Raw genomic sequence first — 141,574 nt, 5'->3', positions numbered from 1 at the left:
GAGACTTCACTAGAGATTCTGAGGGCAGTTTCACTGGTGAATAATAAACAAAGAAAAATAATTCACTTGTGGTATGAATATTAGTATGAATATGCATTCGTGGTAAAATTCATGAAGCTTTCAGAAATTGTTAATATTTTCCCAAGGGGTTGCAATTGTTCAAATATGCACAATTCACGAGTAACGCAGCAGTGTGAATCAAGTTCAGCACTGCTCGTTGTAACAATATTGGTGACTTTTCATTATTAGTATTATTTTAAAACTATTGATCTCACTCTCAAGTGGTGATAGGTAAATGTTCAGATCTCTTTCTTCACGTGCATGCATAAAAATACATGGTGTCTCAGCTGGCAGGTGCAGGCACCTGCTCACACTCTTTATGCAGTTTATCACATGTACTTATACTTGTCAAACCCATTGTAACACTGGCAGAGCCTGTAAGCGCCCCAACCCACTTATTTCTGGGTTTCTCTCCCCACCCCTTTTTTTCCCTCCCATATAATAGCCAAGGAACTATTTGACGGGATGTAACTGGCCTTTGCTGATCCCCACAGAAGGCCTGCAGTCCTGCTACACCCTGCCCCAGGAAGCAGGGATATGGGAGAAACAGCGCAGTGAAGGTGGGTCCTGCAGACATGGCTAGGGAAGCCACCTTGGAGAAACCATTTTAGAAACTACAGAAACCTGGTCCTCCCTGGGCTAGGGGGGCTAACAACAGCCAATCAGGGTCCCTTTGGCCCAGCTAAAAGGAGCTGAAGGGCCCTATTTGGTCAGTTCCTGGCTGGGACCAGAGAAGTGAAGAAGGGCGCGCCTCTACGGCTGAAGGAGACCGACAATCAGAAAGAGCTTATGGCTACCTGAACTTACATAGCTGGGATTGTGGAGAGAGAACAACATGAGACAGGGCTGGAGATAAAAGGGTATGGCAGGACGAGGCCCAGGGGAAAGCAGCAAAGGATTGAAGTGAACAGTGAGTTGCTCCTGTGTGTAGAGGGTCCGTAGGCTGAAACCCGGAGTAGTGGGCAGACCCAGGTTCCCCAGGTAAAGTGGCATAAACTCCAAGATGAGGACAGTTCTTATTTGGGAGCCCGAACTAAAAGGCCAAGAGCCAGGGTGAAGGCCCTAGAGAGGGCAGACAGACTGTTTATTTGTTGGACTCTTAAATATCCAGGAAGGGGTTCATTTGGACGTTGTGATTTGGCTGGAGGGCCAAGCCACTGAAGACCTCTCCCCATGGTCAGCCAGCAGCCTGCAAGGGACACCAGAGTCGAGAAAAGAACTGTGATACCGCACCCCACCACACAGAGGGTGCAAGAAACGAGTGCTCCTTTACAAACCAAAAAAGCAGAAAAGGCAGCATTCATGCAGTGTTAAGGTCAACATCTCTCACTGTAACAGGCTACATTGTAAAATACTCCAAAATCTAGTAAAGCTGAGATATGGATCTGCACTTCAAATCCCCATGTTTGGGAACTTTGGCTTCAGATCTAGGGTTTGGGCTCATGCCTTATAGAGTGTTCAGTGTGGTAAAGTTAATGATATAAAATCATTCCCTACCTGCTGGATTTTCTTGCATTTCGGTTGTTAGTTTCTCCAATTAAAGTGACGGGCACCCAAAATATCCAAAAGCTATGAGGGGAAAAAAACTCTACAGGTGCCGGAATCATATGGTAAAGAAATTGATGTACTGGCTACATCCCTCCTCCCCAATGGGGGGAGAAAAATTTGTAGCCGTAGACATTATAACACACTGGCTCCTCAATACTCAAAAAGAGCAGACTGGATTTGGGTTTCTAATGTCTCATCCAAAAGACCTACAAGGGACACTAAACTGATTAGAAGTCAATGCATCTACTTCAGAAGGTCGAAAGCTCAATCAACCTTGCTAAAGTTTGGAATTAAGTTTAAAGGAAGTCTAGGAATTTATGCTTAAACAACTAAGCCATCCTCTCAGGCTATTTTTTCCTTGTTGAAGATGTTATGGAACAAATAATTAAATGTACCTACTGAAGTGACCCTGAACTCTTTTGTTCTTTGCTTTTTAACCTATTTATTTAAAAATCAAATCTGAAATATGAATGTTCCTGCCGGGCATGTATAGTGCAGTATTCTTTGTTATCGAGGAACAGAATAAGCTGTTTTCTATTCATTTGATTTGATGGCTTTTGTCCTCACAATATGCCAGTTCAGTAGTTCACATATTCCACTGGTTTTTCAGTGCTTCCTGAAGCCCAAAATGACATTATCTTTTAAGTACATGAATCTACTGTCATTAAGAGGTAGCACAGAAAAGTCATTGTACACTGTGCTAAGATATTTATTAGTTACCTAATGGTAACTGGGATCAACACATTCTGCTCCCATTCTCTCTGTTTATTGAGCCATACTGGAGAAACATATGGTCTGATATTCATAAGAATACGAATAGGGTAGCAGGGCCAGTCAGGTCAGAAAGAGTTCAGTTCAGGCTGTATTCTGTTCTCTTCCAAAGACATTTGAAAAAGTCCCTTGGTAACACTTACAGACACAAAAACAAAACAAAAAACCACCTCTTGCAGCTGTATTATTTGTAAGAAGTCGGTTTTAAAACTTCTTTTTAGCAATTCATCTAGGACCCAAGCCAGATACTTCAGTTTATCCATTTACTTCAATGGTCTTTGGATCAGATACTTCTTGCATTTGTTTGTTTCTGAGGCAGAGCCCACAACTGATCAAATCTAGATCATTTCTAACAGTGACAGAAAGATACCTAGTGCTTTATTCCTCTTCCGCTCGTCTGTCATTAAAATCAGCTTAATTTCCAGGAATATTGCAGACCCACAGGCAGATTCTATAGCTACACCAACAATAAGACCATACATTATTTTCTTATTTGAAACTTAGCTTTTGTTTTTATTGGTGTCAATTATAGAGCTGGTCAAAAAATTGTCATCATAACTTTATTTGTCAAAAAATGGCTTTTTCTAAAAAAAAATCCATTTTTATTTTAAAAAATCCATTTTCAATAAAAAAAGTTCAGATTTTTCTTTAAAAAGGCAAAGCTAACCAAATATTTCAGTTGTTGTTTGCCAGACAATGAGGGGAGGTTGGCCTTGGGCTTTTCAATGAATTTTATATAACAATGAAAGATTTTCATTTTCATCAAAACTATTTTGCAGGGAGAATAAAATCATGTTCTTGAACAGGGCCAAGTACCACTTCTCAACATTCTTGAGAGAAAAAAAAATCCCTTGAAGTGTATCGAAGGTATATTAAAAAGAGCTTATCTTTTTAGTTTGAGAGTTTAATGCTGTTGTGGCTCATAGTTGTCATTGCAATCACATGGTTTGTGTTATTTCATGATTTTTGCAGTATTGGGAGAGAAGGTTTTTACTTCACTTTTTTTGTAAATTATTTAAATTACTTTTTATTAATACACGTTTCTCTGAACCATTTTCAACAACAAAAATAGCTTTTTACAGTAGACAAAAGGAAAACAGGCTAATAGTTGCACTAAAGGGCAGTTTTTATCTTTTACCTGCAAAAAACAAAGATCTTTGAGACAAATACTGACCATTTCTTACCAAATGTAATGAAATGTTTTTTAACAGTTTTTACAGCCACAAGAAGTTTTTGCACACATTTATGTTGACAGATACAGTAACAGTTATTCCACTACACACAAACAGAAAGAGAGATGGTATACTGCAGCTTAATCCTTCAGGGGCACAGAACTGCAAATCTTGCGCCATAAATAGCACAAACTGAACCACAGAATCTAGCCTGTTATTCCATGGTACCTAAGGTGCTGATCCTCTGATATAAGTTCTGCATTGCTTCATTCCCTTCCTGGGGTGTTTATATCAATGGAGTGTCAGAGCCATGTTTTTGACAGCTATCAAGGGATAAAACAAACATTGTCTCAGCGTTTTACCTGAAACTCAAACTGATCCCAAACTGATTCTTTCAGGTAGTCTGAAAAACACCTGGGCAACTCCCTCCCTCCCTTCACACCCACAAACCCATACCCAGTTTTTTTAACTTTTCCTAAGCTTCCAGTTGTTTCCAGTTCCTGTAGCACTCAGGATACATAAAGTATCTACGGACTATCTAGAACAGGGTTACTCTTCCTCCCGTTCCTACCTTAACCTAAAGCATCAAGTAGAAGAACTCTCCAAAGAAAGCCCAGGCTTTGCAAAATTTCCAGACAAATTTCGCAAATCCAAGAAGTCTGGAGGGCAGTGAGATGAGCATCTGAACTTTGAGGTGTTTCTCCAAAATAAACCTAACTACAAAACCTTTTGAAGTTTCCCCATTCTCCAACACATTCTCTGCCCCGGAGATTCCATTCCCACCCTGCGCAAATAAAGTGATGTTTGAGGTGCTCTGTCAGCAAATCTGATTCTCCACATTTGGCTCATTCTGGGAGCTCCTTTATTTTGTAATCTATTCAATGATCCAAGAATATCTAGGGAAAGCTTTCAGAAAATGAAGAATTCGGGGGGCAAACATCAATTCCATAGTGTAATAGAACAGTTGCAATGAGCTGCATAGCTCTTATAATCTTTGTCGCTAACCTGGCCTAATGCATGTAGCAAGAGGGAAAAGTGTCGCCGCACACAGTGATGAGGGAAAGAGGGGATTCTACCAGAACAAAAGAGATTATTATACAGATATCTGGAGCAACATCAAAAGTGATGCAAGATCATGGGAAAGGAGCATGGACATTAACAGCAGCATATCCAGGTATTCCACACATGCACAGTATGAAAACATTAACAGTGAGCAAGACGATCCTAAGAAAAACCAAAGAAACACTCACCCTACAGGATCCTTCTGGGCTTAAGTGAAATTCTGACATAAAAAGGGGTTCTATTACACTGGATGCGCATATTATGCTGGTGCAGATATGGACATAGGGTCATATAGCTCTGACTACAAAATCTGGTGGCTACCACTGAAGCCAATGACAATAGGCTTGGAGCCTTAGGGATCTTGCTACTATTGAAGGCAATTAGGATTTTGCCTTTGACTCATTTGGGACCAGGTCTAGGCCCATTCTCAATAGTTAGATGTCCACGATAATAACTTAAATCTCTCTGTATATGATGTAATTGATGTGTTTCCATCATAAGTCATGATATGGCGAATATCTGTAATAGTGCCCAATGTAGTCATACATTTATTCCATAAACCATTTGTATATTCCTTCTATAAGGCTATTTTTGGAGTACGCAGTTTAGGAATTAATTCTGTTTGTACATAACCAGAAGTTACCTTGTTAGAAAAGAGTCTGGTGGTGTAAAACATTTAGACTAATACCAATAATCCCAGTGAACAAAACTGACGTTAACTAAATACTTATTAGAAAAATAGAGGAATAGCCCTAAAATAATGGCAAATGCATCAAATATTTTAAAAATCTTCTGCAGTTTGAATATAATCTGTTTTTATAGTCGATGATAATATGCATGGGAGAGTCTGGCATTTCAATATTTCCTTATCTTGCTGGTTTTCTTCCAACCTCCTGTTGCTATGTAATGATACAAAAGGTCAAACTCACAAAATTCCTTAAAATTTGTTTAAATAATAAAAGCAGCAAACGGGCTACAAACCACAGCGTAATTGCTGTGACTATAACAGTTTTAATCCAATTCAGGAGAAGAAAGGATTTTTTTAATTTGTCGTCTGGTAGCAAAAACTCATTCAAACAATTTCAACTCTAATCTAATTGGCAAAATATTAATCTGTCTGGTTCCGGATCTAAAAGCTACCATTCTCAAAAAACTTACATCTAATCCAATTTGAATATTTTAAGACTGTATAATAACAATCCCAAAACATGATCTCTGCTGAGAATAACTACAATTATCCACAGTATGCATGTGCAAGTATATTCATACATACTAATATTTCCTATCTTGCACATTCTATTTCTGATTTATAATTATTAGAAGCTTCAGGGTACAATACAAAATCTTAAGAGGAATCTCACCAAGAGAATATTTACTCAAACTAGGTTTTTTAAAGTATATTATAAATGTGAAATACAACAGAAGGCTTTGATGTAGAACATTACAATAAGCTACATTCTAGAAGAGTACTTTACTCCGCTTCTTGACAGAAAATCTGCACAAAGCAAGGGGAACTTGCAGTGAAAGTTTTCCACTGGCTTTCTCCAAAACCCACAGAGAATAGCATACTCCATCTTTTTGGTTATTATGAGTTGAATATGTTGAGTGTATGATTTTCTATTATTTGTTGTGGTTTGCATGATTTTAACCAGGTTAAAATACATTTATTGCAAGAGAAATTGCTTATGTTAGGCATGGCTATCGTATACTGTAAATTCAAAACCAGAGAACATATTTAGTGCAATCCCTGTGGATGGATTTCATTATTTTCTAAAACTTCCACAGCTGTAATACTCACAAAGCCTTTTTGTGGTGGAAACAAAAAATCATTTTTTCAACTCAGAAGGGTACTCAGACAGAGCAGTGTGAGCATACCCAAATCTGCCTAGTGGAAGAAATTCTCAGTTTGGACTATATTGATAGTCTGCCTTGAAATATCTAAACACACAAAACATAGAGCTGATTGAATAGTGGAAAATGTCATCCATTTTACTGCCAACATGAGTGCTCAAGTTGCCAATCCTTCAAATTTCTCCTTAAGACTGCCCTCTGTTGTGATGCTTAAGAAACGCTACAACTGGCTGGCTGATGAGTAGGTTAAGTATAAATCAGCAATAGCTGATATTATTTATTTGTAAAAGGGGATAAGGAGAGAAAAATCTTTCATACAATTCAGAACCCCAAAGCTGTGCAGACACCTAAACCATATAACTTTGCATGAAACTTTATGACTATCAGGGCCGGCTTTAGGACATGTGGGGCCCGATTCGAAAGAGCTGCCGCCGAAGTGCTGCCGAAGATAGCAGCGGCAACTCGGCGGCAGCTCAATTGGTTGCCGCTGTTTCCGGCGGCAGTTCGGCGGAGGGTCCTTCCTTATCTTGCAGGGCCCCTCTTCCAGACGCTGCGGAGCCCTCGTAGGCGCGGGGCCCAATTCACGGGAATCGGGCGAATCGGCCTAAATCCGGCCCTGATGACTATTATGTGTACCTCTGTTTATTTGATTATGGTATAGTCTTGCCATATGGTGACACAGAGATTAATTCCTGCAGAGGTCAAACAGATCATGTCCCCAGGAAATGAGTATAATGGCCAACCGTCTACCAACACTTACGAGACAGTGACTGTATTGTTCTCTTTGATGGTCTACCTCTACCACTGGTATGTTCACCAGATGAGTTTGGTAAGGGGTGGGAGGCCCCAGGTTGTGGACCAGAACAAAGGCAGCTGCCTGGTTTTAAAAAGAGACACTCCCAGAAGCTCAGGGAAGACAGGAGATACAGAGTCAGTGCCTACAGGGAAGCAGACTGAGATGCAATCCCCAGAAGGGAAAGTACCTGAGATAAGGTGGGCCTGCCTAAGTTTTGAGAGAATGCTAAGCTTTAGGTACGACAACATGCATGCAGCCTCTTTGTTACTTTAACCTTTTTCTCTCTGAATGTGATGTTCCTATGGATGAATAAATAACACTTTATTCTGAAGCTATTCTGAGTCACTGTATTTACCCTACTGGTCAGAGCTCCCAAAAGAAAGTCTCTTGCTGAGGCATCACAGATGGTAACAAGGAGTGCTGTCGCCCAGGGATCTGGTCTGTGAGTGGGAGAATTGGGGGATTCTACTCTAAGAGGAGTGGAGGCACAGGGTTTGTCCCTTGAAAGGGTGCACTCGTGAGTAGAGCTGGGCAGGAAACTGTTTTCCCATCCCAGGAAAATTTTCAGGGTTTCAGAATTTTTCCCATTCCAGACTGGGACAAAACTGAGATTTTTTTAAAGCATTCTGCAAAAAAGAGAGAAAGACCCTACCCCAACAACCAGGTGGTTAAGGCACACTCCTCTGGGGTGTGGGACACCCAGATTCAAAGCCTGGACTGGAACCCAAGTCTCCTACATCCCAAGTGAGTGGCCTAACCACTAGGCTATTGGCTCTGCTGAGGGGAGAGTCTCTCTCTCTCCCCCCCCCTTCTTCAAAACTGGCCCCTTCCCACAAAACCTTTCAGCTTCAAATCCATTTAACCCCACCGACCTCTACTTGTGAGATACTCATGAGGGACCAATGGGTGGGGTACCCTGTAACTGCGACACTTTGCAATATTATTGTTACCCTCAGCCTCTCTTCCTCCCTCCCACCATCTCTCCCTCCCATTTTGTTACCTTCACTTCCTGAACCATATTTTGAGTTAAACTGTAATCTCTCCTAGTGTGTTTGTACAGCATTGAGGATAATGGGACCCTGATGCTGTTTAGTACTTTGGGTGCTACTGCCGCATTATTATTAAATAATAGCAACATGATTTTTTTAGCTTGGATTCTTGCAGGAAACAAGTACCCCCCACTGCTAGTTTGGGTGGATGGAATCACACCCCCCTACTGATTCACTAATACCACTCCCTAATGTGCACTGTTGACATCATGGTGGTAATGCCTTTGAGCAGAAAAACTAAAGCTGGATGGGTCGGCAGGCATTGTATCCTGACTATTACTTACAGTCATGCAACTAGAAAATATAAGCACAATGCAGTGACTAATAAACTGCACATTCTGAATCTTTGCAATGAGGCATTTACAAAGGGATCTAGAGACAAAGAATTATTTGTTGAATAAATCTGTGAACAATTTCAAAACCAAAAATACATTCAAGAATTCATGATATGTTCAAGGACAATTTTTGACGAGGAAAAGAGGCAAAATTCAACAAACAAATTTCATTTTATGAATCATTCTATCAGCTCTACAAGAAACCCTGATTTGAAGCTTTTGGGGACTGATTTGAAGCCTGGGAAGCGTAGTATTTGTTAAAGCAAATACGCTCCAATAACCCATACCTCCATCTAAACGTTAATATAATTTTAAGGCAGTGGTCTTCTGCCAGACTAAATTTAAAAAATGAAAATTAAACAAAATTATTGTAAGTCTTCTTGGTATTAAATTATATATATTCCCAACAACTTCACTAGGAATACAACTTCACAATGCAAATGTTTAAATAAGTTCTTTCTTGCACAGTTAGTTTTCATTTTCTATCACTTTAGACTACGTGTGCCTATAATTCCTACTTCGTGGTGGTTTCAAATCTGTATTACAAATTTACATTGGTTTCTTGCCAGCTGAGGTACTAATACAATAGTTTGCTTCATGATGCAGTCATCTATAACACAGGTCCCTCTAGAACTAGTATGTGAACAATCTTTAAAAAACCATGCAACTTTTCTTACCTTTTCTGAAGGAGATCTAACTTTGCTCCTAATTTAGCTTGAGAGGAAGGGTATACGGCTTCCATGATGACTTCTCTCAGATGAAGTGAAGAAAAACTGCATGTGGGCCCTCAAAGGGAGTAATTAAATATTCTACAACATGAGCACTAAATTATTGGGGTTTATGATGGAACCTAAAGAAAAAATTATGAGACTAAGTAGGAGAGGACAGGATATTCTCATCTACCAGTGGAACAAGAGAACAAAGTTTTCTGGAACAGTATCATTAAAGTTATTTAAAAAAATCTTTCCCTTCCCCATCCTAAAATTAGATTAGATTAAGGTCTCCTGTGCTAGAAAAACCTCATCTATTTATAAACTATGTTTACAGTGGACTGTGCAATACATTCGCTATATATAGCACTTTGCTTGTCAAATACCTACCATATAATATTATCTAAACATTATTAATTGTCCCTAAGTCAGCAAATAAAAATGTAGATGTTTAAAAGGTTTAGAAATGCAGATAGAAGCTGTACCCCTACTATACATGGGCATATACTTGCCGATCTTAAACACAAAAAAGAAGCTTACAAGAAGTAGAAGGTTGGACAAATGACCAGGGAGGAGTATAAAAATATTCCTCAGGTATGCAGGAGTGAAATCAGGAAGGCCAAATCACACTTGGAGTTGCAGCTAGCAAGAGTAACAAGCAGGTTTTCTTCAGGTATGTTAGCAACAAGAAGAAAGTCAAGGAAAGTGTGGGCCCCTTACTGAATGACGGAGGCAACCTAGTGACAGAGGATGTGGAAAAAGCTAATGTACTCAATGCTTTTTTTGCCTCTGTCTTCATGAACAAGGTCAGCTCCCAGACTACTGCACTGGGCAGCACAGCATGGTGGGGAGGTGACCAGCCTTCTGTGAAGAAAGAAGTGGTTCAGGGCTATTTAGAAAAGCTGGACGAGCACAAGTCCATGGGGCCAGTTGCACTGCATCCGAGGGTGCTAAAGGAGTTGGCAGATGTGATTGCAGAGCCATTGGCCATTATCTTTGAAAACTCATTGCGATCGGAGGAGGTCCCGGATGACTGGAAAAAAGCTAATGTAGTGCCCATCTTTTAAAAAGGGAAGGAGGAGGATCTGGGGAACTACAGGCCAGTCAGCCTCATCTCAGTCCCTGGAAAAATCATGAAGCAGGTCCTCAAGGAATCAATTCTGAAGCACTTTGAGGAGAGGAAAGTGATCAGGAACAGTCAGCATGGATTCACCAAGGGCAAGTCATGCCTGACTAACCTAATTGCCTTCTATAATGAGATAACTGGCTCTGTGGATGAGGGGAAAGCAGAGGACGTGTTATTCCTTGTCTTTAGCAAAGCTTTTGATACAATCTCCCACAATATTCTTGCCGGCAAGTTAAAGAAGTATGGGCTGGATAAATGGACTATAAGGTGGATAGAAAGCTGGCTAAATCGTCGGGCTCTACAGGTAGTGATCAATGGCTCCATGTCTAACTGGCAGCCGGTATCAAGCGGAGTACCCCAAGGGTCGGTCCTGGGACCGGTTTTGTTCAATATCTTCATTAATGATCTGGAGGATGGCGTGGACTGCACCCTCAGCAAGTTTGCAGATGACACTAAACTGGGAGGAGTGGTAGATACACTGGAGGTTAGGGATAGGATACAGAGGGACCTAGACAAATTGGAGGATTGGGCCAAAAGAAACCTGATGAGGTTCAACAAGGACAAGTGCAGAGTCCTGCACTTAGGACGGAAGAATCCCATATACTTCTACAGACTAGGGACCAAATGGCTAGGAGCAGTTCTGCAGAAAAGGACCTAGGGGTTACAGTGGACGAGAAGCTGGATATGAGTCGACAGTGTGCCCTTGTTGCCAAGAAGGCTAACGGCATTTTGGGCTGTATAAGTAGGGGCATTGCCAGCAGATCGAGGGACGTGATCATTCCCCGCTATTCGACATTGGTGAGGCCTCATCTGGAGTACTGTGTCCAGTTTTGGGCCCCACACTACAAGAAGGATGTGGAAAAATTGGGAAGAGTCCAGCAGAGGGCAACAAAAATGATTAGGGGTCTGGAGCACATGACTTATGAGGAGAGGTTGAGGGAACTGGAATTATTTAGTCTGCAGAAGAAAAGAATGAAGGAGGATTTGATAGCTGCTTTCAACTACCTGAAAGGGGCTTACAAAGAGGATTGATCTAGACTATTCTCAGGGGTAGAAGATGACAGAACAAGGAGTAATGGTCTCAAGTTGCAGTTGGAGAGGTTTAGGTTGGATATTAGGAAAAACTTTTTCACTAGATGGGTGGTGAAGCACCGAATGGGTTACCTAGGGAGGTGGTGGAATCTCCTTCCTTAGAGGTTTTTAAGGTCAGACTTGACAAAGCCCTGGCTGGGATGATTTAGTTGAGGATTGGTCCTGCTTTGAGCAAGGGTTGGACTAGATGACCTCCTGAGGTCCCTTCCAACCCTGATATTCTACGATTCTAAGGAATTTCAAAACTCCACTACACAGCAGGCAAATGCACTAGCACAGAAAAAACACAACCTGTTAAGCAGAATGACCACTCTTCTTTGAATGAACAAAGAATACTAAGGGACAGATTGTACCCCTTATCCAGAGGAGGGTGGGGACATTGGCAGGCATTCTATCTCAGAGACACATAACCAAATCGGCAGCCCTTTCTGGGGTGGTGTATATATTAATACCTTCCCTGCTGCGCAGGTCTTACTCCATGAACTATTGCAAGGGTGTCAGGCAAGAGACTAGCAAAGGATTAGAACTTCTATTCCTGAGTACAGGGACTGCAATTTTGTCTGATTCTTATATAAACTACATTGAGGTGTAAGTGGGGAAAACATGGCAAGTTGTGCCCTAATAACACATTCCAGCCCTATATATATATATATATGCAACTGCAAGGCAATTATACATGCTCTGTTCCTTTGGATTCTCAGCCTCTAGGCATGCAATCTTCTTTCCATGGCAGTAGATGTAAGTATGCTGTAGAGTCATATGTTGTTTTCTAGGCAATACAATTTTTAAAAGTGCTAATTCCATCACAGAGGAGGCAGGTTCCCATCAAACATAAAGGGAACATCTTTGCTGTAGAAATTTGATACCTATTTTACCCTGGGAGTAAACTCTGATAAGAGAAACATTTTTGACATTTGACATGCAAAAGAAAACTTCATCTCCATGTATTCTGGCTGACAAAAATCACCCAGTAAAAAAGGGGAAAAAATGCACAGTAATTAATTTACTTAACAACCACTAATAATTTTCCCATATGTATGAAAACAGAGTCATTGTTCCCAGTTACAAATAATTTAAGTCTGACTCATTTTCAGGATTCCACAGCACAAGGCACTCAGTATTTTTTTCATGACACTATCTGGCTTCAATAAAAACAACAGTAAAGAAAGTTTAAAAGTAACCATAATAAGCAAGTCTTAGCGGTGGGGGGGGGGGAAGGGCTCAGATAGAAATGAGCAGGATGTTAATATCTAAAAGCAGAAGAGACCTGGCTAACCTCAAAGGATTATTTTATAGACCTCAGATGCCTGCAGGTAGCATGTCTGTCTCAGCTACTCTCATTCTTTGGTGTCACTTAAGACTTTTTGAGCTGCTTAGCACTGTGAACTTTTTTTCCCCCCCAGTCTGAAATAAATGCTAGAGTACAGTAGGTACAAGGTGATACTGAGGGTTGGTCTACACTTAAAATGTATACCACCATAGCTGTTTGTCAGGGGTGTAAAACCATTCATGCTTGCAACAGAGCTATGCCAACAAACCCCCAGCATAGACACAGCAATGCCAACAAAAGAGCATTTAGGTAATGGTGTTCAGGGAAGTAATGTTCCCACACTGTCAGAAAAATTCCTGCCAGTGTAGGTTGCACCTACCCTACGGGGCTTTGTCACCACGGGCTCTGAAGCATAGACACCGTCTGAGTTTCTATGTCACTGAGTTACATAATTCTGTGTGCAGCTACCATCTTGCTCATTGTGTGACTTTTAGTATCTATGTGATATTTCAGCCTACCCCTCCACAAAATCGATATAACCATATTTACCTGCTTCATAGGACCAGGCATATGAATGAACTTTTATAAAACTCTCTGAGATCCCCAAATGAAAGGTAGCATTCCCCGCAATGAATCACAGTAATTATGCAACCATTCATATCCCCCACCTCCATACTGCATGTTTAAATTTCGGAGTCTGTTGCAGACAGCTGCCTTTCTGTATTTATTTCCATTCCAGCCCATTACAAAGAAGACCCACCCCATCCTTTCTCCTAGAGACTTTACTTTTGTTTTTTCTTGGTTTATTCTTTTAAAGGCAATAATAAGGCCAAAGTAAAAGGCATTCAAACTAATGACATTACCTAAATCACAGGACAAAAATGTGAACATATTCTGCAAAATCTCAAGCATTATAAATCATAATGAACTTGGTCAGTTAGATTTATCCTTGATGTAACTCCACTTAAATCAATGGGCTTAATTCTACTCTCAGATCCACTAGTGAAAATCCTGGGTAATTCCAATGATTTCAATTGGGTTAACTCTGGATTACAACAGCAAAGTTGAGAGCAGAATTTGGCCTACTGGATTTGTAAATGAGATTAATTTGGTCCATAATTTCTAAGTGGTCACATGTAGTGAGGTTTAATGTAACTTTGATAATTACAGGACCCACACATATATTCTATGAGAGAAACATACAATTCTGTATGTAGCAAAAACTTATAAAGAGGTTCTTAATAATTCCATTCAAAAATTCATTCTATCAAAGTTGTTTATAAGCTATGCATAGCAACTTTAGAGGCAAATCAGTTATTTTTTTCTTAAGGGTTTTTTAACTATCAAAAACTTTTAGTTTTAATATCTGTGGAAAGTCTATGGGGCTGCATTTAAGAAATTCCATGTGTGAATGGTTCAAGCAATACTTCATAATAGCACCCCAAATTCTGCACACTGAAAAACTGCATAAAATATTCAGAGTTTGCAATTCATTATACCTATACCTATAAGTGCTCAGCGGAGGATGAGTGTAAATCACCCCAGGGCAGCTTTAACAAGTCCTATGGAACAACATTGCTTCCTCTCCTATCCATAGCACTGAACTACTTAATAAGTCAGTATTTATGCTTGGGTTCCTGGTGGGCCAGAAGACTGCATGGAATTTGATTTATTGAAAAGACTGCAGTAAATATTATGTTTGCACACATTTGGACATATCCCTTAAGTTATAAATGAGGTTCGAGATATGTGTGTGTACAAATAAATCATTCTTATATTGAAAGTTGCCATAGAGACACACTACTTACTATTGACCAGAATGGCAGTTCCTAGAGAAGTAAACAGGGCTGAGAAGACAAGAAGATAATAGAGCTTGAGATGTAAAAACTAAGTCCCATTAATCTCGCTCTTCAATAAGCCTTGTTAGTTACACTGGGAATGAATTTGGCTCTGCGTGTTCTTAGGGGCTATTGTAACCCCATTAACTTCAATGCAGTTACATCAGGGCTGAATTTGCCTTTTAGAGTATTACCGATGTTCTCCATTCCTGATAAAGCTTATCTGCAGTGCTGAGCTGAACAGCAGGCCTGGGTCAATAACAAGCTATCTTCTAACTTATACTGTAGTAGTAACTTCCATGGCCCAAATATGACTCCCCATTACAACATGCCCAGTGAGACTTATTATCAGAGCTGTTGAAAAATACTATTGTCAGAACTCAATGAATAGAATACTGAACTGATTTTAAGAGCCCCTTGCAGTTCACCAGATAAATTTTAAAAAATATATTATTTCACCAGTCCCAGCCCCATCCAACTTTCAAGCTCTTGTTGTGTCTCTTCTCAGCCAACTCTGCAGATTACCAAAGTATCTGTGTACACACCACAGTGTTCTCCTATCTTATCAGCCCGTTCCTCCTGTTGGATTAATTCAGAGAGCTTTGACCTGCCCAGGATTTGTGACACGACCACACACCACTAGGGACATGAGGCATCTCTGTGAAAGTCAGATTGGCCCATGATCATCTTAGCTAAAGAAAAACCTGCCCTCCACAATGCAAGCCTGATACAAGAACACACAGCACCATGAATTCCTTTTTACCAAGCTGTCCTAAGAGTTGCAGTAAAGGACCTGACCCAGAGCAGTTAAGAGCCTAGGAAAGGCAAACACAAAATGCTCCATCATCTAAACTGTCATAGCAGGGTGTAAGCATCAGAAAGGACAGACTGAGTAACTCTTGGAGCCATAAGTTTGAAAGCTGGTCAGGTGGTTTCATTCTTTCTTTCATGGTATATACATTGAGTACCAGATCTTCAGCTGGTATAAATTGATATAATTCTGTCTGGCCAGAGTTCCATTCAGTTTACACAGGGTGGGATTTGGACAGGACCTTAAAAGGTGAGATTCTGTCTGTCTGCTCCCTGTGGAGATAACAGATCATAGGACTTTTCTTCTGAGCAGCCGTTTGTCCTCCCAGGTTTCTTAGTCAAACTTCACTTCTGTATGCAGGGCCGCTGAGAGCGGGTTCGGGCCCCGGTGAAAAAAAATTTTGGGCCCCCCAGCAAGGGCGGACTGGCTAAACAGGGCCGACAAGGGGGCGGGGAAGCCGGGGAAGCCGGGCCCGGAATTTTTTCGGGCCCCCCAGCAAGGGCGGACCGGCTAAACAAGGCTGACGGGGGTGGGGGAAGCCGGGTCCCGGGCCCCCTTCCAGACCGCCGGGCCCCAGTAATTTGTACCGGCTTTCCTCCCCCCCCCTTCATCGGCCCTGTCTGTATGCTTGTTGCACTCTTCTCAGTTGCCACAGAAGTAGCTGGTTTTCAGCTGTGCTGTATGGATAGAGTTTTGAAAGTTCTTTGAGGAGGAGAATGCTAAACATGTGATTTTAATACATATTCATCATTGGACAGGTCGAGACCTTTGCTGCATGCTCACACAGGTGAGTAAAGGAGGTATACAGTGCCATGTTCCTTTCCTTTTCTTGCTACCCATATCATGGTGGTGCATCAGTAGCCCCCTTCATGCAGGTAGGCAAGCAGTAGACAAACAAAATCTAAGAGTGGGCAGAGCCGCCGCCACCATCTCACTTCCTTTTAAAACCGTAGCTAGAGCCAAAGCTCTGCCCTCCTCAATGCATGAGCCAGCTGAGCCAGTGCGGAGGGGAAAATAGGCTGGTACCAAGAAAAGGGCTGGGAGCAAGAGAGAATCTGAGTCCTAGTGAGGTTTCTGCTCTGCTTCTGGGGCAACACTGCCTGTTACTCGGGAAAATGTATAAGAATACTGTCTAGCCCTACAGTGGTGGGGGGTTTTTGTTTTTATGATAATCTGACAACATTCAGTGAGTCTTACTTGCAGCAGCTGAGATAGGGAGTTTTTATCAAATGAGAAAACAGACCAGTCAAAAAGAAACTTTTTGAGATCCCAAAGACCCTACCTCTTGAAATATCTCCTGAAGATTTCTCTATTGACTTGAAGCTCTTCTTAAGCTAACAAGTTTGGAGAGCATGGAAAAAAAAAACTAACCACTATACAAGCTTTCCGACCTCCCTGTCACACAGTGAAGAGTTCCACAGCCTCTATTACATAAATATGCTTTTAGTTTAAGACAAGAAAGAGAGGCAGATTTAAACCTAATGGTGCCCTAATTTAAAAAGTCAAGTCCATAAAACAGTGTCACAAAATGCAATAGTGATGTTGCAAGGTTTATGAGAGCCAGTAAAGTTTCATAATGTCAGATCACTGGAAAAGTGAATGTTCACATTATGTTCTAGATCTTTTATTTCAATCTTTGATCAAAGAAACACGTATTTAAGTTATGTCACCCTGCTTTTAATTTATGGGTGGTTCCAAGATTATTATCAAAACTATACAAAATGCTGGATATAAAACCCATGTTTTTACATACTTGAGAAATCAGGTGAAATTTGACAGTTTGGACACAAAACTTGCAAGGGATAAGAGATCTGAGACATTGGCTGAAATAGTAGAAATTTCCTGCATAGGTACTGGAACTAGGGGTGCTCCCACATCTCCTGGCTTGAAGTGGTTTCCATCATATACAGGCTTTACGGTTTGGTTCAATGGCTCTCAGCACCCCCACTAAACGAATTGTTCCAGCATCCCAACCTGTGAAGCAGCCTCAGTGTTTCCCATTATTTAGTTTTGCACCCCAAAATGATGAACCCACATGAGCAGAAACTGCTACATTCCATACAGTTTGAATTATTTCAGTAACTGGTGTCTTCACCTTGCGAAACACTCAAAGTACCTTGCCGGAACATTGGTTAAATTATGAGTCACACGTGATCCTCCTGGGAAAAAATCCTCACAGAAAAGGGGAAAGGACAGCAGAGAGTTCTGCAAGCTTAAATTCATTACAATTCTTCCCAATTCCTGACTCAGAGGATAGAGGCTGCTGAGGGAGAAAACAATTTAGGCTTTCCCATCACCCTCTCCAAAGTGATAACTTCCAAATGAATTTCTGACAGGAATGTCATTGGTTAGCCAGGGGAGCATGCCACAGAGAAGAGCTTCTCCCTTGGTCATCACTCCCTGCCCCCAAATTCAACGTCCAAAGCTGCAGAGCCCTGATCCTCTGGAGTTGGATAGGTGTTGTCTCCATGGTCTCTGAAGGGGTGTATATAGGGAGAATCCAGTGGAACTACTGTTTTCCCTTGTCTTTCTGTCTAAGGGCCATGATGCCACGTTCTCCTTCCCACCACGCAAGCAGTAGTGGAGGAGCTGATGTCGGTCAATAACTCTGCAACCTACACTGTTTCAGACTCTCCACTCTTCTCCCTGACCAGCTGACCCAAAATAAAGGGCACTGGATGAGCCTGTGTGACCTAATCCAGAAATATTATTAAGCAATTACTCTCAGCCTTAATTCCATACGGAAAAAAAATGAGATGTTCCCACAGAAGGAACATCCCTCCTTAGCTCTTATACACTGCTGAGAAATCCTTGCACTAACTATTGTCTGATCCCACAGGAAGATAATTAAATGGGAAAAAGCTGAAGAACAATCTTATCTACCAATTCCAGGCATCTCAGGACATACCATGTCAGGTCAGTTTTACATTAAGTGTCTCATAACATTTGTCTTAGTTCCCATGGAAGAAAAGTGAAGCTGCTAGGAAGATCTGGTGAATCACAGTATCTGCAGCAGTTCTTTAAATGATATTGATGAGATACAATTACTCAGATTGTGTAGAAATGTGTTTTTTGGAAGTTATTTTTCTCCTTCATTTACAACTTTATTCTCTGTGTAACTTTCTAGCAACCATTGTGCTGTGATGGGCTCCAAACAAAGGGGGCACGAGGAGAAAAGTATTAACTAAGATTGCCAGACACAGTTCCTGTTTTGAGAAATGGGTCTGAAGGTTATTATTATACCGCAGATCATCCCCTCAAGCTCCACGGACAGCGGATTACCCTCTGTCCCACTGGGTTCAGCTCTTTGCTAGTACCAGTGACCCCTCCAGATCCTATAGAGGGTGTTCTGCAAGTCAAGACTATATGATGGAGAAGGGGGCAGATGACTGGGCTTGCCAGGAAGATACACATCATTGCCTCTACAGCATTCTGGCTTCAGTCACAGCCAGAGCGGAATCCCTGGTAGTGCAGCTCCAGTAGAATTATGCCAGCAAGCCAAGGGCAGTTGCCAGGTACCAGGCTCCCTACAGATTGCTTAGAATCTGCCAGATTTGGAAATAGGTGCCATCGTCCTTACTGCTTGGGGAGACAGGAAGGCAAACTGTGTCCTCTTTCTTTCCCAACAGGGTGATACGGCGGGAGATCCTCATGGAGATTTTCTCCCCAACTGTCCCCTCCTGCTGGTTTTACAATGGGTGGGAGAAGATCTTGCCTTTAGCATTTATTAATGGCAATCTTTCCTATCGAAATCCCTTCATTGTCTTTCCCTTGCATTCTGTACCCACTTCACAAAATACAGCACCTGATCCTGAGCCCATTGAAGTCAATAGCAAAGCTCCCATCAGCGGACACATGTTCAGGGCCACAACCCATGCAAAGATGACTAACATAGCTGTGAATCTTCTAGAGGGATCTCAAACTTTTTCAGTGTGGACTAAACTGAGGACCATTTACAATTGTGCAGACCAATACTCTCCCATTTGCAATTTCATGACATCCCTGTCATAACTACAGCAACAGTTTCTCTTGAAAAGCAACATCAAGCCAAGTATTTATTTTTAAGCTATTAATGCAATTTAGCAGCTGAAAATATGGAATCAAGCAACCCATGGCCAGCAATCCATTGCCAAAGTTGGGAACCACTGCTCTAACCTATCACAGGCTACTACGTGAAAGAGTTAAAGGTATCAGCTTTTACAGGTGGTGTCTCTTAATGCTCTATAAAATGAGATTTGAGGCTTTTATTGTCCCCAAGATGTGCATATGTCGCCCATTAATGTCAGTGGGAATTATACCTGGGTGTAGAGTGTAGACAGACTTTTGAATGTCTCTTTAACCTTGAACTAAAATCATAAATATATACATATATATTTAATAAAACAGATTGAAAATCTTAACGTGGTTACTTAAACAGAATAAGAGAGCTGGGAATGAGATAATTCCAGAATATCATCGGCTACACCCTCTCTTTGGGGACTGCAACCTGCTTTGTCAGCAGAAAAGACTCAATGATCTAATATGGGCTTTTTTTTTTCCAGCTCTATCTTGTATACACAGAACAAGTTCAAAATCATTTTGTTTCTTTCTTTCCTGAGTCGTGTTGTGGTTACAACCAGACCTGAGTTAATGCATGAAAGTCTGAGTTCTGTTGAACAAAAGATACAGAAAAAAAAACCCCTCTCAACTCCCCCCAAATCAACAAAGTGAGCTCCCTGCCTTATTTCACTGCTCCCTAACCCTTATCCCCCACTCTATATCCCTATTTTAGTATTATTTGGGAAACTTTAATTCCAGAATTGAGAATGCCAAGGTGGATTTCGGGGTGAGCAGGACAGAATATTCACCTTCATTGTAGAAACAATATGTTCTGAAAAGAGTTATCCACCAGCTCAGAGAAGTTTATATCCTGCTCACCTTATGCAAATAGTAATATATCTGACTAATAGAGCTGGTCAAAACATTTCACAGGAACATGTCAATTTCAGTAACATTTTCAATTCAAATTGACTCACTCATTTTGTTGAAGTCAAAACATTTCGATACAGCCACATTTCATTTCGACTTTATCACTTCAATTCATTGTCTTTAGACTTTAAGATTATATTAAAATAAAGTTGAAATGACATGTTTTTACCCTACCAAATGAAACATTTCATCATTATCTGAACAAAACTATTTGATGACCTTGAACTGAAATTTTTTGGAATTTGTGCTTCTTAGGAAATTTCAAAATTTCAGCTTTTTGTTACGATTTGGAAGATTTTTTTTTCAAAATGTCAGAATTTCCTGCAGAATTGAATTCCGGTTTCCAAACTGCTCTATCAGCTCAGTTAGGTTGCAGGATATGGCTCATAGTGAGTTAACCATTACATGTTATGCTGTCTCACTCTGAATAATTTAATTTTTTATTGATTTTTTTTAATGAAGTGACTAAGTTAAGATGAATTTCACTTTCATTGCCGCAGTTAAATTAACATCTCTGATCACTACAGTCTTCTCGTTTTAATGCACAGAGCAGGTACAGCGCAGGCAGAGGTAGTGAAAGCTGCTACCCTACCAATGATCCTGAAGTGGGAGATAACTACCTCTAAGCGGAAGAGGGTATTTCAATCTTTATGCCTATTGAAATCCCTGGCATCTTTGGAGATCTGCTGTCTAACCTTGAGAGGCTGCTATGGTAGGTGTTACACGCTATTTTCAAGATTTAGTTAAAGAAATCTACACCGCTAAATTTGTTTTCTCCACATATTTGCTAATATGATAGTCCAATGCACTTTCAATAAATGACATTTTCTCAGCTAGATAGTTTCAAGTCCTCAATCAGTTTGCATCCCTTTAAGATCTGAATATGCATGCCACTCTCATACCAAAATCTGACTAATATTCAGCCTCCAGTCTAGAGGAAAACCTCATCCCTTCACTCGTTAAAACACTTCCAGTTTTGAAGATGCCCATTGTTACAGCTTGGACCAGGACCATTCTACATGGTCACCAGTATGTTGCAAAAACACAAGTCCAACTCATTTCCAAGTCAACTGGGTCTGGTTAGAATCTAGTTTCTAGCTCTGGGACTCTAGGGCACACTCAAACTCCTTCTCTAACACCATTCTTTGGGATGTGGGACTCCATAGTCCAGCTGCCCAAAACCTCCCGAATTGCTTAATCCTGCTCCCCTGGAGCTCCATCTAGGCTGTGGACTTTCTGGGCTTTAGTTTAACCCTTTCGGGGACAGTAGCAGGAAACCAAAGAACACAGGCTTAGCAAAGGAATTCCTTCACTGCCGTGCCTTTATCTTAAAGCACTCCAAGGTTACAGATCTCTGAAAACAACAAAAGTCCTGAGATGCATCCTCCCCTAGTCTGATCTCAACCCCTCTGTGAGTCTATAGGTCATCAGTGTTCCAAGCTAGGCAGAGTCCCACTACTGTTTCTGTCCTGCTATCTTTACATACGGTAATAGTTGCCACCTCCCCACACCCACACCTCATCACCCCACTCTTAACTGGTATCTCTGTAATGTGTTCCACTAGGACATTCCCACCTCTTCCCAAGTTCCCAGCCTCATACCCGTGGGACCCTGTGTAGAAAAATCATTGATCCATGGGAGTGGATCAGTAGCTGAGAGTCATTCAAAGTCCATAGCTCCAGATGGCTATCAATGAGGTGTCAAACACCTTTCCTGGGTAGGGTGCTGTCTGTACTGTAGTACAATAGACATGTCTTGGGCAAGCTCAAGCATGTCTACAGCATATAATACAAAATGAAGTTCACCATTTGATACAGACATATCCTACTCTGTCACACCCATTTCCTACACCTACTAATGCTTTTATTTAAAACACTTTCCCACCCAGTACTGAGGTCAAGGGGACTACTCCTGTGCCTAAGAGATCCTCAAGTGTTTAAGTACCTTGCTGAATCAGGCTCCCACAGCACAGGATTTAAATTCAGTTTTTATATTCCTCTCATGCTAGAAAATAAAAATATTTAAAGCAATGACCAGGCCTTTGGTAACACAGATGCATAAACATCTTCTAACAATGTAATGACTTAGAAAATGTACTTAATTTTTTTTTCTTATTGGTCTCCAACTCTAATCTTCCATGATTCTATGAAAAGGCCAATGTACAATGTAAGTCCTATTGTTGAGGGCTTAAATGATAGTTAAGTGATGCATATGCCTTATGCTATACCTTTGCTCAGATGAAATTTGACATAAATCGGATATATATTGTACAGTTGGTGGGACATAAAACACTTATGTAAAGCAATTGATTTGGTCCTGTATCATTGTCATTCTAAACAAAATCGTAGTTTCTAGTAATTAATTTTAATATAGGCAGTTAGTTATTAGAAAAACATAACCCTGAAGTGAAACAAACACCCACAATGAACCATAATAAGAAGCAAATGTCCAAAAGCTATGCTGTACAGCTTTGTTGTAAGAGATGAGGAAAGGATTTATGTAATAATACCAATGTTTATTTCTTGTTCATAAAAAGAGAAAGCACCATGGGGAAACAGTATTAGCTACAATTACTTTCCCTATTTAAAAAAAACAACTGTATTTGGGTTAAACAAATTAATTGCTTCCAGAAGACACTCCATCACAGACTTTCCTGGACTATGTAAGAGGTTAATTTCTATTTGTGATTTTCAAAATGAGGCACAAGATAATTAACAATAAAACAATAATACATTTCTATAGTATCTACTATCCAAATATCTCAATGTGCTTTATAAATATTTATCCTCCAAAACATAATGGCTGGTTACCCTGTATTACAAATACAAAACAGACCCCCTGAGTTTAAGTAACTTGTCCAAAGTCACAAATTAAATTAGTGGCAGCATGGGGAATCAGGACCCTGATTGTTTGTCTCCCTGTCCTGTGATTTAGCCACTAGAAATATCCATCCATCCATGCATGAAATGCTGCAGTCCAGAATCAGTTATGCAGATTGGATAGCGCAGTATCCTTTACTCTAGCTCCTAGCCTAGCGATATCATTTTGAATAGACAGACTGAGGAAAGATAGTTTGGAAAAATGTAAGAGAGGAACTGTAGAAGAAAGAAAAACATTTCCTACACCACGAGCATACACCCTGCCTCTTTGGTCCATTGGGAGCAAGATTCTGCCACATTTACTCCCCCGGAATAGTACTTTACTCCACAAAAATTCACACCGATTTCAGTGGAGTTACACATGGAGTCAAAGCGCTGCTTCTCATCATGAGGGTGGCTGAATTTGGATCTTAGATTTTAAACTTTCACTCTTCACAAGTTAGACCCATGGGCTAAATCCATTGTACAGTAGGTGCTGGGATTGTGCTGAAGGGCAAACAGCTGATACTATAGGTTCTGTAAAACACAAACTAGTCCATGTATTCCATTATAAGAGTCTGAATCTCCTCTCTGCTCTGACAGGCTGCCATCTGGAACTATGCCCTTTAATTTGATTGTTGTGTCTAATTCTAGAAACTAATATGAAAAAGGAGCCGTATACAAATCACATTCTATTAAGTGGTTTATTAATGCTGAAAAGCCATGATTGGAAATTGAAATGAACATAAACACTTCACACTGAAAGCCCATCTAGAAGTGTTTCTGGAGACATTAAGTTTAGACTCAGGAATGGCAGTAACAGCCCTGTGGACTATGCATGCCGACATGTACCAGATTTGGGATTCAATTAGCTCTGATTTTTATCTCCAAGCCAAGCGTCCCCAAAGTAATAAACTCAAAATAATAGTTTACAGCTTCATCAGTACAAAGGCAATTTAAAAACTGCCTGGATTAATTATACTCCAAAACTTGGTTAACTCAAGGTAAGGCTGTACAAGCCTATTCCCTTATAACACAATCATTAAAAACGGAAGGAAATCGCCAGTTAATGCAACATAAGCATTCAGACCAAACTGAGGATTCATAAACATAAGTCTGGGGAACACAAGGGAGCATTATTTTACCACCAACACCAAGAATATAATGCACATGGGTTCCCAGTTTTCAAAAGCAATCCAAACAAGAACACAACAGATAACATGCTTTTTAAAAACACATTAACTTCATGATCCCCATACAACAAAGGCACGGGGCATTTTCTGGGGAATGATGACTGGTTGCATCTCAATTCACTACCTCTACCTAGCACAATGCGCAGGAAATGCCTTGTACCATGGTCGTTATGCTATAAATGACAAGTAGAACTGGGCAAAAAAGAATTTGGCAAATAATAAATTTTGAAAATTTGTTTTGAATCAATTTGCAAAATGGTTTGTTTATCCAAATTAAGTGTTTATGTTTTTTTGTTGTTGTTAGTTTGGTGAGGGGGAAAAAAACAAAAAAAAATTTCAGTTTCAGTTCAAACAGCCAATTTTTCCCCCCTGGATTGAACTGAAAAATCAATTATTCACTCTATTCTAATAATGAGTCCCTTGTCTCTCCAGCTTCTATGACCCATAAATAAAAGATTGTTGCAAACTGGATCAGTACCCCACTGTATAGCCATCAATCTGTTGCCAGTGGACCCAATTGCTGGGTGCTTCTAAATGAACTGGGTCTTGGTAGAGCATAATCACTGCTTCTAGCTCTGAGAGTCAAGGGCATACTTTCAGGCTCAGATCTTTTGTCTGATGTTCCTCCTTGAGACATGGGGCACTGCCATGCATCCACCCACCCACCCACGACCCTGAACCAGTGTCTGAGATATCTGAGCCCCCAGTCGCTTACTTCACCTCAACTGTGGGCACTCTGGACTTCTAGTTCAATACCTTTGGGGACAATGAGGCAGGAAAGCAAAGAATACAGGCTTAGAAAAGAAATGTCTTAACCACAGCAGCTTGACTCTTAAAGCACTTGAGAACCACCAATCTTTGAAATAATAAAAGACCTGACATGCGCCTTCCCCTAGTTTGACCTAAGCCCTTCTTTTGAGTCTGTGGTTGGCCGTATTTCTGGCTAGGCAGCGTCCCTCCTGCAAGTCCTTACGTAAGAATGTAAGAACATAAGAATGGCCAGACTGGGTCAGACCAAAGGTCCATCTAGCCCAGTACCCTGTCTTCAACAGTGGCCAATGCCAGGTGCCTCAGAGGGAATGAATAGAACAGGGAATCATCAAGTGATCCATCCCCTGTTGCCCATTCCCAGCTTCTGGCAAACAGAGGCTAGGGACACCCTCCCTGACTAATAGCCATTGATGGACCTAACCTCCATGAATTTATCTAGTTCTTTTTTGAATCCTTTTATAGTCTTGGTCTTCACAACATCCTCTGGCAAAGAGTTCCACAGGTTGACTGTGCATTGTGTGAAGAAATACTTCCCTTTGTTTAAAACCTACTGCCATTAATTTCATTTGGTGACCCCTAGTTCTTGTGTTATGAGAAGGAGTAAATAACACTTCCTTATTGACTTTCTCCATAGCAGTCATAAATGGTATAGACCTCTATCATATCCCCCTTAGTCATCTCTTTTCCAAGCTGAAAAGTCCCAATGTTATTAATCTCTCCTCATGCAGAACCTATTCCATACCTCTAATCATTTTTGTTGCCCTTTTCTGAACCTTTTCCAATTCCAATATATCTTTTTTGAGATGCGGTGACCACATCTGCATGCAGTATTCTAGATGTGGGTGTACCATAGATTTATATAGATGCAATATGATGTTTTCTGTCTTATTCTCTATCCCTTTCTTAATGATTCCCAACATTCTGTTTGCTTTTTTTAATGCTACTGCACATTGAGTGGATGTTTCAGAGAACTATCCATAATGACTCCAAGATCTCTTTCTTGAGTGGTAACAGCTAATTTAGATCCCATCATTTTATATGTATAGTTGGGATTATGTTTTCCAATGTGCATTACTTTGCATTTATCAACATTGAATTTCATCTGCCATTTTGTTGCCCAGTCACCCAGTTTTGAGAGATCCTTCTGTAACTCTTCGCAGTCTGCCTGGGACTTAACTATCTTGAGTAGTTTTGTATCATCTGCAAATTTTGCCACCTCACTGTTTGCCCCTTTTTCCAGACCATTTATGAATATGTTGACTAGGACTGGGCCCAGTACCGTACACTCTGTCACAAAGCTGTCTTAATGAAACATCTGGATAAGCCAGGTGACATAGCATGAAAACAAAGAGGCACGCTTCAAAGAGACTTTTTTAAAAGCTTTTGTGGTGTACAGGGCAAGCCCATACATCAAACCAAGCTCGCAGAATTTCAGTCCCTTTCCTCAGAGTTTTCTTTATTTAACAGAACAGTTCAGTGTCAACTCAACTCCAAAATCTTTCATAGACTCTATAGTTACCTTCCTGAAACCAGGACCTGGTGCCTGGCCTGTCCTAAAGCCTCTCGCCAGTAAAGCTTCTAACACTTCAGGTATTCCCACTATACATGGCTTGTGCAGAAAGCCCCTCCTGGATCCTTCCTCGGTGCTTTGCCTCTTGTCATCTGATTCTCTATGCAGAACAGAACTTGTTTCTTTGTCTTCATGCTATGTCATCTGGTTTACCCAAATGTTTTATTAAGACACCTTTGTGACAGTGTGGGGAACGTCTGTATCAAATTATGTCTACACTTAAACTGCTACAGTGGCGCAGATGCAGTGCCGTACACCAATGGGAGGCCACAGCCTTAAATTGCAACAGGTCACGTGCACACAGGACCAGTGAGTTACAAACTGTACAGTTTTCAAAAGGTAACGTTTTGGAGTCGCTACACACAGCGCATTCCCTCATGGCACAGGATCGATCCCCTCTCTGTTGTCAGGAGTTTTAAATTTCTTCTGCGGGATTTGAAAAAGGAAGCAGCGATCTCTGCTATTTCAATGGTTTCTTTCGGTGTATGGACAGCACTGATGCCATGAAATGGAAATGTTATGCTTGCAATGGGGCAGCAAAGACTCTGTCACACATCTTTTTGGGGGGTTTCTGGTCCAATATAAATCTTAGGCACAAACAAACCTCATGGACTGCGCAGTTTTGTAGGCCCCTTTAACTGACTGAGCTGGAGGTGGCTCACACTGGCTTTTTATTAACAACGCTGCCCTTAAAGCCACCTGCAGGATAATTACAACTTTCATTTTATAGGAGTTTCTAGCCCTTCTTTTTGAGAAGACTGAAAAACAATGAGAACCAATACCAACTGATCATGTGGCTGGAGGAACAAGCAGTTCCTTTACTGCAGGGGGTAGCTAAAGATCCCCATCGCACAGAGTTTTCATGTGAAAAAGTCAGTTCAGCTTGTGGTGTGATGCAGGGAAAGACTCCCATTGGCTTCAATGGGCTCTGAATCAAACTCTAAATTCAAACAGAACAGATAACATCTGTTTGCACCGTGTCAAAATTGATACACATAAGAAACAAAAGAAGGACGTGGAAATGAATAAAGAATGTCGGGAAATGGATCAAACTAAAGATTTAGAGTTAGAACATTCCACAGGAAATCAATATTGTTGCATACTTAAAGAACTTTCAAGTGACATTGTGTTAGCTTTACCTTAGTAGTTAGCTGCCACACTAATTTTTTGGATTAAAAGATCAACAGGCGGTCTGTTTTTACTCTTGAATGACACCGTGGTGCTGACCCACAACAAATGATTGCAAATAGTTATTATAGTTAAAGTGTTTCATTTATGGTGAAAGCCAAGAAGAAAGACAACCAAAATCCAAAAAACTGAATGTTCATTAAAGCTCCTAAGTACATCATTCTAAAGATAGAGATGCAACCCCAAATTTGAGATGTTTCTTGTAGCATATTTGTATTTCAGCAAGCTACAGTACATATCAGTAACCGAGGTGAATATTTTTCCATTCCATCTTTATTGGGTCAGAGGGCAAGTCACGTAATCTTTGCTTCAGTTCCCTATCTGTAAAATGGGGTTGATACTTCCTTTCTCCTCACACTGCATCTAGTCAGATATGAATTCTTTTGGGCAGGGACTCTTTTCCTATTTATTTATATAGTGCCTGGCTAAAATAGGGCCTATAGGGACTACCCTTATAGAAATATACAGCAATAACTATATTAGAAGTAAATGTGGAACACTAGCAGAGCTAATAGAGTGAGCCAGAGGAGTACAGATTTCCCAGAATGCACTCAATTTGTTTGGCCATGTTGTTTCTGCCAATACTTTCCTGACAGAAATATTAATTTAGGACTGATGTCATTTCTGCACATTTTTAAGTCCTTCAGTTTTGGTTCCAAATCATAGTGAGCCCCAGAGCCTGCAATGAACTCTGTGCAGGGAAACTTGTGCACCAGGATTGGAGTCTCAGTTAAAATAATGTCAGATAAACTCTGTACAACTCCCATAACCAATAATATCACATAGCTCTTAAATTGCACTTTTCTTCAGCAGATATTGAAGCACTTTAACAAAGAAGTTCAGTATCACTATCCCCTCATCTTACAGATGTGGAAACAGACACCGAAGGGATGTCTACACTGCAAAAAAAAATAAAACAAGTGGCAGTGAGTCTCAGAGCCTGGGTCAACTGACTTGGGTTCACAGGGCTCATGCTATGGGCCTAAAAATAGTGGTGTAGACATTCTCACTCAGGCTGGAGCCCAAGCTCCGAGACCTCCCCTCGCGCTGGATTTCAGAGCTCAGGCTCCAGCCCAAGCCCACACGTCTGCACTGCTATTTGTAGCCCTATAGCATGAACCCTACAAGCCTGAGTCAGTTGCTGAGCTCGGAGACTCAGTGACATGAATTTTTTTTCAGTGTAGGCATACCCAGAGAGGGGAAGAGACTTGCCCAAAGTCATCCAGCAGGCTAATGACAGAGCAAGGAATAGAACCCAGGTCTTTCAAGTTACAGTCCACTAGGCCACACTGCCTCCCAAATAAAGGGGTTTACGAAACAGCACATTTCCAGAGAGCAAACGTTTGTTTGTCCTCTTGCTGTGCTTTTCCTCCTGCCATGAGCTAAATGCAAATGCCACCAGTAGGAAATAAGTGTCCCAACTTTATGTAACTAACCTTATTTCAGTGACTGTAACCATCAAATTAAGAGCTCTCTCTAACTCCCCAAGACTGAAGTCCCAGAAGAGGCCACCACTTTAAAAGAAGAAAAAACTGCCAATAATTTGCTAGAAGAATTTGTAAGTGGAGCATTTAAAGCAAATGAAAGCTCCAGTGGTCACTATTAAAATGTCAAAACTCTGTGGTAAATGCTGACAATTATTGACTTTTTAAATGTCGACCATTGTATGTCTTATATCGGAACATTATAGCGGAAAGTTCTTTGTCATTTAAAAAGCACTGCCCATTACTTTAAAATCTTCTTATTTGGGGAGGAGGGGGGTGCGGGCGGGCGTTCATTAGCTAGCACAAGCAGGTAGCTGGTGTAACTCTCACCCCCCAACACATTCTACACCCAGGTTATTTCTCCTGCCCTTCTGTGGCAGCTATACGGAAGCAACATAAAGCCCATTTGGTGACTCCAGTGTCCTTACCTACACTTCTCTAAATAAAAGCATTTACCATGCACAAGACAATTGTGTGCGTGTCATTGTTGAGTGCATAATGGTTTCTGCCTTAAGTCACTGCACTCTTAAGCTTTTCACAGGCACTCTTTCTAAACTCCACTCCCATTCCATCCCTGTTGATGTCAGTGGGAGCACAGTTAAACCATTATTGCTCACTTTTGAAAATCCCACCCTGTGCCTTTAAATGCCTCGCTTTGTAAAATGCAGACACACAGCTGGGAAGATGTTATAAGCAAGCCAACCTCTAGTTTTATTTGAGATCCAGTCCTGAAAGCTGATCTGTTGAGTGGACTGCTGGTCTTGCATGTATCCCACTAAAGACCATGGGTCTCCCTGCCAAGAGAAAAGTCCACCCACCTGGAATAATTTGCAGAATTGGGGCCTTTTATATCTCCAAGAAAGAAAAAAAAGTTAACATCTGTGTGACGGGGTTGGGACTCACCACCTGGCGCCTCCTACTGGTTGTCTCGGGAATTAGCTCGCGGCGCCCTCTTCCAGCCACTGCCCTCCAGCAGTGCCCCTTAGTCCATCCTCGCCCCCTTCCGGGGGGGGGTGTCAATCAGCTGCCTCTCTGCGTCCTGGCCGATGTGGCCAGCTGCACCCTCAAAGTCACTCCCTCTTGGCAGAGGGTTGGTGCAGCTCTAGATGGCCGCTCCGTCGGCCGGGTGCAAGGCAAGGGGGATAGGGGGGGACCCAGGCCCGCCCACTACTCTGGATCCCAACCCAGGGATCCTCTATTGGCAGCTGTCCTGCCCTCCTTCTCTCCCTCCATCCAGCCACGTCCCTGGGCCGCTTCCCCTTCAGCCCCTCGCACCAGGTAGGCCCTTCCCTTCAGGGCCTGCAGCCTGACAGACTCCGGGCTGGAGTTACCCTCTGCTCCCCTGGGACTGCCCAGCACTGCGCTGTCCCAGGTGCTAGTCTCCCAGCCTGGAGACAGACCTTCCCCTGTCGAAGGCCTGGGACAGCCTGACTCTCCTCTCCCTGAGCAGCCTTTATAGGGCTGAGCCTGGCCCTGATTGGCTGTCTCCAACCTGGGCCCTGATTGGCTCCCAGTAAGCCCTTCTCCCATTGGCTCCCTGTCTGTGCAGGCCCACTGGCCTGCCACAGCCCATACTCTCAGGGAGTGGGGCAGCCGCCCCACTACAATCTGAAAATAAAAGTTACTGGGAATAAGAATCGGAATATGCAGTCTGATAATGCCAGCAGGTTTGCCTCTAGAGTAAGTAGCCCCAAAGAGAAACATTTGAGAATTTTCCCTATCTTACATTAACCGTCTGGATCAGACAATGTCTTTTCTTAGTTCTCCCCATTTCTACATTGTAATTAACTTCTTGGTATATGGTTCTTCCAGGAATGACTAGTGCTGTTAGACTATGCTGAGCAATTAATGGTTTACCATCATTCTCAGAAGTAATGTGTTGGTTTTGAGGTGTTGAGACAAGGTAAAGTCGTAAGTAATCTTTATAGACAGTATTTCCCTCCCATCCACTAAAGCTTAACAGATCTCTCTCCCTGCCCACAGAAACCTAGTGTTCTTATAAGCTTTCCCCAATAATTAATATAGTAAAACATTATCTGAAATACTGTATGGCCTTTATCCAAGGATCTCAAAGCAGTAATTAAGCATGACAACACTCCAGTGAAATACATAGGTAGCGACAAAAATTACATACAACAATACCTTCCAAATGTCTTTGCTTTTTCTGGTTGTGTCTCAGACCATTTATCATATCTTACGTTTTGGGAGAAGGGGGAAGGAGTGGCTGGGAGCATCAGGTTTGCATTCACATACTTTTTTTTCATTTTTGCCTTTTGGCTTGTTTGTCTTTGTATAAACCTTGTGAGAGCTGATCAAAATGTATCAAATAACTTTTTTTTAAAAAGGGGATTTTCTAGTTATTGATGAAACCCAATACATAAAATTTTGTTACCATTTTTCCATCAACTCTAAACCATATATTTACTTTTGCTGCATACGTTTGTATCAAGGTCAATTGAGTTTGTGTGTCTGGTTTAGTGAAGAATATTTCAGCAACAGCTCAGCTTATAAAGAAGAAAGTACATTTTTTAGGAATGTTTTGCAGTGGAAATGGTTAATATTACCTTGCTACTTTTATGAGACACATAACAATGCATTTTTTAAACAGTAGTCAGACTAGATTTAAACCAAAAAGTCAAAATGATATTTATATAAAAGTATTTATATACAGTCAAAATGATATTTAAGTGTGTCTGTGTATGTGTGTGTGTATATATATACGCGCACACACACACACACACACTATATATATATATACACACACACACACACACACACACACACACTTAAACCATTCCAAAGAACTTTTATAGTGCCCTTAGGTGAATACTTTTTTAAAAAGTAAACAGACTATTATATAGCCATTTTTATTGTACTGATGTCATTTGCAAAACTATGCTGGGGACAAATAGGGAAATGTATGCTATTTTAAAACCAATGAGGAAGTCAAGTAAGATGGATTACATTTTAGGTACAGAATACACAACTTTCTAAAGGCAGCTGAATGGACATCAAATAATGTCAGAATGGATAGTTTAAAAATATTTATGTCATGTCTGCCTGAATTATTTGATTATCAAGGAGATGCAGGTTTGGGGATCATGGATCAGATGAACTTGGAAAATGCATAAATAGTTTTCTTCTTTTTTCCCTTGATATGGAAGAAAAGTGACAGGTTCAAAATAGAGCCATTGGGGTTAATCAGACAGGATTTGCCCCCTAATATATGCCTGTAACATAGTCACTGAGTGATTGGTTATAGGGTGAATGAAGTACAAATTCAGAAGCACACTAGCCTCACTATACTACTACCAACAATGACTGTTCACCGTTATGTCTCTCACTTCCAAGTACCTCACTGTTCTACATCACTCATTTGGATCCAAGTATCCTTCATCATCTCCATGTTAACTCACTGCTTATTACAATACAGCCCAACCATCAGAAAACCTGTTTTAAAACAGAGTTCAAAAGAAGCAATACACGTGATAACGAACAGAGTCCACATTCTTCATTTCTGTCCTCCAATTCCTTTGCTATTTTTAGCCCATTTCCTCTTTCTATGTTTTTCTCAAATGAGCACACAGCTGGACTACAGGAAAGTGTACTCATATTACCATCTACCTCGTCCTTCCTTTCCCCCACCTCTAGCCATGCAATTGTTTCATCCACCTGCTGTGTATTATCAATGGCACAGATTGAGGGCAGGGATTGACTCTGACCACATTTTTGTACAACACCTACCACAAGGAATCCTAGCTGTTACTGTAATATAAATAGTTAAGAATGTAAATGCACCCACTGCACTTAGCTTACCTCTAAGAGCATTACAGAATTTTCACATCCAACACATCTAATGACAAGGGGTCCCCCAAATAGGACAATACGTGAACTCTAGATGTTGCAAAAGAAAAACAGCAATATTTTTAACCTCTTAGACTAAACAACAGTGCCCAGCCTAGCCTCTCCCATCTCCTTGATAAAATCATTTGGCACTTTGCTTCTGGTCCTACCTGGAAACTAGAAATTAATAAACTTTCACCTGAACATTTCAGAGCCCCAGAAAATGTTGGAATCCAGTTTGGAGAAGCACATGAAGGTACTGGAGTGGCAGGGGGTTGTAGGGCAGCGTCTTCTCTCTGAATCAGTTTATCCAACCTTTTGTGGGAAAAAGTTTGTTTTGTTTTAACAATATTTCCAGTGCAAAAGACTTTACAGTGTCTACCTAAGGGACCAACCCCCTCAGCTAAGAGGAGCAATCTGAACTTTGAGGAAAGTTTGGATCCAAACTTTGCAGCTCAAGCCTATTTCTAGTTTTCTTTTTTTCCCATTTTAAGAGTGGTAATGGTCTTCTTTGCTCTCACTCACAAACAACATGGCATAGCTTGAGGAGTAACAATACGACATGGCAGTAATTACACTCATCCATGCCCTCAAAAAAGGAGATATATAGTAATTCCTGTCAACCAGCTTTCCTCCAGTCTCAGTTGTGCCCGCTGCTCAGAGTAATCCTCAAAGTGTGCATTCCACAAGTCTTTCGGCAGCTTAAAGGTTGGCATTTTCTAAGAATTCTGTTACTGAGAGAGCAAAACTGTTTGGACTGGCTTAGTTACTGTTGGGCCAATACTTCCATTATCAGCCCTGTTTTCCAGGGGAGTAATAACATGGTCATAAAAAACTGTCCCATGGCTAAACATGTGCATTTAGGATGAAATCTTGACTGCACTGAAATTAATGGCAAAACTCCTATTGACTTCAATGGGACCCCGTTTCATCCACATTACTGGATGATTTATCATTAATATTTCGCCTGTTTAAGTTTTAGTGGCACACTCAGCTGCTAGAGTCTGTTGGTTTTGCAGGTTTGAAAAGCTCCTATATCACTTGCTCTTCAGGGTCTTCCCAAAAATAGAAATGCAAACCAAGCCCTGATTTGTAAAAAGACACAATGCACAAATCCATGTACATTCACATGTATGATTACGCGACCACATGTAGAAATCAAGGATTTGCATCGACCAATGGCCACATGTAAGCAGCTGGCCAATTATATAGTCCCGCATATGCTGTGTACATGCTTTCAAGGTAATCACACACACAGACTTGGACTGTTAATGCAGAGTCTTTAATTTATTTATTTATTTAGATGCACGTGCCTGGTCTTTTGAAAATCAGGCCCATGCTTTTCAAATCACTCTGGAAAGTGCTGATGTGGTATCAGGGCTTGGCTACCATGCGTCTCCCTTTGTGTTGTGCAATAGCAAAGGACAGCGGCTTTTACCAGCTTCCTGTGGATTTCTCTGGCCCTATGCCACCCTCCCTTCATAGACCCAGGACAGGGGGTGCATCAAGGGCATGGCTACAGCAATGCTTTATTCTGGTGAAATCCAGCTCCTTGAAATCCTTTCGACGCTGTTATAGCCGGATTCATTAACTGAAACCCTGAGGTCGCTCTAAGTTGCCCTGCTGACCAGACTGGTCCTTAGCAAGCCCAGAAAGGAAGCATAAAGCCACCTTTGTCGCTCCCCACAGTTGCACAGAGCAGAACTCAGCCACAGCTGAGCATTAAAGCTCAATATTTCTGTCAAAACAAAGGCCTCTCTCAAAACAGGAGGCAGGTGGTCAGAACAACTTGTCTATTTGCCTTCACTACAGAAAGTTAAGTGAGTTTGAGCAGTCACCTATCCCCTGCTTCATTGCTGAGGGGGACCTGCAGCTAGAGCAGAGTTTAAAAAAAAAAAAAAAAAAAAGATTTTGGCTCCCATGGTTTCAGCAAATTCAAACCATCAGGTCTGGTTACGCAGCTCCATATGCTGAGGTTCACATGGCACTTAACAATTTCCACCTGTTGGCAATCAGGAACTCATATAAGACATTGCCTCAGTCAATAATGGCAGTAGGGTCTATTCATCTTTTGCCATTTGATGACTAATTGCTAGGAAAGGCCCTAGGACCCAATAGTTCCTGATTAATTAAAAAACAAAAACAAAAACACTACCTGTTCCAGCTGGCATCAGAGCAGAGCCAACACTTAAGTTTATGTATAAGAACATACAGCACGTAACTGCAATTCCAGCCTTTTGGCTTAAATCAAGTGTGGAAAAACTTAAATCTCCTACATGTCTTCAGACGGGAGGCTGTATCATACATTTGCAGGAGGATTAACTCTGTGATCTAATATGTCATTGTCATCTCTATCTTCTATGACTTGCCTTTAAGACTTCAGCTTAGCTAAATCAGCAAAAAACCTCAAACAGAGACTAGATGTGTTTCTAATGATCTCCTCTTGTACAAAACAGTAATGTCCTCAACTGTGTTCCCTCTAAGCTGCAGGGTTGGTCGGCCATCCAGGAGAGATTCAAGTGCTGCCCAGTTGATTAGCAGCCATGTTGCTCTGTCCTGCAGCTGCTCCCGGGACCCTCCTGCTGGCTGTGCAGAGCAGGAGGGGAGGGGGGTGCTGATGTCAGGGTGTCCCCCTGCCCCTGTACCCCATCTCTGCAGAGCAGGGGAGAGGGGACAGCCTGGCTCAGGACTCAGAGCTGCTGTGGTGTGAGGTCTGAACAGTAGGTGAGTGCCTTTCTTAAAGAGACAGTGCATGGTTTCTGAGACTTCCCCAGTAGCCAGCTCACAGTCTCTGTCGGTCTCTCTCACACACGACAGACAGACAGACACACACACACTCTCTCTCTCCCTCACCCCTGCCCATGTACCCCATCTCCGTGGAGTGGGAGAGGGGAGACAGGCTCAGGACAGAGTAGGAGCTTTCAGTGAGTGCCTTAAAGAGACAGCACACGGCATCTCTCAGAAACTTCCCCAAAAGCCAGCACACAAACAGTCTGTGTGTGTGTGTGTGTGTGTGTCTCTCTCTCACACACACACACACACTTACCTCCCAACACATTATTACTGTTGTTGTTACTTCTTGGTACTTCCTGCACATATATTCTCTGTAATTTTATTCTTTCAAAGTGTGTTATTTTAGTGTTTGGACTGCTCTATGCATTTCATAATTATTATTTCTCTTACTCTTAAATTTAATTCTTTGAGTAGAGAGTTCTAAAATGCCTAACCTGTCCTGGCTGGAGTAATTATCCTTACGGTAACTTTTTAAAAATATATAATATATCTACGTTTTTTTGTTTCTACTGGTGGCACACATCCACACATGCCTCGGTGCACATAAAATTTATTCCGCACATGGATGGAAAAAAATAGGAAACATTGGTCCTCTGTGATGGAACTGTGCAGGTAAAGAAGGATAATCCTGTAAGGCTAGCACTGAACTGGGGACTGGATTCATTTCCAAGCTCTACCACACAGCTCCCATTTAAACACCAAAACACGTGGCCAGAGCTTCAAAAGAGCTTAAACCCTTTGGGTGCTGATAGCCTTTGAAAATCTGGCCCTACATCTGTGTTTCAATTCTGCCTCTGTAAAATGGGACTACTACTACATCTCTCCCATGCCTTCTCTATCTCATCTATTTCTGTTGTAAGCTCTTTGGTACAGTGAGTGTCCTTTAGTATGCATTTATAATTTTGCCTATTGGCTGGAAGAGCTGTGAAAAACTGCAGAACCCTCCCATACTGACCCTTGCCAAAGGAAGACGACTTGCAAGGGACCATTCAAGATGGAAGCCCACTGTACACACACCCACAGCTACATCATAGCTACATAAAGTCTCTTGTTATTTTCAAATGGCTCCTTGACTTCTCTGACTGACAACATGATCCCAAGAGCCTCCAGGAAAAAAGCAGACATGCCAACTCTCGCAAACTGATTGCGAGAGTCGCAATTTCTAAGTAAAATTAAGCCTAATTCCTGATCTCGCAAGAGAACTCTCAAATGTTAGGACCCCTTTGGGGGTTTTCGGGGGGGTTTTTTTTTGCGCAGCTGCAGCACAAATGTGTTTGCAGTCAAACAGGAGTTATCCCCACCCTAAACAAAGGAATATGGTCTCTCCACGGGGTAGATACTTCCAAAATACTGTGAAAGACAATGAGAATTCATTTATATATTAGCAAAGCTATCAAGCTCACAAGAGATAGCATGGCTACACCCTAGCCAGGAACAGAAACTTCATCTGAGAGAGAAGTGGGGCCTGGCCAATCCTCAAATAAGCAGTTGAATCAACTGGGGAAAAAATCCTGACATTTAAGAGTTCTAAAAGTGAGGGTTAATTTTACTCAGAAATCCTGTCAGACACCCTGAGAAGTGGGAGAGGGGACCCCACTGCAGTCCCCTCAGGCTTGGGGAGGGTGAAGAAACCTAAGGAGCAGAGGTGAGACTGTGGGCTGCAGAGTGGCTGAAGTGAGGAGGGCGGGGCTGATTGGGGTTGGGGGGCTGTAGTGATGGTGGGTTCTGAGCAGATGGAGTGAGTGCTGGGAGGATAAACTGAGGGTGGGGGGCAATGGGGTAGAGGGGCTGAACATGGGGGCTGGGGGACCGAACTGAGGGAGGGCTGAATTGAGGGAGGGTTGGGTGGAGAGAGAACTGATGAGGGACTGAGGAACAGGATTAATTGCTATGCAGGAGATGGGCACATGTGGGGGTGAGAGCTTCTGTAGCAGGGGCCAAAAATCACCTTATCCAGTACACACAGAAGAGTGGGCAACGTTAATTGTCACATGCACACACCCTGGGGAGGGGGGTGTTTTTTAAGTCAATCTCTTGATTTTTGAACACACTATAAACTTTTTTTTAAATGTCATGATTTGGGGGTCAAGCTCATGATTTTGGGGAGTCCGATTCCTGATTTTTTTCTCTTTTGAAGTTGGCAATACTGAAAAAGTTAACAGAGAAAAAAGAGTGTAAAGGCAAAAAAATATTTGCCAAACGCTTTCAAGTCAGTAACAAGTGTCCCACTGCTTTCATAATCCTTGCTGTGTCAAAGGCCATTCATGTTTAATTAATTAAAAGTTAAGCCAAGAAAGAACAAACCAGTACAGAAAAAAAGAAAAGGCTAAGGGGGCGGAAGGAGGGAGAGCAGGAATAAAATGAAGGGGTGGGAAGCATAAGCAAAATGGAGTAAATGAGAAAAAAAAAAAAAAAAAAAAACTAAAACAACACAGAGCCACAACTCCCAAATGAACTCAAAACCCATTTCTGGAGATGGAAAAAATGTTAATGAAATCACATTAAACAAATGTTACCCATGACATTTTTCACTCATCCTTTCACACATTTTCTTGAAATTTTCCATACCAGCTGTAGTTCATTCTGAAGCCTAAATCCATCAGCAACTTGAAAGATATAAATGTTTGAGCCTATTCCGTTTTTCTAAACAGATAAAATATAGCCCTGCTGGGAGGAAGTAACTGCCTCATTTGTTAGGGAACGTTCTTCATTTGAAGCGAGTAGCAGGTCCAAATGCTGTATTTCAAATCATACAATAAGAAAACAAGACTATAAAAAAAGAAAAGGCTTCTGTTTCATAAAGCTACATTTTTCAATAAGAGATTTAGAAAGAATTTGAATTACTTCTCAACTGAAGCATCATCAAGATTAGATAATTCATTAACTTGCCAATAGACCACACTGATATCACCCAAAGAGAGAGTGCAGGGAAAGGAGAATGCTAAAAGCTGTAACCCTGATTGATTCCTACAGAAAGGAATAGCGCCTCCAAGTGAAATGCTGAAAGAATGGCCAGGCCAGTTTCTAGCAAAGTAGGAGAATATAGAGTCACACAAAAGCCTGAGAAGTTTCTACTAGAGAGATGTTCATATAACAAAGAAATTTCCATAGCAGATCAGGCGAGCATTCCATCTGGTTTAATATACTCCAACAGTCTGACCATGAGTGGAATCAAAGAAAAGCCCATAATGGGTAATTATGGATCATCATCTTTTTCACTAACCATCACAATGTAGCAGCTGGCTTGTGCCCGGAAATAAAAGGATTCATATCGTGTTTTTCCCCTGTCTAATCTGATTGAGACCTTCTCGTTATCCAGATAAATATCCAGTCTTTATTTAAGCCTACTCAGCTTTTGGCCTGTAGGATCTCTTGTGGTACTGAGTTCCATAGGATAATTATGTTCTAAATAAAAGTATTTCCTTTTGTTTAATTCAAGTCATTTCTGGGGTATAAATCTTACTTCCGTTACTGTAACTGAAGTCAGAGTGAGGACAACCTTGCGCACTCCTCTAACTGTACATGTAAAAAAATAATCCATCTTTAGTGCAAGCACCTCTTTTTCAATATGTTATGGTGAATTCCGGTCCTACTCACATTCACAAAATGCTTTGCTTCTATGGAGAGCAGGAGGGAGCATGGTTATCTCAAAACAGTGCCCAGCACCGATCCATGTGTTGGGTTTATGATTGCATCAGTACTGCAACATTGGTATGCCCCAAACTTTTCCATCATGGTGCAACATTATTGTAATTCCTGCCCTATCTGCCTGGCCCACAATAGTGGCAGACCGGTGCGAGCCAAATCAGCTGCTCACCCAATACCGTGGGGACCTTTTGTAAATATCCAGATTGATTTTATCAATATGCCGAAATGTTGTTCTTATGAATATATTCTTGTCTGTGTTTGTACGTACTCTGGATGGATCGAGGGCTATCTCTGTGTTAAGGCCAATTCACTCACTGTAGCAAAAAGATTGTTAAAGGATTTTATTCCCCGGTTCGGTCTACCAGTCTTTATCAATAGTGACCGAGGCACCCATTTCACAGGCCAAATCATGCTGCAAATTTGCAAGGTCCTTAACGTCACGCAACGTCTGCATTGTGCTCACCACCCCCAAAGTGCCGGGGCAGTCGAACGAAAAAACAGGGAATTAAAGAATAAAATCGCTAAAATCTGTGATGAGACTAGCCTAAAATGGCCTGATGCCCTGCCCCTTGACCTCATGTACAAGAGGGGCACGCCTAGGCGAAAACATGGGCTATCCCTACATGAAATCCCTATGAGGATGCCAGTATCCCCTCCCCCGCCCCCTCACCAACTGGATTTGCAACTGAATAATGATACTGTTATGATCTATTGCAAGACTCTAATGCGGTGCGTTAGGTCTATTCACTCACAGGTCCAAAGTGCTCTACCTGAACCAGCCGATACACCGTGCCACCCATTGCAGCCTGGAGATTGGGGCTACATCAAGGTACACCAGAGAAAGTCTTCCCTGGAGCCTCGCTGGAAGGGCCCCTACCAGGTCCTGTTGACCACCCACACAGCAGTCAAGTCCAAGGGACTCACCAGCTGGATCCACGCCTCCCAGTGTAAACAGACACCACCACCCTTGGACCCGGACGCTAAAGAATTCCATCCAGGGGACCCTGCTCTAGGAAGCAACCCGAGTGACAGCAACGGTGACCTCACTCCAAGCCCTGAGAAGGAACCCAGATATAACCTCAGGAAACAGGGGTAGACCCCAGCGCCTGGACCCAGTAGTCAGCGGCAGTCAGGGTCACTGCATCCCCACCCCCCCTGCTAGTCAGCTGGAGCTTCGGCTCGCTGACAGAAGAAATAAGAAGATAAAAGGCGAGAATACTGCCTTTAAAAGCCCAGTGGTGAGCCTAGCACCCACTGGCACCCCAGTTGCTATGACCAATCCTGCTTCCAGAATAAAAGAATCAGCCATGGTACGAAAGTGGCTCATGCCCTCTATCCGGTTCATGTGCGTGACTATGCTTTTATTACTACTGTTAAACCTCCATGACAGCTTTATGTTTCTTTGGATGTCCAAGACCACCACTGATTCTACAATGAAACCCAAAGGTGAAGATCCCTTAAGGTCACTGGACCTGGATCTGTGCCAGTGACCTCTTCCCGGTACAATGCTAAACCATGGCTGTTCCAAGGAAGAAGGAGGAACGCTCATGCTGCTGTGACTCCCAAAATTCAGGAATTCTTAACAACGGAGGACATTAAAAACTGGCCCTGGTGGCAGAAACGAAGTATTGTAAAGTGGCAGGGAAGGAATTGGGGAAGCCATTCTTGGGATTGTGGTATTGATTGGATTTTGGGGTTTATTCCACAAGCTGCGCCCTGTGTTTTCGGGCAAGTACCATCAGGATGTACTGCTCTCCCTAATTGGCTTCCCGATAATGATGGGGGACACCAGAAATGCCATCCCACCACAATTATTCCTCCTACCATCCCATCCACCTCTGCCCCTATCCCTGTTGCTGATCCTAGAGTGTGAGCATACTCAGATGAAACCCAATGGCCAAGACCTTCACATCTTAGTAACCTACTAAATTATTGTTCAGACTACATATATTTTAAGATCCAAAATGTTTCATATTGGTGGGTGATCGACTGGGAAACAAATGGAATGGCAATAACAACACCAGAGCTATCTCCCCAAATGCACCCCGTGATGCATGACTGTATGGGTCCATGAGGTTCCATGACGAGGTAGATATGGCGGCCGCCCCTGGACTCTGCAGTGTGACAGGTGAAAAAGGCCCTTACTGTTATCTGATCACCCAATTAGTGAATAATCAAACATATACCCAAAGGGCTTGCTCCACCACGGGAATGTATGTTTGTAGTGGAACATGCCCTGTAGTTAATAACTTAACTTGCACCTTATTGCAACATGTTCCTTCCTATGCATTTGATGCTAGTGCCTCCCAGGAGGATGTACAATTGTTCAGCCAACAACTGTGGTACAATCCTTCCTGAAGGGAGGATGTGTTAGGATTTTGATGGACCGTAGTTAATACTACTGTAGGAAATATAAGGTTCACACTGCCCTTATCTGGCTTTCAGGTTACCTCTATATACCCAAACTGCTCAAAGGGAGCCGCTATTAGGCTAGCACGGCAGAGGGCCTGGGCTTCCCCTAGGAATAAGAGAGACTTGGCCAAACACTTATGGGAGGGTGCCAACAATGCGGCTGCTGTTTGGAACATTTACAAAGGCCAACAACACGAAGAAAGATTGGGGCAATTGGAAAAGGCCACAGGTCTTATTACTGGAGCACAGCTAACTCAGGTGCAGGCTGGAGTTGGTGAATTACGGGTTATATCTGCCCTTAGTTCGATGACTCAAAAATTGTTGACAACAGTGGTACTAAATATCATTGGAGCTGGGAAGGCATTGCAGTGGGATCTGGCATGTGCAGCGGTCCAAGACTTCCTGAATGACCAGCTGATGAGCATTCGGAATGATCTTGAGCATCAGGCCTGGCCCACTGCCCTTACAGACACTTCAGGAGTACCACCTGATTTGTGGTCCTGGAGACTTGCTTGGAGATTTTCCAGGTGGAAGTGCGGGCTTTCACAGTGCTCCTTCCAAGCATATGGACCGATTGGAGGAGCCTGGGCTCCCGCCCACCGAATCCTACCAGGCCCATGGGGAGGGTGCATGTGGGATTGGGTAATTCATCAAGATGAATACCTAGCCTTAACTGCAAGCATTGGGAAAGCAGTTAACCGCAAACAAACAGATCCTTAATCTACAGGAAAACCTTGCATTCGGTATACCTTATAAGGGGTTGTTTTTCTGATTTAGGGTCCTTCTGTATTCCAAATAAGGGGTTGTTTTTCTCTTTTGGGGAGTTTTGCTCATGAAGAAATGTGCTTGACTAATTGTGGTTTTAAGCTTTATAAGCCTCTGTCTGTCCGTACATCGGGGGCACTATCTTTGATGGTGACCCCGAGCATGTTCGGTAAATAAAGAGCCTCAGGCTGTTCTGGTCCAAACACAACGCGTGGTTAAGGCTAGGTATCATAAGACTGGCTATTGAGAATAATTCTACAAAAAAAACTTTTTATACCGCCCTTTGGTTGTACATACAGCTAGCTGTAGCTTAGCCAGAATTTTAGGCCAAAGTTATCAGGCCTACTAAATTTCTTCCACACATGTTACCGTGACAAAGGAATGCAACTGTAAATGGCCTCCACTTATGCTCCCTATCGCTGAGTCCTAGCCGGCACATGCCACCAATTTACATGTAGCCAGGGCGGGTACAAGGATGTCTCGCACCCGAGGCGAAACTTCCACCTTGCCGCCCACCCCCTCCAAGCCCTGTGGCAGCTGCCTGACCCCTCCCCGCCCTGAGGCACCCCCCCCCCCCGCGGCAGCTCCCCCTGGCCGCCGTGCGGCAGCTCCCCGCCCCAGCTCACCTCTGCTCCGCCTGCTCCCCGAGCACACCGTCGCCGCTCCATTTCTCCCGCCTCCCAGGCTTGTGGCACCAATCAGCTGTTTGGCGCTGCAAGCCTGGGAGGGAGAGAAGCAGAGCGGGGCGGCGTGCTCAGGGGAGGAGGTGGAGCAGAGGTGAGCTGGGGCAGGGAGAGGGTCCCCTGCATGCCGCCCCCCCCTTACTTGCTGCAGGCAGCCCTCCCCGCGCCCCCCTGACCCAGCTCCCTCTGCCTAAATGCCGACGACAACCAGGGTGGTCGAAGATCCGCGGTCGCCGCCGAAGGATCCAAAATGCTGCCCCCCAAATGCTAGCGCCCTAGGCAACCGCCTAGGTCGCCTAATGGGTTGCACCAGCCCTGCACGTAGCTTATTGCGTTTATTACAGTAGTGCGTAGAGGCCCCACTGACATCAGTGCTGTGCTAGGCACTTTGGGGCACATAGAAACAACGCCTGCCCTGAGGAACTTACAATTTAAATAAGCAAGACGAATAAGAGGCCAGGGAAAGGATACACAGAGAGCAGAAGTGACTTGCTCTTGGTCACAGCTGTTCAGTAGCAAAGCCAGGAATAAAAACCTGTAAGGATTGTGTTATGGCAAGTTACATTTTACCCAGGCTATGGCCACAAAGCTGTTAACTGTTAAATGCATTAATGCTTTCCCATTAATAAAATGCAACTGCATGCAGCTGGTATAAGCTACCACTTTGCAGTTTCTCTCTCTCCAGTTGTCTGTCATTGTGAGCAGCGTGGCTAGAGAGAGAGAGGAGGAGGGGTGATGGGGTATAAGTGTAATGGGGTATAAGTGTAATGGCGCTGCAGCCCCCTACAACTGAAGCAGAAGCTGGGATTATAGGCTAAAACCCACCCAAATATTTCATAATATCCTTCCTTATAACAAAGATGGCGTAGCACATCTTACCCAGCTGAGCAGCTGCATCCTCCCCTCATTCTTCTGTGTGGGACCTGGTCAACCCACTGTGCACTTCCTAACCTAGCTCAAGGAAAAGATCTTGAGACTCAGGGCCAAGGTCCTCTCCCTCACTGGGGGTGGGGGGGATGCGGTCTGTCCAGGGGTTAGGGAGGTTGTTTCCTGTTCAAGTTCCAAAACCACAGCCATTCCAGCTCCCCAGATAAATCCATGCTGAAACGAGGTTCCAGGCTTGGGGGCACAGCTCATGGTCCTGCTTGTTGCAAAATGGGAACTCGTCAGAGCAGCATTAGACCTAGACTTGTTATCTTTGGCCTTCCAGTAGCTCAGCTTGAGCATCTTTGCTTTCTCCATGCACTGCTGTCCAGTCTCCTGCATCCCATGGTCAGCCAGTGTCTGCCAAGGTACATCATTGTACAGAGAAGGCTCCTTTTTGAGGAGCCAAAGTTGTAGTTTTAGTTTGCTTCAGCCCAAAGATGCACAAGATTTTGGTGGCAGTCTCTGGCCAGATGGCTACATGCTCATTCTTACCAGGCATTCTGCTGTATCAAAACACTGGAAATGACCAAAGCTGGAGAAACTGCAAGCAATGTGGGACCGAGGACACTGAACAAAAGCATATGAAGGTAGGCCACTTCTGGTCCGGGGTCAGACCACAGGTAGATGGGAAGACAGTACATAGGACTAGGTGCCCAGGGGGCGTGTGGGAATGTTTCTATTGCCATTTCCTCAGGTTAGCAATATGTGCAATAAACTAACTTGGTGTCTGCCCAATAACTCAGGGCATGGTGTCTGCTTCGCCATGAGGCATGACTAGAGGCATGTTGACATGTGAAGGTAGAACATGTTCAGGGGAAAGCTTGCAACTGAACCAGAGTTAAATCTGCAGTGAAGACAAAGCTTGTGTCTCATGACTCTGAGTCCAGTGCCAGGCACTCTTCACCACGTTACCTTTCTAAGCTTATGTAACAACCACAGTGCATTTGATGGCATAGACAGGTGCCATCCCCAAGGGGACCCATGTGGCCTGCAGGCACCCTACCTCAGTTACCTTCCAAATTCCCAAAATAATCCACTTACACCCAGAGTCTTTAAAACAATATTTCCCTTCGCTTGGGGATCAGATTAATCAGCTTGCCAAAAGAGCTCCCCTTTTTAGATCCAGGGCTTCACAGCCCTCCCTCTTGGGGCTGGGTGCTTCTAGCTCTGTCCCCTGTAGACTCTCCCCTCAGGTTCAAGGCTTGCGCAGCCCTCCTTTCTGGGGCTATGAGCGTGCTGAGTTCTTCCTCTTAGCAGCTCCTCCTGGATTGGGCTTGGTGCCTCCTTTTGAGTCACCTGCCCCATCAACTAATCAATCCCTTGATCCTCCCCAGGTGGGTCTAATAACCCCGTCTGTGCAGGCTGGACGAGAGAAGATCCTTGTCTCACCTGCTCTACAAGGTCCCAGCTCTTAAAGGAATAGTGGTGTGAGATGACCCTACACCTTCTCTCTCCTAGATGCTAACTGTTCCCCAGGACCATCTTCCCCTCTCCCAAGGACTGCTTCACTTATTTTTCCAGACTTCATCTTCTTTCCCTGGACTCCTTAATGGGGTAATTGGCCTCCCACTTCCATTTCTCTCTCCTGGCCTTAAAGGACCCTCTTGCAGATGGCATAAAAACAGGACATGAGATATTCAAATGAAATGCAAATCATTACAAAAGGCTTCTGTGAAATTCAAGATGCATTTGGCCACTTCGTCAATAACTGCAGAGTATCAGAGGTCACCACAACACCCAGAACTTGCTGCTTAACGTAGAGAATTGTGATAATTCTGCCATGTATAATTTCCTGCAATCTCTAGTTCTTTAGTTTGCACTTTTTAAGACACACCTTGAAAACTTTCACGGCCTTACTTTTACAAAGCTGGGGAACTACGCACTGGATACTTCTGGAGAGATTGCACAGCTCTAGGGTGCCACCAACAGACAAGAAAGGGATAGGATTTGATTATTACGGGCACTGGCCCTGCATACCTCCACATGCTACAGAGTGGGTGTGTATGATATACATATTTTCTGTTTTAATAGTGGCAGTGATCTGTTTATCATTGTCCTCACAACAATATCTCCTCACAGCAGAGCCTAGGACTGCACTTGCTATTGAGATGCCTTGTACAGAGCCCAAGTTCTTATTCTTCCTTTGGGATGTAGGGTTGGATGAAGAGGCCTTAGGTGATACCACATTCAATATCCTGACCTCCCAAAGGTGCATGATTCCCCCCTTCCTCACCCAGTTTTCCTGCCTCTCTGTATATCCCTGGAAACCCTAAAAATTACATGTAGTCTGGGACTAAATACAAGTATGTTTGTGTTGGGCAGAACTTCTCTACATTGTGGACAGCCATCCTCAAATGATTTCATTAAAACAGAAATTATTTATTGTAAGGCAACAGCAAGAGTATTTCATGGTCTTATTTTGATATTTGTGGATTATTTTTAACCAGTAACATTTCCAGTAGAACCTCAGAGCTACAAACACCAGAGTTACAAACTGACCAGTAAGCCACACCTCAGTTGGAATTGGATGTACACAATCAGGCAGAGCCAAAAAGAAAAAAAGGCAAATACAGTACAGTGTGGTGTTAAATGTGAGCTACTGAAAGAAAAAAAAGAAAGATTTGACAAGGTAAGGAAGCTGCTTCTGTGCTTATTTCATTTAAATTAAGATGGTTAAAAGCAGCATTTTTCTTCTGCGTAGTGCAGTTTCAAAGCTATATTAAGCCAGTGTTCCGTTATGATCTTTTGAAAGAAAGTTTACAACATTTTGTTCAGAGTTACAAACATTTCAGAATTACGAACAACTGCCATTCCCGAGGTGTTCGTAACTCTGAGGTTCTGCTGTAAATGGCAAAGGAGTAGCACTAATAATGAGCAAACACACAGAACAGCTGGCGCTTTTCCATTTCAGGGGTTGCTCTATTGAAGGTGGGGCAAGAATCAGACTGCTGGGCAGAATATTCTCATTGCTCCTATTTCCCACACTGCTCGGGATCCATTAGGTCTCTTTTCCTGCAGCACTAGACGTTTGACCCCCATCCCCATCTTGCTTGCAGGCCTAATTCAGTGCAGCATCTTGCCTCTGCCCAGAAAGGCAAGAGAGTTAACTCTCTCTAAATGCTATCAAATCTTTCTGACATTGTGCAGCAGGCATCTCCTAGAGCAGCGTTCCTCAAACTGGGGGGTCCGCAAGTCATGTCCAGGGCCACCGGCCCTGCTGATCAAATCCTCCCCCTCCCTCCCAGTGCCTCCTGGACATGACAGAACAGCTGTTCAGTGGAGTACAGGAGGAGCAAGGATGGGACGTGCTCAGGGGAGGGGACAGGAAGAGGAGTGGCAGGGGAGGAGCAAGGGATGGAATTTTTGTCTTCAAATGTAAACAAACATCAGGAGGCTTGCGGGTCCTTTAAAAAGTTTTCAATCAAAAACAGGGGTCCTCAGGCTGCTAAAGTTTGAGAACTGCTCTACCTAGAGCAAAGCAGCTGTCACCCTCTCCTGCTTGAGAAGTCCACATGAATCAGAGAGATATAGGTGAGGAGTTTCATAGTAAATCTTGATGTTTCACTGCTTGGAATCAGAAACCTAACTCTTCATGGGGCTAAAACACTGCTGCACGTCCCCTGCCCCAACCTGATGCTTTGATATAAATCAGAGTTTTATTTCACTCAGATAGTTTGGAACAATCTCAAATCCATGTATTTTTACTTAAAAAAAATAGACAGCAACGAATAGCTTTAACCAGTAACATGCCATCAGTACCATTCAGAGTTCAGGAACGTTTCTAAAGACTATCGTTACCTTAGCAAGTCAGATGTTACTGTGACTGTGAATTAAAAGAACAGAATAGGAAAGACTCAAGATATTCAACCACATTATGAATTATTATATACATTTTCCTCTAATAGAAAACAGTTTTAAATGATACATTGGGAGCATGGTAAATAGTGTGTAATGCAGCATAGAATAGGATGTGGTAACTTCAAACATCCACTACTACTATAAAAAAAAAGTGGAATTTTTGATGGTAAAGTCAGAGACAGCTTTCAATTTGCAATAGGTGAACTTCAAAAGGCCTGGAGGAACAGCTAGTGTAAGTGTTTAAACTTTGACTGCTTATCTGAGCTGGGACTTCAAATCTCAGGAGAGCAGATGCCTTCATGAAATTTGATACTTTCAGGTGACTGGAAACTGAAACAGTCTCTCTTACAGTGTGTTAGTCCTTTGGGCTTCTAGGCAAAGGCAGAACCCAGAAAAGGAGATGAACATCGACATGAAAAATAATGGAAAAGGGAAAGTTGCAAGAAATGTTTCAAACTTCATTAAAGTTTGGGTTGAGTTTGGAGGGAATGTGGAGATCAATTATACCAAAGCCAATTGCCTCAATGAGACCTGGCAAATCATTATAAAGTTTCTCATTAAAAACCTTTTCCTTTTCACCCGCTACACTCTACAGGATAGGACCTAATTTTTTGTGTCTGTAACACACTTGGTCCATTATATAAGAAAGAAATAATGTGTGTGTTCCTCTGGGAACTTAACAGTGCCTATGGATTTCAGCCACCAACTTTTTGTTCATGACTCTGCACTCTAAAGCTCCCGCTTCATCCAGGTTGGCATCACTACCTGCCATCCCAATCTCTCCTCCTAGATGTCCTGCCACTTCCTCACACTACATGTGGCAAAGGCTAAACTTCGCATCTGTCCTCCCAACCTGTCTTACCTCCTCTTTCTCTCTCCTCCATTGAGAAGTCTGCTAGCCTCACAAGCTCACCACCTAAGGGTCATTGGTGTCTCCTCATCAACATACTCCACACGGAGATAAAAAAAAGATAGTATTCAACTAAGATTTATTATTAATTTAAGGCAACTACCTAAAGGCATGTCTCTTTTAGGGCTGGTCAAAAACTTGGTCAAAACTTTGACGGAATATGGGGTTTTCAATTAAATGAAGATCATTGTCAATGAAGAGGGTCTGGTTAACTCAAAATTTTTAGTTTATTAAAAAAATCATGTTTCAATTAAGTAAATGTTTTCCACTGTTGTAGTTTCCTAGTTAAACTTCAGTTTGCTTTGCTACATTCTGCCTAACTACAATTCTTCTTAGTGTTACAATTGGACATGGTATTCTTCCCCCCCCCCCCCCGTGTCCAGTTGTAGTGCAGCCTAGCTGTTCAACTACTGCCACATTTCACCCCAAAGGCAGTTGCCCTTTGGTAGTGGGTGAAGTGATTGTATAGCTTCAATGGAAGCTGGGACCGAAAATAAAGGTTAGGCATTTATATGGATAAGGAAAAATCTCTAATTACGTTAGAGGAGCAAAAAAAAAATAGAAGGGACAGAAGTCCTCATGTTTCACAACTGAAGCCAATGCCCTAGGGGTTAGGGCAGAACTCTTCCGATGGTCTAGCTATTCTATAAATGTCCAAAATGGGGGTTCTCACTGTACTGGATGACCCACCAACCTGATTCATGTGCCAATTCCTGTGCTCTATATTTTCAAGCAAGTTCTAACACAGAGCAGATTTCAAACCACAAAATCTGTCATGTCTTTCTTTTAAATCACTTACATCTGTTCCTTTTCACATATTGCATTCTGATGCAGTTTAACTACCGTGGTTGGAAACACTTTGTTTTCAAATTTCCTTGCTAAAGGAAAAATACTGTTGGCCAACTGACACATTCCCCATGTACCCATCAGAATACACCCCTAAATATCTTTAGATAGATACAATAGAGGATTTGGTTGCTTAGGGTATAGATAATGGAACAGAGTGACAAATCCCAATCCAGGTCAACAGTAATCAATAGCTGTTACCTTCTGATGTCCTCTACATGAGGAGAGACAGAGGTGTTAATACAGTCCACGGTAGAAGAGTGTCTGTATCATAATGAGTGCCACAACTGGCAACCTTGTTGCCAGTCTCAAAAGAAATGCCCTGGACGGTGTAGGCACAGATTGAACTACCTTCTCCCCCCACCGACATTGCTGCATCAGGTCAGGGGTGAACCACATTGCCAGCACCAGATAGTGGAACTTGCACTCCAACTGCACATGCAATACCGAACAAAAGACCAGTTCACAGGACAGTGAACCAATCACCTTCTTGCAAAACTATATTAAAAAGAATTGTAAAAACTACAATGCCACAAAGCCAAAAATATATCTAACAAATAACAGGAAGCCAAGTGCTGCTTGTATTCGTAGCAACAATACTTGGTGGGAGTAGCTATTCATTAGCAGGCAGGTAGTATGCCTGTCTCTAAATAGGAGTGGCTGAGGCTGCATTTGAACAGAAAACAATTATCTGTTGTGCTTGGCACCGCTCTTTGGTTCTCTTTTCTTCATTTCAATAAATATTTACATTTTCTGGAAGAAAGAAAAATGTACACAGTTTTGTTCCATCTTAGATTTTCTCCCCCTGAGAAGATTGTGTAGTTAAGCAATTTCAGTGCACCAGGCTCTTCAATAAGCCACAAAGCTGGCATGGTATCAACGTCACTACTGGTCTTTGAGATCCATGCTTTAAAAGCTATTCAAACAAACAATCAAGAAAGTGATGGCATTAAAATTGTCAACACGGACTGGAGTCAGAATCTATATTACAGCTAGTTCTTAGGTCAGGACCTTAAATAAGATTAACTGTTTGTTTAAATTTATCTTTTATTTAGAGAGAAAATGTATATGAACAAAGCTAGATATAGAAAATAGTTCTATAATCCTGAGCCAGTCAATGGCCTCTGTTCAATGGTCAGCTTGAGAAGACCTCTAACTATATCCATCTGCTAACTAGAGTCAATATACTATCTTCTTTATAGTATAGGAAACATTCCAAAAGAAATATATATGCATTTAATTTTTCTGCCCCTTTCTAACTATTTTTATTGTTGTTTACCACAGCTTCTATTCCACGTGAGCTCTAAAATGGTTTTGTACATTAAGGCCTGGTACAAGTAACCCAAAGACTATGTAGTTTTATTTTTAAATTATAGGGAATGGCCATAAAGGGACGGACAGGCACACACACTTATTAGCCCTAGCTCAGAACCACAATCAAGAACACCTATTTTCATGAGACTTTAGCAAGATGATGAAAGTCTTATTAGAAGAGTGGAGATACCAATATCTCTGCCTTTCAAGATAGTAAAAATCTCAGAGGTAATAGATTTAGAGACAGCCACCCTTTTGGGTAGAACTGTCCCGAGAACGGTTATTGCCAAATTAATAAGAGGAACAAAGTTACTCATATGCCTGCAGGACTCTGAAAAAAATCACCAACCCATATACTCCAGCACTAGGAAAGCAAAACCCGTTGCTTCGAGTCTTTGCTCCAGCAGCCTCAGCCATTTGATCAGATTTATTGCTCACCTTGATGTCCTATAGAACAATGCACCCTCCTCCTGCTTTGTTCTGGTATTTCAGGAACATCTCTGCATGCTCCCTCTCCTCATACAACTGTTCCTTCAGGAGCTCGGCCATGTGCCTCAGGCCACATCACAGTCAAAGTAGCAGAACTAGAAAAAAGTACAGGAGACTGAAGAAGTCTTACTTTTAGGAGACTATATCCCATATAGAAGATAAGGAACTAGGTAGCAGCTATACCAGGGGTTCTCAAACTGGGGGTTGGGACCCCTCAGTGGGTTGCAAGGTTATTACATCGGGGGGGGGTGACAAGCTGTCAGTCTCCACCCCAAACCCTGCTTTGCCTCCAGCATTTATAATGGTGTTAAATAGATTTTTTAAAAAGTGTTTTAATGTATAAGGGGGAGGGGTCACACTCAGAGGCTTGCTGTGTGAAAGGGGCCACCAGCACAAAAGTCTGAGAACCCTTGAGCTAGACCTATAACAGAGGAACAAAAATACTTAGGGGAGCGTATTAATTTATACCATAAATAATGCAAGTCTCCAGCCTTCCTAACCAATTTCTTGCCATTCCTATACTCCAGCAAGATTTGTTCCACAACCCCAAGATTTTTGGGATTCAAGCCTATGGGAATGGTTCTTCCTAAGAGCCCACAAGTTTAGTGTTCACAATATGATATCAAGTTTTACACAAGTGACATTTTGTTACATTTGATTAAATGTTTGTAATTCTGACCCCAACGGATATAAACTGAAAGAATAACTGTTGGGGGGGGGGCTTTCATTGCAAAGCCTGGAGAGTAGGAAAAAGAACCACCCACTATGGAACAGATAAAATCCCATCTGCCATGGTCAGTAGCTCCATAGGTCAGCGAGAAAACTCTGGAACCTGGGTTCCATAGGAGCAGCTATAGCCTGACTAGCTGTTATTGCCCAGTCTATGGAAATTCCTTTGTCCGGATTAGTTAGTGCTGCATGGTTGGGTGGTGGATGGGAATGGTTTGTGCATAGAGAAGAGAGCCAACAAGATAAAAGTGAGACAGTCAGAACAACTCTTTACTCTCACTGCAAGTGAATAAACTCCATTTGCTAGCTACTTACATAGTACACAACAGCATAGTTTCCACCATCTATGAAAGCGCCCACACTATGCTGCTTGTCAACTACTCCCCACCAGCAGCTGGAACAGTTATATTATTTCACCAGGAAGTATTTGAGTTTTGTAGGAAGGCACCTGAATGGAAGCCTAGCTATAGCAAACACTAGTCAGACTATATAAACATGGTCCTAAAACCAGCAGGACTAAAGCAAGAGATGGGGCGGGAGAAGTGGGGATTAAGTGGCCCACATTTAGGACATTGAGCTGCGAGATTATAGCTATTAAGCATCTCAGTTTCTCCGCAGCCCAGATAGTGTCACCATTTGTGCCTTTCCTCTCTGGCTGTGCATGCAGCTATATCTGGGAGATAGAAGGCCTTGTTGCCATAGTGACACTCCACAGAGAGCAGGGTTCAGGCCAAAGCTACTATGGAGATATGCTCCTGCAGTCAGAGTGGAGGTGGTCAAGAATTTAGTTATTTGGGCAAGAGTGTCCAATCTGTGTCCACTATGCAGACAGGACAAGTTTGATGCATCCAGTATTTTCTGATCAATATACTGAGTCCCCAGGAGACAGGGTGAGGAAGAGTTCCATTGTCAACTTCAGAACTGAGAGAAAGAAAGCCAGAGGAGTGCTGTTCTTTGGCTGGAGTTAGAGAGATTAGCACTCAAGCTACCATAAAGTTTTAGACAGTACTGCATTATGCAGTCATGACATGCACTGTATCAGATGTCAGTCTTTTTAGACTTTAGAGCTTATGAGTAACTCCTAGGAAACTTGATTTCCCATCACCCTTTAAAAAAAAAAAAAAAAAAAAAACGAACAAACCATTTTATAGGGTATTGTGCAAGTGCATTTGTTTCATTTCAAGGTGGGTTTTTTGCATGGGGAGGAGGGGGAAGAAAACCACCCACTTCCCCAGGAATGAAAGTGGCTCTAAAGTAAACTGGTTCTCCCACTCCAACACCCCCCCCCCCCCACACACACACACACACCACCATTTCAAGTGGTCAGAAAATTAAACCTGGATTAAATGTGAAAAGGTAATTTCCATCTCAAAAACGATCCTGACCAGCACATCCAGTTAATCTAATTATACTTGGTACTTTTATGAGAGAGGGGGAATCAAAGAATCCCATTATTCATTAAAACTTCCCTCCTTCCACTCAAAATAGGGCCTAAATTTGGGAAAGTTGTTCAAGCCTTCTGTTTTACTTCAGGCTTCTTTGCCCACCATGCATCAATATGCAGAGGAGTCCTGCTGTTCATTTACATCCACAGAAGCTTTTCATTCTATTAGTGTCAAACCTTTTCTGAAGTATCCCTTGTTACCTAAGCTAAGCCATTCAGCATGGCCATGTAGTCAGAGTCTTAGCAGCACTAGCTGCTGAGAGAAGAGACAGATGCTGGCAGCCCAGCCAATCTAACTGAGCATTCCCTAAAGCATCCCCCTCCCCCATGCCTTCTATTTGAGGAACATAAGAACGGCCATACTGGGTCAGACCAAAGGTCCATCCAACCCAGTATCCTGTCTGCCGACAGTGGCCATGCCTGGTGCCCCAGAGAGAGTGAACCTAACAGGTAACGATCAAGCGATCTCTCTCCTGCCATCCATCTCCACCCTCTGACAAAACACACTACTCATTTTCCCTACTGCCTAGCAGACACCACACCAAGCCCCTTTGCTTTTGTACTAGGCAACTCCTGCTACGGTGAACAGGACCAGAAATGGTGTTGTAGCAGAGCAGACCCAAAATGTCTTTGCTCATCATGTTGCCTCTAACAGTCGCCATATGCTTTAGAGTGTATTTGTCACAACTGGAATTTTGCATGTGGGAAGTGCTGGAGGAAGAGTCAATGACAGTGTTTTAGCTATTGTAACAGCTGATTAGACTTTTCATGGTCTATTAAATTTAACAATGAGGAAACCAAGTAGCTAAAAATAGCTTGAAGCTAAATTTTATTCACCATACTGAGGTGTTAGGCAATGGATCTTCTGCGGTCTCCTAAAGGAGAGGTCCAGGGTTCTTACTGAAGGACAAAAGTAGTGAAGAGTTCAGCTGCTCTCCCCCAAGGTGTGCTTGTCAGACAGGCATGCTTCCATGCCGTTCTGGGGCACTCCCAGGTGCTTCAGGTTGGTGAGGTGGCCATCAAGCACCTGGGAGACCTTTACCTGCTCCCCCGGGGACGGACACACAGTTTTGTTCATTCCCTCTCAATCTGTCACTCTGTGCTGTCAGAGAGAATACTGGGGGTAGATGGACTATTGGCCTAATCCACTAAGGCCATTCTTATGGTCAAGTCTGAGAACAGTGATGTGTTCACAGCACAAAGTTTAGAGCCTTCTTTATTTGCCACACAGACAGGTGAGTCCCATTTGCTTCAGTGCAAGCAAGGGGACACATTACTAGGGCCCTACCAAATTCATGGGCCATGAAATCTAGTCTCCTCCTGTAAAATCTGGTCATGTGCTTTAACCAATACTATCCAGATTTCATGGGGGAGACCAGCATTTCTCAAATTGGGGGTCCTGAACCAAAAGGGAGCTGCAGGGGGGGGTCACAAGGTTATTTTAGGGGGCTCACAGTATAGCCACCCTTGCTTCTGCACGGCCTTCAAAAATCAGGCAGCTGGAGAGCAGCAGCTGTTGGTCAAGCGCCCAGCTCTGAAAACAGTTCTCCACCAGCAGCAGTGCAGACATAAGGAGGACAATACCATACCACCCTTGACTTCTGCGCTGCTGGGCAGACACGGACATACTTTTTGGGGTCAGAACCCCTACAATTACAACACTGAAATTTCAGCTTTAAATAGCTAAAATCATGAAATTTATGATTTTTAAAATCCTATGACCGTGAAATTGACCAAAATGGACCATGAATGTGGTAAGGCCCTAATCATTACGTAAGAGTTAAAGTAGTTTTTGTACGGATTTAGGAGAAGTTTGCAGAGGACTAGTATTCTCCATTTGTTATCGGCAATTGACAGTCAGCATCTAGTTTTGTTTTTCAGAAAGCAGCATTTTCCATTGCTCTGTAAACATGCCACACATTTTAGGCAGGGTAATGTTTGTTCTCCGGTTTATATAGTGGTCCTGAATGGTCCCTGGTTAGTTTATTTTTTTAGTGGCGTGACACCAGGGATAAGTTCAGTTCAACCACATTCTCCAGAAGCTTGTTTATTAGCTTCAGTGATTGGCTTCTACACAACAGTCCCTGAATCAAGAAGGAAGTTACCTCACTGGTTTGATATGGTAAAAGGGCAGTAGCTAGACTATCCTCTGCAATCTATGCAAGACCCAGCAATAGCTTATTGTAGGTCCCAATCAAGCCACAACAGGTAGCCTGGGAATCTAGCAAAGCTCATACTGTCAGTTCAGTTGCTAGCAATCATGAGAGCTATTAGGGACTGGATAAGTTAGAGGCACCATATGCCTAGCTTAGAAGAAACTAAGTCACTGCTATGGCTCATCATTGACCAACGTTTTTTTCCCTTGTGTCCACTCAGAGAGTCAAGCCAATATGGCCATTAAACTGTGTGTTCACAAACGCCTTAACATCTCCACAAGCTGGATTTGAGGGCAGCTGCATGATTACTCACATGGGGATCACTCTTCTCCATAGCCAGCTCGCGCAGGTCCAACAGGGCCTAGTTCAGAATTTTCTCTAGTTGCAGGGCACACTGCACGGCCTCCAGGCTGTTCCCCCACTCATCCTGCTCTGGTTTCTGCAGGAAGGAACAAACAAAAAGATATGCTAGTAGACCTCACCTTCATGAGGTTTGTGGGACCACATATATAGGGTACTCTGCAGGAGAAATAGGTAGACTCCAAGGAAAGTAACAAGGGGCACTTTGAGGACAAAGGACTAATCTGACACCTTCATTGCAGCATATCCTATTACTTCAACCAGGAGTAGGGAATGGCGTTGAGAGCTCCTTTGAAGCATTCCACTCACCTAGTGGTCTAGACTGCTTCTCCCTTTCCCTGCCACACAAGGCAGACTGCAGAAGTAATACAAAGGAGCAGGCTGCCACCTCCTCCAGGAAAGGGGGAGTAGTGGTATGGCACGAACATAATGATTTAAGATGCATCAGGCAGACTGAATTTGTCTTTTGAGGCTCAGCTGAACAGCTCTGCCTGCTGAATCTGCCGTAAGGTCCCTCAGCCCACCAGTATTTGGTGAAGTTGTCCACTTTACTGCTAGCAGACTTTCTTCAGGCAGCCCCGAGTACACAGAAGCCTTTAGAACAGAATTAACTTGATTTGTTTTTGTCAATACTATTGTAGAGGAAGGAGCAATAGCACCGGCTACAGCTAAGCGTATTGCATGAAAAAGACATCCAGGCGTCCCACACAATTTTTAAATGCAGATCCACAGCACCCCTTAGTGTTCCAGTGCCAAGTTACAGAATATGTATTAACAGATGGGTCATGTAATGACTCTCTAAAGAGAGATTTTTCTCCACTGAGAGAAAAGGAGATCCACTGAAATTATTGAAACTGCTCATTTGTACAGGAATATAAAGCAGTAATACAGCAATAGGGTGACCAGATGTTCCAATTTTATAGGGACAGTCCTGATTTTTGGGTCTTTTTCTTAAATAGGCTCCTATTACCCCCCCACCCCCATTCCAGTTTTTCACATTTGCTGTCTGGTCACCCTATACAGCAATAACCTCACATTATAGCTTATCTGAAAGCACTGAATCTCATATGGTTTCAATTATCCCTTTCCTGGATACATGAATGGAATTGTTTTGTACCTCGATGTTCTGTAGGACAATACACTTTCTTTCCCCCCACTTGTTCTGGTGTTAGAAACCTCTCTGCATGCTCCTTTGCCTCATAGGACTTCAGGAACTGGGTCACATGCCTCAGAGCCACATCAGCACAGTCAAAGCAGCACAACTGTGGAAATACAAGAAATGAGTGTAGTGAGATTATACATCACACCTGGGGTTGGTTAAGGAGCCATCAATAGTTAAGGTCACCTCTTACATATAGCCTACAAAGTAACTAGCTCTTAACACCTACAAGAACACCTTCCTTCCTACTGCTTCTGCAGCAGTGCTCCAAAATCCTCAAGTTTCTGTCTTTTCTGGCCTTTACCCAAAGCCGTTCTGGAGCCACAGCACCCTGAATAACTCCCCATTATTTTCATAGTAGTCTTTGTACCTCCAACTTAATGCGTTACTACAGTCTCTAGATAAGACACCAGCTCGTAGTTCTTCTCCCCTCCCCCACAGGAAGAAAAAAAAGGACCACACACACACACACACACATCCCTCAGCAAAAAAAGTTCAGAAGCATTTCTAAATTAAGCCTTGGACCTCTAAAAAGAGGCTAAGAAACACAAACACCCACCATGGCCTGATATACATAGCTAGTATACAGCTTCATGTTTATCCTGCGATTCACAGCAGCCCCACATTCAGCATAAAAGTTCTGGCACACCTGGGAGTCCATTTGGGAGATGTAGCCCTACAGTATCTGTAATAGTTTAGACCCTAGTGAGGTTATAAGCAAACTCTACTGAAGCACAAACACAACCCAGAGCAAATGTAAAAATCTTGCCTCACATAGTTGCTATTAATACTGCTCAGACAAGGGTGTAGCAGATGCTTCTATCCAATAGAATTCTTCTTCCATCCCAATTAGCCTCCTGGACAGTGTCTGGCAGACATTCCACAGGTGACAGCATTATTCAGCAATGAGGCCCTGCCCGCAGCAGTTTCCATGAATAATGGACACACTTTCTTTGAACAGCCCAGGTAGGCACCTTTTGGCTCCTTCCCTTTGATTGACTGTGAAGAGTATGATACAATACGTGCAAAATGAGGAGAAAATTGAGTAAAGATATACAGATTCTATCAATCAACTTCTAATGTGCCTCTATATCACCAATCACTGTAACATTTAGCTGTTGGTACCTCACAGTCACTTCTAGTAGTTCCACTAGTGGTGCGCCTAAAGTGTACACAGTTTATCAGTGCATATTGAATGGCACCAGCAACCATCTCTGTGGTCTATTAGAAGACCACACCTTGCCTGAGGCATATGCCTATTACAGCATACAGCAATCTCTGCTCTGTAGTCTAGTACTCTGAGTGTGACATTAGAAACCAACCATTCCTGTGTTCTAATCCTACATGTTACACTGACTACCTCTGCAGCTCTAGGCAAATTATTTCACCTTTCTGCCTTATTTTTCCCGTCTGCAAAAGACGAATAATCATGCTATTTGCCTGGTTCAAAAGGGAGCTGACTGATTTAATTAGCTTTGAAGTTGGAAAATGCCATGTAAATACTCAATATTATTTCAGCACTCTGAGATGACTCATAGCCAAGACATGATAAGGGGTGACCTTCCCCCTTCACTATGGAGGAAACTGGAAAGAACAAGCTATGACATCCTTATAATCATTGCAATTTAAATATTTAGGAAACAATATCTTCCTTTATTGGCTTTTGCTCTGCATTTGCTAAGCTGTGTGTACATTTAGTGCTAAAATGTTACAGTGCTGGTGTGGCCTACCAGAATGAACCTTGCAAGGGGAGTCATGAACTCCTGGGTTCCAACTCTGGCTCATTCTAAAACAGAAAATCCCTTAGACTAGACCGTGAGCGCCTCAGCACGGGGACTGTGCAAATGTCCTAGCACGTTGTGGGCACCAGTGCAATTAAATAAAAATAATAATAGGGAGTTCATTGCAGGATCAGGGCCTAATTGACTACATCCTCAATCTTGCAAACACTCAGGCTCATGCTTAACTCGAGACACTTAAATATTTCTATTGACTTCGGTTGGACAGCTCATGTGTACAAGGTCAAACACAGGAGTGTCTGTAGAAGTGTGGCCTTGCGCAAAGCACTCCACAGCTTTTCATCTATAAAATGGGGATAAAATTGACTGAACTCCACCAGGGGTGCTTCGAGGATAGTTAGGTAAAATGCGTTGAGCATGCTATGCTTTGAGCATGTGAGGTTATAAGTATTACATCAATTGTGCTACGACTTTGTCATCTGTTATGAAGTAAAAGCAAATCACAGTCCCAGCTCTGGAGCAGTCCCCTTAGTGGGCTGCCCTAGAGCCAGGGACTCCAGAAACCTTGGGGGGGTCCATGACTTTGAGCCAGCTTGGCAGGCCACTGAGCTGCCAATGAAGTGGGCTGGGTTATGTTGTACCACTGTCTAGGTTACATCAGAGCTTCACTGAAACTGAACGATCTCCACAAAACATTTCCAATTAGACAACTCAGCAAATTCAGACAAAAATGTTTTGTCAGAATTTTTCTAATGAGAGCTAATATGGATATTGTCCCTCTTTATACTGTGGGGGGAGAGGGATGGATTTTGGTATAGGACATTCACCATTTATTACTGTAACTTGGGTTAATACCAGAAGATTGTAACCTCACACTGGAGCCAAGATCAAATGTGTCCCAATTCCAAACCTGGACTGACAAGGTTTTGCAAAAGGTAAAACACTATGATTTTTGCCAGTGTTTGGGACTAGCGAAAGGCCAGAACTGGAAACAGAAGGAGTAAAGCAGGGTAAATGCATTACTTCAGTAGACATTACCTTCAGATTATGTGGTAGATATCACGGTCAGGAGTGGCTCACAACTGTGAGTGCCTACCTCCGGGCAGACTGTCAGAAAACAGGGCAGACACCCCAAGCTGGTGGCATGTTTTGTAATTAGATTTCACGAAGCCAGTAACGAATGTGAATTCCTGGATCACTAGAACAGTATTTCTATAGAATCTCAGTCCCCTAAGATTCTCCAGTCTATCTTGCCCCCCAGACAAACTGGACTTTATAATAAAATGGTTACTTACACCAAAAAATCACATCAGTTAGGTTGCCTCCAGTCCCAAGAGATCAGTCACTTACCCCAGATCAATTGGCACTCTAGATCTTACACCAAAGATAGTTTACTATAGAATTGGCTGCCAGAATTAACAAATTTTATTAGCTAAGAAAAGGAAATGGCAGAGGTTAAAGCAGGTAACCTATATGTACAGGTGAATCACAGCCTACAATTCTAAATGGTAGCAGTGATGTAACAAACCCAGTTTCCCAAAAGTCTTTTCAGGGTACCTAGATTGTCTCTGGGGATCTCCACTTTGCATCTGATTCACTTTCCTGTAAGAGTCCAAACTATCCAGAGATGCAAGATCCTTCCTTGAATCTATAATTATAGCTTCTTCTCAAAGAAAACAAGCTGACAGGGTCACTACCCTCACAGGCTTTTCCTTTGATGGAGAGCAAGGAATGCAATTTGAGTCTTTGACCTTCGCTCATCACACACAAGGACCACTTGCTTTGAAGTTAGCAATTTTCTATTAAAGTTCTTTGTTTGCATTCCACAAGGCTTTTCTTGCTGAATGGGTTATTTATTTACAGGGATACACAAAATATAAATATTTGCTACTACATTGCAACAGGATATAGATAAGTGAAAACAATACAAGTAACATCCCATTAGTTTTCATGACATTTAAACACCAAATACACTCTTGTACGTTTAACAATCACTTTGCTCTATACTAATACACAAATGAATTGGCCTGGGGCTTCAACCTGAGCTGTCATACAAAACAAAATCATGTTTACACACGCTGCTGTCTTGGTCCATGGTATTGGCTCAGATGACATCACAAAATTGATTTTCAGGAAGTTTGGGCACAATCTGCCTTACATTTGGCTCAGCTCCTGCTCTGTTTCTTTGGGTTAATCTAAATCTCTTTTTCAAGATCCCATGATATCTTCACAGAAATGTCTTACCCCACCTGCATTAAAAACAACTATGTCACATCTCTGGATTCGCTGCCTACCTCATTCATACAAATGAAGACTAGGGAGGTACAAGAAAGGGCCCTGCTCCAGAAGTAGTTTTTAAGAGTGGACGTGTGGGAAAAGGGGAAATACGCAAACAGATCGGAAACAATGGGGTGACTACTAAATTCATGAAGTCTTATCCCCCCCCCCCCTTTATAAAAAAAAAAAAAGAACACACACCCCTCTGAAGGAAAACCTGGAAGAATCCCTATATTATCCTACTATACTCAAAACCCAGGTCACTGTTCACCTATTAGCCCTTTGTCCTGAATATTCAAATGACCCCCTTGTTATAGGTACAGCCACCTCAAGCAGGTATTTGGGAAAAGCAATTGAAGTTTTGCTTGCAGTGTTTGTCTCCATGCAAAATTGAAGAGGTTACATTAACAATTTTCAGACACTAAGCTGTATTTAGTTCCCATTAGCCAACACTATCCCCACTAAGATTCCCAAGCTGCCAGACAGAACTGTAGCCTGATTTCAGGGTCCTGAGCTGCACTTGTATTCATGAGCAAACTCAAATCTATATACGCCACTTGATGTACAGAGGTGGAAGGAAAAGAGGCCCACATTTACTGCCATTGTGGGGATGTTTTGAGAGAGATGCTATTCTCTATTTTGGATAAAGTCATTTTGTTGGGGCAACATGAGTGACAGCCTGGTCACTGCTCATAACTTAGGAGCAAGAGGAGTTTCTGCTCTTAAAATATGCTCTTGGAAATCATTAAGTAACATGGGGAAGTGACTTGGAATTATGATGATTCTTACCCTGAGACATTATGTCACCCCATCCACATGGGTTCTCCCCCACCTCCTTTGTTATTCAAGCACTTATTACTCCCAAGTATAGGACACCAAACCAGAGGTCGGATCAAGGGTTTTAAAGGTGTATAGATTAGAGACAATGCTAATATTTCAATCTAAAAGCAGGTTAGGCTGGGAGGTACTTGAACAATGTTATTAACTGGAAGAGAGAAAATTCAAGGGCATGCATAGTATTGCTTGGTCAGTTATTCTTGTTGCTTAGAGATACTGGAGTAGCGCCTAGGGCTCTGCCTTATAGGAAGTGTGTTTGAAGAGTGCCTAACTGTTTTGAATGCTGTTGCAATTTTAACTAAATGCATAGGATGGTGTTTAGAGGGCCTGTTTTTGCCAATATCCATGCCAGTGCAAGTCTAGGAAGGATTAGTTTTCTTAACTACTTCTTACATCAAGACCCAGCCTTTTCTTCTCCACACCTACTTTACCCACTGCTGAGCATAAACTACTCGAGGGACCACCCAAGTTTAGATCTACACTGCAAGATTGCTAGCAAGGGGAACAATTCTTCATCCTTACTTTTCCATCTGACTTCCTGCACCCTCTGCTGAGGCCTGATCCCCTCCCCCATACAAATAGAGCAGATACCAGATTGCAGCTGAAAGTCAAGTTTTATTCAGATTTATAGCAGCCATCATGACAAGAAGCCCTGATCATAAGTAGTTCAGCTGTACTCCCCCAGGGTGTGCTTGTCAAACAGGTACTCTCCCATGCCACTCTGGGGTACTCCCAGGCGCTTCAGGTTGGTGAGGTGGTCTCCCAGCTGCTTGATAGTCTTCACCTGCTCCTCCAGGTAGTCAGACTCCAGGAAGTCACAAAGCTGCAAGGTAAATTGACATTTTGTTTCAATCTCTCAGATCAGAAACAGATCTTAGATTGTTACCTGCACACATCATGATGTGTGACCAGAAAGGACTGAATGCAAGTATTTGAAATCCACTACCTTTAACTGGAAAGAGTCCTGGGACTGGAAAGAATGGGTGTTCAAGTTTTAGCCAGGAGATCTTTTGGTGGAGCAGTCATTCAAGTGTAACATTTACCTACAGTCCATATTCCCCACACACCCCTTAAATCTATAGCTACCCCCCATGCATTTTGGGCTTTAGCCTAGAGAATGTTAGCTAGGAAAGAGCTTCATACTGGTGATGGTTTTTTTACTTCATCCAGCAACGTTCTATACTGTATGGCTAGAAATATCCAACAGCAGATGCCATTCACCGCAGGTTAAGTGCCTGCTAACAGGACCAAGGAATACAGAAGACATCACACACAATTCTCTGAGAACATGTGTTTTGCTGCCTCTCATCTCAATTCAATACTGCCCTTTCTGCTAGTTTTATACTGCACTGAAGTTTACATGTTCACCCCTTAGTTTAAGTTGCTCTATTTAGTTAGCAGTATCGCTCTTCCAGGAAGGCTCCTTTCCCATCATTCCCTTCCTCACCCTCTTGTATGGCCCCAGTTAATCCACTGAGAAACAAGTACGGCCCTATCAGAACATTTGGCAATAGTGGGAACTTAACCCATGATAGCTTCAGGTCATTAGTAGTCCCCTGCCCAGTTCAGAAGTGCCTCCTTTCAAGGCTCATCTTAGCTGAGCCAAGTACAGAGACTGCTGCTATATAAAGCAGTGGCATGAACTAGGCCCTCCCTCAGAAGGGGCTGCTTTAGCTGATCAGTTCATACCTCAGTTAATTACTCCCCAGCAACCTTTCACCCAGACACCTCCAACCCCCAAATACTTTTCTTGTCTCACTCCTTTTTCAGAGACGAAGAGCTTTGAAGGTGTTTGAGTATAAAAAGGGGGGGAACCTAGACAGCATCCATTCTATTGCTTTCAATGGGGGAGGGGGCGCACAAGGAAACCACAAGTGGGGAAAACAAAAAAAAAATAGTTTTAAATTTTCACTTAAGTTGTGGGTGTGTAACTTTTCAAACTTTGTTTTTGGGCGGGGGGGGGTTGACACCCTGTTAAAAAAAGCCACCCTGTTTTTTCCCCCCCAATCAGGGAGACTTGTTGGTCAGAGTTCCCAGCTATGAGAGGCCGCTTCCTTAAAAGATAAGTTGACTTGGCACAAAGTGAGAAGTAGTATACAGCAGTGGCTTCCAGACTTCTGATTCACGTACAATCAAAATATTGCAGTGAAGTGAATGGATGAACATCAAGCTCAGGTGATCTGTTGTCTATATACACCACAGTTTGTTAACATTTGCACTACAGCTCCATTGCCTCAGAACATTTCTTCCTTTTTACAACATGATTGGCCAGTAGGCCAATAACCCCAAGATGTTCTTTCCATGCAGTTGCCAACTTATCCCCTTTCTTCCCACTACCTTATACTCACATGGGGGTCATTCTTCTCTGTAGCCAGCTTATGCAGGTCCAGCAGAGCCTGGTTCAGAGTCTTCTCCAGCTGCAGGGCACATTGCAGGGCCTCCAGGCTGTTCCCCCACTCATCCCGCTCTGGCTTCTGTTCAGCATTGACCAAGAAAACAAGCAACATTCAGTCTGAACCAACTTCAAACACTCACTGAAGGTACATGGTGACCCACTGCCTACTCACCCTGACACTTCTCCTTCCCCATGCCCTGGTGGGCAAGGAAGTACTCATTTCTTTTGCTAAAAATTGCTTCCTACAGAAATAACATCTTTTTGCTCTACTCAATGGGAACTAGAGCTTTAAGTAACATGTTAATATACAGAAGAGGTAAAGGGCCAAGCAGGATACCATGACTGTAGAACTGCATGCACCTGTATTAAGTAGATGATTTATGAGAGCTGTCTGTTATACCTTTGGGGGAAAAGGCTTGGCACATAGAGAATTAACATGGTCTAAAATGAAAACCCCAGCCTCTGATGTCTCTAGTTGTTCCCCCCCCCCCCCCACAGGGCTCATTAGTTTGAGAGAAATTTTTGGAAGAAACCCTGTTTTATATAGTTTCTCACCTTGATGTCCTGCAGGACAATGCGTCCCCCTCGCTTGTTCTGGTAGGTCAGAAATTTCTCTGCATGCTCCCTTTCCTCATGGGACTGCTCCTTCAGGAACTGGGCCATATGCCTCAGGGCCACATCGTCACGGTCAAAGTAGCAAGACTAGGGAGAAGGACAAACCCATTAGTGAAGACAATGTTTTTAAATATGGCTACATCAGACCCAATAGCAGGTGATTCAGAGCCATGGAATTACAGTAGTGCAATATACACATAGCCCCTAAGATTAGAGCAACTCTGGGAGAAGCCCACTACCACCAGCCTGTAGGAAGAGCAACTTCCCACAGCTGTCTTTAGACAGACCTCCACACTACTACACTATTTGTTTTGTGTGGAGATCCTTGCCATTAAATCAGTTACCATCATATCTGGCATTCAGTTTGCAGCTCAGTCAACTGCAAAGGAGAGACTGCCTGGAGGAGATGCATGTAGAACCTTCATAAATACAAACCTGTTTGTGGTTTTTTTCCAGAATGGGGAGAATTTCTGTAGCAGCAGCCATCATCCAGAGACTAAAAGTCTCTAGAGAAAAAGGAACACAATTCCTTTTGAAATATGGCTGCAGCTTACATCAGCATTTCATTGCCTTGAAAGAATAGGAGTAGGTCATTCAGCAAAAGCACTCTGTGTTTTCCAGACTAGGAAACCAAGTTGTGCAGAAGTCACACCTGAGCAAGAAAACACTCCAGCAATGCCCATTTGCAACCCTAGGCCACAATTACCTTCAAATAGAGAGCAGCAGGAGAAATAGAAGCACTCACCATGGACAGGTAGACATAGCTAGCATACAACTCCAAATTCACCATGCGATTGACAGCAGCCTCACAGTCCAGATGGAAGTTCTGACGCACCTGAGACTCCATCTTTACCAATCCAACAAAAGCTTCTAGATAAGAATAACACACAGTTCTCCACAAACTCTGTGAAAACAGAACCACCACCCAAGCAAGAAAGAGAAACTATCTCCTCCCCAGCACAGCTGCTCTTAATAATGGTCAGAAAGGCTGTAGGCATGATTGGCAGTTGCTGTTGGCCAATGGAAATTCCCTTCTCCAACAAGGGGCTAGTTAACATTGTGGGCGTGGCTATAGCAGCATTTCCACCAGGGCAAGGTTCATTTCGTGACATTTCTTCTCTTGCTCTGAGCCCAGCTAAAGGAGCTGGGGATTGTAGATATTCTCCAAGAGGACTACAGTGAGGTCACTCCATGGTTCCTTTATGTCTGATAACTGAGGAATTGCCTGTGATGTGCAGAAAACAGCCAATACGTCAGATTTCCCCACCAAGACCTGCTCTGAAGAGATGAAAGTGGCATCAGGAGTCTGGGACAATGATGCCTATTGTGCATAGAATGACCATAGGGACAGTCCTGATATTTGGGGCTTTTTTTTATATGGGTGCCTATTACCCCCCACACCCATCCCGATTTTTCACACTTGCTGTCTGGTCACCCTAATTGTGCACATGAGTCAATGTTTCCTTTGAATTCTGCCCTCAGGTGTCAGAGGCTTGGCATGATACATGTGACTGTTATGCATCTGACAGTCCCTTCTCTGTGTAGTCAGACTTCTCTTTTGGATCCCAAGTGTAGCCCAGCACTGTAGTATGGACATGGGGGAGTCACAGGGAGAGTGGTGAAGATATGACACAGAGAGGTTGCTGGGACAGGAACACCAGGTTGATGGCAGGACATATTTCACACTATTGCCTTTGCAGACACCAGAATTAGGGAAGCGATTGCGGATCGAGGTCCCACCAGGAATTGTCATGGTGTGTACATCTGCAGGGGGTGAGATGGGCAGCTCATGGGGCTGAACAGAAGCAGCAGGTGAGGTCACATCTATGATCTAGTATCTGAAAGAAAGAGAAATTTTGGCTTCTGTACCTCTGTGACAAACACCCCTGCTGTCATTAAAAAAAGATGTAGGGGTCCAAGAAAAGGCAGCAGTGCATTCTTTTTCTGCCTTTTATTGAGGACTTATTTAAATTGATACCAACTGAAAATATTAACCAAACTCTGTCCCCCAGGCACCTCCCTTCTGTCTAAAAGAGCTGGGTACAGCTAGAATGTCCTAGCTTTTGGCCTCTGGCTGCTGCAGAATACAAATAATAGTTGATAAAGACATTCTTTCGAGCAATTGTCGCAAATTGAGGAAAAAAAGATTGGCTAGTTTGCCCCTTATGTCTCCTAGGGCAGTTTGCTTCTTCTCCACCCCACCCTCCCTTTGGTTTAGTCCCTTTTAGTGTCATTGGATTACAAGCTGTGCCCCCCACCTCCCCCGCTACAGCTAGTGAAACCATTCAAGTGTTGTCCCTGAGGTGCCAGTAAGGAGAGACGTTATCCTTGGTACTAGGGGCACTTCTCTGCAGAAATCATGATGGAGGGAAAAGTCCTTGTTAGAAGAGCAGGGCTGTGTTCAGCTTGGGTCATTACATTCCATGCCTCTCAAGTCCTCCCTACTTTTTTCATTAGCACAATTATACAGCCTCCAGCCTGTCTTCAAAACGGACAGTGCTGCTGGTGGGCAACTATTGGCTTTCACCCACTGGTAAGCAGCATGTTAGTGGCAGCTTAGCACTTCTTCATAGCTTGGGGAAGACCTTTGGGGTTTTGCTGTGTGAATGGGGCTATCTAAAGATTAATGCTCTTGCACTACTAAATAGGACAAATCAAACAATGGGCAATGGCCTAATATTTTCTCTTCTCCCAGAATAAAATTAAAAGTGCAAACCTAACTATCTTGGGACTGAACTTTAGCAGAGCTGCATTGAATTACATCTGCTGCATACCTGGCTCTTTGTTTACAGGTAAGACTTTCCATTGCCTGTGACCTGCAGTACCACAGTCCCCATGGGGTCCAGTAGCAGCTTCTTGTTTCCTCCACCCCCCCTCCCCACCCCCTTGCCACTAGAGTAGGATCAGGCAGTTACAGCAAGAGATAACCAGGCACAAAGTTGTGGGACATTGGTTCACTTATTTGCTCTTGTTTGGATGTGTCTTAACTCCCCATCTTTAGTAATATGAAAATAAGTCACCCTAACTTGACTAAGCCCACAGCAGGCTCCCATAGTCATTTGGTTAATAACATGGCCCACTGCTGCCCTAAGCTGACCCTCATTGATTACACTAACTCTACAGTTGTTTACCCCTACTCCCCCCATAGGGCAGGTTTCCAACATTTTCTAACACTGGGGTGGATGGTAGGAACGTTTCCTGCTTTCTTGACTCCTGGGGGAGTGAAGGTTGTCACTGGGTGGCTCCCTGAGAAAGAACAAACAGCCATGCAGTGTCCTTCACCTGGGCTCTCTGAATAACCTCTTAGCACCACAGGGCAGCCCTACAGTTGGAAGCTACTCTTCAGTTGGCACACATCAGTAGGTAACCTCCCCTCCCCCCCCTCTGAATTTCATTTGAGCCCAGCTGTGTGCCTCTAACAGAAGCTGCAGGAGGAGAAGGACAGTTGGAGTAGCTGAGGGGATGTGAGGCAGAGGGAGGTGAACTTCTTGCTAAAGAGCTGTGGCACCATGGGGGGGGAAAAATGAGTCATTAAGCAGGTCCCTTTGTAGAGGATGAGGTTACTTCAGAGACCTAGTAAAGGATGGAGGGGATGTAGTGGGAGAAGAGTGCAGTGGCACAGTGGTGTTAGACCACAAAGTCCATGGTAGTACCAGCTTCAAGAAGAGAGATTTCTCCTATTCTGATGAAAGCCATCAAGGGAGACTAACTCCAGCAGGGTTACCAGTCACCTGGGGTGGGAGAAGTCACAGTTGAGGCCCAGCTCGGACTCAGGCAAAGCTGAAATTTTAACTGGGTTTCCCTGCCCCCCCATCCCAGCTAAGATCAGTAGCTACTGGGGTAGGTTGTTGTGAGAGACACTATTCTATGGCAACATAGAACATCAAACCTTGGGTAGTCTCAAAAATTTGAGAGGCAGGAGAGCATTTCACACCCTGCTCCTGCCATCAGAAGAAGTGGTGACTAGGACCCTACTGCCATGCCCCAACATAACAGTCATCCCATCTGCACAGAGCATGCAGAAGAGGAATTGTCATCTTGACCAAATCAAAGACACAGGATAGTGGATGCATAGAACATTTTATTGTCAGCACCTGGCCCTAGGTTGCTACACCTGGTCTATGAAGACCTAGAGATCTGCATGGCACTCAGCTGGTAGTGTGTAGTTCAGCTCCTCTCCCCCAGGGTGAGCTTGTCAAACAGGTACTCTCCCATGCCATTCTGGGGTACTCCTAGGCGCTTCAGGTTGGTGAGGTGGTCTCCCAGCTGCTTGATGGCCTTCACCTGCTCCTCCAGGTATTCAGACTCCAGGAAGTCACAGAGCTGCAGCCAAGCAAGGGAAGGAAGAGGAATATTCATTCCAGTTCAACTATACACCATTACATTTCAGTGCAGAATTTTAGATTCAAGTAAGAGTCTCAGTGAGCTAGGGGGAATCAGCCACCTCTCCCCAGCACATGTCAGTAGGGTGTGAAACACTACTTTTCAGCGCTATGTGGACAACTCCAGTTGTTAATATTGCTTCTCACACCCTCTAAGCAAGGAAGCTCTGTAGTCAAAGGATGGGAAGCATCATTGCCAGCAATCTAAGGTATAGATCCAGTAAGAGACTGTTGACAATTGTAACCATAATTCCCTCTTCCAAATATTTGACACCCCCTGCCCCCCAGCACAGAGACAGAAGCCTGGAGGCAAAAGAAGAGTAGAGGGGTCTCTCCTGCTAGAGAAGAGCATCTCTGGGCAGATTAGAAAACTGAACACTGCATCAGCTGGTTTACATTTTCATCTCCCCCACCCCAGAAAAAGGGAGGGGAAGGGGAGTCTCTAGGCTTCAAGAGCCAGACTTCCCCAGAGGAAGAAGTGCTTCCAAACATTTACTCCAATGATTTTGTATTTGTCTGCCATACTCACATGGGGGTCATTCTTCTCTGTAGCCAGCTTGTGCAGGTCCAGCAGGGCCTGGTTCAGAGTCTTCTCCAGCTGCAGGGCGCATTGCAGGGCCTCCAGGCTGTTCCCCCACTCATCCTGCTCTGGCTTCTATACAAACCCAAATTACACTCACTTGTTGACTCACACTGCAGGTAGGGAATAGGGTCTACTCTCCATGGAGAAGAGAGTAGGCTTCCTTCATTTAAGAGGTGAAGTGGGGGCTGGAAAAAAAATCTGCTACCCTTGTCTAATAGACAGCAGTAATAAACATCTGAGATCTGTGATGCCAGTAAGCCAAGTGCCAACTCTAACAAAAGCCTTGTCAGCTGAGACCTCAAACTCATTGCTGAAAATCAGGCCAGTTCATTTGGGTATTTGTATAGATCAAAGTCATTGTTAATAATGTAAACTTCATGAAAACTAACATTACATTATCTGCCTTGTTCTCACTTATCTGTATGTTAGATGAATAGCAAACATTCCGTGGTATACACCCCTGTAACTAAAAAACCCATCCAACGAGAAAATCCTTGTGGAATGCAAATGAAGAGCTTTCACAGGCAAGTACTAACCCTTGTGATCATTGTGTGGGATGATCAGTGATCAGAGACTAATTGCATGCCTCTCTCTCTGCCAGGTAAAGAGCCCATGTGGTGGTAATGATGCTGTCAGCTGGTTTTCCCCTAGCAGCTACAGGTATGGACACGGGGGGGGGGGAGAACCCCCACACACCTTCATCTCTGGGTTGTCTAACAGCAGAATAACTGAATGAGAGGACAGATTCCCAAACGTCTCTCAGGGCTACTTAGAATAATTCTGGGGGAACTGGCTAATGGTAACAGAGGTTACTATTAGGAATTCTAGACTGGGACTCACCTGTACATGTTGAGAGGTTAAAGCAGATTAACCAAGAAAACAAGTTAAAAAAAACTTTACTATAGACTTGGCTACTAGTACCCTAGATCTCACACCAGACAATACAAATCAACCCAAGTGAGTGATGGGTTTCTTAGGACTGGATGTTTTGAGATAGTTGGGGTAAGTGACCATTCACCAGTCCAGCTTGCCTAGATGCTAAGATAACTGGAGCATCCACTTGGATGGTCTGTGACTCCATTATAGGCTACTGTAGTGTCTGGGAAGTCACATTTAGTACTGGGCTGGTGAAATCTACTTCTAGATCACACCACCAGTTGGGGTGTCTGCCCTGAGGCAGCACTCACAGTCATTAGCCATTTCAGACAGTGTGACAAGATGCAGGGACTATAAAGCAAGACTGAACAGCAAGCGCCCTTAGTGGTCACCTTGATATCCTGCAAGACAATGCTTCCCCCTCGCTTGTTCTGATAGGTCAGGAACTTCTCTGCATGCTCCTTCTGCTCATGAGACTGTACCTTCAGGAACTGGGCCATGTGCCTCAGGGCCACATCATCCCGCTCAAAGTAGTAGGACTAGAGAGACAGAAGAGAACAGCAAAGGCAATGCATCAGATATTTGCTACAGGTCAATATCAAAATGTACTTACCAAGCCCCCATATATGGGCACAAGCCATCTTGTCTCCTTCATCCTTTGCCTTTAGCCAGGTACAATGCTAGTATCTCTAACTACAATACAAGGGAAGTCTAAGCTTCTAAAGATTACTCTTTGTGCAATCTGGAGCAAGTAGTGATTACAATCAGTCTCCCCCTTCCCCAGAGCCACATTCCAAGACATTCCCCTTCAAGAACTTCCCTTCACTACAACACCTGCCCATTACAACTACAACTGTTTGTCATAGCACACCACCAAAATACTTCATAGTCTACCTATTTCCTCACTAGCACACAGATTTAACCTGCAAGGTCACACACTGTATTTGTTCCATATTTTCACTCTCAGTAGCTAGAAATAAACTGAAGAGAAAAAAAAACAAAAAACCACCACACAGCACCAACAGACTCACCATAGACAGATAGACATAGCTAGCATAGAGGTCTAGGTTCACCAGGCGGTTCACAGCAGCCTCACACTCAGCATGGAAGTTCTGACGCACCTGAGACTCCATCTCAAGACCTAGAAAATACAGTTATAACAGTGCAGGAAAAAATTAGAAAGCTTCTAAGCTCTGTCACCACAGAAACACACCCCAAAGGCAAGCAGAACTTGTACTTGAAGACAGGTGGCATTAATACTGTTCAGAGTAGTGATGGGCAGCTGATGCTGACCAATGGAAATTCCCTTCCTCAGCAAGGCACCAGTCAGCATTGTGGGTGGGACTGTAGAGAAATGTTCACAGCTGAGAGACTGGCTCATCAAGATGACATCCCCTGTTGTCATTATAGCCACAATAGGAGGCGGGTGGGGGCTATGGACTCTCCTTGAACAAGTCACTTAGCTGATTGTTTTATTTGCTCACTTCCTTAGCATGTCCTAACCTTGGGTAACTAGCTGTATGTTTAGAACCATGTAGGAAACTAATAGTTTTACTGTCATGCTGTTTACTTAGACACTATGGGATCAGTTTTCAAAAGCACCCAAGTCCCACCTCCAAGAGTGACTGAGGCACTCAAAAGTGAGTTTCACTGAAAAGCACTGGGACATGAGCTCCTAAATCACTTTCCAAAATGGCACTTAAGTGCTTTTGTATATCTTATTCTGCCGAGACATGCATTAGTGACTTACGCTCCGGTGTTTTGGCAACACAAATATCCCCCTCACAGCCATCTTGCCCAGCTCCCCAGACTTTTGCAAAAACACAGCTATTTTTCCCTGGTGCTAAAAAAGGTGAAATTCATCCTCTCTATCTCCCTGGAAGAGGGAACAGTTTCAGACTGAACTATGGAGCCCCTCCAACAGGAAACCTCTTTCTCTACAAAAAGACAGGCCTGCTGGCCAGTGCAAACTGGTGCCCAAGTGATCACCAACGGGGCTGCCAGAGTTTCTTTGCCCCTACTGTCACGACACAGAGGACTGAAATCTCTATGGGGTCTGCTAGGAAGTGTCCCAAAGCAAATTCAGCAAGGAACCTTAAGAGCAGAGGCAACAAGACTGACAGAAAATATGGTTCATTTTAGCTGCTGGAGGCATGGTTTGGCAGGCGCAGGACTGTTGCCACATTCCTCATGTCAGACATAGGAGGTAGGGATGCAGCAAGAGATGCTTCTCACGCAGTGGTCAGCTCCCCTCCACTCCAGAATGCTAAGAAACCAAGGCTGATATGATCCTGATGCCCAAGGCCGACGAGAGGGGGGGAAGCCGGTACAAATTACCGGGGCCCAGTGGTCCAGAAGGGGGCCCAGGGCCTGGCTTTCCCCCCACCCCCCATTTAGCCGGTCCGCCCTTGCTGGGGGGCCCCAAAAAATTTTTTCACTGGGGCCCGAACCCGCTGTCGGCGGCCCTGCTGATGCCTACACACACGTAGACAGAAAGCACTATTAATTCTTCCCCAGCAATCTAGCTTTAGAACTAGAGGTCCCACCTCTTGTAACTCAATTTTTCAGTTAGAAAATCCTGATTGGACAAAAGCAAGAGATAGATATTGGGAAAATATCAATTTCCTTGATATTTGAATGGGACATTATTGAAACAATTCATTCTGATGTTTCAAAACACATTGTTTCAGTTTTATTCTTTTCACTTCTCTAGTAAGCTTTAGTTTGAATGTAAACAAAAAAAAAGTTGCATAAAATAGTTTGATGAGGACAGAGTGCTTATCTTTTGACCCTCATTTCACACAAATTGCAAGCTTTCATTTCCCCCCTCCACCCCGGTTCAGTGCCTGAGTGTATTGAACATTTTTCCAGAAGCTGTACTTAGTCACTTGTTTTTATTTTCACACATCACAAAAATCAGCAACCTCTGTGCTAGTGGCTATATTGCTAGGGAGGATCATGCTAGTGCCAGAAAAAGACAAAGTGGTGCGATTGGTTAGCACCATCTGATGTCCTAGAAGGCACTGGTGTTGAGGGTACAGAATTGAGCAGAAAGTGGCTTCACAATGGTTCTGAAATCAGGGCATTAATAGATATCCCTTCATTGATCTGTGACTCCTTCTAGTTACATCACCAGATTTTCCCTTCCAAGTGGAAGCTGAGCATTAAGAATTGTAACCCAAGGTCCATCTTCAGGGGGTTCACTATCTCCAGTCACTTCTCTAAGCCAGCTCCTTGTTTACCCCACCCACACACACACTTCCTCCCTGTTTCAGATAGCGATACTACTTATTTTTGCACTCCTCTTACCCCAGCTTCTACACAACTGAATCTGGGACTGGATAGAAGTTCTGTCCTTCAACCAACAAAGTGACATTGTAGAGCCTTCGGCCCTAGACCTGGCATAAAGGATATCACACTTAGTGTGAGTAAGTGTAGTTGGTCCATTTCCTACAATACCCAGAAAGAAATTACATTAGGGGTAATACAACTGCCAAGCCCTCCCCCAGGAGAGCTCACATGGGATGTATATCTAGGCTAAGCCTTTTCAATAGCAACCCTCCTCAATCTCTGTCATGCTCCCTGTGATTCCCATCCCCCACCCCCAGAAAGAAAGACACCTTAGAGATTTCAACAGGTTAATACATTTTATTCTCAGCACTTGGATGGCCATTGATCCAGCTTTACTATACTGGAGGAGAGCCTCCCATGTGCATTGTTCAGCTGCTCTCCCCCAGGATGTGCTTGTCAAACAGGTACTCTCCCATGCCATTCTGGGGCACTCCCAGGATTTCAGGTTGGTGAGGTGGGCTCCCAGCTGCTTGATGGCCTTCACCTGCTTCTCCAAGTAGTCACACAGCTGCAGCTAGAAAAGGGAAGAAAGATTAGAAGATGGATTTGTTCCATCTAGGATAGCACCTTTGCATTTCAGTACACATAGCTCACCACTGTAAGGTTATGGTGTCATGTTGAGTTATGGGATCTTTGCCCCTCTGTCCTCCAAGGAAAACCCTCAGACTGTTGCATGTTGGCACTTGTATGTTTGACTAACTAGTATTGTTAGCGAACATCCCTTCTCACAACCACAGCTGATAACAACATTCTCTAGTTTGAAGGTTGTTCACCACGGCAAGGAGATAGTAAGCCACTTGTCTGCATGCCCAAAAAAGTCTGACACAGTTGCAGTAGAAGGGGCTTATTCCTAAGCATGTCACCATCTTAGTTCCTCATCTCCCATTCTCCCTCCGGACACCAGAGATGATTCTGCTGCAGCAAAGCAGCTGGAGGGAAGATGTTTAGCCAAAATAGCATAAGGCAAGACCGAACTGATTCTCAGCTACAGAAGAGGAAGAGGGCAGGAAAGCCCCCGGTGGACTGTAGAAGACAAGAAAACACATCCTAAGCTGTTTTACATTCTCTCCTACACAAGAAAATCCTTCACCCATCCCCAGAGGAAGGAGTTCTCCTTAAGAGAGCGATATCTCCAGACCTTTCTTCTACCCTTGCTTCTGTACAAGAGAGTTTTCCTGAGACGGAGCATAAAAGAGTGCCCCCCAGCTCCCGCCATCCTCTTCAAAGCTGCCCTGCATTTCCCTGCCACCATACTCACATAGGGGCCATTCTTCTCTATAGCCAGCTTGTGCAGGTACAGCTGGGCCTGGTTCAGAATCTTCTCCAGCTTCTGGTTCACTAAAGGGCCTCCAGGTTGTTCCCCCCACTCATCCCACTTTGGTGTCTAGTCACTGTTGATCAAGACACCAAACATTTAGTCTGCATCAACTCCACCATTCACTGAAGATACAGTGAGCCACAGCCTGCTCCTCACCCCCACACTCCTCCTTCCCCAGGCCCTGGTGTCCGAGGACAAAGGGCCCATTCCTTTTGCTAGAAATGGTGCTGTTTGGTGTTGGGGAAGGGGGCTTGTGCTTCTGATTCAGCACAGAAGAACTTTTCAAAAACCCAAAATTCCACACAGGATGGAAATGCCCTTTCCTGGGCAGCTCCAATGATTGCTTTTACAAGAGAAGCTTAACCAATTCTTGGCAGAGATTAAATTTCCACTACCAAGTGTGAAGAAGTTGCAGGAGCTACTTGGAGTCAGAACCTCAGCCACTGTAAACTAGCATAGCTCCAGAGTTATACCAGTTGTGTACATATCCCATTGACTGATCTGCAGTACCACAACCCCAATGATGTTCCTCCAGGCATGTGTATTCCCCCCTCCACCTCTTTCCTATTGTAGAATCTGCCAATTGCTGAAAAGATGTATGACAGCTTATGAGGAGGAATTAAGATATTTTCAGGAACAAATGGGTGATGTTTATACATATTAGCCACAGTCATCATCAGGTGATGATTTGCCTGCCACAGTAGCTTAGCTAGTATTGTAGTCCTCTCCTGTCAGATAACCATGTGAGTCACTTATGGGCCCCACAATTTTCTTCTCCACTATAATAGGAGACACTGGGTCACCTTCTCCCTGTGCAGAAACAATCACCATCCTGTTTTTCCTTCTTGTGGATTTGGAGATGTTTAAGTGCAGGAAATACATATGGAGGTCACCCACTACTGATTTTGTTCAAATGCCTCCACATACTCCAGCCCTAGTTGCAGGAAGAGAAGGAGAGTTGAAGTAGTTCAGTAACTGGAGATACAGACAGGAAAGTCCACTGTAGTTAATTCTGGGTGGAGGGCTAAGTGGTTTGTCATCAGTGACAAACCCTCCATTTAGAGGATAACTAATTTGTCAGCCCCTCTCTCAACATAATTAAGAAGTTATTTGGAAGAGAGGTTGTCATATGAGCTGGGGGAGGGGGGAAAAAAAGGGAGAAGAGAGAAAGAGGCAGGATTAGAAGGAAGAAATAAGGATAGAGCCTTAGACACAAAGGTGCAGACCACTATTGTCTTTAGAAGTCTAGATTTAGGCCCTCTGAAGTTGAGTTTCAGGTAGAAGGTTTGAAATGTGTTGCTAGCAGAGGAAAGGCTTCCCCTCCCTGGTGCACAGACCATGGGAATCACTGTATGTTGCCTCTACCCAATTCCTTGTCTTAGCATCCAAAATAGCCAGTTCAGTCTACTAGATGAATCCTATCTTTCCTTCTGGTTTGTTCCAGGACAGGTGATCACCAAGTGGTCCAAAATCCCATTGCATACACTGAAATCATACCACACCGATTCTAGATGAGGAAGTTTTATTGTCAGCACTTAGCAATTACTCTATACAACTTTTGATTTGGGAATGGAAAGGCTCATATATTCAATTGGACATTGCAGCTGTCAGTGCAGACTTCAGCTGCTCTCCCCCAGGGTGAGCTTGTCAAACAGGTACTCTCCCATGCCATTCTGGGGTACTCCTAGGCGCTTCAGGTTGGTGAGGTGGTCTCCCAGCTGCTTGATGGCCTTCACCTGCTCCTCCAGGTAGTCAGACTCCAGGAAGTCACAAAGCTGCAGAAAGAAGAAACCAGGAAGACTTATTCTAGCTCCTATGTGCTTAGTAGAGAGAGGGCTGACTACTTGACAGTTAGTAAGTTAAGATGGGAGACTAACTGTACATGTTCTGTAGAAGCACGTAGAATGAGTGAACTGGAAGATCCTGGAACTAGGAAGAAAGGTTGCTCTACCTTAAAATTTTAAGGTATAAGAGAGTATAACCTCAATGGCAGTTTACATGGAATCAGATCCCCTACATCCACCCCAAGTCATCATTAAACAATGCATACAATGGAGAAGTATTAGAGAGGATTTCATACTGGTGGGATAGTCTTTGAATTCAACCAGGAACATTCTGTACAGTGTAGGCAAGAAATATCCCAGAGTGGATGCCACTCATTTATTGCACAGCAGTAGGTTAAGATCACTAAAGGACATGGGTACAGACAGACATTACACGATTTCTAAATAGATGTTTTGCTACCTCTCATTTTAGTTCTCCACATTCACCTTTCTGCTGGTTTTCTACTACATTGAATTTTACATATTTGCCCCCTCAGTTTGGGGCTCTCCATTTAGTTAGCCACTTGTTTTCAGGAGGGCTCCCCTCTGGTTATTCCTTTCCTGATAGGTCCAGGAATTCCTTGGGCCCCTTTCACTCTAATGAGGCACAACTGTGACCGTGAGAGAACTTTTGCAGTAGCTAGAGCCTATCCATGAGAATTGTGGCCATTGATATTTTGCTGCTGAATTCAGAAGGGACTTCTTTCAGGACTCTGATGTAAAGCAGGGAGGAAAACACTGCTACATAGAGGTGCATGAACTAGGCCCTCACTTTGAAAGGGTGGCTTTAGCCCCCCCCCCCCCCCCATCTGCTACAGGTATAACCCCATATTAATTCCCACCCCAATTAGTGCCCCTCTATGGTCTCAAAGGATTGAGGGAAAATGGCTTCTGTAGAGACGGAAGCCATTTTAGAAGTTGGCGTGGAAAGTGAAGGAAGAAAACTGGGGAACTTAAACACTTCATTCTGTCACACTGTGTGGCCAGAAAGGGAGAGAAGACAAAATGTTTGAAATAAAGTGGTTCAGAAGCTGAAAAGATAAGGGGGAAGGTGTCCCTTTACCAAAGGCCCTGTTTTTTCCAAAACAGGATTTTTATTTTTATTTTAAATCTGAGTTTCCATTAACTCCCATTCTGAACTTTGCTGACTACAACCTCCATTCCTCCTGCCAACTTATACTCACATGAGGATCATTCTGCTCTGTAGCCACTTTATGCAGGTCCAGCAGGGCCTGGTTCAAGGTCTTCTCCAGCTGCAGAGCATGCTGCAAGACCTCCAGGCTATTCCCCCACTCATCCCGCTCTGGCTTCTGTGAAATAGCCACCAAGAAGGTTAGTCACAACCCATACCTGCTCTAGCTCTGTTAATGTCTAGGCCCCAGTGGGGAATCTGTCCTGCTGCTCTTCACCTCTATTCTCCAATATTGTTATGGCCAATATGCTAGCAGACCCTTTGCAATGTAAATTATTCCCTTTACTACTAGAAGTCTCTACCAATACCAATACTGCAATTCGGGAAGAGGCACATTTTATGTGATTTCAAGACATTTACAGCTAATTGATCTAGCCCACCAGGACAGGTTAGTACTAAGCAACAGCTCTCCAAGCTTATTCCCTCACTATGCCTCTCATGCCTATGTTTAGATAGAAAAGGGTTCACATGCATTCTAGTCCCCTGTCCATAGGGTACACCCTGCATAGTAAGCAGGTAGAGCCCATCACCTAGCTGACTTGATAGTGTGTGTCCATCTATGGGAAGTTGTTACACAAAGCAGAAATGTATGATGCCAAGCAGAATTTGAACCCTTTCCCTACAATACATCAGCTTTGATACCAGTAGTCCCTCCCCAGAGCATCTTATGGGTCAGATAAGACACTGAAGTGACTGTGTTCCCCGTCCCCTCACCTCTATGTCCTGCAGGACACTGCGTCCCCCTCGCTTGTTCTGGTATTGCAGAAACTTCTCCGCATGCTCCTTGTGCTCATGGGACTGCTCCATCAGGAACTGGGCCATGTGCCTCAGGGCCACATCATCACGGTCAAAGTAGCAAGACTGGAAAGAAGTACAAGATTAATATCTCAATGCCTGGCTGGGTGTGTCAAAGATCTTTGCTAGTGCAGAACTCAGTCCATACAGGCCTTAAATGCCACACATAGGTGTAATCCAATAGCAGTACTACAGGGTTAACAGAGTTTTAGTCCCACCTCTGAAGCAGTCTCAGAGTTCCTTATGCTCTTGTACAACTCCATTTCTGCAAAAGCATTTACCCAGATGAGATGCTACAATCTTTGAGTAAGCATTTATAATTCTTCCTATCACAAAGAAGCCTCAGCTACCTCAAAAAAGTTTTACAGGAGTTTGTTGTAATATTTAGAGTAATAGCTGAAGTGGAAAACAGAAAATAAGATCCTAAGAACACCTCTGACTCACCATAGACATGAAGACATAGCTAGCACGCAGCTCCAAATTCACAACACAGTTGATAGCAGCCTCACACTCCCGGTGGAAGTTCTGGCGCACCTGAGACTCCATTTCAGCACTTCACAGAAGAAAGGATAATGAGCACTGAGCACTCACCAAGCCCTATCCACACACTGCTGAAACAACCCACCCCAGAGAAGACATGGAAAGTGTTTTCCTCACAGCTGGTTTTAATACTGTCCGGAGCATGGTGTGGGTGTGATGGGTAGCTTCTGCCATCCAATGGAAATCCCTTCTGCCTCAAGGAACCAATCAGCAATCCATTGCCACAGCATGACTCAGCAACTGCTGCTCTGAAACAAGGTAGAGTTGCTGAGCTTTGTGGATGTTTTCCTCCACTAGCATGGTCAGATCACACCCTCCCTGGTGTTTTTGTTTGTACTGATCAAGAGATTTGAGCTACTGTGGAGAAAGCAGCAAACGAGTGTGATTTCCCCACAAGTCCCTGCTCTGAAGAGAAGCAGCTGGAATGGGGAATCTGCGGCTATGTGCCTACAGTGTACATGGCTTAATGATTTCTATGAATTCTGCTTTTGATTGTCAGTTTCTTGAATGCCAGAAGCTTTGCGTGATACCTGTGATTGTTATGCTGCCTTGGAGTCCCATCTCTCAGCATTCTTCTGTATCCCAAAGCATATCATTGTAGACACTGGAGCATGGAGTAGATCTATTTGCTCACAGTGGAGTGGGTAGAGGAGACACAACACTGAGAAAGACAGGAACACCAGGGTAATGGCAGGACATGGTCCACACTGTTTAGCAGACAGCAGGACAGGGACAGAAGTAGAGCAGCCTAAGCTGCCCAATGTAAGTTTCTACTTGTGGTTTCCCTGGTGGATATGTGGTATGTAGGGCTGACAACTCAAATTATATTAATTCAGCTCTATAGCAGGATTAGAGGTGGAAATGCCTGTGATTGATCTTCTGCAAGAAAGAAATTCAGGTCTCTCTGATTCCTCTGACAAACTAAAAAGGCCTATTTAAAGTGTATTTAAACTGGTTCAAGAAATGGCTTCACCTCATCCTCCTTGTTCCCTGTCTTAAGCGGATATTGATATTGATACAAATGAAATGAAGTGTACAGATGTAAAAGAAGATCTGAAATCTCTTCCTCAGCTATCTCACTCCTGCCTGATGAGCAGAACAGCAGTTATCTAGACCTTACTGACTTTCCAGAACCACAGTTCAGAGATCTATTTTCTCTTCCAGTTTTCCAGTACTGGATGTGGTCTGTTCCAGCACAGGGACATCCTGTTACTTGTCTGGTCAAGGTCTTGTTTTCAGAAGCAGCACCGTGACTTCTCATGCCCTACTCATTTCATCTCTAGGAAGCGGGAGGAAATATCTCTCAGTGGTTGAATGACTGGGAAGCAGGAAAACTAACTGGAGATGAGGAAATAGATGTGCCTTACCCCCATGCTACTGCTGCAAGTAATAAAATGGGGACCGTTGAAACAATGAAATATGGAGTCTACAATCAAGTGTGTGGGTGAGAGAAAAAACATACAGATAGAGCTGGGTCTTTTGGGGCACTGAAATAATCTCTATGTTCCCATTTCAGGACCTGAGTGTTACTGGAACCAGAACACTCCTGCATAGAAGAGAATAGGAAATTAAAGTGAGAGCAGACCCTCTGGAGCCTTCTTGCATAGAAAATTAAAGATAAGGGTATTAGCCTCTCTGTTCTGTATTGATGGGTGTAGACAAACTCTGGCTGTAATAAATCCATTGTGATTTCCTAACATCTATCTTTAGGGTCACTCAGTTAATTGTTAGAAGAGATAAAACAAGGATTTAATCATGAAACCAGTGGATACATAATACGATTTAGGTTTTATTAATAAATAATGGCTTATGTCTGTTGCAGAGCCAGTACGGTTCTTACTAGTCCCTGAATTCACTACCAAATACCAGTAATTCATGCTTATGTGATGCATCTTACAGCAGATGAAGTCTGTGTCCAGCAACAAAGAGAGAATGGATGGTTATGTGCCTGAGTGACAAGCAACAGCAGCATTTATTTATCCACAGCCGTAGGAATGCATGTTGCCTTACAGAAAAATGAAAGACCAGCCCCATGTCTTCAGAATTTATGTGCTAAGGCCCTCATTCTGCAAACATAATGATGTCAGTAGAACTACTTGGGTGCTTAATCTTAAACACCCTCACACATGGAAATCTGTGGCAAATCTGGGAATTAACCCAGAACTTTTGAGTTCTATTCAAACGCCAGACACACATAAACCATCCTTCCTCTGTTGCCTAAAACATAGGAGAAGGACAGCTTACTCAAGTGCCGCAATTCCCAGCAGCCAGACAAAATGAAGGGCAGGTGGTGTAGAAGAAAGATTCATGAAAATTTAGAGTGGGCAATAAGATTAATGACATTTTGCACCACATTGTGTTACTCAGCAGTGAGAGCCAGCCTCTTGGTCCCAATGTAGCTCTCCCACTGAAGCCACTTGCCTTGTTTCTTTATCACAAGGAGGAGAGAGAAGGTAGACACTGCCTATTTGTGAAAAATTGAGTAATTCTATGTTCTATAAGGTCAAAGTTACTCCTTTGTCAGACCAAAGAGAATGTCCTTTGTTGTGTGTGCAAAGTGTCTTATGGAACAACTACGCTCTAGAGCTGTAGCTGAAATCCACTATTCTCTCCAAGCACCACAACTAACACAGCAAGCTCCCATCAGTCAGCGAGAAGACTTGTTCCTAATTCTTGATGTTCAGATGGATACTACTATTTAGATGTGCAGACTGTGACTTGTCTTCGTCTTACCCTCAGCAGCACTCACACTAGCGTTTAATGTCGGAAGGCAGACAGTCTGTTCCCAAGCAAGGAAAATATGTGCCACTGTCTAAAGTGCACAGCAGTGCATATTATGGGGGAGTAAGGTGAATTATAGAGCACACCCAACTGTTACATGCTAACTGCCCCCACATGGACAGCACTGGAGTGAATAAAAGGTACTTAGTTCACATTAACAATCCTCTTTCAAACAGGACTATATTCACATCAGTTAGGTACCTTTTAGGTCACACTGGCAGTATCCACACAGGGCAGTTAGCGTGCAACACGTTGGAGTGTTCTGAAATTCACACACCACATCCTGCACACTGCTGTGCACTTTACTCAAGTTCTCATGCTCATTTAAGTAGAACCACAACAGCCAGAGCTGGGACACATTTTCCTTATTACCCCACCCCCGAGCAGGCAGAACCAGATAGCCAAAGTTGTTCTTGCAGCTTTTTTTAGCTCCCTGTCTATCACCCTGCCCAGAGGATGTTTGGGTAGCAGGCTTACTTCTGAAACTCATTATGCCATGAAACATTTCCAGGGCTAACCGTTATCTCAGCTTTATACAGGTAAGTAAACCTTGTTGTCAAGATAGGGACAAGAAAATATTAGATCAAGTTGTCTGATGTGTCACTTTGTGCAAATCAAAAGTATGAGATACCTGTGGATGTTTCCTTCAGCGTTAGTCCCTCTGCCACATTGCAGCTTTGAGACCCCAGACATAACTGCTTAAAGAGCACACATCTGCCCAATTTTTGATGTGGAACAGGAGCCAGATTAGTTGAGTCATTCTGGTTTCATTCCTGAAGAGCTAAGTAGAGTCACTGATTACAGTATGGGGAGAAACTGCTTATATTGATTATCTGTTAAAAAGGCCAAAGGGCCTAGCCAGAAGAGGTACTGGTCATTCGACTCTGAGGTCACACATTCTGTTCAGGCCAATAATCTTCTCCTGTTACAGAGGGTGTAGTGGGTCATATCCCACTGTATTAGCCTGCGGCACAACCTAATGCTGATAGCTCATTATGAGCCAAGAGGTTGAAGCATCATTAGGTAAGCCTCTATTGTTTAACAGTCATTCCATTGTCTCAGGTGTAGTCATGTCTGCCCTATCCTCTGTTTGGAAAGTTCAGGGTACTTACAGCCACTCTGCTTCCCACAATGTTTACTTGAGCCTTGCCCCAGGCCAGGCCCTGCCATTATTAGTCTCCAGTACTCAGCATTACTCCGATATATTCCCAACAAGTGTCCCTTACATCCTTCTCATGCTGAAGCTAGACTGACACATTATGTTAACAATGGAAGCTACTTCATATCTGAGAAGCAAGATTTATTTTTGGATGGTAGAGAGATAAGTCTCCCTTACATTTATCTTATTATGAGATCATCCAGCAACAGCTAAATACTGTCAAAGATAATGGGCTCCTAACCTAAGTTCAGGCCTCTCTTGTTCTTTTAATTAACTAATACACAAGAATCTGTCTCTGCAGCCCAAGCTAACGAACATTGTTTTCACAGATCTCCTGTCCTTTCCCAGAGTCCTAGTACTTTGATTGTGATGACATGGCACAGGGTCCAGTTCTCGAAGGAGCAGTTTCCTTCATAAGGACAGGGAGCCAGCAGAGAGGTTCCTGAAATATCAGAACAAGCAAGGGAAGCAGACAGGTGCAAGGTCAAGGTTCTGTTGCCTTTAAGCCTGAGCTTCCTTTTCTGAGTCTGTAATCACATGCAGGAGCATTCAGACTAAGAGTTAAGTGCACTGTTACAGGGTAAATCAAGCCACTGTGGCCTGGTCTACACTAGGACTTTAATTCGGATTTAGCTGCCTTAATCCGAATTAACCCTTCACCCGTCCACACTACAGAGCCAGTTAATTCGAATTAAAGGGCCCTTTAAATCGATTTCTGTACTCCACCTCGACGAACGGAGTAGAGCCTAAATCGATTTTGTTAATTCGAATTAGGGTTAGTGTGGACGCACACCACTGAATTACTGTGTTTAAGTTAATGGGGTAGTGTGGCCGCACACCACCGAATTAATGTGGTTTAAAACCGAATTAAGGTGCTTAGTGTGGCCGCGCACAATCGAATTTATACAACCTGTTTCCCAAATTCGAATTATCTAAATTCGGATTAATCCTGTAGTGTAGACATACCCTTAGAGAACTTAAGACTTCAGGCTGGTTTTAAGTGAAGCATTCAGAGTAATGGGGAATGGTAGTAATTCCAAAGGGGGGGGGGAAATCCATATACTACACATGGAATTGGTCTGCTGGGTTATTGGCACCAACCTGGAGTTACTGGCAGCTCAGTTCTCACCACATGGCAACATTACCAAGTCTATCACCTCTTTAAAACCACTGTAGTACAGCCAGATTGTGTGTTGGTCCATTTCTCTATTGCAGAGAGTTTCAGGATTGCCAGGAGGTGATGTAATCAAGCCCTAATTACTCCCTTGGCATAATCACACTTCACAAGTCATTAAATAGATCCTCCACCACATATAGTGGGAGCTTTTCCCCCATAAGAAACAAAGTGGCTTATGTTATTCAAAGACAATTCCAGGCTCGGGGATTAGAGAATTTTATTCTCAGCATTTAAGGATTTGTCAAACTATTCTTTGCCCTGGATACAAGGTTCCAGGGAAGCATAAGGCATTCTGAGTCTCTGTGTGCCATTCAGCTGCTCTCTCCCAGGGTGAGCTTGTCAAACAGGTACTCTCCCATGCCATTCTGGGGCACTCCCAGGCACTTCAGGTTGGTGAGGTGGTCTCCCAGCTGCTTGATGGCTTTCATCTGCTCCTCCAGGTAGTCAGACTCCAGGAAGTCACACAGCTGTAAGAGGAGACAGAGGATAGTTAGGTATATGGACTCACTCTTGCTCTCTAGTATGGCATTTAGTAACCCCCATTTTGGGCATTGTGCCAAGAAATGGTGTTGAAACAATGAACTACAGGACAGTTCAGAGTCTCTAGTACTGTAAATGGTGTGGAATCCACTGTACAGGTAGAAGTAGCTAGGAAACAGGGCTGTTGGCAATGAGATTAAGATTATCTCAAATCTCATGTGCAGTAAATGGCCCATGTCACTTGAGAGTGGGGGCATTCACTAGTGACCAGGGTATGAAAACCCTGTAGTGGCAGAAATTCAGAAGCTAGCGCAGCTTCTCATCAACCTGGCATTTTTCCCTGGGCTTCGGAAGTACTAGAGAGAGGCCCTTTGAGGAGTGGTTTTCAAGACACACAAAGGGCAGGTAGGCACCTTACCCTCTGGCTTGGAATACAACATATGCTCCTGCCCTCACCACTCAATGTGTAAAAGACAGTGAGTGGCTGTGACGGGTTGGATCACAGAAACTCCCTTGGGAGCTGCCACCTGATGTGCAAAGACTACCCCTGTTCCTGTTTTCCCTGGTAGCTCAGGACTCCAGCACCCTGTCTTGCTGAGCCAGACACTCCCGTCTGCTCCAACACAGACCCAGGATCTGAATCACTTGTCCCAGAGCTGCAAGTTTACGAAAACAGCTCACAGAAGTGTGCTCGTCTTTAGCACTCAGATGCCCAACTCCCAATGGGGTCTAAACCCAGATAAATTAGTTTTACCCTGCATAAAGCTTATGCAGGGCAAACTCATAAATTGTTCGCCCTCTAGAACACTGATAGAGAGATATGCACAGTTGTTTGCTCCCCCAGGTATTAATACATACTCTGAGTAAATTACTAAATAAAAAGTGATTTTATTAAATACAGAAAGTAGGATTTAAGTGGTTCCAAGTAGTAACAGACAGAACAAAGTAAGTCACCAAGCAAAATAAAATAAAATCTGCAAATCTATGTCTAATCAAACTGACTACAGATAATCTCACCCTCAGATGCTTCAGTAAGTTTTTTTCCCCCTCAGACTGGGCACCTTCCAGGCCTGGGCACAATTCTTTCCCCTGGTACAGCTCTTGTTCCAGCTCAGGTGATAGCTAGGGGATTCTTCATGATGGCTCCCTCTCCCTCTGTTCTCTTCCACCCCTTTATATATCTTTTGCATAAGGCGGGAACCCTTTGTCCCTCTGGGTTTCCACCCCCCCTCACTGGAAAAGCACCAGGTTAAAGATGGATTCCAGTTCAGGTGACATGATCACATGTCACTGCAAGACTTCATTGCCCACTTGCCAGCACACACATATACAGGAAGACTAACAGGTAAACACAGCCATCTGCAGACAATGGTCCTTGTTAATGGGAGTCATCAAGATTCCAAACCATCATTAATGGCCCACACTTTACATAATTACAATAGGCCCTCAGAGTTATATTTCATATTTCTAGTTTTAGATAGAAGAGTGGTACATTTATACAAATGGGATGATCACACTCAGTAGATTATAAGCTTTGTAATGATACCTTACAAGAGACCTTTTGCATGAAGCATATTCCAGTTACATTATATTCACTTATTATGTTTTTATAAAACCATATAGACTGCACAACGTCACAGTGGCACGTTGAATATTGCAGCATAAAAGGGATTTGTTCTTGTTAGTCCTGTGTATAAAGGGAAGACTTCTTAAACACGGAGGCGGGAGAGGGTATGTGTGCATGGTTTTCCTGACCATACTCAGGTGAGGGTCATTTCTCCACTGGGCAGCTTGTACAGGTTCAAAGCCTGGTTACCTTGTACCCAGGGTAGGAAATTAAACATACTGTGACTGTACAATGTTGGATCTATGCATTGTTACTGCCCACAAACATCCCCCGTTTCAGGGCTGCTTCAGATGGAGAAGTAAATCCCCCCAGACTGTCAAAGCAGCAATGCATGTAGTTACTGCCTTCACTCTCTCCACTACCATACTCACATGAGGGTCATTCTTCTCAGTAGCCAGCTTGTGCAGGTCCAGGAGGACCTGGTTTATAGTCTTCTCCAGCTGCAGGGCGCACTGCAGGGCCTCCAGGCTGTTCCCCCATTCATCCCGCTCTGGCTTCTGTTGGGGAATAAAACACCTCAGGGTGCTCACTGTAGAGCTGTAATTTCACAACCAAGGCAGCTTTCCACCCCACCACTAACAGCACTGGGCATCCCTATATTTTCATATTCTATAAATACAAAGCAAAGTTGTTGCTTGTGAAGTGAGGGAGTAGATGGTCAGGTCACAGGTAAGCAAGCCTGTTCTGTGCTTTTAGCCAACACCGGCTCATGTATCATCACATGTCCATACTCACCCTTTACCATAAGATGGCCAAAGTCGGATGCTCCTGAACCATGCAGCTCTCCCTAATTTGCTACAGAGATCACTCTTAGAAGTGCTATGCCTGAACAAGGCCCATCACTTACTCCTAGAGAAGAGAATTAGAACTACACTGCAAGCACAGCTACGAACCCCATTCTCTGAAGTCCAGTTTGAGAGAGCCCTCCTAAGGGGACAGTGTTACTTTGTTGCTTACCTTGATGTCCTGCAGGACAATGAGCCCCCCCTCGCTTGTTCTGATATTTCAGGAGTTTCTCAGCATGCTCCCTCTTCTCACGGGACTGCTCTTTCAAGAACTCAGCCATATGCCTCAGCGCTACATCATCGCAGTCAAAGTAGTAGGACTGAAGAATAGCAAATGAATGTTTACTGACCTGGGCTAGAGAGAGAGAAAATTCTGGCATTTTATCTGGACTAGAATAGCAACCTAGAGACCTTAACCTAGGTTTTCAGCCTATTGTGTTGGTAGACTCTGTACTTGTCAAGAAACACTTCCTGTGCTTCAGGCCAGGGCCGGCTCCAGGCACCAGGCACCCAAGCTGGTGCTTGGGGCGGCACCTGGAGGGGGGTGGCGCAGCGCTCTGGCCGCCGGGGAGAGAGCGGAGCCCCCGCTGGGGCTCCGGCCGGCCGCCCCCGCTCCGGCCGGCCACCCCCCCCCCCCTGCGGGGGGCCGGCCGGAGGCTTTTTTGCCTGGGGCGGCAAAAAAGCCAGAGCCGGCCCTGCTTCAGGCTGTGCAGCCAAGGAGCATTCATCCCTTTTGATGGACAGGGAATGGAAACAGAGTGAAACTAGGTGGCAGGCCAGAGATGACAGGGGAGCTTGGGCTAGAGCTAGGAATCAAAGCCAGACTTCCCAAGTCTCCCTCAGATAGCTGTATTAAGTTCCCAGCATTCAATCCTGTAAGAATAAACCCTCTAAATGACATCATTCTGCAGACAACACATTAGTCTTTCCATAGTCAACTCAGATTTATACAAATGGATTTCTGTAGCCCCACGAACTACATGCTGTCCTCAACTGGAATTAATTAGAAATTAGGGACTTAGAAAGTAAATTTAAAAAAAAACACACACAACCCTTTTAGAAAATGAAGCCCATCTCAGAGCATAAAGAGGCAAGATTTTTTTTTTTTTTTTTTAAACAGAAAGAAGAAGAAAGAAACATTTACCATGGACAGGTAGACATAGCTAGCATACAGCTCCAGGTTCATCAGGTGATTAATAGCAGCCTCACACTCAGCATAGAAGTTCTGACTCACCTGGGACTCCATTTCTAAATCTATCAGATCTAGCCTTAATTAACAACAACAAATATCAATAGACCGCACTGTGTTCAAACGCTGCTGGCACAAGCACACAGCCTAGAAACAGAATTCTTCTCTTAGCACAAGCTGATATAAATACTGCTCAGAGGAGGCTTTACTGTGATTTACAGATACTACTGCCCAATGAAAGTTCCCTTCCTCCCCAAGACACCAATCAGCATTGTAGGTTTGCAGAATTTGCACTGGTGAGTAGCTGACTCACCAACATGAACTCTTCTGTTGCCATTATACCCCCTTGAAAAAAAAGGAGGTTATATAGAGACTCCCAGAACAGCACATTCAGCCCATTTGCTGGTTCTTGATCAATCCCCTCAGTGGAAAGAAGGTGCAGAAAGAGAAGGTGATGCCATGATACCCAGTGAGTTCAAGCTCCACTGTTTCCCACACTGACCTTGTGAAAGTTGTCAGAGGTGTTTAATCACTAAAAGCATGGCCTGACATATCTGTAGCTGGAGTTACTTCTTGATGCATTCAAGAATCCCAGGGTCTGTTAGGACAGAAAGTGTAGCATGGACATTTCATGATAAATGCGGACTGTGACATAGAAACAATGAGAGGAATCAGCACAGATATGGTTCCCACCTCTGTCTGTCTTTCAGGTTCCACAGCCAATCTCACATACCCCAAACCCATGTGATTCATGCCAGTCAGTCAAGGACTTCTTCTACTTTCCATTCTTCTACCCCTTGAAACAAATGTGTATAAGGAAACAAATTTGATCCAAAATCCAGAGCAAGCACAGGCAGAAGCACAGAAAGAGAAAACACTAAAACAGTCACCTCCATATACAAGCAGCCCCATTACTGTAAGGTGGTTCAGGGAATTCCATGGAATTTTCTAACCTTGTGTATGCGGCTGCATATTTAATAGTTGGTATGAGGGTAATACTTTTATTCAGACTCTGTTCAGTAAAGGACCAATGTTTACTTTTCTTCAGACAAGCTATGCCTATCTAGTCTCAGGCATGAGTGAGTTATTTAAAAGTAATTTAGGCAGTGTTGTCCTGTTGCGTTCCAGGAAGTGAATTAGGTAGTGTTGTTTTAAGCTGGCAGAAATCTTCATCTCATCCTGTCTAGTGCTGGAGAATATGGGGTTCATATTCTTTATTCCCCTCTGAAAGGGAACAGCTTCTCACTTCCTGCTGGACTTGCTCCTTGGGGCGATATCTGCCACAACAGAGGCTGGGTGGGCAGTGGGAGCAAATGTCCAAGCACAGGCTGATGGGAAACCTCCCTGGAGCTCCCATCCACTTTATTTATACATGACGTAAACCTATCATGGCAGAAACATAGATGTGATATACAAAAGCAACGTAGCAGTTTAAATGCAGATTATTTATCTCACTGTCTTTTCTTGGTCTGCTGGGCTCTAGAGCAGCGTTTCCCAAACTTGGGCCACTGTTTGTGTAGGGAAAGCCCCTGGCGGGCTGAGACGGTTTGTTTACCTGCCGCATCCGCAGGTTTGGCCGATCGCAGCTCCCACTGGCCGTGGTTTGCTGCTCCAGGCCAATGGGAGCTTGTGGAAGCGGTGGCCAGTACGTCCTTCAGCCCGCGCCGCTTCCAGCAGCTCCCATTGGCCTGGAGCAGTGAACCGCGGCCAGTGGGAGCCGTGATTGGCCAAACCTGTGGACACGGCAGGTAAACAAACCGGCCCGGCCCACCAGGGGCTTTCCCTACACAAGCAGTGGCCCAAATTTGGGAAACACTGCTCTACAGAATCCAATGTGAAGCTTTGCAGAAAGAATGAAGAGAATCATCCAGAGAGTGGGTAAGCAAAAGTAGATGGGAACCTGGGAGGCAGTGACCATGAGATGGTCAAGTTCAGGATCCAGACACAAGGAATAAAGGAGAGCAGCAGAATACGGACCCTGGACTTCAGAAAAGAAGACTGACTCTCTCAGGGAACTGATGGGCAGGATCCCCTTGGAGAATAACATGAGGGGGAAAGGAGTCCAGGAGAGCTGGCTGTATTTTAAAGAATCCTTATTGAGGTTGCAGGAAAAAACCATCCCAATGTGTAGAAAGAATAGTAAATATGGCAGGTGACCAGCTTGGTTTAACAGTGAAATCCTTGCTGATCTTAAACGCAAAAAAAAAAAAAAAACTCAAACAAAAAAAAAAACAAAAACAAAACAACAAGAAGAGGAAGATTGGACAAATGATCAGGGAGGAGTATAAAAATATTGCTCAGGCATGCAGGAGTGAAATCAGGAAGGCCAAATCACACTTGGAGTTGCAGCTAGCAAGAGATGTTCAGAGTAACAAGAAGGGTTTCTTCAGGTATGTTAGCAACAAGAAGAAGGTCGAGGAAAGTTTGTCCCCCTTACTGAATGAGGGAGCCAACCTAGTGACAGAGGATGTGGAAAAAGCTAATGTATTCAATGCTTTTTTTGCCTCTGTCTTCACAAACAAGGTCAGCTCCCAGACTGCTGCACTGGGCAGCACAGCATGGGAGGAGGTGACCTGCCCTCAGTGGAGAAAGAAGTGGTTCAGGACTATTTAGAAAAGCTGGACGAGCACAAGTCCGTGGGGCCGGATGCGCTGCATCCGAGGGTGCTAAAGGAGTTGGCGGATGTGGTTGCAGAGCCATTGGCCATTATCTTTGAAAACTCATGGCGATCGGGGGAGGTCCCGGATGACTGGAAAAAGGCTAATATAGTTCCCCGGATATTCCTTCTTCCCTTTTTTAAAGATGGGCACTACAGGCCAGTCAGCCTCACCTCAGTCCCTAGAAAAATCATGGAGCAGGTCCTCAAGGAATCAATTCTGAAGCACTTAGAGGAGAGGAAAGTGATCAGGAACAGTCAGCATGGATTCACCAAGGGCAAGTCGTGCCTGACTAACCTAATTGCCTTCTATGAGGAGATAACTGGGTCTGTGGATGAAGGGAAAGCAGTGGATGTGTTATTCCTTGACTTTAGCAAATACTGTCTCCCACAGTATTCTTGCCGGCAAGTTAAAGAAGTATGGGCTGGATGAATGGACTATAAGGTGGATAGAAAGCTGGCTAGATCGTTGGGCTCAACGGGTAGTGATCAATGGCTTCATGTCTAATTGGCAGCCAGTTTCAAGCGGAGTGCCCCAAGGGTCGGTCCTGGGGCCGGTTTTGTTCAATATCTTCATTAATGATCTGGAGGATGGCGTGGACTGCACTCTCAGCAAGTTTGCAGATGACACTAAACTGGGAGGAGTGGTAGATACGCTGGAGGGTGGGGATAGGATACAGAGGGACCTAGACAAATTAGAGGATTGGGCCAAAAGAAATCTGATGAGGTTCAACAAGGACACGTGCAGAGTCCTGCACTTAGGACGGAAGAATCCCATGCATTGCTACAGACTAGGGACTGAATGGCTAGGCAGCAGTTCTGCAGAAAAGGACCTAGGGGTTACAGTGGATGAAAAGCTGGATATGAGTCAACAGTGTGCCCTTCGTGCCAAAGCTAATGGCATTTTGGACTGTATAAGTAGGGGCATTGCCAGCAGATCGAGGGACGTGATCATCCCCCTCTATTCGACATTGGTGAGGCCTCATCTGGAGTACTGTGTCCAGTTTTGGGCCCCACACTACAAGAAGGATGTGGAAAAATTGGGAAGAGTCCAGCGGAGGGCAACAAAAATGATTAGGGGTCTGGAGCACATGACTTATGAGGAGAGGCTGAGGGAACTGGGATTGTTTAGTCTGCAGAAGAGAAGAATGGGGGGGGGATTTGATAGCTGCTTTCAGCTCCCTGAAAGGGGGTTCCAAAGAGGATGGATCTAGACTGTTCTGTGGTAGCAGATGACAGAACAAGGAGTAATGGTCTCAAGTTGCAGTGGAGGAGCTTTAGGTTGGATATTAGGAAAAACTTTTTCACTAGGAGGGTGGTGATGCACTGGAATGGGTTACCTAGGAAGGTGGTGGAATCTCCTTCCTTAGAGGTTTTTAAGGTCAGGCTTGACAAAGCCCTGGCTGGGATGATTTAGTTGGGGATTGGTCCTGCTTTGAGCAGGGGGTTGGACTAGATGACCTCCTGAGGTCCCTTCCAACTCTGATATTCTATGATTCTACGAAGACAGCAGATCATGTCAGAAAATAACATGGCTTTCAACCCAAGAAGCAGAATTCTGGAGAAGACAAGGACTCACCCCTCCCATACATGGCAGGGCATTCAATGAAGGAATTGCTCACATTAGTCCTGGACATACTCACAAGGGTCATTCTTCTCAGTAGGCAGCTTGTGGAGGTCCACTAAGGCCTCGTTCACAGCATTCTCCAGCTGCAGGGCGCACTGCAGAGCCTCCAGGCTGTTCCCCCACTCATCCCGCTCTGGCTTCTGTAATACCATCCAGGAAAGTGAATAAGGCCCTCGGTCATCTTAGATACTGCATATAGTTGCATGGAGGGGAGGAAGGGTTAGGACTGAGACTCATTTCTGCCAGTACTAGCCTCCCAATGTCTAGGAGTTTCCTAGGCTTCTGTTAATGCTGGTCAGGAGTGACAGATAGCAGTATTACTACTTGACCACCAACCCAAAGCCAACCATTCAGCACATCTGGACACATTTAAGTGGGGCTATTTATATTTTAAGTTCTCTTCTCCACAAAGACCTATTACTCTAAGGAGGTAAGGAAGTTAAGTGCCAAAACAATTATATATGAGCAATTAGACCTATCATAAGAGAAGGAAAATTCTGAGATATCTAGCCTACTCATTCCCTCCATGCATTGTCTTTTCCCAGTACACAAAGACAAGCCTTCCCTAAAAGTTGCAGTTGTTCTTTTTGTTTCTCACCCTGATATCCTGCAGGACAATGCATCCATCTCTCTTGTGCTGGTATGTCAGAAACATCTCTGCATGCTCGTTCTGCTCATGTGACTGCTCCTTAAGGAGCTTGGCCATGTGCCTCAGGGCCACATCATCACAGTCAACATAGTAGGACTGGGGGAAAACAGTGTAAACAATGTTTACTATCTTGGGTTGTAGAGAGAAAGCTTCTGCATGTTATTTACATAGGCCCCCTCCTAAATTAATAGCCCTTTGTATTAGGCACTATTTAGTAAGAGTGGTTGACAAGTAGACTGGGACCTTGTCTACTCAGAGACAAAGTTAGCATGAAGGATACAGACGCAGGAGTTTAAAGCACAATAGCTGTTCTGCACTGACTCCCTGCCTGGACTCACTCACTTCACATTACGTTTATTTAAGTGCTCATGCAGATAGGCCCATAGTTTGTAGCAAGCTGGGGTGTAAGTCTACCCCACACTAGTATGCCCCACCTCACGTGTGGGCGGTCGTTGCTGCTAGAAACTAGACATTCCCTACTGCACTTTAAATCTACACCCACATTAAATAGACCTTCCCCCAAACTAAGTGCTTATTTAGACAAGCAGTGTTTGCTTAATATACTTTGTACTAAAATAATAGTGTACACACAGAGAGCAAGTGCAAAGTATCTCATGTACATGAACTAGTTCAAGCTTCCCTCCACCCCCATGTAGAGCAGCCCTTTGATTTGTTACCCCTTTTGCAATCTGGGTTTAGGTTTTTAAGTTAAGTGCCGCTCTTGATTAGGCCTCCACTATCCCCCTGGAGTCACTTGTAGGTGCCTACAGGAACAGCTTAGCAATCTTCTACTGTTTTCAAAATGGCTAGGTCAATGGCACTTCATTGACTAGTTGAGTTACATCATGACAGGATTCAAACTCTGACCGAGACTAAGTCAGCTCCCACCCCACCTCCCCTTAGAGATTTCACGGTCTCTCCAGTTACTTAGTCACACCAGCTACTGCATAGCCCTAGTTAGTGTTTTGTGCTTCATGTAATACCCATTTCTGTATGATGCACACTAACAGCCACTCACTCCCATCTAGCCTCGCCATAAGCTGACCTACCATCTGAGCCTTGTAGTAGTTGGACAGGACTTTCTGCTATGAGAGCAAAGGGAAAGTTAGAGCCTTCAGGCATAAACTTGGGCTAAAGGATGGCACAGTTTGTCATGAGAGAGGTCAGCATCTTTATGCAATTCCTGAGGGGACACTTCACCCACGAGCATAGGATGTCTGAGGAATATCCATAGGCAATGTACTCCTGTACCATCCCCTCCTCACCTGACCGTCTGCTCTCAGTTTACTATGTTCGTTCCATACTAGCCAATGATTTGTCAGCAAGATGTCTGTGGCCTCCTTCATCCCCACCCCAGTTCAACAGCACAATACAGACTTTAATAGGTTAGTCAATTTTATTCTCAGCACTTAGATGGTCATTGATACAGCTTCTCTCCTCTGGAAAAAAGCCATAAGTGTTAAATGGGTAGTTCAGCTGCTCTCCCCCAGGGTGAGCTTGTCAAACAGGTACTCTCCCATGCCATTCTGGGGCACTCCCAGGTGCTTCAGGTTGGTGAGGTGGTCTCCCAGCTGCTTGATGGCCTTCACTTGCTCCTCCAGGTAGTTAGACTCCAGGAAGTCACATAGCTGCAGAAGCAGATAGGAGGTTTAGGTATTAGACTTACTTCTGCTCTCCAATATTCAATACTGTGGATGTAGTGAGCCAGTGGTGCACATACATAGTTACACAAAGAGCAGCTTTCACTGCTGGTTAGCGTGAAGCCTCCAGTGCTATGCAGTTTTGAACAGACCTCCCTGAAGACTGTTTAGATTCTGGGAGTATGTATTTGCTTCACAGGTTTCAGGGGGCATGAACCTTATCTTTATGCACTTCATTTGAGCAGACGTGATTACTCATCAGGTGCATAGCATGGAAGCTAAAGTGATTGAACAGAGCTACAGTTACCAGCATGACAATATCTCTAGTAAAAGAGGCTACTCCGTCATTTGTGCACAGATTAGGAGACAGGACATTAGACAGAGATTCAGTAGCACATTCCATTTATAACATCAATAAACCAACATGAAGAGCAGATATGTATGCTGTTTCCAGACATGCTTCACTAGAGTACTGCTACCTGGATTGAAAGCCAAGGACTCGCTCTCCCACACTGGGCAGCACATCCAAAACAGGGGATAGTGCATATTCTAGTCCTGGCCATACTCACACGGGGGGGAGGGGGGTCGTTCTTCTCCATAGCCAGCTTGTGCACGTCCAGTAGGGCCTGGTACACAGTCTTCTCCAGCTGCAGGGCCTCAAGACGGTTCCCCCACTCATCGGGGGGGGGATAGCTTAGTGGTTTGAGAATTGGCCTGCTAAACCCAGGGTTGTGAGGGGGCCATTTAGGGAACTGGGGTAAAAATCTGTCTGGGGCTAGGTGCTGCTTTGAGCAAGGGGATGGACTAGATGACCTCCTGAGGTCCCTTCCATCCCTGAAATTCTATGATTCTACTCTAGCTTCTGTAATACCAGCCAGAATGGCATAATAGATCCCCAACATTCTTAGAAGAAAAACTTACAAGTGGGAAAAGATTAGGATGAGAACTGGGCAAGAAACATTTTTCCCATCTCTCTAAACTTTCCCGTTCTGCACTGGGATGAAACTGTGACCATCTGAAATTTCATAAAACCAAAAGGGAGAGACCCAACCCAGAATAGCCTGTAGCCTGGCGGTTAAGGCACTTATCTGGGATGGGGAGGACTCGACTCTGCCCAATTTCTAGGGCAATAGACACCAAGATAATAGCTATTCTAAGTTGTGCTTGGTCTTTTGCTAGAAAGACCATTCTAACAAGTGTTTTGTTAAAACTCATACTTTGAAAGGGAAATGCTTAATCACTTTTCAATGAAAGCCCATTTTGAACAAACACAATGTAATGTAGCAAAGTAAAAATCACACATTTTCTTTGGTCATACCTGCCAGTACTAATCTCTCAAGGCTTAAGTGTTTTCTAGTGAACATGCATCATCCACTAATAGTGATCAATAGCACTGCTATACTACTTCACCACTAACCCCAACCCTACCATTCACAGCTCAGACATTTAAGTAGAGCAGTTAGGAATTTAAATCCTGTGCTCCAGAAACAGTTTTACTCCTATGGCACTAAATATTAAGGTCACGTTAGGTCCTTAGACTTCCAGTTTGACTTACTTATGTAGCAAAGCTCTATGGGAAATTCCTCTTAAGATTCCCATCTCTACAGCCCCCTCATATTTTCTCTTCACATAGCTAGAGAAGAGAAACCCTATTAGACTCCATTCCACTGACCTCCCACCACATGTGGTTAGGGACTTAGTTGCTCACCTTGATGTCCTGTAGGACAACATGCCCCCCTTGCTTGTTTTGGTAAGTCAGAAACTTTCTCTACATGCTCCCTCTCCTCATAGGGCTGCTCCTTCATGAATGGGGTCACATGCCGCAGGGCCACATCATCACAGTCAAAGTAGTAGGACTGGGGAGATAGGGAAAGCAGTGGTGACGATTTAGGATATTTGGATTGTGGTAGCACCAGGAGGCCCCAGCTGAGATTATGGGCTTCATTATGGTATATAAAAACACCTTCCTGCCTCAGAGAGTTTGATGGGCAGCTGCCCAAGACCTTACATGTAAAATGTTACTCCTATGTTGGAAGTAAGGAACTGAGGCACAATGAGTTTAAGGACAGAGTTTTCTGAAATACGTTTGTGTCTCTGGCACTTGAGTCCCAGAAATGGTTAGCAGTAGGATTTGCATGTTTCAGAAGATTTGCCTTAAAATGTCCCTCTTAAGTATCACCAACTTCCTGTGTTGGAGAACAGGAACTGAACTCACTTGGATTAATGCATTGCACTGGTACTTGAGCTCAGTGATATCTTTAATCTAGGTCACCCTTCAAATAGCAATAGAGCTATTACTGCCTCTGACACCTAAACATCCCTTTCCCCATTTCAGGCCTCTAATAACTTCAAGTTTCCTATTAGCTCTACACTAGAAGTTGTAGAGTCACAAAAAACTCATCTTTACAAGTGTATGTAACACTCTAGTTTCCAAGGACATTCTACACAACGAGAATTTCTCATTGATGGCTTTAAAACCTCAATAGCCTTAGATTGCTGCAAATGCCTGAGATTTAACATACAATATTCCTGTGAAATATGATAATGGGGGCAAAACGAGACAAATAGGCGGCTATCCCAATACAGTTTAATGATTTAGTTCTGTAATTGATTTAGTGTATGACACCTATGTGCTTATAGGCAGGAAAACGCAAGCCTGTCTTATGGCTATTTCCATAAGAAACTGTACCTGAAGCCTTAATGATGCATCATCTCAGTATGTTTTGATACTTGGCTCTTGTGTGGCAAGGATGAGACCACGTTTCCCTCTTGTCCAAGCTGGGTAGACTTTTTTTTTTAAAAAACGCAAAACACACCACACACACACACCCCCCACATGCAACTGTGACAAAAACTTGTAGGGTTTTCAGAGTCATACTCCATGAGTCTTCCTAGATATTCCCTGTTCATGAGCAGCATCCTACTACTAGAAGTAGACTAGAGCAACAAATAAAAGTAGAAACCAAGTTGCTGGACAAATAGCAAGTTTTATTTTGAGGATATGCAGATATTGCAACTCACAAGCAGCTGTAAGAGACAACAGATCAGGACTGCACTCTAGACAGCTTCAGAGTTTGGAGCTCAGCTGTTCTCCCCCAGGGTGTGCTTGTCAAACAGGTACTCTCCCATGCCGTTCTGGGGTACTTCCAGGCGCTTCAGGTTGGTGACATGGTCTCCCAGCTGCTTGATGGCCTTCACCTGCTCCTCCAGGTAGTCAGACTCCAGGAAGTCACAGAGCTGTGGGAAACAGGGAGGGCTAGGATGGACTTATGCCTGCTCAGACATACAGCACTGCATTGTTTTATGGAGTTGCCAGCTAAGCACCAAGCTGCAATGCCAGCCAGGTAGTGACAGCTAATTGCAGTCAAACTCTCAGTCCCCAGATGCTCTTCTCATGCAAGTCCCTGAAAGTCTGGGAGGGAGGGTCAAGAGAGCATTCTATAGCCATTTAGCTCCCACTTACTGAGACAAGAAACTAGTAGGCATTCATGCTACAGTGATGGCTCATTCAAATACCTGGATAGATTATAGTAGCTTGATCATACCATAGAAGGGGAGAAACATTGGTCTATGACTTCCCCCCACCACATCCTAGGTCTCTTGTAGAGCTATTTGCCATACAAGACAGCTTTGTCACCCTTCCCTTCATGTGTAGCTATAGGGACCAGTCATTTCATGACTTAATCGATCTTGTGACCCTGCCATCCCAAAACATTGTCTGGTTCATTCTTTTACAGTAGGTTGGGACAGTTGCTTTCTATTTGCTTATTTGTATCCATAAGAACCAGAGGGAGACCTTCTATCCATGGGTATGTCAGACCAATTCACTTTTGATGCCCTGACCACAGAAGTCAGACACTCCCTAGTTTTAGAGAGTTCTGGGGTCTGCAGAAGCCAGCTAATAAGGCTTCTAGACCATGTTCAATATAGTATTCAAACCACAGCCACTCATGAACAGCTATTCACATCTCCTCCTCCACTCACATGGGGGTCATTCTTCTCTGTAGCCAGCTTGTGCAGGTCCAGCAGAGCCTGGTTCAGAGTCTTCTCCAGCTGCAGGGCGCACTGCAGGGCCTCCAGACTGTTCCCCCACTCATCCCGCTCGGGCTTCTGCGCAAGAAAGTAAGAGTTAGTCTGGTCCTGCCTCTCAACAATTCCAGTCTCATTTATCCAAAATGAGTTTGTCTTATGCTGGGGGATAGAAAGGAATTTGGATAATGCACAGGTTCAGATAAAAGAGCAGAGACCCCTACCCAGGACTGCGAGGAGGCTGACTAGTCCCCAGCTGCATGCAAGGCCACCCTGCTGCTGAATGGCTCCTGCCCCCTCCATTATCTGAGCTCCCAATTATCCAAATAGTCCTCCATGCTATTGGATAATCCACATATAGCCAAAGTCTCCATTCACTGGCACACGTGTTGTATTAAAAAAGAGGTTTCCCCTCCCCACCCTCATTGTTTTATCTATAAAGTGTAGCTAAACACTGGAGAAGGGGAAGAGAGTGTGGGGGAGCAGGATAGGGAAGAAGATGGACAAAGTTTGTGAATTCTAATAATGCCTGCTAGAGTGTTCACAGAAATCTCTATTACTAGGGGTGGTGTAGACCACAGAGTATAATTCTAGCCCTAGCCTTCAAACAGTTTAACAGATGTGGACAAGAGATACAGATCTTCTGCTCCTGATCCATAGGCCTCAGAGAGGACACCCTCAATGGATGATATGATAATACATAACTTTTATGCAGTACTTAGCAGATCTTAAAGCACATACAAGGAAGTCAATATCATTATCCCCATTTCACAGATGGGGAAATTGAGGCACAAAAAGATTAAGCAACTTGCTCAAGGCCGCCCACCCTGGGAGTAACAAAACCAAGAATAGAATCCAGGTCGCCTGAGTCCCATTCCAGTGCTCCATTCATAAGCCCTACATTTTATTCTTGCAGGCCAGTGCGTCATGCTTATGACATGGAAAAGTTACTTGACTCCTAGAGAATTTAGGGCAGCAGTGGGATCCCTCAGAATCTCCCCTTAGATTTGTATCTCACCTTGATGTCCTGTAGGACAACACGCCCCCCTCGCTTGTTCTGGTAGATCAGAAACTTCTCTGCATGCTCCCGCTCCTCATGGGACTGCTCCTTCAAGAACTGAGCCATGTGCTTCAGGGCCACATCATCACGGTCAAAGTAATAGGACTAAGGAAGAGTATAAAATATTAACAGACATCAGTCATGGGATAAGGATAAAACACTTTACAGAAAAACAGTTCCTTCCAATGTGCAATAGAGAACCTCAGTGTAAGGAAACTCAAGCATCTCTCACCAATTGAAGGTGGAGTACATACATAAAGGCCTCCCCACTTACCCTAGAAGCATTACTATTATACTTCTGATACTGCTGACATAGGGACCTCAGGTTGAGTGTTTGTAGCTCTTCCTTTGTCTTTAATAGATGTGTTGCATAGGCAATGGTCAGTCCTGGCAGGCTTATACCCACAGCAGTTAATGCTAAGAAGTACCTAACAGGTCTCAGAAGTGGCCATAGGGAAAAGAGTACAAGTGACTATTTTTTAAACACAGTTTTGCTATTCTATTTCAATGAAAAATTATTAAACATAGTTCACTTACAAACAATTAAGTTAATATATCTATAAAGGGCATTTCTGTCTGCTTTCTAACAGCTCTAGCCTCTGAAAAAAAGAGGAAACACTCACCAGGGACAGATAGACATAGCTGGCATACAGCTCCAGGTTCACCAGGCGATTCACAGCAGCCTCACACTCAGCATGGAAGTTTTGGCACACCTGGGACTCCATTCCTCTGCTTGCAAGGTTGTTGCAGTAAAGTACAATCAATAAGCTAAAGCTTAAAACAACTTCTCTTCAAGCACTACTACACAAAACTCACAACTCCTCACCCACACAAAACCTGGTCCCCTACAGCTGCTATTAATAGTGTTCAAAGCCAGGTGTGGGTGTGAATGACAGCTGTGGCTACCCAATGGAAACACCCTTCCTTACCAAGGAACCAGGTGGGGCTGTGGGTGAGGCTGTTTCTCATTTTCCACAGGTGACATGACCTGGCCAATTAGCAGAATGACCCTGCAGCCTAGGCCCTGCAGCCAGGGGAGACAAATGAGGAAAGTTCAACAGACAAATCCAGTTTCCCAATAGCTCTGTAAGGAAGGGAAGGAGGAGTAGTTGGGTGTTTGGAGGACAGACACTATGATGATGGCGGCCAGATAAGTACCTAGATACTTAACTTAGGGATATACCATAGATTAGACAAAATGCTCCGTGAAGTGAACATCTTTCCTATGACATTTCCAAAGGGAGGCACGAGCCCTTCTGCTATCTGAAATGTTACCTAACACAGCTGGTGTTATATGGAGACCATGGAAAGGACCTTGAGGTTTATCATAAGATAGGCATAGGAGGAAAAGTCAAGATCAGGAACGTCACAGCAGCAGGGACTGTGCTTTTCTTTATGTTTGTACAGAACCTAGCACATTGAGGGTATTACCAGAAATGAATAAACAACAACAAAAACTATAACATGGACAATGGGGAAAACGTGGAGCTCCAGAGACCCAAGGAGAGAGTGAGGGGCCAGGTGGGAGCAACAGCCATGTGGCACATAGCAGCAGGGGCATATGAAAGTTGGCAGCGATGGTCACAGAAACAGAAAGCCAAAGGTAAAGCTGAACACAATTCATAAAATTGCACTTAAAGGTGTCAGTGACAATAAAGGGTTTTTAGTGGCCAACTGCAGCATTTTGTTCCATTATTATATTTCCAGTTGATGGGGCTAGCACAGGGGTGGGCAAACTACGGTCCGTGGGCCGGATCTGGCCCACAGGATTGCCACCCCCGTGGCACTGTAGGGCTAAGGCAGGCTCCCTGCCTGCCCTGGCCCCGTGCCACCACGTCCCTGGGGGGTGGGGCAGAGGGCTCCATGCACTGCCCCCACCTGCAGGCACTGCCCCCCGCAGCTCCCATTGGCCGGGAATGGGGAACCACAGCCAATGGGAGCTTTGGGGGAGGTACCTGCAGCAAGGGCAGTGCACAGAGCCCTCTACCCTCCTCCTTCCCCCAGGGGCCACAGGGACGTGGTGCCGGCCACTTCTGGGAATGGCACGGGGCCAGGGCAGGCAGGGAGACTGCCTTAGCGCTGCTGCCACCCCAGAGCCACTCAAGGTAAGCGGTGCCAGGCCAGAGCCCACAACCCGAGCCCCTCCTGCACCCCAATCCCCTGCTGAGCCCCCCGTTGCACCCCCCACCCCCTCCCCCCCCCCGAGCCCCCGCATACACTCCACACACCCCTCCTGTGCCCCAACCCCTTGCCCCCACCCTACATTCATGGCCTTGTATGCAACTTCCCCACCCCAGATGTGGCCCTCGGGCCAAAAAGTTTGCCCACCCCTGGGCTAGCAGCATAAATATGTAAGCAAGTGTTTTGAAGAAATAGGCAAACCTGGGCTGTAGGACTCCTGTGACCCACCTGCAATGATTTGATATCCAACATTTTTCTTCAATAAAAGATTACAGTATTTCCAACCTTCTTTTGCTGCCTTTTATTCCAAATGGTTTCTGGCTGCATATTCACTACATAATACAGCCCCTTCCCCCCCCGCAACACACACCCCTTATGCCAGCATCTGTCTGCTGGCAATATATCAGGCCTGTCTGCAACTGACTAAATTTAAAGAGAGCCAGTGGCAGGAGCTACAGTCTCTCTCAGTTGTCTAACTGATTTTGATTCTCTGCCTTTCACTTCTAATAAATGGATTTTCATAAGCAGGGGAAGAATCTGATCCTGGTCCTGCTCACCCCCACATCAGAGGAGACCCCTTTGCATTCTTATGCCCAGTAGAAGTGGGAAAATCAAACCATGAATTTTCTGAGTAACTTGTAATATCAAATAGTCTCTCTGTTGACGTTTAACCAGCTTGAAAAAAGCTGCTTATTACAGACAATGTCTATTTACAGAGCTAACTTGAGCAGGCTCGCAGTCACAGTGTTGTACAAAGACAGCCTAATACACTGCAGATGCAGAACTCCAGGCTGCTCTGTGGCAGCTGTAGTTCAGGTGCTGGAACAAAGATTTCCAGGCAGCCCAAGGGCTCAACTGGTCTCTCCTGTTAAGGGCAATAATAGAAACAGAACAAAACTGGCAACAGCTTGTCCTGCCAGTCTTCTGTTTATCACCTATCTCAAGCCAACATCTGGTTAGAGCCCAACCTTGAGCACCTAAGTATTAAGCCTCCCTAACTAGCCAAGGTGGCACTAAACTCTTGTGAGCCAGCCTAAGAGGGGGGAAAGAATGGTTTCTTATTAGTAAGTGGAGAAAAGTGTTGAATTCTGTTCCATACTGAAGAGGAGGGGAGCCCATGGCATTTGGTTTACAGCTATGGTGTCCAGCATGAGCCAACTACAAGCAAAGCTCTCCTCTCAGACCTACAAATAGCAATGAAAGCTAAGCAGCCAGTGGGCTGTCTCCTCACACACTCTCCTTTGCCCAGCAATATGGTGCCTGGTTCTAGATTGTGGGGGGGGAAGAGGGAACATCTGAAAATATTGATCCTTGCGGTGTACTTGAGCTCCTCCAGCAGGAAGCTCTCTAACTGCAGTTTTCATAAAGCTAGCACCAGAGCCCTGCACATGTACAGAATCCAGCTATGCTTTAGACTAAGGAAGGGTTGTTTTGTTTAAAAAAAAAACCCACAAAACAATTACAAGAGGTCTTCTGACATGGCTCTATGCCAGACAGTACATGGACAGCACTAGCTGAATGCTTTCTAGCTGCTTGCAGGGGCAGGTTATGTTACATGACATTCTGCCTAAGCAGAATCCTAGAACAATTCCCCCCCCCCCCCCACTCAGTACCTGCAGCAATGCTTGTGAGTGTACCTCACTGATGTAGGGATACTAACTGGATAATCAACAGTATAACAGCCTTGGGTGGCAGGCATAGATCCAGCTTAGCTAAGTGACTTTAAGAAGATGCAGAAACTACTGCACCTGCAAATAAGCTGTATCTGTTTAGCCTACCGCTCACGGGTTAAGACAGCAAAGGATGGGAATGACTATCCAGCTGTGATGAAGTGTTCCCTTCCAGATGTATACTCTAGTGGGCACAACCAAGAAGCGTGTTATTTTATCTACAGTAATTGCTAGGGCACTCACTGGATGTGCAGCCCCTGTTCATGTGTGTAGTGTAATTAGTGACATACTCATTGAAGCCAATTTAACACCACACTAAGAAAGGGCAGAGTCAGGTTACAACTGAAAGCCATGTTTTATTCACATTATTTAGCTCAATTCTGGTTTCCTCTACATACAGATGAGCCACCAAATAAGCAATATCCCTAGAGTCCAGTTCAACTGCTCTCCTCCAGGGTGAGCTTGTCAAACAGGTACTCTCCCATGCCATTCTGGGGCACTCCCAGGCGCTTCAGGTTGGTGAGGTGGTCTCCCAGCTGCTTAATGGTCTTCACCTGCTCCTCCAGGTAGTCAGACTCCAGGAAGTCACACAGCTGCAAGAGAAAAGCAGAGGGTTAGGAGGACTATGATGGTTACAGATTTTTGTAGCTCAGTAGTTTGTCACACTTCACAGCTGCAGGTGTCTCATGGCATACTCCCAAGGTGGGACCTCCATTTTCAGTGATGAGGATACTGCTTCTTGTACAGTGTTTGTCCAGAGCAATAGCACCACTGACCTTAAGCCTGGATGAGGTGTCCAGTAAGGAATCGTAGGAGGTGGTAGCAAGGAACATGCAGAGAGTCCTTGTATTAACCTCATGCAAGTCAAAACAAAATCCCAATCCCATCTAAGATTAGAGCTCAAGGAAGAGCAGGCCATATACAGTCACTTTAATCCGAGCCCTAATTGTAGGGAGAGGCAAAACATAAGCAGAGGTGAAGGGCAAAGAACTGTGTGAGAGGTGGTCCAGGAAAGTTTCTCTCCAGTTCTTGATTTCTAGCATGTTTCCTCTTCACCCCACCTACCACACCCTGTAGTTTCTCCTCAAATGAATCACAATGTTCAAATGCTGAACCTCTCCTACTCGTCTGTAGGAAAGGAAGTGGCGATTGCCATTTTCCCCTTCCCTAGCCAGTCACTCACATGGGGGTCGTTCTTCTCAGTAGCCAGCTTGTGCAGGTCCAGCAGGGCCTGGTTCACCCTCTTCTCCAGCTGCAGGGCGCATTGCAGGGCCTCCAGGCTGTTCCCCCACTCATCCCGCTCCGGCCTCTGTAGGAGACCAGTAATAGAATGGAAACACTTGCACTATTAGAAATGGATCCCAGCTTCCTTCATCTAGGAGAATTACCCTATTTGCTTAGCTCGTTGCTATACTGCCTCTTTTGTGGTTCTGCAATTTTATTCTCATGCTTTTGCTTAGAAAAGCAGTATTTTTTTTCTGACCCACACACACTTTAGAATTAACAAAAGGGCACTAGCTGTGCTGTCTTCTCACACAAAGGACACTTCAGCCATTTGGAAGAAAGAAAAAACCAACCACAATAGTGTCCATTTGAAAACAGAGCCCAATACATGCTAGGTAAGAAGCAGGAAATAAAAAAAAGTTTCTTATTCTTCAAATGAGCACCAGGACAATGGGCTGATCAGGTAGTAGATTATGGCTCTTTTACAAAGGAGAAATTGATGCCACTACCAGCCTGTGCAGGTTCACACAGCAAGAAATGCTGAGCTACTGTCCTAGAATCTTCATTCTACTCTCCTGTTTGGGTGGTTACTGACCGTCTCTCACCTTGATGTCCTGCAGGACAATGCGTCCCCCTCGTTTGTTCTGGTATTTCAGGAACTTCTCTGCATGTTCCTGCTCCTCATGGGACTGCTCCTTCAGGAACTGGGCCATGTGCTTCAGGGCCACGTCATCACGGTCAAAGTAGTAGGACTGGGGAGGAAGACAGGAAATGAATGACATTTGACAGTAATAAAGCATCATACCACAGGAAGTTTCTCACTGTGAACAGACTATTCATGTGGCTTTCATTGTTCTAGGCAGCAGCTCTTCAGCTGTAGGGATAGATCCTTCCCCATACCTTCACTGTGCTTACCTACTACAGGAAGAAGCAAGCTATACACCTTCAGATGAAGCCAGACACAGAGAGAAGGGCTTCTGAAAGTCCTTCCCATGCTCCAGAACATACAGAGAGCCTAAATCCTTTTACTTCAGCCACATAGCCCACTGCCTCACATTCCTGCAGGACATTTTCAAGGCAAAACACAAGTAGTGTTTCAGGGCTATACAGATGCAGTTTTGATTACTGGGTTTACAAGTAAGAAAGCAACTTAGAAAAAGACTGGAAGAGCATATCCCTTTTCCTGCCAGATCCCAGCTGTATAAAGTTTGCCAGCCAACTAGTGCTAGGTTGTAACTACTCACAGACCCTTTGCTTCCCACAGAAAGCTGTAAATTAAAGCAATGCCATTAGACAAAAGAATCTAGTTGCTAGTTTTGTCCCATACACTTAACAGGGCTGGGAGTTGTTTGTGCTGTTGTGAGGGGGCAGGAGAGATCCCTCTACATATGGAATCATTTTCTGACCAACTTTGCAAGTTACAAACACGAGGAGAACCATTACTTAACTATGGCTTAGGAGCAAGCAGTTGTCCAGCATGAAGATATTTCACTAGCCACTGAGTTAATAAAGAGAAAGGATTCGTGGTTCAAGAAACAAAGATGAACAGAATGACCCTTCTAGATCTTGAAGAAAATGAAGAATCACAGTCTCCAAGGTTACTAGTTTAATAGCTGATCTATAGACCTCTATAAGGGAAATTTTTAATCTTGGCCTAAAGTTTCTTCAGGAACAGCTACTTGGAAAAGGTACTCAAGGGATTCAACCCAGATAATAAGAAAAACTCAAACTTATTTTAGTATAAGGACATGAATCCCCCTAATACAAAAAAATCACACCCAGTCCTGGATACACAAAAACACTAGATAAGAGAGAAACACTCACCAGGGACAGATAGACATAGCTAGCATACAACTCCAGGTTCACCATGAGGTTCACAGCAGCCTCACACTCAGCATGGAAGTTCTGGCGCACTTGAGACTCCATTCCTCTCTTTGTGAGGTTTAGCAGTAAACTAACTCTAGAATCAAGACCTGGACAACCACTCCCAAGACAAGACCACCACCTAGGCCTTCACAGTTGCTATTAATTCCCTTCTGAGTCACACCTGGGTGTGATTGGCAGCTGTTGCTGCCCAATGGAAATCTCATTCGCATCAAGGAACCAATGAGCATCCGGGGTGGGGCTGTTCCTCACTTCCCACAGATTAAGGGGTGATTCAGTAATATGACTTGACCTGTTACCATGACCACCCCTTTGGTGTATGGCAGCCAGACACAGAGTGACAGGCTCAGCAAAGAAATCCAATAACACCCTGTGGGGAAGGAAAGGACAGAGGTGTTAGGGGGTGTCCGGAGGAATGTTTATATAGGTGCTGAGTCACTATGATAATAGAGGCTATATAAATGCCCATACAGAATAGATACACATGAGATTAGATATATGTTCCTTGGACTGTACATGGCTTCCCATTTCTTGTGACATTTCCCAAGGAACACCAAAGCCTCTCAGGTATCTGAAATGTTGCTTAATGCAACTCCCTGTTCTGTTCTATGGAGAACTCTGAAATCCCTTCTCTGTTCAGATCTGTCTCTAGTAGGCTGGGGTTTCTCACAGGAGAGACTGTGGTAGGAAAGTGCAAAGGTTGGAGCATCACAATAGAGTGTAAACGGGGATTGCGCCTTCCCTCATATTTGTGCAGCACTCAGCTCATTATGGGCACTACAAAGGAAAAAATAACAACAGCAAAAGTACAACTGGGAGAGGACAGCTCAAGCAGTGCAGTGGATACCTAACAGAACTGGAGGGACACAAGGAGAGCCCCAGGGATATGGATTGGAGCAGCCAGCATATGTGAAAATGGCAATGATTCCAACAAGAACAGCCATCTAACTATTCTTGTGGCAATGCAAAAACAGAATATCCTGCATCCCACTTGTTTTGCAGAGGTCTGTTCCTCCTGGTTAATGTCAATGCAGCAAGTCTGTCTGACAGAGCATTGCAAAAAGTGACTGAATACTCAGAAACCCAACTACAGGCAAAGGTGCTGGAACTAGGGGTGCTGCCGCACCCCCCGGCTTGAAGTGGTTTCCATCATATACAGAGTTTACAGTTTGGTTCAATGGCTCTCAGTACCCCCACTATGAAACTTATTCCAGTCCCCCTGGCTGCAGGATCCAGTTTTCCCTCAAAGGGTCACAAGTTCAGAGACACTGGGAAATCCCTCTCTCTGCCATCCATATTTCTTAACCACAAAATTTAAAAACAAAATGAAGCACACACTGATAGGTCTTCTCTTCCATTCATTCCTAGGAAGCAGCTCTTAGCATCAGGAATGTATCCTGCTGCATACCAGAGCCACATCAGAGAAGAAAGTGACAGATGACCCTTTGGATAATGCATGCAATGGAGGGATGTGGGAGTCAAAGAATGGAGTTTCTGAATCGTCTGTCAGGGCAATACTCCATTTACATAGAATATCTCACATATTAAGCCATCTTGGAAATCTGTTCCTCCCAAATTAAACATAGATTTAAAGCAGGATTCCCTTTGTAAACAACTTCAAAGAGACTGGGAGTCACAAAATGTACCTTGACACTGAGCAATGAGTTGTAGAAAATCAGTGACCTTGAACACTGGTGCTGGTACCAGATCTCACACGGGGGGAGGGAGGCAGCAGAAAAGGCAAAGAGCAACACTGACAGCAGCTTCGCCCTGCTACTCTTCCAGTTATCACTAGGCTAGAATATGAGATGACACAGAGCCCAGCTTTCAATCACCGTGTGTTTATTGACCGCCTCATGTGTCGATGTAGCTCTCCGGTGCTGTGTTACTCCATGCAGGATATTTGAGGACAAACAGGTTTCAAGCTGTCACCTTCTTTAAATCTTCAATTGCACCTTCTGTAAACCAAATGGCATCAGCCCCATCTCAGGAGAAGAGAGGGTGCTCTGCCTCTCCTTTATCATACACACACACACAACCAGAGCAGTATCCACTCCACTCTCTCAGCTAGCTCGTGATGGACGATGATTTTTGTCATCCTCACAAGGGCCGATCATCCTTCAAAGGTATACTGTGGAGCACTAGGCTTATAGCTATAAAGGACAGGGGTAGAGGAAACACACCTATGGCAGCAGGTGAATATCCTGAATAGAGATAGTCCTTATCCCTCTTTGTGGGGCAATTGTGGCCTCAAACTACATGTTAAATGGGACATGTGCCTGTTGTGGGATGCAGCTGCCATTTATGCAGATAGAGTCACTTCAGTATGATTTGATATTAACACTAGCAGCTGAACAAGTCTTCAGCTGTGACCAAGAAAGTGTGGGCTTGCAGCAAACCAGGCATAGACAATAACCATCCATCCATAATGTGGCATACAGTCATTTCTGCCAGTCCCTGTTGCCAGGGGCTCACAACAGGGATGAGTTTAATTAGAGCACCCTGTAAGCAAAGTCAGACGAGCCACAACTGAGCACCATATTTTATTCTTATACATAGCAAATAAGGCAATAGAACTATGCACTGGTGAGCCAGTACAGTGGACTGGTTCTACACCATGAAGTTCAGCTGCTGTCCCCCAGGGTGAGCTTGTCAAACAGGTACTCTCCCATGCCATTCTGGGGCACTCCCAGGCACTTCAGGTTGGTGAGGTGGTCTCCCAGCTGCTTGATGCCCTTCACCTGCTCCTCCAGATACTCAAACTCCAGGAAGTCAAAAAGCTGCAGGAGGATTCCAAATAGGAGTTAGAAGCACAGATTTTTGGCCATTGCAGGTACTCATTAAATGGCATTATCTTGTGAGGGGACCTCAAGTTTGAGAGACGAACAAGTCTGTCGTTAGAGCTCTCTTACTGTCTGCAAAGAAGCTAGTCTGGATCATGTCCCTAGCAATGGGGGCTGTATGAATTTTGGAAGGTGCCCCATCAGTGCATGAGCAGCTGTCCAGTTTCCTTAAGGAGCTGCAGCACAGGGCATGACATATAGGTATAGGACTACACCATATGAAAGGAGACTGGACTCTTCCTCTCCATCATCTTTATAATAGAAATATTCACCCTTCCACCACACCTGGAGAAAGGAGGCTTGGGAAATAGGTTCCAACACTTGCCTTTTGGAAGGTCTGCCCTACATAGGTCCCTCTATGCTCTATGTTGCTTCCCAAATCTACCCCAGTTGTCTTTTCTGAACCACTGTAGGGAAAGGCAGCTGTTTTCCCCTTCTTAGTCCCAGTTCACTTACATGGGGATCATTCTTCTCAGTAGCCAGGGCCTGGTTCAGAGTCTTCTCCAGCTGCAGGGCCTCCCGGCTGTTTCCCCACTCATCCTGCTCTGGCTTCTGTGCCAGAGAACAGATTCACATCCTGCAGTGAGATACTCTCGCCTTGCTTCTCAGCAACAGCATTTTCATTTACAAAGCACAAGTTTTCATTCCCTGGAAGCTGCATTTATTTCAGTTTTCTTTCCTCATTACAGGGGAAGATAATGCAGGTAGGTGCAGGGAAATAGCAAAAGAGAAAAAAAGTTTCTCCTGGCCCCTCAAGTTTGGTCAGAGCTCATGTACACCTGCCAATATTAGTCATTTGAAGCTCTAGTCACTGAATAATGGCCAATGCTACACCAGCTGTTGCAGCCCTAGCCTTTCAAAAGACAATGTCCTATGTTATTTGTTATCCTTTTCTTTTTATGCTAACTGAGACCTCTTCCGTCACTGAGAGGCCTATGGCTGATTATGTGGAGATGACTTTTTGTGGCAAGGCCAGCATACCATGTTCTGTGCTAGTCCCCTATTACTTAGCCCCTTTCCCTGGGGAGTTCAGACAAGCAGTTCCATTCTTGGATACAGAAATTCTCTCCCACCTGGATGTCCTGAAGGACAATACGCCCCCCTCGCTTGTTCTGATATGTCAGGAACTTCTCTGCATGCTCCCTTTCCTCCTGGGACTGCTCCTTCAGAACCTGGAGCATGTGCCTCAGGGCAACATCATCACGGTCGAAGTAGTGGGACTGGGGAGAAGTAGAAGATATTAACAAAGACCTTTGTCATGTGATGTCAGATATCCGTAGGAAATTTTCCTTCTAATACACAAAGGGGAACTTGACTCTAAGGAAAGTTATTCCCAATTGAATCCACACAGCCTAACCCATCATACTTCTGATGTTGCTACTAACATGAACCTCACACAGAAGGGCTTTTGAGTGCCTGAATTTGACAATCTTCTACACCCAACAGGTACACTTCATAGCTTTCCTTGGGAAGTAAAGTATTTATCAATGCAAAGAATATGCTACTTGAGTTAGTTAACTCCCCCCATAGCCAAATTATTTTGTTTTATAGAAGCTGGGATAACCCTAATTAGTTATTTAGGGGTCAGAAATTCCCACACATAGCTTCGCATACCTATAGTTAGTTGCCATACCAGTCCAAACGAGGATTTAATATTATTAGAGCAACCCCTTTAACTGAAATATTTAAATAGTTAAAGGGGGTCAGGGAGAAGGCCACATTTTTAACATGAATCCCAGTAACTGAAGTCAGCTTTGGCAAGAGAGATTCTATGAACATAAAGCTCAATGCATTCCAGTAAGCTGTTCTTTTAACCCCAACCCAAGACATTTGGAACTGACTGCAAGAGAGCTTTCAAGAAGAAGATGAGGCATTTAGCAGGATGCCAAGTGGTTCTACTATTCAATGTAAAAACTGATAAGTTACATCTTTTAAAAATATAGACTAGTTATTAAGTTTTAAAGAAATGGCTTCATATGTCTCTCAAGAACATTTCTGTCTGCTTCCTTTTCTCTGAAAGAAAAATAAACACTCAGCATAGACAAATACACCACTAGCATACAGTTCCAGGTTCACCATACAGGTCACACCAGCCTCACACTCAGCAGGGAAGTTCTGGCGCACCTGGGACTCCATTCTTTCATAAAATAGAAACTTTAGCAGTAAACTAAATCTTAAGCTAACTTCCAGTCAAACACTCTTATACAAAATCCCACAAGTCACCAACACCACAAAGCCTCTGCTTCCACAGCAGGTTTTAATAGTGTTCAAAGCCAGCTGTGGGTGTGGTTCACTGCTATTGCTGGCCTAAGAATCAGTAAGGACTGTGGGTTGGGCTGTTTCTCAATTTCCACAGGTAACATGACATGGCCTATTACCACATTTAACACAGACGGGGGGGGGGGGGGGACAAATGAGCACAGTTCAGCAGATGAATCTAATTTCTCACAAGGCTTTGTGAGCAAGGGAAGGAGTAGTAATGGGATGTTTGAGGGAATAGGTTGAGACCCTATGATGATTAGATTAGATAAAATGCTCTCGGGAGTGTCCCTCTTTCCTATGCCATCTCCAAAGGGAGGCAAGGGTCCTTTCGTTTTCTGAAATGCTGCCTAACACAGCTGCTGTTACATCAAGAACATTTGAAATGTGGAATCACCAGTGAGCAGGAGTGTTTCTAGGGGAGTCCCACAGGGCAGCTGTTTTGATCCTATGCTATCTGACATTTTGAGGAAAGACCTGGAAGAAAACATGAAAACATCACGGATAAAGTTTGTAGATGACATAGAAATTGTGGGAATGGTGAATAATGAAGAGGTCACTAATACAGAATGATCAAGATCTCTTGGTAAACTGGGTGCAAGAAAAAATGTATTTTAATAGGGCTAAATGCAAATGTATACATCTGGGAACAAAGAATGTAGGCCATACTTACAGGATGGGAGACTATCTTGGGAAGCAGTGACTCTGAAAAAGATTTTGGAGTCATAGCAGATAATCACCTGAACATGAACTCCCAATGCGATGCTATGGCCAAAAGTGCTAATGCGATCCTTGGAGGCATAAACAGGGGAATCTCAGGAAATAGTAGAGAGGTTGTTTTACCTCTGTGTTTGGCACTGGTGCAGTCACTGCTGGAATACTTTGTCCAATTCTGGTGTCCATAAGTCAAGAGGGATGTTGGAAAAATTGGGGAGGGTTCAGAGAAGAGCCACATGAATCATTAAAAGCCTGCCTTATAGTGATAGACTTAAAGAGCTCAGTCTATTTAGCTTTACAAAGAGAAGTTAAAAGGGTGACTTGATTACAGTTTATAAGTACCAGAGAAAGGTGTAGACATTTCTAGCAGAGAAAGGTCTGACATGATCCAGTGGCTGGAAGTTGAAACTAGACAAATTCAGACCGGAAATAAGGTGTACATTTTTAACAGTGAGAGTAATTAACCATTGGAACAATTTACAAAAGGTAGTGGTGGATTTCCCTCACTGACAGTTTTTAAATCAAGATTGGATGGTTTTCTAAAAGATGTGCTCTAGAAATTATTCTGAGGAAGTCCCATGGCCCGTGTTATACAGGAGGTCAAGCTCACTGAACACAGTAGTACATTCTGGCCTTGGGATCTATGCATCTATAAATCCCCTCTCTTCAGATGCCTGGAAAGGACCTTGAGGTTTGACATAGAAGAGACTGGGAAAAAGTCAAGAGCAGAAGGGACACAGTTCAGTATTAACTCTTTGGAGCAGGAGATGGGCTTTTTGTTATATTTGTACAGCACCTAGCACATTGTGAGCACAACAATAACAACAAACAAGAAATAAACAAACAAAAATAGAACATGGAGAACAGGGAAAACTAGAAACTCCAGAAACTTAAGTGGAGAGGGAAGGACTTGATGGCAATAAACAGCAGCACAGGCCTAGGAATATTGGCAGTGGTGGTCACAGGAACAGCAAGCAACATTTGTGGCAAGGGTAAAACCAAACCTGATGCATCCTATTGCACTTGAAGGAGTCACTAGATAATTAGAGTGTGTTTTCCATTATTAAATGTCATGCTAGGGCCAGAAGATGAAATGTGTGTGTGTGTGTTTTAAAAAACAGGCAAAAGTCCCATGACCCACATGCAATGATTTCTCACATTTTTTTTTCCAGTGAAAGGCAATGCCTTGCTACCTTTTTTATTCAAAACATTTTATGGGTGCACCTTCAAAATGTCATGTACTGATGGCACCTGGCCTCTGTCAGTGCAGGAGGTCTGTGTGGGAGTGAATGAATTTTAAGAAACACAGTGACCAGAGCCATCGTCCCTCTGGATGTCACACTGAGTTCTTCTCTGCCTTCCACGCCTAAAAAAAAAAAACAGGTTTTAGCATGTAGAGGGAAAAGCCTGATCCTGGTTCCTTCCACAATCACAGCAGAGGGTAAAAATGAAAGGAATTCTCCCCCCTTCCCTTGGTGATCTCATGCACAGTGGAAGTGGGTAAATCAATTAATGAATTTCCTTAATAGCCTATAATAGAACAGTCCCTCTCAGCCAATATTCAACCAGCTTGAAGATCTGCATTCCACATTTTTATTATGAGCAAAGCGAATTCAAAGGGATCAGGATCACAATGTTGCAAAACAACATCCAAATACACCTGAGCAACCAAATTTCTGCCAATCTGTTATTTATCACCTGCAGCTTTGGGCTGCCCAGGAATCTTTGCTCCAGCAGCAAACTGTCTTAACTAGCCTCTCCTGCGAAGGACAGTGATGGGGAAGGGAAGGGAAAGGAACAAAACTGGCAACATCTTGATTACCAGCATTGGATCAGCCCCCCCCCCCCCATAGGTGGCACTAAACCCTTATGAGGTGTTACACAATATAAAATAGAATTTTTTAAAAAGGTTTCTTGTTAGTATCTATATGTCAGTGAGTTTAGCTCTCTTCCTTCCAAGGAAATAAAAGACAAGGAAGCCGTGGCATTTACCCCGTGTCAACAGTGGCCGGAGCAAAGTAGCTACTACAAGCCAAGATCACTAATCTTTCATACTGATGCCTTAAACACAGTTACTCAACTATTTCTCACCACCTATATGGTGCCTTTTTAGACAGGAGAACACAATGCTAAGAGAACATTGCAGAGATTATCTTTGAACACATTCAGCCTGGCGTAGTACCTGACTTCATTCTCAAGGAGCTCTGCAACCATGGTTCTCATAAATCCAATGCCAGAGCCCTGTCAACGGGAGGGATACCACTGTGCTTATGAAAGGTTCCTCCCTCCCTCCAACTACAGCTTTCTAGCTAGCTTCTGACAAAATAGCGTCTCTGCCCATTGCAAACTGCTGCCTATAGAAGTCAGAAGAACAGTCCTCTTGTGACAGGTTACCTGGAAAGCTCTATTTGAGAGGCACTAGACTACTTGCAAGGGCAAGCTAGTACAGGGCATCATTCTGCTTAATCAGAATCTTAGAGGGAAGAGATTTTCACCCACTAACTGCAGTGATGGGGCAGGGAAGGGAGAGGAAAAGAGAGAATCCCACTGGTGTGGAAATACTGCCTGGAGAGCCAACAGTATGGCAAACTTGAGTGGAAGATAGAGATAGGTTGGTTAAGTGACTATAAGAAAATAAGCTCATTTGTACGTGCAGTAGTTTCTGAACTGGTTTAGGGTAGTGGTTGAGGGATAAGACAGGAAGTGATTGAGCCTTCAACTATGATTGAGTGTTACGTTTCAGATTCCTGCTGAAGTGGGTATAGTCAAGAAGCATATGCATGTTATTCATGTGCAGTAGTTAGAGCACTAACAGTATTTTGAGTTCTATTGCCTGTGAGTACAGCAGAACTAGACATGTAAGCCAGTTCACTACAGCACAAAGTAAGGCCAAAAAATATCAAGTTACAACTGAAAGCCATGTTTTATTCACAATATTTAGCATTCAGTCAATTCATCTTCTCTGTGCACAGAGGTGTCACCAAGCTAGGCAGTATCTCAGAGTGAAGTTCAGCAGCTCTCCCGCAGGGTGTGCATGTCAAACAGGTACTCTCCCATGCCGTTCTGGGGCACTTCTAGGCGCTTCAGGTTGGTGAGATAGTCTCCCAGCTGCTTGATAGCCTTCACCTGCTCCTCCAGGTAGTCAGACTTCAGAAAGTCACATAGCTAGAGAAAGAGGCAGTAGTTTATGAAGAACAGGTGATACCTGTTCTGCTGTACTGTCACCTGATGTTTAAGAGATAGGTGTAGAGATGACTAAAAATTGGAATTTCAGTCCTATAAAGTTTTGCTATTTCCACATTTCATCCCAACTCAACTAGTAGGCAAGGTTCCAAGGGAATAAAAATAGATGAAGAAGAAGAAGAAGAAAAAAAAAAGGAAATCAGGAGAAATCTGAAAGAAACAATATTAATGGCATAACAGTAAACTATCATAACTAAAAAAAAAAATCAAATGCACAAATACAAAATGGGGAGTAACTGGCTAGGCAGTAGTACTGTGCTGCTGAAAAGGAATTAGGAGTTATAGTACATGACAACCTGAATAGGAGTCAACAATGTGTTACAGTTGTGGAAAAAGCTAATATTCTGGGGCATATTCACAGACGTGTTGTGTGAGAGACACAAAAGAGATAGTTGCCCTCTTTACTCAGCCCTGATTAGGCCCAAGCTGGAGTATTGTGTCCGGTTCTGAGTGCCGCACTTTAAGAAAGAAAGATAGATATGGCTACATCGGAGAGAGTCCGGGGCAGAGAAACAAATATGATAAGAGGTTTAGAATACCTGACCTATGAAGCAAGTTTAAAAAACTGAGCATGTGTAATCTTTAGAAAAAGAGAGTGAGCAGGGATCCATAAGTCTTCAAATATGGAAAGGGCAGTTATAAAGAGGATGGTGATCAATTGTCGTCCATACCTATTGAAGGTAGGACAAGTAGAAACAGGCTTAATATGCAGCAAGGGAGATTTAGGTTAGGTATTAGGAAGAGCTTTATAACTGTAAGGATAGTTAAGCCTGGGAAAAGGCTTCCAATGAGGCTGTACAATCCCCACCATTAGAGATTTTAAGAACAAGTTGCACAAACATTTGTCAGAGATGGTCTAGGTTTACTTGGTCCTGCCTCTGCAGAGAGAGCTGGACAAAATGACCTATTGAGGTCCCTTCCAGACCTACATTTCTATGATTCTAGCTCTGGATGGAAACCTCAAAAAATTGGAGTTTCCTAATCAGGACAAAATTCCACACCCATACCCCCAATTTAGAAACACACATCAGCACATTCTGGCTAAGTTTGACATGGAACCGGTCTGCCTGAGCTGCTGTGGTGTCTCATGGGAGTTGGCGTTCTGGTGCCACATGCCCCCATTCTCCTCCATAAGCCTGAGAACTCAATCAGACAACATTCCATGAATGACACACCACTGTGATTCAGCCAGAGAGGAAATGGGTGTACCATGTGAGTTGTAGCATGGACAGAGCACCCTGCCAACAGAAGAGAAGGGGAACATGAGTCACCTGCAACCCCATGAAGCACCATGGCAGCTCAGGATGAGAGATTGTGTTACAATGACCAAAAAAAATTGTTCAGATTCCTTTCCCACCCCCACCAGAAATCTGAAAGATATTGGTAGAAAGATGTTTCTCCAATGGAAACTTTTCAATTTTGTAGAAACCACATTTTCCATCAAAAATTATTGACAGCAGATTCCGGTCTTGCTCTAATTGTGGACCAGATCCTCATTTAGTGGAAGTCACTTTTGACATCACTTGTCAAACCAGCATAGTTCCATTGAGGACCTGGGCCTGTTTTTCAGTGCAGGGTTGAGTGCCAGGCAGCCTGTTCATGGCCAACTACATAGGGAGAGGTATTGTGTCATTGAGCACTTTCAGTTAAAATGCCCTCCATTTTGTGAGATTGCCATTACATGGTGGGACTGCCAGTCAGGGAATCTCAAACAGATAAATGTCTTCTAGTCTGAAAGATTCTAAATAGTCCAACAGCCACTGTGGTCATATTAGAAATCTCCCACTCCCCACCCAGAAAAGGTAGCTTATGTTCCCATATACATCTCCGCTTCAGTCTCAGCTCCCACACATACTCACATGGGGGTCATTCTGCTCTGTAGCCAGCTTGTGCAGGTCCAGCAGGGCCTGGTTCAGAGTCTTCTCCAGCTGCAGGGCGCATTGCAGGGCCTCCTGGCTGTTCCCCCACTCATCCCGCTCGGGCTTCTGTACAAGCCCAAACAGAAAGTTATGTGCCCTTTAACAAATGGCCTTCTAGCTTCACTTACTGAAGTCTGTACCATCTGTAGCATGCAATACCTCTGTTTGGCCAAGCCGCACTGCTTCACTTGCTATCACCCGTGTGCCTCACGGGCACAGGGAGTTCATTCCCCCTCACTGAAGCTTTCACTGGGCTTTTGTTTAACTTGTTTTCTTAGTTATTCCTATTTAAAGTAATATGCCTCAATGCTGTATCAGACTGTGGTAACACCAGTTAGAGCTAAAATTTACTCAGGCTGGTGGGCTGCAAGCTTCTTGCACTGGTAGACCTGTATGACTATCAACTTGGCAGAAAATTTACCTTGGTATGCTAGACCAAATACTTTCCTCAAACCACCACCTCTTTACCACAAAGATTAGCGGATGCCAGTCACCCCTCGCCTTCAAGCAAGGACACTAATACATCTACTTCTGAAGCCCATACCTCTTGTCAGAGAGCTAGACAAACAGGTCAGCTAGCCAACTATTTAGAGAGCTGTTACTTGAGCTCATCGGTCATATTCCTCTAGGAGTTCATCAACTACAGCCAAAAAGTATACCTAAAACAAATATTTAGACTCCTGTTTGAATGCTTAGTGCCAGAGATCTTTCTCTTGCACCCTGATTGGTTTCTCACCTTTATGTCCTGCAGGATAATACGTCCTCCTCGTCTGTTCTGGTATTTCAGGAACTTCTCTGCGTGTTCCCTTTCCTTGCGGGACTGCTCCCTCTGGAACTGGGCCATGTGCCTCAGGGCCACGTCATCACGGTCAAAGTAATAGGACTGGGGAGAGGGACAGGAGATCAATGGAGGCAATTAGACCTAAAGAGGGACTATATATTCATATCATCTGTCATTAGACAAGTGTACAGCTACCTGTTTACGTGTAATAAGGTGTGTATGCAATAGACATTGTCTGAACACCAGTGTAGGAATTGCCCAACTCTATAAAACCTGTGACCCATCTACTAGCTAGCATCAGTTACTTCAAAGGAAGGTCCAGGACCCACACATTAGGCACAGGTGATGCACTCTGCCTCCTCATGGATGTCTCATCCTAAAACTAAGAGGAGATTGGCTTAAATATGAGGTTTTTATCCATTCCAATACTTCTGTATTACCTGTTCTAACTCTAGATATTCTTTTGTTATCCATATAACTATCCAATCCCTCTTCGAATATTAAAAAAATTCTTGGCCTTGACAACATCTGTGGTAATGCATCCCACAGTCTAATTACACATTGAGTGAACAAATACAGCCTTTTATCAGTTTTGAATTTGCTACCATTTGCTTTTGTTGAATTATGTCCCCCATCTCCATACAAGGACACACTGAGCTGCTCATTGAGTTATCGACAATGAACACAGCCACACAATTTTAAAAGCAACCGAAACATTAAAGTGCAATAGAGGCATATATTCTTAGGTGATTAATACAATGGGAATTACAGTTACAGCCCCTTCCCCACTACTGACTCTGGAGCCACCTCAGATTTAGAGCTCTCTTTTCCCTACTTCCTCCTCCACACTCAGTCTAACCACCTGCGTGGAAGCGCTGAATGGCTACAGTGTAACATGGGAGATGTAGTTCTCTATTCCAGGCTCCCAGGGTGGACTACAACTCCCATGAGGCACCATGGCAGCTCAGGCAGATGCAGGTCACTGTCAAACCAACCTGAAACAAAACATTTTGAGTGTTCAGGCAAAGCGTTGCAGTGTTTCCGAATTGAAGCTTTTTGATTTACAAAAATTTCACAATTTTATCCTGATTCAAGACAAAAAACAGACATTGAAATATCAGTTTCTCCTCAGAAGAATAAAATTCTCATTTTCAAACAGGTGTGCTGCCTGGAAACAGCATACTGCTAGATAGTAACAATATACAGTTCAAATGCCAGAATGGGGTACTCAGTTTTGGGCTACATTTTTTCAGAAGTTATAGGAAAACTGACCTGAGTGGAGTGTAAAGCAATAAGTATATTGAGGGACTACATTAATTAAATTAGAAAGATTAGAAGGGCTGAATATCTATAGTTTGCTTTAGAGATGACCAAGATGGACTTGCCATGTCCATCTGCCCTATAGATATTTGACAAGTATAGACACCAAGTATGACAAGACATTTAGGCTGGTGTCTTGGAGAATAGCTAGGAATTATGCACAGAAATAGACTGAATATCACAAAAGACTTTTGACAAGATTTATTAGCCTGTGCAAATCATGATTTAGGGCTTTGAAAGCTGTACAAACTAGCCACCAAATTTAAAAAGAGAAAAAGTATTATGAGAAACAATCCAGATTTAGCAGAGAGATCTAACAGGTCTTTTCCCACCTCAGTACTTTATATATATATATAAAAAAAAAACAAAAAAAAAACTTCTAAGTTTTGCCCCAAACAGCTGCAGTTCAAAATATTACTCAGGAAAAGAGCTTTTAGAAGTGCTTCTGTTTTAAACCATTAAGCATACAGCCAGCACTCACCATAGAGAGATATACATAGCTAGCATACAGTTCCAAGTTCACCATCCGATTGATGGCAGCCATGCATTCACGATGAAAGTTTTGACACAACTGAGACTCCATTACACTACTACTCATAGCTGGATCTAAATTTCAGTATAAACTAACAATTTAAACACCACTGAACCCAGAGTCTGGGTTACATTCCACATCTGGCATTAATACTCTTCAGAGTAGGATGGATGTGCTTGTCATGGGCTCTCCAACCAATTGAAATTTCTCCCCTCTTCCAGGAACCAGTCAGCATTCTGGGGATGGTTTGTAACAGAATTGCCCCAGCTGAGCGGATGATTCAGTAATACAGAGCACCTGTTGTCCTGTAACTTTAGGGGTTTATTGATACTTTCTTAGAACAGCATAGTCACTACAGGAAAATCTCTGGTTTTCTTGCACTGAGTGCAAAGAAGGTGGGTTAGTAATTACACCCAATTGCCCAAGGAAGAAGAGCTAGAATGGGAAGTTTGAGGGAATTATGCCTGTAATGGCATGTCTTCTTGTTTCCAATACTATCTTTTGAATGGTGTCAAGGTTACTTACCTACTAGTAAAGCTGTGTGATAATCTGCCTGTTATATGGAAAGCTCTGAAGTCCTGCTTCCCCTGAACCACTCAGTTCAGGGGTCTAGATCTGGAATTTTGGATCGACCCATTCTAGAATGGAGCCAGCTGCAATGTCCAGACCCAGATCTGAACATCCTCAGAGTTCAGTTATTTTTGGATGTGGGGTTTTGGTTCAGACCCACCTCTAGTTTCTGTACATTCAGATCACCTGATGTCTGTCACAGAACAATGATAGTGGGGATATCAGAGAGTAGTGAGGTGAAATCTGAGGCAGGGACAAAGGAAAGCAGCAGAAACAATCAGAAGTGGCAGAAACAATCAGGAACTGCTGAAACAGTCGTAAGAATCTGATGTACCTGACAGGAGCATCTTCAGAACACAGAGGAGTAAGAACAGTCAAGACATGGAAGGATAGGGGGGAAAAATCAAACTGAAGCAAGAATAAGAAGAATGTGGCACGATGTGACATGCTAATGCATTTGTAAATATCAGGAGCTTAAGTAGAAGTGTAGTAACCACTGTGGCCATCTTGGCTCACACATTGAGGATTGAATTGGAGAACCTCCAGAACTTTAAAAATTGAGCTATTACAGTTTGAGTTTAAAAGCTAAAGCTTTCTCAGTGAGGCTGTAACAGACTCATATCCTCTATGAAAGGGACACTGAGGCAGACCTATAACACACACTCACCCATGGGTTACATAGCTGTGTTTGTAGTTCTTGATATTACAGATGAGTTCTTCATAGGGTACGCTCTTTTTTTGGATTTTCTGATGGTAGCTGCAGAAACAGAAACATCCATGACCAATTTTCTAAGAACACCAGAAAATGGAGCTAATGGATCTATTGGAGAAAGGGCACTCTAATATATTTTTGCAAAAAAGGCACCAACTCAAGGAACACTCATTTCATTTATAAAAACATGTGAATTAAGCATATGATGGAGAAATTGTTCACCAGGGCACATGGTGCCATTGGATTCATTCTTCACTTGTAACTTCCTCAGCTCCCCACTATTTGATTTCCTTTCTCAGGAAATATCCCTTCACCCAATAAGTCCGGGCCTAGTTTTCAGGAACAAACTCTACAGAACTCAGTTAAACAATACAATTCAGACTTATATTTAATAGGTTATAGACTATGTAAAGTAAACAGGTGGGTAAAAAAACTCAGCTGCCTACACAACCCTCATTTCTCCCCCAACTCTTACATGTGCTTTGGGGTTGCATGATTACATAAACCTTGAGTTTATGCCATCAGAGCCTCATTAACTCCAGGGAAGTGGAAGTTATCATGGACTTCCCAGAGTTCCATCATGTAAGAAATTCTCCCATATGCAGTTAATAGTACTGGTCTTTCTATTAAGAGACCGGGATGTACAAGTTACTGTAATACTGTGTTTGTTGATGTATGGCTTTGATACAAGCTGTTAGCAGAGGAGTTTTTTAGTCAGTGTAGTTCTCCTCAACAGCCTAAAGTGTCTTTAAATAGCTGTTGAAGTTGAGCTGAGTTTGTTTTGTATCCTGAAAGATCTAACACAACAACCTCAATGTCCTTACTAAAGAGAGCACACCTGTATTCACTTACATGCTTACACCATTAAGAGCTACTAATCAGAGAGTACTAGCCCTAGCAAAACTTGTTATCCTCAACCAAACATCTTTACAAGAATTTTCTTTTTGTCACATGTCTACAATACATTGTACTCTCTATTTTAGAATACTAGAACCAATAAGGCCTTACCACTGACAAGTAGATATAGCTAGCATATAGCTCTAGGTTCACTATGTGATTAACAGCAGCCTCACTCTCAGAGTGAAAGTTCTGACACACCTGGGAGTCCATATCTCTGTCTAAAAAAATATAGGTATAAAATACTAACATAGAGCCTGTTCTAACACTAATAAATGAAGAACACATCATCAGAATAAATGTAGATGCCTTTACCCTAGCACAGCTGGTATTACTACCATCCCCAACAAGGTGGGAGTGTGACGGGCAGCTACTGCTGCCCAATGGAAATATCCTTCTTCATCAGTGCCACTCAGCATTGTGGGTGGGGCTATGACAGTATTTCCATCGAGGAAAAAAGGACTCCCCTGTATAGTTAACTTGTTACAATGATACTGCTGAGGAGAGAAGGACTGTATCAAGCAGAATGCTCTCTGGTTTCTTGTGTTTTTAATGCATTATGCATGTAATGATTACAAGTCACCTAATAAATGTGTCTGCCCACAGTGGTCTGCAATGAGGTAACTAAAATGTAGAGCTTGGGAGCGTGTTTCTTGGAGCATGCATGGTGTTTTTTGTGGTATTTCCTAGGCATCCGTAGAGTTCCTCTGAATGGTTGTTAGTTCTGTGAAACTTTGCTTCCCTGTTACAGTGGAAGCTCTGGAGGCTCTTCTCTGTTAATTTAGCTCTCCCTACAGTAATGCCTCTTACACACTCATGCTCTGGGGTCATGGATGGTCCACAACCTGATGACAAGAGGGACAGTCTGCTGCTAGGATGTTAGCATACCAGAAAACTAGAGTGGAGATAAGTACTGGCATGACTCCTTAAATTCTCTAGTAACTAGGATGATGGTGGAGGAGACGGTTAGCAAGTGGCTTTAATCTTATCCTACTACTTGCAGGAAAGGCACATCTGATATGGCTGTGATGTTAGATATTACATTGGGAGTGGCCCATAGGAGTATTTAAGGTAAGTATGGGATAGGGGGAAGGTGCCATATTAATAGCCATGACAGAAACCTTTATATACAGTTTTAATAGATACCACCCATTTGGGATATCAGGAGTTTTCTGGCACTAGCACCCAAAGACAGTGGGGAGGAAGGGACCTTATCTTTCCAAATCTGAAAGTTCAGATCCCCATAAGTGAGCACAAGCAACAACATGCATTTATTCCAATCTGTGTCAATCACTTGAGCAAAAGCCTTTCAAGAATGTTTTCCTGGTTCCATCCATTTTTAATATGTCTTGGTTTCTGTTGGTTTACTGATTCTGTACAGTATGAGGATAGTAGATTAGCCAGGAGCCAGTGGGAATTATTTACATATATTGGCCGTATTTTTTAACCATTTCTGAAATAAGCATCTGCTTTCATGAAGTGAGTAATCTGAAGAACTAAAAAGACAGAAAGCTACAATATATATAATTTAGCATAGCAGAGAAAAATACAGTTTGATATTAGCATATACACTAGGCAAGGTCTGGCACTTGATCACCTTGTTCTCTGTAAGGTCCCAGAGCAGCAAACACGTATTGAACTTTACTAATCTGAGCAGTCCCAGTGAAAGCAATATAAGTTCTCCCGGTAGTAAAGTTAAGCACATACGTATGTCTTTGCAGATTGGAGCCTTCATCATAACTCATTAGAAAAAAAAAATCTGTGCTTTGGAGCTGAAAGTCTCCATCTTTAATCTTAGCCCAAAAAGTAAGTTTCCAATCTCATGGAGGGAAGAAGAGTGGGGAGTTCAAGGAAAATGCTCATTTTCTTTGTATTATGGGAAATGGAATGAAAATTTAAAAATATACATGTAATATTAAAAAAGACCCAACTTTCAGACTTGGGTGCCTCAATCTTGCAACAAGCTCCATGCAGGAAGATCCCTGCCTCTACGCAGAACCTCATGGACGTCCATGGTGTTCTACATGAGTAAAAGGATTCACCAATGCAGGACTCGTTGCAGGAGTGGGAACTTAAATACATAAGTTGCCTGATATTCCAGGGTGCTGACCATCTACAACTTTCTTTGGCATCAAGTCAACTTGAGTCATGTAAGATTGAAAAGTACACCCCTGTTTTATAGATAATCATGGACCCAAGAAGAATTTTGCATTGTGCACACACATCCTCTTGAAACAGTTTAAACAACCTTCTGTCTCCGTAGCCAGCACTGTGCTGGCTGCGGGTATACATTTAATCTAGGAAGACAACACACACAACTATGATTTGATTGAAGTTCTACTTTGAAGATTTCTTTTGAAGATACAGAATATTAACTGAACAAAGTAAATGAAACCAGAACAGCCAAAGTGTGATCTAAAGGTTAATAGCAATAAATCATGTATTAATTAATAAATCAAGAGATCAAACACTTTTATAGAATGCGGTCTTCCCTTTCTTAAAGTCAGTAAGGGATAGGATAGAAATAATTTAATATATAGGTGAAGTGAGTATGAAAAGCTAGCATGATTCAGTAAAGTTTTACAGTCCAGTTAATAAGGTTATTCCTTAAATTAACCAAATAGTGATTTTAGGTGGAATGGGGAATTTATACATTATCTTCCAGCTTCTCCAATCCATGTCTCTTCACTCCACCCCATACTCTCAGCACATGGGGCTACAAAAAATGGATTCACTTCTACCACTAAGAACTCTATTTCTGCTTATTGCAATAATTGCACTACTGCACACCAAATGGGGAAAACAAGAAAGTAGCAGTGATGAACCAGGTTTGAGAGAATGAAACAATTACACCAGGGATACTCCATGCCTGCCAAAAGCATGGTCCCAAGGACAATCAGTGCAGCTTTTAGCTTCCCCAGGGTTATACGGAGCAAGAAGGTCCCTCTTACAGCTATGCCCTGTAGAATGTTCTCACTGCCCAAAAAAAAATTTTTAAAAAGCCACTCTTGCTTTATTTCATGAAAGCAAATGACCCCCACCCTCTAACCTACAGAAACCAGAGGGAATTGTTCCTGCAGAAAGGCTCCTGATCTCATCCTCTGTGCACAGCAGAAGAGAGGCCTCACATGTGTTACTGTTAATTAACAAGCTTTTATTCCAAAGAAGAAAGTATGGTTGTTCATTTAGAAGAGGGTGGAAATAGGTCTCATCCTACCCAGGAGCCCATGTAAGGATGGTGGCCTAGTGTGGAAGGAAAGTAAGGGGGTAGAGCCCTGGAGCAGGACAGAGACTGCCCCAGGGCAAGAATTGTAGTTCCTACTACCACAAGCCTGTGCTGCAGTTAGATGAGAGTCTCCCCCTTCTCTTTGAGTCAGGCTCTCTCAGTGAAAATGAGCCCCAGCCAGTGCTGGACTTCAACAAGATAAGCCCATCCTGGAATCCACAGCAGAACAATTCTCTCCTGCCAAGGCTCAGCACCTCCCTTTGCTGCTAGGCCTGTCAGGTTTCCTTCTAGGGGGTGTTAGAACTCCTTTGGAGGCAATGGGTCTCAACCCACCACTCCACTGAGTCAGATTCCAAGACAAGGAACCATTGTGATCATCTACTCTGATGCTCTGTAGAAGACAAGCCCAAGAATTTCCCCAAAGGCCTGCTGCATCTCTTTTTTTCAGAGAAAGATCCAATATCTTTTAGAAGTTGTCAGTGATGGAGAACACACCACAACCCTTGTTAAGTTGTTCAAGGATTAGTTACGGTCACCCTTATAAGTGTACACCTTATTTCCTGTTGGAAGTTGTCTAGCTTCAACTTTCCGCCATTGCTGTGCCTTCGAGAGGTATTGTTCCAGCACCCACCCCTTCCTGCATTTGTCTTTTAGGGTAGGAGTAGAGTGGAGTAACAGCCACAGCTAGACGCTGCTTCACGTTGGTGCAGGTGCCCAGTAGGTGAGGTGGTCCTACACTAGAACACACCCTTTTAATGCATAGTTGAGCAGGGAACATAGGTTTCCACCAGCCTATCCTGGTCAGATAACTGGAGGCTGTTGGAGTGTTCCATCTAAAAGTCAGAAGGGGGCATGGTGTCCCTTCTTGGCATATAACTCACTGTGCTATCCCAATCCAACCCTGATACAGGGCCTCTCAAACACAGAGCAACCTGCCAAACTCTGGTTTTATATGGCAGACATCAGCTAAAGTAAGTGCTACAAGAGTCTGCAAGGAATCTTGTCTTCCCTCCCTCCCTCCCCCCCCATTTGACTTGGTTTGTTTTTTCCTGACACTCCCTTTAAGAGATCATAAGGGACAAACCCTGTATGTTTAAGGTCTCTTGATTCCTGGAAGCATTTGGATTAGTACTAGTTCTCTGGGGGGGGGGGGGGGGGGATGACTCTTCCCCTTCAGCACAGCTCTCCCAAATGAATGTTGCCATTTGTAAATGGAGCTCCCATAATTCACCAAAACAATGTAGGAGCACTAAGTGCACTATTTCTCCATCCCATTTTCTGCTGCCACCACTATCCATAGCCAGTCCCACTCTTGGCATTTACATTCCTTATTGCTGGCTGATCCAATGAATACTATATTTGTAGGGATTCCTCCTGAACTGTGTACAAGGAGAGCTGCTGAAAGAGGAGTTAGATTTTAGCCAGAATATATGTGTGGAGGAAGACTAGCATGAATAAACTCCTCATAGGGCCACATCTATTGCTGTATAGAATGTTAGTTGAATTTCACTGTCCCTCATTATCCTCATGACATTACGCCCTCCCATGCTTTGTTCCAATACAGTTTAGAGGCATTATATATTTTATATAACACACACACCAGTGAATGCCATGTTACAGCCAAAACAGCTTTCATTCTTCTTTATTTTGAGCTCAGGCAAGACATTCCTTCTAAACACAAGAACCTGTACTGCATTCAGCTGCTCTCCCCCAGGGTGTGCTTGTCAAACAGGTACTCTCCCATGCCATTCTGGGGTACTCCCAGGCGCTTCAGGTTGGTGACATGGTCTCCCAGCTGCTTGATGGTCTTCACCTGCTCCTCAAGGTACTCAGACTCCAGGAAGTCATAGAGCTAGGGGGAAAGACAGAAGTAAAGTGAAGGTGGATTGTTCCAATCCTATAAAAATGGAGATAGCACATTTGTCTCAACAAGTCAATATTGAGAGACTCCATGGTCCACCGGGGCCTGGAAAGGAAGGCAGCATGGAGCCCCCATTGGTGACCTTGCTCAAAGCTGAAGTTGGCAAAGCATGAACAAAAGAAATCAGTTCCCACCACATTTCAGGGGACAATGTAAAGTTGCTCACTCAACAGCACCTGATCTGCAATGGGCAAGCACCAAAAAAAATGAGGGACCCACACCAGAGTTTTAACAAGCCTCATTCTACCATCAGTTAGCATGGAGGAGTATTGTAAGCAAGACATGAGAAATAGTTCTTCCATTCTACTCTGTACTGATTAGGCCTCAACTGGAGTATTGTGTCCAGCTCTGGCTGCCACATTTCAGGAAAGATGTGGACAAATTGGAGAAAGTCCAGAGAAGAGCAACAAAAATGATTAAAGGTCTAGAAAACATGACCATTTTTCAGTCTGGAGAGAAGACCAAGAGGGGACATAACCTTTTATGTACTTGAAAATGGTTGTTACAAGAAGGAAGAAAAATTGTTCTCCTTAACCTCTGAGGATAGGACAAGAAGCAATGGGCTCAAATTGCAGCAAGGGAGGTTTAGGTTGGACATTAGGAAAAACTTCTTAACTGTCAGGGAGATTAAGCACTGGAATAAGTTGCCCTAGGGAGGTTGTGGAATCTCTATTGTCCAACCTGCTCTTAAAAATCCCTGAACACCGGTCAGGGATGGTCTAGAATGAGGATACTTAGTCCTGCCTTGAGTGCAGGGGACTGGACTAGATGACCTCAAGGTCCCTTCCAATTCTATGATCAGTAAAGGAATTCCCATCAGTACTGCAGGTCAGAAAGGCTACTGTGAAGTCACCTCATGCACATGGCATGAAACTGCACAAGACTTTCCCACCCAAACAGGTAGGTAAGAGGGCAAGAGAAGAGCCAGTGGTTCAAATCTCTCTTCTGATCCAAACACCTGCATTTCCTTGTGCTTTATTTCTATTGTGGCAACATCTAATGACACAACCAGGGAGCAGGGGCCCACTGTACAAAGAGCATGCACCCATGGTCTCAATTTAAGATTAAGCTAGTACTCACATGGGGGTCATTCTTCTCAGTAGCCAGCTTGTGCAGGTCTAGCAGGGCCTGGTTTAGAGTCTTCTCCAACTGCAGGGCACATTGCAGGGCCTCCAGGCTGTTTCCCCACTCATCCCGCTCTGGTTTCTGTCAAGGCAGACCGCCATTAAAAGAAAAAAAAATAAAAAAAACCCACCACCACAAACATCCCCACCTGTCTCATTTATGAACCACAGATAGCAGGCTCCTTTTACAATACACTGCACCATTTCTGAACATGAAACAAGCTATTTTATCCTTTTTTATTCTATGAGCTACTCCATTACTTAGCATGTCATGGGGGGGGGGGGGAAGGGAGAAGGTAAGCCAAACTCAGGGCCAAGACTACTGTAGAATGCTCTACCAATGCTGCTTACTCCTGATCTACCACCTCCCCAACTGTACTACCTAGTACTCTGACACTCCCTACCTCTGCCTTCATCACCATAGTTTGCAGTGCAAGATGTTTTACTCCAGGGGATTGGGAGCCTCAAGAGGGCTTAGAATGCACCTCCCCTCAGATGTTTTTGAAAAAACCATGGTTGCACAAATAAAGGTTAGCAGTCCTGTAGAGGAGCAAATTGACTACAAACCCATTTGCCACTAGTAACATGCAGAATAAAACTCTAGAGCCAGGGTCATTCCATCAGCTGCTCTCTGGGTACTCATTGAAATATTTATTCACCTGGATATCCTGCAAGATAACTTGTCCCCCTCGCTTGTTCTGGTAGGTCAGGAACTTCTCTGCATGCTCCCTCTCCTCATGGGACTGCTCCTTGAGGAACTTTGCTACATGTCTGAGGGCTACATCATCACGATCAAAGTAGTAGGACTAGAGAGAAAGTAATGCAGAGGATATTTTCCTTCCAGTGTCTCAACTCTTTGTGAGTAGTTATAGGGATTCAGACAAGATTCCTCCCCCTATCTCACCACCCACTGCTCCAGAAACAGTTACAGACTGATTTGGAATCTTGTAATAGCAATTAACCTCCCTCACAACTCCTACAACCGATAGAAAGGTGTTAAGCCTTTGAATCTTAACAGTTACTCTACATAAAAGATGGGTGTAACAGCTGCACATGACACTGTTGTGATACAGCACTTTGCCCTATGAGCTAAAAATTGTGCTACATGTTCTGCTGACATCAAAAACTTATGTTCATTATTAAGGTGGTTTACAGCATCAATGGAGTTGTCCCATTCCCTCATCCTCTTTCATTTATCCACTACTTGCACCAAGGTTTCTTTACTGTTGATTTCAGCATTCTGGAGTTATCCAGAAGTTGATAGAAGAAGAGGAAATAGCTGCCCAGAATTCTAGAAAAGGGACAATAATAGTCCTCACCACTCATGAAAGAGGAAGGTTGCTCACAATAAAATAAATACCTTGATATGTTTTGCTGCTAAGGCAATCAGAGGTTAGTAACCTTGATATTTCAATGGCCATTAGGTTTGAGGGAATCACATTGAGAAATATACCCTCATTTCAAAACCACCAGCACATCAGGAAACATACTTCTCCAATAAATTATGGCTACAAGATTAGCCCTGTTCAAGACAAAATTTTATATGATTTTAAGACAAAGCTACTCACCATAGACAGGTAGACATAGCTAGCATACAGCTCCATATTCACCATGCGGTTCACAGCAGCCTCACAGTCAGCATGGAAGTTCTGACGCACCTGGGACTCCATTTCCTTACCTCTAAGGTTTAGGTGTAAAACACCAACAGACACTTACAACTGAAAGAGACTCTACACAACCACTATTGAAGCAAGAGCTCACCCACACAAGGATATAAAAGCCTGTCTTAGAGCACTTGGTATTAATACAGTTCTGAGAAGGACAAAAGTATGACTGACAAGCTGCTGCCATCCAATGGGAATTGCCTTTCTCACCAAGAAACCAATCAGCATTGTGGGTGGGGCTATTACTGAATTTCTACAGGTGAAAGAGGTTATTAGCCATAAAAAACACCTCAACAGTTGTTATGAAACCCTTGAAAAGCAGGGAGCAATGGACACTCCTAAAACAGCCCAATTGGCCTGTTTCTTTATTGAGAAAAATGTGGCTCACTAAGCATCACTTTTATAGGACTCAACAATGCCAATTTCCCATTTTGCCCTAAATGGGAAGATGGTTACAGAATGGAGAATTTGAGAGACTATTACCTGAGATCCACCCATCTTAACATTGTGTGCAATATTTTCTTAGGTCTATCAGGGCCTATATATAAGCTCTTTGAGCTCAGGAAGTACGGGTTGCTATTGCTTGTTATATCAAGAGCTCTGGAGTTCCCACTGTGGCATCATGATCTGTCCACATAGCCCAAAGTCGTGTCATAGTAAATACTGCTGCAAGGACAGAAAGGGGGCATCTGAGCGAAAGGAAAAAAGATTTTCAGGGACCAGGGGAATACAAGAGGGAATCAAGGATACAGACACAAAAAGCATCTCTGGGAAAATGATAACATCATGAAGACAGGATGGGACCAATATGTAGAGAGGGGTGTGGTTTGGGGTATTTGGCTCAAGTAAGCCCAGCCTGTAGGGTTTCTTACAGGTCCATGTTGGCACTAACAGTCCAGTAGCAGAACCTACTGCCCAGATATACATCTTGAGGTAGGACTGACCTAGCTCCAAGCAACCTCATCTCCTTTTTGACTGCTGTAATGGTAGGATCTTTATTAAAAACACACTATAGTAATAATCCAATATGCAGCAGCTTACACTACTGTTAGCACAGTATCCACTTACTCTGGAGTGCAGGGATATCTTTTTGGAGGCTATACCCTCCCCTAGCTAGTTAGTCATGATGCTTCCTTTCCTGAAATCTTCACCTGCAGAATTCCTCATTCATCCCCAGTTACTTGCTCTTGTATGTAACGTTTGGCATTTTGAGCCATATTCCAAGCTCAGCTACACCATTTATTTGATTTAAGTTACACTACAGATACAGTAACTGAGCTCAGATTTTTGAGCTACTGTCTGAATCCCCCAGCATCTTTTTAAAAAAACTTCACCTCAAACAGACATTTGCCTGCTGGATAATAAACAAAAAGCCAGAGATACCTTTTTGGAACTCAGAGTTGCCCCAGTGCTACCTAAGTAGCCAAAATGTGTCCTGCCTTCCATTAATTCTGGTGCCAAAAGTGCCTGCATCCGACAAGCGATGTATGCATGTACGTTTTGGAAACACTCGAATGGCATGACAGAACTGGCCCTCTATTTGCTTAACTATCCAGAGTTTCACATTTCTTTACCATAACTACAGTAAAGCAATATTATAGTTAACATCCTACAGTCAGCATAATCATGTGTTTTTCTGCATAGCAACATGGCAACTTTTTGTCCATTTATCATAAAGGCAGCATTAGGATGGCTTTACATCCTACTGCATTTGGCCTTCATGTGAAAGGCGGCACACACATACTTGCTTGGTGAAAATAAGTTTATATTGTGACAAGCAGATTTGAATCTTTACCATTGTTTGGTTTGGGGTTTTTTATATCTATATATACACACACAAAAATACATGTGTCAGTTAAGAGAACAGAAAACAAACACTTTGCATTAACCACTTGGGTTGAGTTTTACTGCTGACAGGGCAGCAGTCTGCATGCATATCACTATATCCTGTTTCACCATGAGGTGTTGTTGAGCTTCAGCATGGTGGAAACTCTGCTTGGCTGGAAGGCCGTTTTACAGTTTGCCCAGGCTGTACAGTATTGTTAGCATCTTTGAATGTATTGGTAATAAAGAAGTCCCCTTTCCCAGAGGGTAGATTAAACCCTCCCAGAAGTGGAAAGCTAGAAGATGTATCCTGTCTTTAATTTGGCTTGAGAAGATGTCTTGAGCACAAGGATGGGTCCCTTGTCAGATTTGGGCAAGTGGAACCTAGCATGGGAGCTAAGCAGAGTGCTGTTGTCTAGCAAGCCAAGAAACAATGGGAGAAGCCTGTGTACTGCAGAGCCCGTTCACATGATAGAATATCAGGGTTGGAAGGGACCTCAGGAGGTCATCTAGTCCAACCCCCTGCTCAAAGCAGGACCAATCCCCAGACAGATTTTTGCACCAGATCCCTAAACGGCCCCCTCAAGGATTGAACTCACACCCCTAGGTTTAGCAGGCCAATGCTCAAACCACTGAGCTATACCTCCCACCCTTACACTAAAACTTCTAATTCATGTTTTGGCCAGCACATAGAGCAAGTGCCACAAAAATGAGAGCGGGACAGCAAGATGTTGTATGTTTTAAAAAGAAAGTGCTGTGTTCGAAGCTGTAAGGAAAGCTAGCTCAAAAATAGGTTTCACTCACCCATTCTAAATGTGGGCTTCTGTCATTCCCACAGCAGCTGCAATTATTGTTACAGGTGAGTTGGGAGTTCCTCTAACAGCACATGAAGGGATAACTAAGCCCTACATCTTTTTTAATAGTGATGGTAAGCAGCTCAGTGTTGTGGCTGTCCAACACACTTTGATCACTACAAAGAGGTCTGATTTTTGAGCAAGTGTGAGCACCTACCTTTTGAAAGTCAGGCCTTTTTTAAGGTCTCACGCTTAGCAGCAACCAGACTATTTACTCTGCCGATGTTTAGTCCTATAATCTGAGGAAATGGACATCAGTAATGTAGTGTGCTTTATTCAGCTCAATTTCACAGTCATTGTCTGATTAAGCAGCTATTAGACCACTGAGCGGAACAAGTGATGAGTAAGGTTAACCGATTAAGGGCAGAGTAGAGCATTATAATTATGTAGTCCAACATCCTGTCTGCCACCGCCTAGAGCAGAGTTTCTCAAATGCAGCCACCATGGCCCCATGCAGCCACCAGGGGATTTTTCTGCAGCCATGACAGCCTCCTGGGTGGAGATGGGGGTGGGCAAAGCAGCAGCCTGTCCCTGCAGCCCCCAGCTGTTGCTCCTGGCTGCCCTGGTGGTTGTTGGCACCACCAGCAGGAGGTCAGCAGCCTGCACCACACAGCCTCTTGGGGGCTGCAGGAAGGGCCAGTGCTTCCACAGGCAACCCTAGGCGGTTGCCTAGGACAGCAGGATTGGGGGGGTGGCCTTTTACTGCCCTCGGCAGAAATTCGGCAGCGGGGGTCCTTCCCTTGCTCCAGGACCCGCCCCCAAAGTGCCCCAAAGACGCAGAGCGGAAGGACCCCCACCGCCGAATCCTCAGAGGAGCAGCGCTGCCACCTAGGGCAGCAAAAACCCTGGCACCGCTCCTGGCTGCAGGCAGCACCTCTGCACGCACATAGGACCAGTGTGTGCGTGGGCAGGGGGCTTCGGGCCCTGGGCTTCAGCTGGTAGCAGCAGGGGGGAAGGTAGGTTTGGAAACATTTTCAGAGCGGCCCTAAGTGAGGGGTGGTAGCCACACACTGAGGCCACCAAAAAAAATTTGTTCTGAGAACCCCTGCACTTCATAAGGTTAACCAGAGACCGATAAATTTACTACCCCTTGGTTAGTGATAGGTTTGCATGAAGTTTGAAAGATGTTTCTGCGCTGTAGAAACTACTGCAGCATATTACCCGTTAGTTTCACTGGCCCAACTGTTGCAATTTGCCTGTAAAATCTCCTGTGCCAGCACTAAGGTGTACGTAGTGGCCTGAATGAAGAAATAATCTTTGTTGGGGATCTTGTACTAGAGTGAGAGAAGCATTGCTATGAGGCCTCTACTCTGTTTAGGCCATACGGCTAATCTCTAAAACCAGACTAAGGAGTACAAAGCTGCTTCGAATTATTTCCCTCACCTACCAGTCTTCCCCCATTACACTCACAGATGATTTTTTGAACCTATTTTTTTTCTTCCCATCAGCTACTCAGCTGGTTCCCCGGAGCATCAAATAGAAGACAGCATAGCTACAGTAGAACACACACACAAAACACCCCCACACACAGGTTTTATTCTCAGACAATAAAAGTCAGAAATTTCAGCTCTGCTATGGGTGCCAGTCTTCAGGACCAGCATTCATCTGCTCCCCCCCCTCCCAGCATGTGCTTGTCACATGAGGACTCTCCCATACCATTCTGGGGCACTCCCAGGTTGGTGAGGTGGTTTCCCAGCTGCTTGGTAGCCTTCACTTGCTCCATTAGTAGGACTCCAGGAGTCAGAGCTGCAGTAAAAGGGAAAAGGAGAAAGCCAATCCAGCTCTTTTGTGCTTCATTGTCATGATTAGTGATAGTCAATATTTTGCCACCTCATTACTACAGGAAAGAAAATGCAGAGTTTGGTCTGGTCCTCAAGTTCTAGCTAAAATAGCCAGTTTGAGGACTAATGAAAAAACACTGGAAGTGGAAAACAGCTGATATCTTACTGCTCAGGCACTCTTGACCTAAGTCCATGCAATGCAGACAACTAGTACAGCAGCTGCTTCGCAAGTAGGTTGCCACATCTTGTAGGGAACTGGGGGAAAAACCACACAACCAACCACATACAGACCAGGAGAAAACTACAACCCATGTATTTACTGGGGCCAGGAAAAAAAAACCCACACACCCCCACACCACCCTGGAACCTCAGCTCTATAAATAGGACCAGCATGGGGGGGGGGCGCGGCGCGGGGGAACAACACAGCAGGTCAGATCCTCCACACTGCAAACCTCTATGTTAGTAGCAAATTGAGAATGGACCAAGTCAGCCCCCCCCCCACCCCGAGGCTCATAAGAATCATCTCCACTGGGATGGATTAAAGACTAGGAGTTCCCTTACACAGCACAGCTAGTAGTAGAGAACTTTAACTGCAGAACCTTGCTTCTAGCTGCAAGCACATTCAATGCAGTGGTTCTCAAACTTATATCACCCCCCTCCCCCCAGGACATTACTGCCACCCAGCTCTGAAGGCAGTGCTGCACCAGCACAGAGGTAAGTGATTAATTTCACATTGCCTCCCTCTCACTTGTCACAGCAGGCTTAGCACCCTATTGCCACCCTTACTTCTGCATTGGTGCTGCCACCCCAGGGTGGACAGCCAGAGCCTTGCCACCTCCTGGTGAGGGATTGGGGCAGGGTGGGTGAGCCCTAGCCCAGGTGGCAGGGTTCTGGCTGTCCCCTTCATCCCCACCTCCCAGGTGTGTACAGCCCTTCAGCATGAGCCCCAGCCATCCAAGGTGGCCAGCCAGAGCTCTTACCACACAGCTTGCACCCCCCTTGGGAAGCCCACCCCATAGCTTGAGAACCATGGATCTAAGGGGAACTCGTTGTGCTGTGATTTCACACCACCACCACCCACGCCAAAGTCACATCATGGCAGATAGTTCCCTGCATCATTGTCCCATGCAGACCCTATCCCATCACAGCCCTCTACCACAAGTTCTTTAGTCTCAAAACACAACACTATTGAGGACCATGCTCCAGTCATTTCCCCGCTCCACCTCACAAGATGTCTGCTCTTCTTAGTGAGTCACTACACATTAGTATTCATCCACTACAGCATCTGTGGGGAAAACCAGCCTGCATCCCCAGTTAGAGTAATATCACATGAGCCAGGTTACACCAGAAAGCAGAGATTTTATTCTCAGTATTTAGGTAAGACAAGGCATCTATTTTCTGATCTATATCCAGAGTAATGCAGCTATGACATCATGATCTACACTACTGTTCAGGTCCCTAGTGCGGAGTTCAGCTGCTCTCCCCCAGGGTGAGCTTGTCAAACAGGTACTCTCCCATGCCATTCTGGGGCACTCCCAGGCGCTTCAGGTTGGTGAGGTGGTCTCCTAGCTGCTTGATGGCCTTCACCTGCTCCTCCAGATACTCAGACTCCAAGAAGTCACATAACTGCAAAAGAAAGAGGGACTCACTCCTTTGCCTATAGGCACTGCTGCCAAACTTAGTAGCTACAACAGTCTTTTAGTGACCAACATAGGCAGGCCTGAGAACCATATGTTTAACTCAAGACTTCACCCATTGGTTAACTGGCCCTCATTTCATAAGTGCCTCAAGTTTCTAGGTCACCCATTTGGCCTTCGAGGACACTCAGTAGCTCAGTTACTGTCCAAGCAGACTCCTACATCAGACGAACGCATTAGGACCAGCTCTCAACTCTATACGACTCAAAAGGTGCACACCCTGAGTCCAGCATAAGGATAAAAATAGCCCACAGGTCAGGGATGTGTACCTGAAGGGTCAGAATGAGCATTTGTGCAAGTGAGAAATTCCTTCTTGCCCACCCCTGCACACTCTTCCCTGTCCAGGTCTGAAACTACAATGGAGGTCTTCCTCCCCTGTCCCCAGCGATCTAAATAAAAGCAAAGCTTTTGCAGGGACAGCTTTGTCTACTGATACACCACATAGTGCCCATGTGGAAGCAGCCTGTTCTGGTGCCAACACAGAAAGCAACATAGGGATTGCTCCCAGGGAAGGTGAGGCTATCCAGAAGATTACTCACCTGGTACACACCACAGACAACAGTAGAAAAGTTAGCTGCAAAATAATCACTTGCATTTCCCTTCCCATATTTACCCTCTCCTGCCCTCCCACCCCATTCTCTGCATTGAGATAGCAGACTGAAGAACCCATCTTCTAAAATGCTGGTCCAGACAGACCTTTTCTTCTGACACCATCAACCCACATAAAACAATTAACTCACATGAGGATCATTCTTCTCCATAGCCAGCTTGTGCAGGTCCAGCAGTGCCTGGTTCAGAGTCTTCTCCAGCTGCAGGGCGCATTGCAGGGCCTCCAGGCTGTTCTCCCACTCATCCCGCTCTGGCTTCTGTAGAGGAGGTGAGCCATGGAAGAGAACCAGACATCACTCTCCTTGTTACCAAATTGTAATTTTTCATCCAAAGCAGCTTTCCACCCCCACCGATAACAGCACTATTCATCCCTTTTAGGGTTCTATAATTATGAACTAAAGTCATTGCTTGTGAAGTGATGGAGCAGATGGCCTGGTCACAGCTAAGCAAACCTAGCCTGTGCTTTTAGCACAATCAGAGGCCCACCTATGCCTTCACATACCCTTTACTAGAGGGCCAAAGGCGGATGCTTTTGAAACATACAGCTCTAGTTTACCACAGGAATAATGCCATTTGGGATAATCAGAGATCTCCCGGGAAACCTCATCTCTTTCCTTTAGACAAGGAAGTTCTAGCTCCAACCCCACACATGGTGATTAACCTCAGTCTAGAGTCCACTCCCCCACCCTCCCAGGGACACACATTGATTTGTTGCATACCTTGATGTCCTGCAGGACAATGCGTCCCCCTCGCTTGTTCTGGTATTTCAGGAACTTCGCTGCATGCTCCCTCTCCTCATGGGACTGCTCCTTCAGAAACTGGGCCACGTGCCTCAGGGCCACGTCATCACGGTCAAAGTAGTAGGACTGGGGAGGAGTAGAGGAGATCAGTGAAGGTAATAAAGCCTCAAGCTAACAGCACCATATGATCAATTCTCACACTTAACAAAGAACATGTCTGCTCATATTAAGTTTTCCCACAAAGAAGCCTCAGAAATGGCTGTTAAGATTCAGACTCAGAGGCTTCTCCACTAACATGCCACAAAACCACAAGGGTCAGAAATAGTTTTATGCCCTCACTGCTCTCCTGTATTGTCCACTGGTACAGAATAAGAGGTACAGCATACAGCTAGAGCATTTTTTTAACCATACAGTAGCAGACAAGCTAGCTGTCATGGGAGCTAAAACAAAGTGAGTTGAAAAAGCTTAACAGCACAGCTCTTGAACTACACTCACCATGGACAAGTAGACATAGCTGGCATACAGCTCCAGGTTTACCATGCCGTTCACAGCAGCATCACATTCAGTATGGAAGTTCTGGCGCACCTGGGACTCCATTCTTCTATCTGGAAGATTTAGCTAGAAAGGATCTCAAGAAATTTCTAGGGATACCAAACACTTCTAACCAAGACAGAGCCCAGAAAAATACCAGAAACTGTTTTCTTCACAGATGGTATTAATGCTGTCCAGAGCAGGGAGTGGGTGTGATTGACAGCTGCTGCCATCCAATAGAAATGTCCTTCTTCCCTACAGCACCAGTCACCTTTGAGGGCTGGATCCTAACACAGTATCCACAGGTGAGGGCATGACTCAGCAATAGGACAACACTTGTTGCCACATTACCCCTTGAGCAATGGGAGAGATTGACAGTTTGTTATTGGATGAAAATTAGGAGTATTCACCAAATTAATCCAGTTTCCCACGAACCCTTTAGATACAGAGAAGGTGGCAAATGGAAGGCTTTATTGCATACCCCTTCCCAAGGTGTCCCTAGGTCAGTGTTTCTCTAACATATTATACCTGGGGAACCCTGGTCATTTTCTTCCAGTATTCAGAAGGCTCTGAGACAACTGATGACAATGTTATTAAAGACATGGAGGCCCTGTCATCTGAAGACATATTGGAACTATTCAGTCTGGAGAAGAGATGGAAAAAAGAGGGGACATGAGTGAGACACAAAATAAAAAAGGTATGGACTTAAAATTTGCTGCTCTTTCATCATTAGAAGAGAACAATGGGATAGCCAATAAAATGAAAGATATTTAGAATGGATAAAAGGACATGCTTCTAAACACAGTACATATATATCCTGTGGCTCTTACTGCTGGGGGAGGGATAGCTCAGTGGTTTGAGCATTGGCCTGTAAAACACATGGTTGTGAGTTCAATCCTTGTGGGGGCCATTTAGGGATCCAGAGTAAAAAATCTGGGGATCGCTCCTGCGTTGAGCAGGGAGTTGGACTAGATGACCTTGAGGTCCCTTCCAACCCTGATATTCTATAATAATAATAAAAAAAAAAAATACAGGATTGAGGGCAAAAGCTTAAAAGGATTTTTATAAGATATTAAACATGTATATGACTGAGAAGGTACTGTTTCATTAGATCAAGTTAAAGAGGGGAGATGGCCCCTCATGCTTTAGTGCGTGTACCAAGGTCAAAAGTTACAGAGTTCATTGGCTCATGCCTTTTTCTTTAAAGAAACAGAAAACTGCAGAGTTAACACCCATGTTCCACCCAGAACTCTGAGTAGAACATATTTTTAGTCCAATAAACGGCAGCAGCTTATTTCCCCTGTTAAGTGTAATCTAAGCATTTTGTATTGCTTTACAGGCACCCATGCAACCTAATGCAGAACAGTTTTTAATTCCTGTTCGCTATGCAATAGACCTCGACCCTGTCAG

The 141,574-nt window shown here is 43.8% G+C and overlaps 10 protein-coding genes and 2 pseudogenes across 10 annotated transcripts; all 12 read right to left on the bottom strand.

The window, feature by feature from the left end:
• Nucleotides 1–53,801: 53,801 nt before the first annotated feature.
• LOC112120382 lies at nt 53,802–58,523 on the bottom strand (annotated as a pseudogene).
• A 4,856-nt stretch (nt 58,524–63,379) lies between these two features.
• LOC112120373 (ferritin heavy chain A-like) lies at nt 63,380–66,569 on the bottom strand. Its single transcript, XM_024219430.2, has 4 exons — nt 66,468–66,569; nt 65,663–65,809; nt 65,061–65,186; nt 63,380–63,535 (listed from the first exon to the last, which is right to left on the bottom strand). The coding sequence occupies exons 1-4, from the start codon at nt 66,567–66,569 to the stop codon at nt 63,380–63,382; spliced, it is 531 nt and encodes a 176-aa protein (XP_024075198.1).
• A 3,320-nt stretch (nt 66,570–69,889) lies between these two features.
• On the bottom strand, nt 69,890–72,696 carry LOC112120374 (ferritin heavy chain A-like). Its single transcript, XM_024219431.2, has 4 exons — nt 72,595–72,696; nt 71,956–72,102; nt 70,634–70,759; nt 69,890–70,045 (listed from the first exon to the last, which is right to left on the bottom strand). The coding sequence occupies exons 1-4, from the start codon at nt 72,694–72,696 to the stop codon at nt 69,890–69,892; spliced, it is 531 nt and encodes a 176-aa protein (XP_024075199.2).
• A 5,155-nt stretch (nt 72,697–77,851) lies between these two features.
• Nucleotides 77,852–80,588, bottom strand: LOC112120371 (ferritin heavy chain A-like). Its single transcript, XM_024219428.2, has 4 exons — nt 80,487–80,588; nt 79,962–80,108; nt 79,240–79,365; nt 77,852–78,007 (listed from the first exon to the last, which is right to left on the bottom strand). The coding sequence occupies exons 1-4, from the start codon at nt 80,586–80,588 to the stop codon at nt 77,852–77,854; spliced, it is 531 nt and encodes a 176-aa protein (XP_024075196.1).
• A 5,422-nt stretch (nt 80,589–86,010) lies between these two features.
• Nucleotides 86,011–89,837, bottom strand: LOC112121694 (annotated as a pseudogene).
• A 4,222-nt stretch (nt 89,838–94,059) lies between these two features.
• LOC112120366 (ferritin heavy chain B-like) lies at nt 94,060–96,058 on the bottom strand. The gene is made up of 4 exons (XM_024219423.2): nt 95,978–96,058; nt 95,762–95,797; nt 94,662–94,808; nt 94,060–94,203 (listed from the first exon to the last, which is right to left on the bottom strand). The coding sequence occupies exons 1-4, from the start codon at nt 96,056–96,058 to the stop codon at nt 94,060–94,062; spliced, it is 408 nt and encodes a 135-aa protein (XP_024075191.2).
• Nucleotides 96,059–99,433: 3,375 nt separating this feature from the next.
• LOC112120369 (ferritin heavy chain A-like) lies at nt 99,434–103,929 on the bottom strand. Its single transcript, XM_024219426.2, has 5 exons — nt 103,851–103,929; nt 102,065–102,170; nt 101,400–101,546; nt 100,337–100,462; nt 99,434–99,589 (listed from the first exon to the last, which is right to left on the bottom strand). The coding sequence occupies exons 2-5, from the start codon at nt 102,164–102,166 to the stop codon at nt 99,434–99,436; spliced, it is 531 nt and encodes a 176-aa protein (XP_024075194.2). The 5' UTR covers nt 102,167–102,170; nt 103,851–103,929.
• Nucleotides 103,930–105,729: 1,800 nt separating this feature from the next.
• LOC112120370 (ferritin heavy chain A-like) lies at nt 105,730–108,442 on the bottom strand. The gene is made up of 4 exons (XM_024219427.2): nt 108,341–108,442; nt 107,122–107,268; nt 106,476–106,601; nt 105,730–105,885 (listed from the first exon to the last, which is right to left on the bottom strand). The coding sequence occupies exons 1-4, from the start codon at nt 108,440–108,442 to the stop codon at nt 105,730–105,732; spliced, it is 531 nt and encodes a 176-aa protein (XP_024075195.2).
• A 2,582-nt stretch (nt 108,443–111,024) lies between these two features.
• On the bottom strand, nt 111,025–113,379 carry LOC112120365 (ferritin heavy chain A-like). The gene is made up of 5 exons (XM_026652816.1): nt 113,287–113,379; nt 112,987–112,995; nt 112,317–112,463; nt 111,700–111,795; nt 111,025–111,180 (listed from the first exon to the last, which is right to left on the bottom strand). Exons 1-5 carry the CDS (start codon nt 113,377–113,379, stop codon nt 111,025–111,027), a joined length of 501 nt encoding a protein of 166 aa, XP_026508601.1.
• Nucleotides 113,380–117,228: 3,849 nt separating this feature from the next.
• Nucleotides 117,229–122,080, bottom strand: LOC112120368 (ferritin heavy chain A-like). Its single transcript, XM_024219425.2, has 4 exons — nt 121,964–122,080; nt 120,118–120,264; nt 119,322–119,447; nt 117,229–117,384 (listed from the first exon to the last, which is right to left on the bottom strand). The coding sequence occupies exons 1-4, from the start codon at nt 122,078–122,080 to the stop codon at nt 117,229–117,231; spliced, it is 546 nt and encodes a 181-aa protein (XP_024075193.2).
• A 7,035-nt stretch (nt 122,081–129,115) lies between these two features.
• On the bottom strand, nt 129,116–132,134 carry LOC112120376 (ferritin heavy chain A). The gene is made up of 4 exons (XM_024219432.2): nt 132,033–132,134; nt 131,124–131,270; nt 130,421–130,546; nt 129,116–129,271 (listed from the first exon to the last, which is right to left on the bottom strand). The coding sequence occupies exons 1-4, from the start codon at nt 132,132–132,134 to the stop codon at nt 129,116–129,118; spliced, it is 531 nt and encodes a 176-aa protein (XP_024075200.2).
• Nucleotides 132,135–138,057: 5,923 nt separating this feature from the next.
• LOC112120372 (ferritin heavy chain A) lies at nt 138,058–140,230 on the bottom strand. The gene is made up of 4 exons (XM_024219429.2): nt 140,129–140,230; nt 139,613–139,759; nt 139,025–139,150; nt 138,058–138,213 (listed from the first exon to the last, which is right to left on the bottom strand). The coding sequence occupies exons 1-4, from the start codon at nt 140,228–140,230 to the stop codon at nt 138,058–138,060; spliced, it is 531 nt and encodes a 176-aa protein (XP_024075197.2).
• Nucleotides 140,231–141,574: the final 1,344 nt, after the last annotated feature.

Source organism: Terrapene carolina, unplaced genomic scaffold, assembly GCF_002925995.2.
Source record: "Terrapene carolina triunguis isolate 2854851 unplaced genomic scaffold, T_m_triunguis-2.0 Scaffold130, whole genome shotgun sequence".
Classification (NCBI taxonomy): Eukaryota; Metazoa; Chordata; order Testudines; family Emydidae; genus Terrapene; species Terrapene triunguis.
This window is presented reverse-complemented; position numbering and strand designations above follow the sequence as displayed.

Coding starts and splice junctions, on each gene's coding strand:
- LOC112120372 (XM_024219429.2), bottom strand. CDS start 140,230: ATGGAGTCCCAGGTGCGCCAGAACTTCCATACTGAATGTGATGCTGCT. Junction 139,760..140,128: donor GCTATGTCTACTTGTCCATG/GTGAGTGTAGTT, acceptor ACTCCTCCCCAG/TCCTACTACTTTGACCGTGA. Junction 139,151..139,612: donor TTGTCCTGCAGGACATCAAG/GTATGCAACAAA, acceptor CCTCCTCTACAG/AAGCCAGAGCGGGATGAGTG.
- LOC112120365 (XM_026652816.1), bottom strand. CDS start 113,379: ATGGAGTCCCAGGTGCGCCAGAACTTCCCTGCTGAGTGTGAGGCTGGT. Junction 111,796..112,316: donor TTGTCCTTCAGGACATCCAG/GTGGGAGAGAAT, acceptor TCTCTGGCACAG/AAGCCAGAGCAGGATGAGTG. Junction 111,181..111,699: donor CTGAGAAGAATGATCCCCAT/GTAAGTGAACTG, acceptor ATCCTCCTGCAG/CTTTTTGACTTCCTGGAGTT.
- LOC112120373 (XM_024219430.2), bottom strand. CDS start 66,569: ATGGAGTCTCAGGTGCGTCAGAACTTCCATCTGGACTGTGAGGCTGCT. Junction 65,187..65,662: donor TTGTCCTGCAGGACATCAAG/GTGAGAAACTAT, acceptor AATGCTGAACAG/AAGCCAGAGCGGGATGAGTG. Junction 63,536..65,060: donor CAGAGAAGAATGACCCCCAT/GTGAGTATAAGG, acceptor TTTACCTTGCAG/CTTTGTGACTTCCTGGAGTC.
- LOC112120368 (XM_024219425.2), bottom strand. CDS start 122,080: ATGAGTAGTAGTGTAATGGAGTCTCAGTTGTGTCAAAACTTTCATCGT. Junction 119,448..120,117: donor TTATCCTGCAGGACATAAAG/GTGAGAAACCAA, acceptor GGGCTTGTACAG/AAGCCCGAGCGGGATGAGTG. Junction 117,385..119,321: donor CAGAGCAGAATGACCCCCAT/GTGAGTATGTGT, acceptor CTCTTTCTCTAG/CTATGTGACTTTCTGAAGTC.
- LOC112120374 (XM_024219431.2), bottom strand. CDS start 72,696: ATGGAGTCTCAGGTGCGTCAGAACTTCCATGCTGAGTGTGAGGCTGCT. Junction 72,103..72,594: donor GCTATGTCTATCTGTCTATG/GTGAGTCTGTTG, acceptor CTGTCTCTCTAG/TCCTACTACTTTGAGCGGGA. Junction 70,760..71,955: donor TTGTCTTGCAGGATATCAAG/GTGACCACTAAG, acceptor GGGTTTGTATAG/AAGCCAGAGCAGGATGAGTG.
- LOC112120370 (XM_024219427.2), bottom strand. CDS start 108,442: ATGGAGTCTCAAGTGCGCCAGAACTTCCATGCTGAGTGTGAGGCTGCT. Junction 106,602..107,121: donor TTGTCCTGCAGGACATCAAG/GTGAGAGACGGT, acceptor GGTCTCCTACAG/AGGCCGGAGCGGGATGAGTG. Junction 105,886..106,475: donor CTGAGAAGAACGACCCCCAT/GTGAGTGACTGG, acceptor TTTCTCTTGCAG/CTGTGTGACTTCCTGGAGTC.
- LOC112120371 (XM_024219428.2), bottom strand. CDS start 80,588: ATGGAGTCTCAGGTGCGCCAGAACTTCCACCGGGAGTGTGAGGCTGCT. Junction 80,109..80,486: donor GCTATGTCTTCATGTCTATG/GTGAGTCAGAGG, acceptor ACTTCTTTCCAG/TCTTGCTACTTTGACCGTGA. Junction 78,008..79,239: donor CAGAGCAGAATGATCCTCAT/GTGAGTATAAGT, acceptor TTCTTTCTGCAG/CTTTGTGACTTCCTGGAGTC.
- LOC112120376 (XM_024219432.2), bottom strand. CDS start 132,134: ATGGAGTCCCAGGTGCGTCAGAACTTCCATGCTGACTGTGAGGCTGCT. Junction 131,271..132,032: donor GCTATGTCTACCTGTCTATG/GTGAGTAGCTTT, acceptor CTTTCTCTCTAG/TCCTACTACTTTGATCGTGA. Junction 129,272..130,420: donor CTGAGAAGAATGACCCCCAT/GTGAGTACTAGC, acceptor CTTTCCCCCTAG/CTCTATGACTTCCTGGAGTC.
- LOC112120366 (XM_024219423.2), bottom strand. CDS start 96,058: ATGAAGGAGGCCACAGACATCTTGCTGACAAATCATTGGCTAGTATGG. Junction 94,809..95,761: donor ACTACTACAAGGCTCAGATG/GTAGGTCAGCTT, acceptor GTTTTCCCCCAG/TCCTACTATGTTGACTGTGA. Junction 94,204..94,661: donor TTGTCCTGCAGGATATCAGG/GTGAGAAACAAA, acceptor ATGGTATTACAG/AAGCCAGAGCGGGATGAGTG.
- LOC112120369 (XM_024219426.2), bottom strand. CDS start 102,166: ATGGAGTCCCAGGTGTGCCAAAACTTCCATGCTGAGTGTGAGGCTGCT. Junction 101,547..102,064: donor GCTATGTCTATCTGTCCCTG/GTGAGTGTTTCC, acceptor ACTCTTCCTTAG/TCCTATTACTTTGACCGTGA. Junction 100,463..101,399: donor TTGTCCTACAGGACATCAAG/GTGAGATACAAA, acceptor TTTCTTGCGCAG/AAGCCCGAGCGGGATGAGTG.